Source organism: Pristis pectinata, chromosome 28 (genome assembly GCF_009764475.1).
Source record: "Pristis pectinata isolate sPriPec2 chromosome 28, sPriPec2.1.pri, whole genome shotgun sequence".
NCBI classification, from domain to species: Eukaryota; Metazoa; Chordata; class Chondrichthyes; order Rhinopristiformes; family Pristidae; genus Pristis; species Pristis pectinata.
In genome coordinates, this window is record NC_067432.1 from 28,337,038 (window position 1) to 28,481,216 (window position 144,179).

General features: G+C 40.4%; 2 protein-coding genes across 3 annotated transcripts; one reads left to right on the forward strand and one right to left on the reverse strand.

Moving 5' to 3' along the window:
* The first annotated feature begins 37,748 nt into the window (after positions 1–37,748).
* On the forward strand, positions 37,749–57,851 carry mns1 (meiosis-specific nuclear structural 1). Its single transcript, XM_052040589.1, has 10 exons — positions 37,749–37,865; positions 44,853–45,074; positions 46,349–46,476; positions 52,453–52,555; positions 53,275–53,504; positions 54,460–54,676; positions 54,759–54,866; positions 55,152–55,409; positions 55,767–55,892; positions 57,545–57,851. Exons 1-10 carry the CDS (start codon positions 37,863–37,865, stop codon positions 57,650–57,652), a joined length of 1,503 nt encoding a protein of 500 aa, XP_051896549.1. The 5' UTR covers positions 37,749–37,862; the 3' UTR covers positions 57,653–57,851.
* Positions 57,852–60,071: 2,220 nt separating this feature from the next.
* Positions 60,072–118,347, reverse strand: tex9 (testis expressed 9). 2 transcript variants are annotated; one of them, XM_052040559.1, is made up of 12 exons: positions 118,131–118,156; positions 115,500–115,594; positions 115,301–115,364; positions 111,660–111,736; positions 108,571–108,619; positions 102,492–102,568; positions 100,659–100,834; positions 83,102–83,184; positions 72,133–72,306; positions 66,681–66,815; positions 60,881–61,015; positions 60,072–60,737 (listed from the first exon to the last, which is right to left on the reverse strand). In XM_052040559.1, exons 3-12 carry the CDS (start codon positions 115,301–115,303, stop codon positions 60,663–60,665), a joined length of 984 nt encoding a protein of 327 aa, XP_051896519.1. In that variant the 5' UTR covers positions 115,304–115,364; positions 115,500–115,594; positions 118,131–118,156; the 3' UTR covers positions 60,072–60,662. The 2 variants fall into 2 exon arrangements, with proteins under 2 accessions (XP_051896519.1, XP_051896518.1); XM_052040558.1 differs by lacking the exon at positions 118,131–118,156 and adding an exon at positions 118,246–118,347 and having other exon boundaries at positions 60,073–60,737.
* Between the last annotated feature and the right edge of the window lie 25,832 nt (positions 118,348–144,179).

Consider the following 144,179-nt stretch of genomic DNA (forward strand, 5'->3'; position numbering starts at 1 on the left):
TCTTTCCTATAGCAGGGTGACCAAAACTGAACAGAATACTCCAAGTGCGGCCTCACCAGCGTCCTGTACAACCGCACCCTGACCTCCCAAATTTTATACTCAGTGCCCTGACTAATGGAGGCCAGTGTGCCAAAGGCCTTCTTCACCACCCTGTCTACCTGTGAATCCACTTTCAGTGGACCATGTACTTGTACTCCAAAGTCCCTCTGTTCTACAACACTCCCAGGGCCCTGTGAAAGTCCTACCTGGATTTGACTTTCCAAAAGGCATCACCTCGCACTTATCCAAATTAAACTCCATTTGCCGTTCCTCGGCCCACTTACTCAGCTGATCAAGATCCCCCTGTAATTTTTGATAACCTTCTTCACTGTCCACTATACCACCTACCTTAGTGTCATCTGCAAACTTACTAACCATGCCTTGTACATTCTTATCTAAATCATTGATATGGATGACAAACAACAATAGGCCCAGCACCGAGCCCTGAGGCACACCATTAGTCACAGGCCTCCAGTCCGAGAAACAACCTTCCACCATCACCCTCTGCTTCCAACCATCAAGCCAATTGTGTATCCAATTAACCGGCTCTCCCTGGATTCCACGCAATCTAACTTTCTATATACTTCTTCTATTAACTCCTCATCAACTTCAGTCTCCCAAGCCTCTTCTACAGTCTTCCTCAAAGACTGTTGCAGAAGGACACTTACTTTTCTTCCTCTGTCTGCTTATTCCAGTTGAAATGTTAAACTTCACCTGTTATCAGTGTTGTTTATTTGCCATTTCATCAGCTTCTTCCACATGGGTAGTATTGAAGTCTGACATTGGCATTGTCTCTATTTCAAGAGACTGAGGTATTCACCTGTGTATGTGTTTATTTACCTTACACGATTTTTCTCTGTTCACAGTTGCTGTTGACCCTCTGAATGACTTGGGTGTGTTTATGACAGCATCCTTTACCTGTCCATTGGATTTGCGGTACTGCGGCAACACTGTTTTATGAGTGAATTCACAGTTGGCTACATATTTTGCAAACTTATCTACATCAAACTGTTGCTGTTGTCTATTACAACTTTGGCTGGAATACTGCTTCTGGCAAAATGGGCCTTCAGCTTGTGAATGACGGCTGACGGTATGATTCAATCTACATAATGTGTCACCAGGAAACTCTAAATGAACAACCACCAGGTACTTTCTGGCTTGATCTGTGAAGAATCTGCTGCTTTCTTCATCCATGGTCTATTGGGCACCTCATTTTCAGAAGCAGCCTCCTGTTGTTGCCGTGCCTCCATGAATCTGCACACAGCACGTTGTGTGAAGTCTATCACATCTCCATTCATTCCAATAAATGATATGCGAGGTCTCATCAAACAGCAACTCTCCCAGGTGTTGAGAACACGGACTCCAGCATTTCTTTCCTCCTTGATTTTGATTCCATCACTCTTCAGACCAGAAAAGCAAGTCCTCGGAAAAGCAGAGCTCCTCCCTAATATGGAGGTGCAGGTTAGGCCCATGTGGAAGCTGGCCATCCTCACATATCAACTGCATGCAAACCTTTCAGTGTTGCACAAAGTGTCTTATTGCGACTTTTTGTAGGCAGTTCCCTCAGTGTATCCATTTGCTCCAATTCTGTGTATTTGTGCTCTGTTTTTCCTGCAGGAAGATATCACAGCTCAATGTGGCACTGATGGACTCTTACTGTCCGGATGGTAGACAATCTGTGTATCATATATCTCTAAGTGGGTTTGGTAGAGGTTCTTCATCACAATCATTTCAAGAGGTTTGTGATCAGTCTGTCTGTGGTCCACATCAATATGTATCAATGTGAGAAAAAGAATTGCCAAGGTATATGAATCTCATAAAATACACTCTGATATTAATAAGATTGCATGGTTCAGCTCAACAGCTGGGCAGATTTTATAAGCTGAGAGAAAGTAAGTCATTAGATCAAATATCAGACAATAAAGCTGATGTATTCATGTCAGGAGGAATGGCACAGATGTACACAAGCAGCCGCTCGGATTTAATACCCCAACACTGAGCACTGGATAATAATCAGGGCTTGCAATGACAGCAGTGTAAGGATGCAGCCTGCTCATGGTTTCTCCCAACATACCTGTATATTGATTGGATCCTTTGATTTCCCAATTTTTTTATATAAATGTTTGGATAAGGAACATTTATCCTGATCCATTATCAAAGGAAGTATCGTTTTAAATTGCACCCTAGGTTGGTGACAGCAGTTACTGACTCCAATGTGACGTGGATCCAGATGACCTAAAAATAACTTAATTGAAAAGGAACCAGCTTGCTCTCCAACTTTGAATGATTGTAATGTTGAATGTTCTTCTGCCATCTTGTGGTCAATATATTGTTTGAAACCTTGATAGAATTATTTGAATAATTATCATTCAATCTAACATGATAACAACTCTAGACTGTAACTATTCAATTGTGAAATATTTAATGAATTTTGTTATCAATCTAAGATTACCAAAATTATTTTCTTTTTAAATTCTTCCACATACACAGTCTTTGGCCATAAAAGTAACCAACCATTGAAATGAATGTGTATTTATATTATCAATAAAGCAAAGATATAGCATTATACATGACTTGTTTGGAAATTCCTTCCATGTTGCCATAAAATAACTAAAAAGCAGTAAAAGCAAAGCAATGTGAAAAGTGAATAATTTAATGGAACAAAACTAGTTTCAGATAATGCACCAGTTGCAGTTTATATTGCTCAATGGATTTGGAATGTGCGGAAATTGTATATAAGAAATCCCAGTTCAAACATAAAGTAACATCCTTATAGTTTAGTTGGTAAATATGCTTATGCATATATTTCTTACAGTTGGGAGAATAGAGGCCGAAGATCCAGCAGTGAAGAGCATAGTAATAAATCACTCATGACAAGGATGGGTATTTTGCATAATATTGACTGCAGAAGTAACAGCATCTCTTTGTTGTGGAGAAGAAGTGAAACTCCTCCAATAAGTATAGGCAACAAAGCAGACAGAAATCTAAACTTAAAGGCACTTGGTTGTGAAGCAGCATGCTACCACCAGCACTATTGTTTGTACAGGGTGAAATATAACATTTGGTACACTATTTAAGTCGTACACTGTTTCGGAGAAAGCCTTTGAGAAGTGCTGCATCCTCTGTAGCAGACTCTGTTGAAAAGTTTCAGTTTGGTCCACATTTCCAAACCGGACAAGGGGGGCAAATGTAAGCTGGTAGGTTCTCAGGAGAAAAAAAGCAAAAGTGGAGAGAAGTCACATGGTAGTTTTCTTACCTACTCTAGACAGAGATTGGTCAATGCCTAGTGTCCTTGTTTACTCTATTAGCTGAAGAATGATATCAATTAAATTTGAGAAATGGATGAAGACTGTTGCTCATCAACCTTACAGCTCACATATATTATGCTGGTTTAATCTCCTTTGATTTTCTGAGTTCTTGTTAAGAATAAGATCCTTGCAGGAGTTTGGAGTCAGTAGGAGATGACACATGGCAAGCAGTTGGCTCATAATGGCTGCTGTACAAAGCAGTAGGACCTTTGGCTAGAGGAAGAAGGGGAGCATTATGACCTTCTGAGTCTTGGGTGTTTGTAGGGAATAAAAACAGCAAATAGGTAGGGTGCTTTGCCTTCTTGGGTACTCTGTTTTCAGGCTGTTTAGCAGCAGATTGCTACCAGAACAAATCTTGTCACTAATATCTGGAGGACGCAGAATAAATTAGGACACATGTTAATCATCTCAAGAAGTCCAGCTGCACTGTGCCAAGTATGAAGACATTTAATATGCCTCTTGCTGTGTAACACATGATTGGGATTGCATGCTAAGAACTCCTAAAACTTTTCAATCTTCAGATGTCCATGCTACAACTGGGCAAATCTTACAACAGGCATTACAAACAGATTACATAAGGAAAGTATGGAGTGGAGTACGAACAAAACAGTTACAATCCAATTGTGCATTACGTGATGAAACAGATAAAAGAACATTAACTCATTTTTAACCTCTTTAAATGTCCACTTTCTCACCACAACTTTTGTTTTGCAAGAAGTGTCTCATGGTAGGAGGGAATGAACCAAAACTAGAGGATAACCTCATATTTTGGACTCATTGGGCAACAGAACCTGCCATCGAGGAAGGAAGACACAAGAGACTACAGATGCTGGAATCTGGAGCAAGAAACAACCTGCTGGAGAACTCAGCGGGTCAGGCAGCATCTGTGGAAGCAAAGGAATGGTTGATGTTCTGGGTTGAGACCCTACATCAGGTCCATCCCTTTGCCTCCACAGATGCTGGTTGACCTGCTAGGTTCTTCCAGTAGTTTGCTTTTTGTAGCTGTTGTGGACGCCTGGAATGTTGAGGGAGTGGGCCTCATTTCAGATGGTAGCAGATCTGCACATCAGAAACATTGCATTTTTTTTATTCTTCTTCTGTTGTATCATTTCACTCCCTCATCCACATGCTTCCCAGTCAACACTCTGACACAGTTCTTTATCAAATCTTCATTTGAAGGGAGTTTTTCAACTTTTGCTGAAACATAACTTATTGCTTTGTTTCTAAAATTGCCCCAGAGGATAAACGTGAGGTGAAAATCAGAATCAGATTTATTATCATGGACATATGACGTGAAATTGGTTGTTTTGCAGCAGCAAAGACATAAAATCTATAAATTACAAAACTAAATAGTGCAAAAAAAAGGAATATGAGTAGTGTTCATGGGTTCATGGATTGTTCAGAAATCTGATGGCGAAGGGGAAGAAGCTGTTCCTGAATCATTGAGTGTGGGTCTTCAGGCTCCTGTACCTCCTCCCTAATGGTAGTAATGAGAAGGGGGCGTGTTCCAGTTAGTGAGGGTCCTTAGTGATGGATGCCGCCTTCTTCAGGTACCTCCTCTTGAAGATGTCCTCGATGGTGGGGAGGATTGTGCCCATGATGGAGCTGGCTGAGTCTACAACCCTCTGTAGCCTCTTGCGATTCTGTGCATTGGAGACTCCATACCAGGTGGTGATGGAACCAGTCAGAATGCTCTCCACCCGCTCTACAACACTTACTTGAGTAGCAGCAGGGCAGGATAGAGGAAAAGCAATTAACCAAAAGCTCAACTGACATAATTCTTTGCTGTAGCATTGTGGTATCCAAACTACCGTGGGGCTGAGTTTAAAAGAAGAGAACAAACTGCAACAACATACATTGAAAGCACTTGTAATGTTCCAAGGCACTTAATTGCATTATCAAATAAATTCATTTTTAATACCCCATAAAATGCAGGAAACCTGCACAAATAACCTGTACATTCATGGAGTCCAAACCTTTATGTTTATGAAGGGCTTGAGATTGTCTGAAGGAGTTCAGAGAACTCCCTGCATGTTATTAGCAGTGCATTGACTTTGGGAAATCATACTGGGGAGAGCTGTTCTGCTCCGTCATTCTGCTGGGGGAAGCAATGGAATTATTTGCCCTGGTGAACAATTCATCAGTCAGCTGCTTGATTCCCTGGTGAAGTACAGATTGACTGATATTACTGATACTCCCTATGACAGTTAGCAATGAGCCAGACAAGTAAAGGTTCAGAGATATAGTGACCTTGGCACTGATTGGCTGCACGGTTTCTGCAGTGGATGTTTGCTAAAGGCCAGAATTTAGGAAATGATGCAACTTGCTCCTTTATGAAGCAGAATTCACAAATACTATTATTTGTTGTTTTATCAAAGCTGATATGCCTCTTGTAAACAGGGCATAATAGGTATGAGGAGAATGCCATTGCTGCAAAAAAAGCTTACTTTCATCTTTTTCTTCTTCCACAGAGAACATAGAAAGTGGGGGATCTGCATTGTTGAAACTAATTTCCAAAATACTAAATGCAGCATTTTAACACCTGCTGGTCAAAATCTTGATCCCATAAAACAGGGTAGGCCTAAAAAAATGCACCAAATCACTTAAAGTACATGAACATTCTGCAGAAAGCCGGAGTAGGATGCCACTCTCTCAGTTTTTTTTTCAGAACAGTGGATGACTGCACTAATAGGATAAAGGACAGTTTCTGGTGAACTTAGTTATCAAATTAAGATGAATAAAATTACATTAGTTGTGTACCTTCTAAAACTAGCTTAGTTCCATTAAAATATTCGCTTTTGCATTGCTTCACTATTACTGCCTTTTGGTGACTGATGGCAGACTAATGTAGACTATCCTGATGGCAGTCCACATCCCACCCCAGATGGACATGAAGCCTGCACTCAATGAACTATACTCTGTGGTCAACAGCCTTGAAACAGGATACCCTGAGGCCCTCTTCATTATTGCAGGTCAGTTCAACCAGGCCAACATCAAGAGTGTGTTACCAAGGTACTATCAGCATGTCTTCTGTCCCACCAGGGACCCAAACACCCTTGATCATTGCTATACAACCATCAAAAATGCCTTCCGAGCCACCCTAGCCCTCACTTTGGTAAATCTGACCACCAGGCTGTGCTCTTTCTCTGGATACAAACAGCTGAAATGGGAGGATCCAGCACAGAAAGTTGTGCAGTGCTGGTCTGAGGAAATAGATGAGCTTCTACGTGACTGCTTTGAGTCAGTGGACTGGTCCACGTTCAGATAGACTCAGCTGCCAGCCTAGATGAATATGTCGGCACCATCACAGACTTTATCAGTAAGTGTGTTGAGGACTGTGTACCAAAGAGGACAATCCGGGTGTTCCCAAACCAGAAACCATGGATGAGCTAGGAGATCCACTCCAGACTGAAGTCTGGGACTGCAGCATTCAAATCAGGTGACCCTGACCTTTACAAGAAATCGAGATACAACCTCCATAAAGCTACCAGAGATACCAAAAGACATAACAAGTCCAAATTAGAGTCCCAGACCAGCCATCAGTTGTGGCAGGGCTTACATGTTATAACGGGTTACAAAATGAACATGGGCAGATCACCAACAACTGCGCATCCCTTCCCAATGAGCTTAACGCATTCTATGCACGTTTTGAACAGAAGGGGATTGGTTTGTCACCACCCACCCTGACAGCCTCCAATGCATCTGAACCCGTGGTCACCGTTGAGGACGTAAGATCAGTCTTCTGGAAAGTGAACCCGCGGAAAGCATCTGGCTCGGATTGTGTCCCTGGCCGTGTCCTCAGATATTGTGCAGATCAGCTGGCGGGGGTACTTGCAGACATATTTAACCTTTCCCTGTTTCAATCTGAGGTTCCCACCTGTTTCATGAAGAGAACTATCATTTTGATACCCAAGAAAAACAAGGTAACATGCCTCAATGACTACCGCCTGGTGGCTCTGACATCCACCATCATGAAGTGCTTTGAGAGGCTGGTCATAGCTCCAACGTCCCGGAAAACCTCGAACCACTGCAATTCACTAACCACCAAAACAGGTCGACAGTGGACGCCATCTCCCTGGCCCTACACTCAGCCCTGGAGCATCTGGACAGTAAAGACACCTACATTAGACTATTGTTTATTGACTACAGCTCCGGCTTCAATACTATAATTCCAAGCGAACTCATCAGCAAACTCCGAAACCTGGGACTCAACATCTCCCTCTGCAACTGGATCGTTGACTTCCTGACCAACAGGCCACAATCAGTGAGGATAGGCAGCAACACCTCCACCACAATTATTCTCAACAATGGTGCCCCATAAGGCGGCGTCCTCAGCCCTCTACTCTACTCCCTATATACTCATGATTGGCCAGATTCTGCTCTAACTCTGTCTACAAGTTTGCAGATGACACCACCATAATCGGCCGTATCTCAAATAATGATGAGTCGGAGTACAGGAAGGAGATAGAGAGCTTAGTGACATGGTGTCATGACAACAACCTTTACCTCAATGTCAGCAAAACAAAAGAGCTGGTCAATGACTTCAAGAAGTGGGGCGATAAACATGCACCTGTCTACATCAATGGTACTGAGGTTGAGAAGGTTGAGTTGAGAGCTTCAAGTTCCTAGGAGTGAACATCACCAATAGCCTGTCCTGCTCCAACCATGTAGACACCTCGGCCAAGAAAGCTCACCAGCACCTCTACTTCCTCAGGAGGCTGAAGAAATTTGGCATGTCCCCTTTGACACTCACCAACGTTTATCGATGCCCATAGAAAGCATCCTATCTGGATGCATCATGGCTCGGTATGGCAATTGCTCTGCCCGAGACAGCAAGAAACTGCAGAGAGTTGTGGACACAGCCCAGCATATCACGGAAGCCAGCTTCCCCTCCATGGACTCTGTCTATACTTTTCACTGCCTCAGTAAAGCAGAAAACCTGGGGCATTCTCTCTTCTCCCTTCTCCCCTCAGGCAGAAGATACAGGAGCCTGAGGGCACATACCACCAGGCTCAAGGACAGTATCTATCCCACTGTTATAAGGCTCATGAACATCCTTATATGATGAGATGGACTCCTGAGCTCACAATTTACCTTGTTATGACCTTGCACCTTATTGTCTACCTGCACTGCACCTCCTCTGTTACCGTGACACTTTACTCTGCATTCTGTTATTGTTTTTACCCTGTACTACCTCAATGCACTGTGTAATGAATTGATCTGTATGCACGGTACACAAGACAAGTTTTTCACTGTATCTCAGTACAAGTGACAATAATAAACCAATACTTTATAAAAGTATGTAAAAAATCTCCACAATAGTAGTACATAATGCGATCTGTTTATTTTTGTATTGTAGAAACATTTTACATGAAAGATATTTCGGGGCACCTTTAGAGAGAAGACACCACTAAGCAGTAATGGCAGTGATTGAAAGGATGGGAGAAGACAGCTTCTCAAATTGTTTTTTAAAAACGAGGTGGGAGAATGTGGAAAGGAATGTCTTAGAGAGGGAACTGCAGACAGTGAGACAGTCAGACATTAAGAATGAGAAGGCTGGACAGAGGAGAAAAGGTGAGATACAAGGGTGAGGGACATTAAAGTATGTTACAGTGTCATGGGGTTGTACCACACAGAAACAGTCCCTTCAGCCCACCACATCCATGCCAACCTATTTACCTATGTACATTAATCCCATTTACCGACAATAGGGATCCTTCTATTCCTTGCCTATTCAAGTACCTGTCTAAATTTCCCTTAAACATATATCTGATTTCACCACCTCCTCTGGCAGTGCATTTCATATCTCAACCTCTGTTTGTACAAAAATACTTTCCCTCAAATCTCCCTCCTCTCACCTTAAACCAAAAACTCTCTTTGATATGACTACCATAAGATTCTGACTATCTACGCTACCTATGCCTATTATAATTTTATATACCTCTATTAGGTCACCCCTCAGCCTCCTTTGCTCCAGAGAAAACAAACCCAGCCTATCCAATCTCTCCCTATAACTGAAATCCTCCAATCCAAGCAACATCCTGCTAAATCTCATCTGCACTCTCTCCATCACAATCACATCCTTCCTATAGTGTGGTGACCAGAACTGCACGCAACACTCCAAGCGCAGTCTAACAAGTGTTTTGCAAGTTTGCAACAATAACATCCAACTTTTATATTCTGTGCCCCCAACCTAGGAAGGCAAACATGCCATATTCTTTCTTCACCACCCAATCCATCTTTGTTGCCACTTTCAGGGAACTATGGCGTTGAACCCCAAGGTCTTTCTGTTCATCACCATTCCCTAGTGCCATATATTTACAGCATATGTCTTACCCCTGTCTGACTTCCCAAAATGCATCATCACACACTTGTTGGGATGAAATTCCACCTGCCAACACACTGCCCAACTTTCCATCTGAACTATATCTCACAGTAGCTTTGGACAACCTTCCTCACTTTCCACAACACCACCGACCTTTGTGTCATCCACAGACTTACTGATCATGCCTCCTACATTCATTTCCAAGTCAATAATATATATCACAAACAACAGAGGTTCCAGCACCAATCCCTGTGGTGCACTACTGGTCACAGGCTTCAGAATTGCAACCTTCTACCATTAGTCTCTGCCTTAGATCACCAAGCTAGTTTTGGATCCAATTAGCCAGCTCATCTTGGATCATTAGTGCCTTAACATTCTGGATCAGCCTCCCATTGGGACCTTGTCAGCTGCCCTACTAAAGTCCATCTTGATGACGTCTACCACCCCGTCTTCTTTGTTACCTCCTCAAAAAATTCAGCCAAATTAGGGAGGCAGGTTTTCCCCTGCACAAACCCATGCTGACTCTCTCTGATCAGCCCTGCCTTTCCGAATGTACATAAATCCTATCCCTTAGGATTTTCTCCTATAATTTCCCTACCACTGACGTAAAGTTCGCTGATCTATAGTTACCTGGCTTATCTCTGCTGCCCTTATTAAATAAAGGAACAACATTAGCTATCCTCCAGTCTTCTAAAACCTACCTGTGGCTAACAAAGATGCAAAAATCTCCATCAAGGCCCCAGCAATCTCCTCTGTTGCTTCCCACAGCAACCTGGGATTGATCTCACCTGGCCCAGGGGATTTACCCACCCTTATACATGCCATAACATCTAACACTTCCTCCTCCTGAAGTAGATTATCCATGTACCCCTTCATGGACGCACTATCTCCTATGTCTCTCTCCTTGGTGAATACAAATGAGAAGTGTTCATTTAGGACCTCGGCCACATCCTCTCTCTCCACACAGAGATTACTCCTTTGGTCCTAAGGGGACCCGCTCTTTCCCTGGCTACCCTCTTGCTCGTGATATACTTATAGAATGTCTTGAGATTTTCCGTAACCTTATCTGCCAAGATTATTTCATGGCCCCTTTATGCTCTCCTAATTTATTTCTTGAGTACTCTCCTACATACTCCACATTCCTCAAGAGAGTCCCTCAAATCCAAATGCCTATACCTGCCATATGTTTCTTTATTTTCACTGATCAAACCCCAATATCCTTTGCCATCCAAGGTTTCCTCATCTTGCCATCTTTGCCTTTTATCCTTACTGAAACATGCTGCCCCTGAACTCTTAATCTCTTTTAAAAGACTCCCAATCTTCAGCTGTCATTTTATCACAAGCATCTATTCCCTATCTGCTTTTGTTAGGTCTTCTCTTATATTATTGAAATCAGCCTTCCCCCAATTCAAGAACTTAACCTGAGGACCAACCTTATCCCTTTCCATAACTACCTTGAAACTTCTCAAAGTAATCCCCCACTGACTCTTCCATCACCTGCCCAGTTTCATTTCCTAACATAAAATTGAGTACTACCCCATCTCTGGTATGACTCTCCACAAATTGCCTCAAGAAACTTTCTTGGACATACTTAACAACTTCCACCCTACCTATGGCAATCCCAGTCAATACTGGGAAAGTTAAAATTCACCAACTCTTGTAACTCTATTGCTCTTACACCGTTCTGTGGTTTGCTTACATATCTTGTTCCTCTAATTCCTGCTGACTATTGAGAGGCCTATAATATAACCCCAGCAAAATAATCACCCCTCTCTTATTCTCAGATTCTACCCATATGGCCTCATTGGATGATCCCTCCAGGATATCCCCTCAAAATACTGCCTTTATGTTGTCCCTAAGCAGCTGCATGAATCCCCTTCCTCTTTCATGAAATTTCCATACCCTGGAAGTTTCAGCTGCCAGCCTTGTACTTTGCTTCCATGATTGTAATAAGATCATAATTCCAAGCAAATAAGATCATAATTCCAAGCGCTGATCCACATTCAGATGAATTTTGATAGCTGGGTTACAATGAAACTTTGGATGCCCAGGCAAATAGATGCACAGAAATATTATTGGACAAAATGTCATCTGTACTGTTTTAGAAGAACTGGAATTTTGGAAAGGCAACTAGGAAGATAGTTAACAAATTAAAGCTGCAAGTCACAAAAGTGTGAATAAGGCTTTTGGTGGTATTGGAATCCAAATAGGGACAGGAACAGGGCTATTGTTGTCTTGGTGGTGAGTGGGATATGGTTTGAAATTCATCTTGTTCAAAAGGGACATGCACATCACCCAGTTCAGGTTGAATTAAGAAGCTGGTGAAAATACCGAACTCTTGGCATAAGCCAAGCAAGGTAGTTTTGATCTTCCAAATGTGTTACTGAAGGGAAGTTGGCAAAAATTACAATGCATTCTCAATGAGAATCATGGGAAATAACATGATTGACAAAAAATTTAATCACTAAAATACAAGTTTGTTTGAAGTTTGGCCAGAAAATGAGCAAGATCTATCTCATAACCTGCATGATTTTTGAATTTTACAACAACCAGTTCAAGTCATCACATGATGATGGAAATGAGAAATTTTACCCTATTGTGTATGGGGCTGAGGATCGATCTTGAGAACAAGAGAAAAATAATGCCTCGTATTTCTTACCTAGTTAGGATATTTTATAATAATATTCTGAAAAATGTGAATCAAAAATTTCAAAATTTAAACATTTTTCTCTTAGTTCCAAAATTATTAAAAAACTAGAAACATACTTCCAAATTCCAGTTTTTTGTTGGAATATCTAAAGGTCTAAATATTACTGTCTACAAAGCACTGCTTTACTCTATACTCAGTTCAACTAAGATCATCATCATTAATCACATATGACAGCTTCTCTTACAAAGATTACAATTATCTATATGCTGTAATGTCATGCTAGACCCACGGTGTTGGAAATACATTCAGGTAATTGCTTTTGTTTATTTTTGTCGCACAGGGTTCTGAAAGCCACCAGCAAAAATGTAGATATTTATTTTCATCTTGTGCTGTGTACACATGATGTCAATAGAATTGCCAATTTGTGAGTAGAGCAATACTGGAAAATAATTTAACCCATGACACTAGGTATGTGACCTGCTCATCCTTCAGACTTAATTGGATCTTTCTGACATTGCACAGTGATTTATTTCCCGTGTCCCACAGTTCAGCATCTGCAATTGTGATCTTTGTATTGTTACGGCGCCCGAGTTATGTTGCCATGTCAGAGCTCACACAAGTCTTAAGGCATGAGGAAAATGTGATGTTGTCCTTCATCATTGACATCGCTGGGAAATGTCCATTTATTCCTCTGCTGGAGTGAAAGTCTGTAATTTTATGTCTTTGGATCACATTTAGAAGTATTAATTATTATAAACTGTGTGATGTTGTAAATATGGTTTGCTTTGATTTATAATAATTCCAGCAAGTAATTGTGACAGAACCTTTTGGCAATGAAAGGGACTGTGGAATAGAAAAATTCCTGGCACAGCTCTGAATGTTGTAAAAAAGTGGCTTCCTCTTTCATCTAAAGATCACAAGCACTCTTTGTAATATGAAGCTATAATTTTTCTCAATTGTACAGAGATAACAAAGATATTCCTATTAATTTTTGTGGTGTTAAATAATTGTATTGTATGTTATGCTAACAAAGTAAACTGAAAATATTTAAGTCAAAAGACTGTATTTACCTTTATCCTGAATTAACTTTATTCATGTCATTTAATATCATGTTTGTGTCTCTAAGATGCTCTCTCTCATCTCCATTCTGGACTTGCATATCCTAGATGCTCTCCCGACTACTTATCCATTTATCACCTTTGAAAGCTTCAATTTATACAAAATTTTCTGGTCCGTATCCTAACTCAAACCCGATCTCATCTATCTGTTAATTCCATGTGTGATAGCCCATTTTGGTTGCTGGTCTAGCAATGCCTTGATTTTGGATGCATTCAGATCCTCATCCCTGCTTTGCCATCTTCTCCAACCCCAACACCTGCAGGATCTCTGTATTGAAGTTCTGGCTTCTTGACTTCCCTCCTTTAGAGGCTGCAACCCTGGCTCTGACTTTCCACACAGCTCTGCTCCCTTGGTAATCTTATTAAAATCTACCTCTTTGATCAAGTTTTAGGTCGTCTTTTTATGTGGCTAGGAATCACATTTTTTTAGATGTCAGACAAATTATCATGCCACGTTGTTTCACTATGTTAAAGCCTATATAAAAATGCTACTTATCATTGTTGAAGTGAAGTGTCAGATTTTGCATATGAGCTTTATATTCTTAACTACCTTGTACCTGGAAATTAATGAGTATGTGGAGGCATTGAGGCATCAAACAATGACATCCTTAAGGGGAAGCTAGGTAAGCATGAGGGAGAAAGGAATAAAAGAGTATGAATGAAATGGTTTGAAAGAAAGGGTTGGCTGTATATTCATGTGGAGCATAAACACCTCATAGACCAGTTGATCAAATGACTTGTTGTGATGCAGGTTGTATGTACAGAATCATTAACTAATTCTCATTGATCAGAATTCTGTGGCTAATTTTCCCCTTCCTATAGAAGGATGCGGAGACAATAGAATCTTAATTGCTTTTACTATTCTTTTGATTCTAATTAGGCAAATTTGGAATTAAAATCAATTTGCAACATGTCTACAACTTCAAAAACAGAGTAGCACACTGTGCTTAATGTGTATGTAAATTTTCTAGACTTTGAGATGCTGACAACTACATTAATTAGGTCACAGTAGAATTTCATTAGCACCTTGTTCTCTTAGGATTTTTTTTGGTGTTCATTGTTTGTAACAGTCATATTTTTAATGATATAAAAAGCATGAAGAAGATGGATAAAAACTTTTGATTTTTTACCAATAAGGTTTTGAAAATAAATTTTGGTTCAAAGTTTAAGTAACATCAGTAAGAATGCAGTTGAACCTCGCAAATATGACAAAAGCTAATCTAATCAGGTCAGGTCAAATTCACATTGTGTGGAAACAATTTAAAATTTACATGAATTTGTTCCTTTCTTCAATGTTCTGTTGTATATTATATTATACAAAATAACTAAAATAGAAATTTCAGACAAATTCACTTCATATTCATACACAAGTAACTTCTGGACTAATATTTTTCATTCATATTAGAGGTCTGCTTGGGTACAAAATTAAAACCCACCTGACCATGTCTAATCTGAACCCAACCCAAGTCTGAGGATTTAAAACATTTTGATTACCATGAAGCTCAGTTTAGGCATCCAGCTTCTACAGTAAACGCAAACACTGAGAAGTAGGAACCATTTCCTGTGGACACTCACTCCTTTTTGCCAGCAGTCAGCCTTACCATATCTAGGAATGAATCTTAGTGCATTTATTTATATAGAGCTAGTCTGGCCTGATCTCACTCAAGCCTTTGGATTTACAATATTTTTCATACCAAACCTGAAACATATAGCTGGGTCCCATCAGGTTTAGGTTGATTAGCTAGTCTTTGATTCACATGGGTAAAATGTTGGTGGAGAATTCCTTCAAACTGGAGCTTTGTGTTATTACATTTATGTATCTATCATTAGTTTTGTGAATCAATACTAATTTGTACAATGTGGGAAACTGAAGACAGAGAATTAAAGTGACAGGTGATCTACCTCATTATGGATGCACCTTATTGTCTGCCTGCACTGCACCTTCTCTGTAACTGTAACACTTTATTCTGCGTTCTGTTATTGTTTTCCCTTGTACTACCTCAATGCACTGATGTGATGAAATGATCTGTATGGATAGCATGCAAAGCCGAGTTTTTTTCACTGTACCTCAGTACATGTGACAGTAATAAACCAATTCACCAATCTGCATGTAGTTCCTCCATTGTAGAGGAGATCACATTGTGAGCAGTGGATAGAGTATACTAAATTGGAAGAGATACAAACAAAATATTGCTTCATCTGGAAGTAATATTTAGGGCCCTGGATGGAAGGGGGTATCAGAGTAGGTGTGGCAGCTCCTGAGGTTGCATGTGAGTGACTAGACTGGAATAATTAATTTGGCCAATTGAGTCTCCTTTCCTCCATCCTATCACAAACCTTTTGTTCTCTTGTCTTCCTTCACCTTCCTCTGCACCTTAAAACTGGTTTTATTTCTAACCGTTCTCTCCTCTGATCACTGCTGACTAGCTGAATATTTCCAGCAATTTCTACACTAAGGTGTTTTGCCATGCTGCTATAGAAAGGTTAAAGTTGCTTCTATATGGAAAATCTAAAATGGACCTTTAGACCTCCCATTTTATGTCTCAATGTGTTTTAAGCACAGCGTGGTATCCTAATTTAATCTGGGAGAAAATTGGGGCCAAATGTTAGCAGAAGCAGAGATTTGAATCTGTTTATCAGTACATATCCTTTTTGCTGGAGGACCTTTACTCTGAGAATATGCCATGTGGGAGTGTTTGATATGGCCTCAAAATTTTAAAAAAACATATTTTATCATTGCAAATGAATGTGCCAGAAATACTCAGCAGATTGGGCAATGTTTCAAATTAATGACTTTTCAACAGAGCTGAGATAAGTTAGAGACGAAACATGTTTTAAGTTGCAGAGAAGGGGGATGGTAGAGAGAACAAAGGGAATGTCTGTGATGAGGACCAAGAGAGACTGAATGCCACAAATGGTAGTGGTGGCGGCTGACACAGGGTCTTCAGGGTCTGTTAATTACAGATCATCTGTCTGGAAGAAATGTAGATCGTAGGAGATGAATGAAAACAGAAGGAGACGGAAAAACTGGGTGGTCACTATCTTGTGAGTAATAGTGAAAAGTTACATAGCAGCAGGATTAGCAGCTACCTTGAACATAAGACCACCAACCAAGTGGTAGAATAATGGGAACAATTTCATATATGTTGTGCTTGTAATTTCTGAAGAGTTAGAAGAGTCATTCAAGTGCTTGACCCCTTTATCTTTAATACTATCTTTAACAATCTGAGCAATTCAAAGAAAACACCTTCAGTCTGTTTAGATTCTGGAACACGCACCATTGAATATCCTGCGTTTGTTGTACATGAAACATAAAATGTTGGTACGCTTCATGACAACTCAAGATACCCTTCAGAACAAGAATAGAGCAAAATCTTCTGAATTACTGCAACACCAGACAAAATGCTGGAGGAACTCAGCAGGTCTTTCTTTTTGACTGATAAAAAATATATACAAATAAGGTCAATAGGTGTCCATTTCTTGAGTCAGTTATCATGGATATTTTGCAGAGTGTTTCCAGCATTTTTGGTTTTTATTTCGGATCTTTAGCATCTGCAGTTTTTGCATGTGTCATCTATCCTCTTCTTGTTCATTGTATCATATATCTTATGTGTTCCCTTGTCTGTGGGAAATAACAAGGAAGCATAACCAATGCCAAGCATTTACAATATGCTAATCTGTTTTAGTATTTGGGGCAGATTCACAGACCCTTACAACAGATCTTTGCACAATTTTCCTGAGCATAAGTTACTAACATATGAGCTTCAGTGTACACAATGTCTATAAACAGCAGAGCCTAGTAATGATTAAAATTCCTTTGCAATGCCTTCTTTATACCAATATACGTTATCCAGATTACATTTCTTCTGTAAACTCCACATTCCTCCAATGCAGGCCTCTTCTGCCTTTTGATTTTCTTTGAGCCACCATTACTGCCCAAGCCTTCAGCTGTCAAGTCACTGGAATTCCACACCTAAACCTCTCCATCTGTTTTTAAAACACTCACTAAAAACCTCTTCCTTCAAAGCTTTTAGCCAGCTATTGTAAAATCTCCTTACATAGCTCAGTGCTAAATTTTATCTGACAGTGCTCCTGTGAAGTGCCTTGGTGCAGTACACTATGCTAAAAGCACTCCGGTGCTGTTGTTGTACTAATGATCATTAATACTTTTGCAGATGGGAGTCCATCCAGCATTTGATTTTTCCCATCTCTAGTTGAGCTTGGTTCAATAGTTATACTCCACTTTTGAATCAGTAGGTTGTCGTTCAAGTTCCTCTACAGAGCTTTATGCACCAAATCTAGACTGATGATGCAGAACAGAGGAAATGCTACATTCTCAGAGGTGATGCCTTTTAGATGAGGCTTAAAGAACACTCACAGGTTGAGGCAAAGGATCCTGTGGCAATATATTGACGTTCAGGAGATTTTTACCAATATCCTTATAGTGTATATAAATATGTTTAGAAACTGAGTGTACCATGTTATATGACTTTTGACACATTATTGTACCAGACACTGCTGTTAGTTAAGCATTTACTACCTTCAAAAAAGGACATTCTCTTCATAGCTCCTAGTAAGCATCAACAGTAAGAGTCTACAGACACCACACTGGCATTGAGTCTAAGATGTAGCTGCCTGAGGGAGCAGCAGGACAGTGATTCAGTGCGAAGGAAATAGAGAACAGGTCTCTATAAGTAGAATGGTAACGGTGCAGATACTTCAGCAAGGTCAGGAGATAGAGTGCCATTTGTCCTGCAAGTGGAATGTGTGGAAAAACCCCTGATAGTGAATGATGTTGTTGAAGCACCAGGAGAGGACACGGAACAGAGAAATGTGGTCATGCATGAGAAGAGCAAGGCGAAACCTAGGTTGTTTTCTCTGGAGCTTCAGAGGCTGAGGGGAGACTTGACGTAATGTATAAAATGATGAGAGGCATGGATAGGGTAGGTAGTCAGTCTCTTTCCCAGCATGGAAATGTCAAATACCAGAGGGCAGAGATTTAAGGTGAGAGGGGGAAAGTTTAAAGGATATTTACAAGGTAAGTTCTTTTTTTACACAGAGTGGTACGTGTCTTAACATGCTGCCTGGAGAAGTGGTGGAAGCAGATATGATAGCAACGTTTAAGAGGCATTTAGTCAGGCACATGAGTATGCAGGGAATGGAGGGATATGGATCATGTGCAGGCAGATGGGATTAGGTTAATTTGGCATCATGGTTGGCACAACATCATGGGCTGAAGGGCCTGTTCCTGTGCTGTTTTGTTCTATGACATCTTTCCTGATGAGAGGGCTGGAGGCATGTAGGATGGCAGTGCATCTACCAGCACCACAAACTATGACAAGGTCTCAGATGAGCACAATGTGAAATCCTTTAAGGGACATTTCAATCTGATGCTGTCAGAAGAGATTTTTAAGTGGTTGAAGTTTGGCACGTGGAACCAGGGTCCAGTTAACGTTTCAAATCCAGGCTGGGACCCCTCATCAAAACTTTGGCAGCACAGTGTTGCAGCTGGTAGAGCTGGGTTCAATCCCAACCTCAAGTGCTGTCTGTGTAGAGTTTGCACATTCCTCCTGTGACTGGGGGTGTCCTCTGAGTGCCTCGGTTTACTCCCACATCCTAATGACATGTGGGTCGGTAGGTTAATTGGCCACTGTCAAATGCCCCTAATGTGTAGATGAGTGGTAGAATCTGGGCAGAGCTAATGAGAATGTGGAGAGAATAAAAAATGGGATTAATGTTCAATTAGTGTACATGGGTGTTTATTGGTTTTCACTGACTTGATAGGCTGAAGGGCCTGTTTCCATGCTGTAGGTCTCTATGACTCAATGATTAGATGCTGCCTGACCTGCTGAGTGTTTCCAGCATCTTCTATTTTTATTGCAGGAAGACTGATTGAGAACAGTCCAGATGGAGTTGAAAGCCTAGATGATGATCCAGAAAGGGAGAGGCAGAGGAGATGACTTTGTGACTTCAAAAGAAGTAGAAGGAAAACAAAGGCTTGTTATCTACAAGGAGTCAGAGTGGGAACCAGGATGCAAAATGAAGTGAATGCAGAGTCATAATGGTAGAGAGCTTGAAGAACCAAAGCAGAGGTTACTGCAACTGAGTTCACATGGTCCAATAATGTATTGACTGCAAATGTGCAAGTGAAACTACTGTAGGAGTTGATAAGAGCTTATCCATATTTATGTGAACTGTTTGGTGAATACAGATGACACCAGGAACATGGTGGTCAAGAAAATGTAATTCAATGTATTCAGTTATGAATATAATTCCTATATATTGAAGCAAGTTTTGCAGGACAGGGTGGGTGAGACCAGTGTGTATAAAATCTACCGGAAGAAGTGATCCACTGAACTTTCAGTGCCTGGAGTGGATATTTCAAAAATATATTGTGGTTTGTGGTAAATGACTGAATTTACAGATGTATCTGAATAGTTAACATTCTGTACTCTTATATAGTTGTTGTCTTCTTCAGGGTTTAATTACTTTTTAAAGAGGAAACAGTGTAATGTATACATATATTAGTGTACCTTTTAGAACCAAGCGTACCATGTGGTTTGAATTGATATACTGTAGTACCGGCACTACTATTAGTTGAAAGTTCACTGCCTTCAAATAAAGTGTACTGCTAATAGCTCTGTCTCTGCTATTTGCTTTAGAAAGCCTACGGATACTGTGGTACTTAAGTTATTAAAGGCACAATGTAAATGCACAACTCTGCTTTTTTCTAAACTAGCGGGGCACGGTTTTGAAATTTCCCTCTATTCTGTAAATAATAATTATTTATGCATGGTAGCCACAGGCATTACATGAATCGTAAATCAAATAAATGTGGTATGAAGTCATACATGTGATCACATTTTATGCATCATGTATGGTTATATATTTCTATTGCAAAGTAACAAACATTTTGTCATTGTAAGACACTTCTGAGGTTTCTAAAGATTATTCACTTGTGACAACATATTCTATTTGCAATTTGTTTCATTCAATACGAGACTGTCTGCAGTTCCTTTTTTTTAATGTGTACTACATATGTGTATGCAAGTTCCCGACAGCTGGGTGCTACATTTTTCTGCTCTGCACCTGCATGTGTAACTACATACATAAACAAAAAGAAATTAAATCTTATGCAGAGCAATAAAAAAAGCCAACCAACCATGAACCACAGGGGAACATGATGACAAATGTTTAGCTGTAAACAAGCTTTAAAGGGATTTAATTCTTTGGACAAGTGCTGGTGATGGCATCTCGCACAGACTCGGCATATGCAGAGATTTGAGAACACGCATCACAGAGGAGTTTATTTTCAAAACTCAAAGCGAATCAGCTTCAACATTTTCCAAAGAACCAAACCTGCACATGATATAATTACCCTCTTTCTCAAGATTCATGACCCTAAATCCTACTGGTGTTGACACTGCCTATCTGAGCAAGACATTGATATAATGAAAGTGGAGGTCACATCTTAGGATGAATATTACAAAATTAATCATACTTCAAATAAACATTGCCAGCTATGTGTATGTAACATTATTTTTGAGCATTTGAGGTAAAATATAATATTTTAAACAAAAACTATTTCTTCCCCAAAAAAGGAATAAATGGTTTCATTGTTTAGTTGAAAAAAAATTGGAGCATGCTTTGGAGGATTTATACTGCATGATTTTAAATATTTTTACCAACAAATTTCAAAGGAGTTAATCTTAATTAATCTGAACATTAAAGCACTAGCAAGCAGAAATAAATTGATGGGTCCTATCCCCTCGATGAAGAGATTTGCCTTTGCTTTTATTAAGACTGAAAGGAAGCAGATACTAATCAAATTGGACACACAATCATCAGAAGAAAAATCCATTAAGTCTGAAATAATATTAGCAGAATTTAAACCTCCCTTCATTAATTTTAATGCTTTGTGGAGCATTTACCTTTTCTCTGCCTTGTAGATTTAACCTGTGAGATTTGTCAAAATCTTTCCTTCTCTCTTTCCCATATGGATATTTAATGCTGACAGCTGGTGAAATTCTCAAAGTGTAGCTGCACATCTAAACAGATTTCATTTCTCAGACACTCATGATGTATTTCTTACTCTTTTACCTACGGTTCCCAGAGCTTGTTTCAGAATGATTTGCATGCCAGTCATAAAAGGAACCAATGATCACCACTGCATCCTCATTCTTTTGTGTTTGTTATAGGTGAGTCTGCTAATGGACACTGACACCAGCATTGTCTTTAATCCTGCCCAACTATCACCTTTCCCTACCAATACCATCAGACATTTGTTTAGCTCAGTTTGTAATCCAGCAGAAGAAACTGTATAACAAATGATGCACAACTCAAACCATGAAGAACATATCTATTTTGCTCTTCACACTTCTTTTAAAAATACATAAAATGCCCTGATTTTTAAAATCTAAAGCATGAACAGAAATGGGGGCTGTCACCAAAACAAACCATCTCCAAAAATGGAAAAGGATCTCTTGAAGTCCTTTATTGATTAGATGATAAATTTAGAAAACTCCGAAATTATTAAAGGCAGAGCAAAAGTTAATGGGCTCATTTTTGTATTTAGAAACAATGACAGAGACTGCTTTCCATTCACCCCACTGAGAGTTGTCTACAGTTTGATCCAGATTTCCCCTAATTTGGTGTCTGTATGGACTCTACATGAAACCAAGGTATCTGAAGTTGGGACAAGAAATACCAATGTTCTTCAACCAATCCGCAGAACCTTCAGTAAGTAATGCAGAGTCCAGACCAGGAAGCATAAATCAGGAAAAATAAGATTTAAGGAAGTAAAGAGAATGAAAATGGAAAATAAATCATAAAATAAAATAAAATAAAATAGAAAATCCATTTTTTTGCTGAAATCACTAACATTAAGTGGGACTGATACTCTATACCTATAATGTTAATTTTTAAGCAGGAATTATCACTTATCCTATTAAAAACTCAATTATTCCATAATGCAGCAACCTCACTTTATCAGCCACTTTTACTGCAGAACTATTTGGTGAGTAGTTGCTGCAATTTCAATGCAGAGATTATTGACCCGAACCATTACAGCCTGCCACCTAAGGAAGCAGGGTGTCTCCATCATTAGCCTCTGGGTTCATGCACTTCGTGCACAGGTACAGACATTATACTGTTAAATGTATTCAGTATTAACACTAAGTGTTGACAGCTTCATCAATGTTATCCCAGCAAAATCTGGCCATAATCATCTGGCACTCCCAGATGTGGAGAAGAAAGTTAATGCACATCCATTATTGTGTGCATGGGTATTGTAACCTTCACCTGCCCCTCCTGGGGGCAAATATGTAGTCATGAAAGTGAACTTCTAGACCCCCACTTCTGGTACCAGGTATTTCTTGCTGTACATACCCGTGTTCCTTTATTGCTGTTTAAATTTTTTTTTTCACATTTTACCTCTTTTTCCTTAACCTATATGAAGGCACTAACCTGTACCACAGTAGAATTCGATGGGTGATGGTAACCTTCCAGAACACGTTAAGTACAAGACTGGTGGGTAAGTGTCAGTAAGAATATTCAATTGCAGGGATCATCACACCCAAGCTTTTTCATGTCACAATATACTCAGAAAGCATATAGTAATTACGTCTATCATCTTCCTGTTCCCTGCACAGATGCACTGTGGACAATTCAGCATGCTATCTGTACACAAATGAAGGTAGAGACATCCTGGGTCAGTGACAACCAAAGTAGGCTACTCATCTGTTAAATAAATTCACTGCCCCTTTTAAATATTGTGGTCATGTTTGATGTGTAGATTTGAACACAACTTGAATACAAAACTGTTCCATCTCACTCAAAAATTGCCTGTTCAGAAATCTTTGAAATTCATTGATCAGTAAGGAGTTGTTTTTCATCACAGGTGGGATGTGGGATGGCTATGCTGGTTCATCTATCGTAGCAGATCATGATGCGGTGACACAGTGAATGCTTGTGCTATCTTCCTGTAAGTTTCAGGACTACGACAAGGACTTCTACCAAAAATGACTCTTATTTGTTGTTTGATACATTAAGAGTTTCAAATGACAAATAATTATAATAGCTCATAAAGATTCCATCCATGGGAAGAGGAATGGGGGAATGGTAATTCATGTGCCAACCGTTCTCAAGCTTTTGTACATTTGGTGTTATTAACCAGTTTGCCTCATTAAGAATGTTTGTGCTTTTTATTTGAGATTCTAAAATATTCAGTAGGGTTTGATGTATAACATTTTCAATGAGTTAACTTTACTTTCCTGGTTGCTATTCCACAAGATGTGCAAAGATTAAAAACTATTTTTGAAATCATGTTTTCATCACAAAACTAAGTAACTTATTTATTTAACAAGAAGTTCATGGAAGACTGTTGATTGACCTAACACAGTCAAGTGGACTTTTTCTTAGTCTACTGAGCATAGCAAAGCTTAGTTGTACATTCACAAGATTCAGTATTAACACTAAATGGTGAAGCAGACAAGTTTATACTAGTATTTGATCTTCCTCCTTCCCCAAATATGGTTTAGCCTCTGCATCACATCTGGAGGTTGTGGAGCTGCCTTGCCAACCAGTCCATATCCGCCACCTGGTGGGCAATTTATACAAACGAATGGCATTTTAAATCATTTTGTGACCAGCCTCTTGCCCAGGGCAGAGAAAAAATATATTAAAAAGATATTTGTGGGAAAACAGAGTAAAAGCAGCCAACTTAAATTCTTTAAGTTCCCCCTAAATTGGGATCCTGCTTGACAAACAAACAGTTGGAAATAACATTTTATTATCTGCAAGAGCTTTGCTTAGTAACACAATGGAAAAATGGAAAAGTAGTTAATTTGCACTTGCTGAAAAATGAATTATGCAATCTAGCATAATTAATCTGGTTATAGAAAGCATTTTATTATAAAGAAGTACATAAATCAGAGGAGCAGCAGGTTTAATTTTTTTCCCCCAAGGACGGTGATAAGATGTAGCCAATCACTGAGAAGCAATAGCTAAATGCATTCATAAAGCAAAGACAGGCATCAGCTGCACAGTCTGGCTCCAATTTTCTAGAGGAAAGTGAAGTAAAAACTTGTCAGCCCACTATGCAACCTCTTAATCTCACTGTTTATTCCAGGCTTCATTAAAATCAATCTCTACTGGTTGGGCTGTCACTCAGTGTCCTGCTGTCTACTTTCCCCTGAGAACATCCTTCATTCTGATAAATAGTCTGTTACTTGTACTGAGGCTGAGAGGAGAATGGTCTTGCAACTGAGGAGATGGAAGGGGACAGCTTCCCTCAAAAGTCCTTGAGTAGAATACAATAACAGTTTGTGGAAAAAGACCTGTCAGGCAGAAATAAGTTTGGTAGCAACAGGAAAATCAAATAATTGAGTCCTTCACTGCTGCAATAATGACACAGTGAAGCAGAACAAGCAGCACAAATGGCATGTTCACTGGCTGAGTGCCAACTTTGGTCTTGGAATCACAACTCAGAGGTAAATGCAAGAGATACTTCAATAAAAAAAACTAATACTATGAAACTGAAAGTATCCTTCTTTAGGAGAAGCAAACTATGATTTAAAAATTGAGTTTGAAAAGTACAATTTTCAGGTATTGAATTAATACTCTATTTGCACACAACAATCAATAATTTCGTTCTTTAATGAATATTATGCACAAAATCAGTCAGAACAGTTTAATAAAAGAAACATGCTGGAAAAAGTCATTAACAGAGTCAAACAGAAACAGAATCAATTACTTTTCGTTAGAACTGGAAAAGTTATAGATATACAAATTTTAATCAAATACAGAAGTAGGGAAAATCAGGAAGGAGAAAAGAGTAAAAAGATAGGTTGGAAGATAGAATACTCAGTGACTAAAAGGATAATAATGCAGGGCGTTATCCCTTTGGTTCAATTGGGTTTCAATGTGCATTGAAGTCTGGATGGTATTGTTATTCGATTCTTTACAGAACATACGTTCTTAAGACTGGTACTTTTACCAAAATATAATGTAACAATGGCAGTGATTTTGCCTCATGAGAAATGTTGTATCTCTGGACCTCCTACGAAACCTGTTAAATACTGAGATTAACAATAATAAAATCGGAGATCTGAAATAAAAACAGGAACTGCTGTGAATAAACAGTATTTTATTCAGAAATAAACAGAAAGAGAAAAAGACAGCTAATACCTTATGTCCACCCTACCTTGGGATCCTCCACCTGAACATCAGCAAAAAGGTAAAATATATGTGATAAAATAGTAGTGGATCTTCTTGTAATAAACATGGTCAATAAATATTATAATCTCAAAGTAAGGCGGGGATGCAAGATCAGAGGACACTAACTGGGTGAACAACTTAACTAGATTTCAGAGAGCACTTTATTAGTGGAAAAGTAATAAAATGATTGATATAATAGTGTCTACCATTATTTAGACTTGTCCTTGCACAATTATGTGTTATATTTTATCTGTGGCAGGTTGCTTAAACTTTGAGTGATTACAGAATAGCAAGAGAAATTTGAGAGCTGAATGAACAGGGAAGCATCCCCTTAACAAATAAGGTTGAGGAATATGAAATAAAGAGTAGGAAGCAGTGAGGTGCTGGAATCATATTTATACCAGGAATGCTGAAAGCCATTTATCATAATACCAGCTTCGTCTGACAGCACCAACAATTGTTTCATTCCTGGGGTTGCTGTGGCACGTGCCAGATCCCTAGTCTCCATAGCCTTGGAAGTAAAACCTCTCTGCCACAGCTTCTGCCTCTTTCTCTTTCTTCTTTCTGATTTATTAATACTGCTATGATTAACTCTTATGAATGTTCTCATATGGCATTCTGTACATCTTCTATATACTTGCACCCTTTCTGTATTGAAATCAACACTTGCTTCACTGTGATTCAGGCTCTCCTAGGCTCTTACAGATAGCGAAATTTCTTATCTCCTTTGATATCTTCCACAAGTCTAGGCTTAGAATCATCTAATCATATTTACCTACTTTTATCTTGTGTAGTGACCTATATATAATTTTGGGGCTTCAACTCTGATTCTCAATGTGGGAGAAACCACTTGCGGCAGGACACAATATTGTTATGAAGAAGTTCTGGTCCTTGGTATGTATTTAATGAGCCTTTGGCTGACTTCAAAGTAGAAGCAATTTTGCCATCAAATATTCTGAATTTTCTAATAAATCATTTGACCTGTAGAGCAGAAAATATTAGTATGGGTAATTTTAACAAGACATATCATTTGGGCAGTTTATAAATGTCAGACTATACCCCTTGTCTCCAGCCTCCAAACTGTCCCCTGCTTCTGAAGACCTTGTTCTCTGGCTGATTTTGTCTATAACAAGACTATTGATGAAGACATGTTCAAAATTCAGGAACAACATTGCAACCTGATTAATTTTACTGCACCATCCCGAAGAATACTCAAAAGGCAATAATAGCAAGTATACATTTGCTCAGGGCTAAGAAAGACGTTTGACCATTATCTCATTTATTTGATTAATATTTTCCTGTAGAGAATTCTGAAATGTTTAGTGGGCTATGATATTTCCTAGACTAGGACCAGCCACAAAGACTACAATTCCTTCCTGGCTCTGGCTATGCCAAAGTGCTCTTCCTTCATATTCCATGGCAAAACTGCATTTCAATGGGAATGCAGTTGTTTAGTCTTATTTCTTATCTCCCATTTGCCAGCTCTTTGAACTAAAAGATGCAAACTACGTAATTTTCTGGTGCTATCACCCAGCATCCAACTCCTCTATGGAAGATATGCCAAAATTTTACTTTAAAAGAATATACCTGGCATTATTTTGTATTAATTGTAAAAGCAATTGAATAATTTTCAAGTAAAAAATACATCCTTTATATTAAGAGAAGCAAAATAAGTAGGGATTTAATTAAATATACAATTTGAATAGTTATTTAGTTAGAAAGGTAATTAAGAATAATTGTTGGATTATTATGAGGATCTAATAAAGTTAGAATTTTGCTTGCTGTAATGTCTTCGTATTCGAGGACAAATGGCCTTCTAATTTCAAATATGATCAAAATTAGGATCCAATTGCAATAATTCATCAACTCCTTTCCAAAACAGAAATGTTCTCTCGAAGGGGCTTTAGATCACAGATAATTACTGATAAAACACGCACAAAAAACAATGATTTTATGCCCTAATTCCTACTTGACATAATAGATACATATCCAACTGTTCCCCTGAATACCTCCAGCACTTTTGTCTATATTAACCAACGCAAAGCATTTTAAGTTTTCATTACTTTAATATACAAAGCCCTGAACATGCCTTTTATTAATTTATAGCCAGAATCCACTTGAACAACTTGTAATAATAATCATACGTAGCTATTTCTTTTTTTAGCCTAATACCTTGGAAACCTGTGGACAAAATAAAACCCACACAAGCCACTCTCAGTCTGCTACTTTCCAGGCTTGAATACAAGTTTTTAAAATCTTTTCTCCTGAGTCAGTCATCTTGGTCTATAGTCTTATAACTCCTCTTCCAGGTCTTGGATATCCTTCCAGAGCCTCAGTCATCAGGTTGACCCCAACTTTTCTAAAATATGATGAAAAGCAATTACAGTTGAATGCTGCCTGACCACAGATCCATACACCTTTGTCTTTTGCTCTGCCTTGCACTGAACACACATGTCAAATGTAGAGTCTACTTTAACTCCTGGAGCTCTTCTAATCTCTTCCCAAGCTAACACAAAAGTACTCATTAACTAAGGAAGTTGGCAACTTATTTCTAATGTTGAACTTGTCTGCATAGGTCTGCCATCTTGATTTATCTGGGACGTTTTGTAATTCTTCAGGTACCCTTTATGCTCCTTCATTGTTAATGCATCTCTTTAGTTCACTATCAGTATTCAATATTGTCAATACATTTTTCTAACCTGTAGAAATAGATCAAAAGCAGTAGGACCTAGCCCCAATCTATGGGCACTACATGATATATCTCTAAATTGTACCCATCATTTTTGCTTTATTCAATATTTATTTCCACTATATTATAGGATCCTTTTAATGCTCAGTTGGGATATTGTGTCCTCATAAAAGTCAAGGAGATTTGTTGGACAAGATCTATTCTTTCCTAGATTATTTTCTCTATCACTTAGTAGTTTTGTTTCACATAGACCTTTGTTCCTAATGAATGTTATTTTTACAGTTACTAATCTAAAATTGTTCATTGTATAGTCTCTCATGAAGGATATTGGATTTTTTTCAATCCAGTGTTTGCTGACTGTCGCAAGGTGACTCTCTTTAGTGAATGTCGAGTGGTATTCAGGTTAAAATCATAGCTTCAAGTTTGTGTGCTAAGGTTGGAGTAGGATTTTGGGAATGGGAAGTTGATAAAATTTCATTTGCTGATTTCATTGTGGAAAATTTATAGAGAGCTTTGGCATTAGTGAAGTTAAATTAAAACTTCCTAATTCTGTGGATACTAGGTCCAGTTTTTTTTACAGCTGCTTCTAGTGATTGTACAATCTATCATTGTTAGAACAGCACAAAAATTCCACGAGGACATAAAAGTACACAGCGATCAGTGCAGATTTAATAATCGTCTGGCACATTGAATAATACCCTAGAGTGTTTAATGCTTTTGTTATTATTTGAAATTGCTTGCTTTCTCTAATTGTACAATGTCCAATTAGTACTCATTTCTTTTGTTTCTGCTTCAATATTAATAATTAAAAACCATTTTCTGCAACAATAAGTTATATTTTTGTTATGGAATGCACAAAGACACATTTACTCTTCCATTTTCAATCAAGTTATATGACCGATTATAGTTTTTTAGATCATCCTTAATAATAGCTGAAGACACATTTACTCTTCCATTTTCAATCAAGTTATATGACCGATTATAGTTTTTTAGATCATCCTTAATAATAGCTGAAGCATAAAGTAAAGGGACATTTTACAGCTTCTGCCAAATTTCCTACATATCATTTTGACCTGGGTGAACTTTGCAAACTAACAGAGCATTTGAAAGGAAACTATGCCAATTGTACACAATTGGGTTTAAAATGTTATGATATGACAAATGTTCCAGTTTTTGTTAACTAACCTTACCTCATCTGTCATGATGTAGTATGAATATGGAAGTAAATACTATAGATGGTAAAAACATAAAATTAAAAACAGAAGATGCTGGAAATGCTCGGACCTGTGCATTTGTGCATTGGCATCCATGTACAGAAACAAAGTTTGAGAGGGATGACCTTTCACTGGATCAAATTTACCTGAGTGAGCATGTTCTGGAATGAGTTGCATGGCAATATTATCCAAAATGCAACAGATGGAAGAAATACAATCGTACCCATAGAAATGGTACCTTTCACATCATTTGTTTTGTCATTTAATCTCTCCTGGCTTTCACCTCACATGACCTTTTCTTGGATTAGAGGGTATGAGCGATAAGGATAGGTTGGATAAACTTGGATTGTTTTCCTTAGAGTGTCGGAGGTTGAGGGAAGACCTGATAGAGGTTTTTAAAGTTATGAGAGGCATAGATAGGGTAGACAGTCAGAATCTGTTCCCCAGGTTGAAATGTCAAACACCAGAGGACATACTTTTAAGGTTAGAGGGGTGAAGTTTAAAGGTGATGTGAGGGGCAAGTTTTTTTTATGCAGAGGGTTAGGTGCATGGAATGGGTTACTGGGGTAGTAGAGGAATTATGCAGTTTGGTGGCATTTAAGAGGCTTTTAGACAGACACACAAATATGAAGAGAATGGAGGGATATAGACGATACACAGGAGGAGCACATTTAGTATAAATCGACATCAAGATCGGCAAAACATTGTGGGCTGAATGGCCTGTTCAGTGCTGTACTGTTCTATGTCTGTGTCTGACCTGCTGAATCGATTCTGCATTTTCCTCATTTTACACTTCACACTTCAATTTAATACATAAAACATTTTGAATTAAAGCTAACAAGACCCAGAATAAAACTCACTGGTTTTGACCTGGATACAAACTATAAAAGTCCTCTAAATGTAGTTCCAGGATCATATCCTGGAAAGTAATTTTTGCTCAGATTTTGTGCTAAAGTAACAAAGAAGCTGCCAATGCTCATTGTTAATTTGGAGAAAATTGGCCTGTAACTTCTAACATCTGAATACAAACTGTACATTAAAAAGCAGAAATCCAGAACTGAAGTTCAATTAACCCTGCTCCTCAGCAAGCTTTGTTGCACAAATACTTTGCTGGCAGTCTTGACTTTGAAGTAGGTTTTTTTTAGATTTACTTATTCTTGGTATTGTGGATGAAAGGTTTAGGCCTCCGGTGCCTAACTGCCAGTTACCTGCTAGTTATTCACCAATCACAGCAGAAGAAGCTAAACTAGTCCATTCAAGTGTTACTAGGCACAATAAATCTCAAGATCCTCTCTGCTGCTGAAAATTAATGCTTACAAATGTGGAATCTTATTCCTACAGGTTTTTAAAAATGATGAGTGTTTTTAAAAAGTCATCTGTCTCTTTTACTGCTGCCTCTCTACTCTATTGTCCTTCTTTTATTTCACTTTCTCCACATTACTACGTTAAATGTTCTAACTTACATTTCCTGATTTAGGCTCTGCAAACCTCAGTTAGGATATGCCTTTGTGAGCTTCACATGATCAAGCAATTTCATTGCTTGATCCAATTTCCAATTTCATGAAATCCAATTTCATTACACCTTCTCCCATCAGGCAGAAGATACAGGAGCCTGAGGGCACATACCACCAGGCTCAAGGACAGCTTCTATCCCACTGTGATAAGACTATTGAACAGTTCCCTTATATGATAAGATGGACTCTTGACCTTACAATCTACCTTGTTATGACCTTGCGCCTTATTGTCTACCTGCAATACCCTTCCCTGCAGCTGTGACACTTTACTTTGTACTCTGTTATTGTTTTCACCTGTACTACCTCAATGCACTCTGTACTACCTCAATGTATCTGCACTGTGTAATGAATTGATCTGTACGAACGGTATGCAAGACAGGTTTTTCACTGTACCCCGGTACAAGTGACAATAATAAGCCAATATCAATACATGACAATAAACTCATTTGAATCTGAATCTAAGGATTCTTGTATTTCACTGGTTAAAGAGACATGTTCAGCTTTTTCTGCTCACACTTGTCCCAGATCTCATGTCATAATCTCATTAACAGCAGGTTGTTGCCCAAAACCCACAAAAGGTCTGCAGCCACCCATAAGCATAATAAACAGCACCAGCATGTTCACAGTTGAATGCAAGATGGGAGGCTTTGATTTTCTTTGCCTCCATAGCCCCTCTCCCTAGTTACATCACAATACCCAACAATGGTAGGACATGGAGAAGGAATTCTGTGGTGAATTAATGTCCAAACCCTACAAGGCAAGACATTGCCTGACATGTACTTAGCATATTTTTACATGGTTAAGAACTCAATGGATGAGGGGATCAAAACTGCATCCCAGCACACAATGATGCTTTACTGTTAACCTGCTGATAATGCAAGTTCTGAATTTGGTGCAGTACAGTTCCTAGGGGTTATAATGATATCTTGAAGCCTGATATTATCTAAATTAATTTCAACTTTAAATAGAAATAATTTCATATCACAAAAGATATTTAATAAAAAAATGATATCATATATTGGGGAAAAAAATCATTTGATAATCAACCTGATCTGAATTACCAGATGGATATTTTTAAATGTTACAACATTTGGAATCCTGTTTTGTACAAAATATTTTCTTAATATTTAAAATAAGCCACTGTCCATTCCACAAGTTACAGTTCAGCACTGTAGTCATAAACCAATAAGATTAATTGACTTTACTTTAATTTGTTGAGTGTTGTTTTGTGATAATAATGTTCCTTTAAGCATCAATTAGTTTAAATCAAGAGAATGATGTTATGTGATCATTCATTTGCTCGAACCATTAGTGTAACCATGCCCCGTGGGGTTAGATGTAACACATGTGAAAAATTACCATTATTAATGTTAAAAAAGCAAAGTTTATTGTAATAATTCAGCTTATTCTGCAAGCTTCATTGTTTTTTAGATTGTAAAATGAGTCAATGTACAATATATGACTATAATTGCTTTGAGAGTTTTATCTATTTTCCACACTGCATACTGATATTTAAACATTACAGAAGGGAAATCTACCCACCACGATTATCACTGCTGTATATATTTAAACTAATACTGTGTTACTAAGAATCTCTTAGAGACTCAAAGCAATTCACCCTCAGATTATTATAAGGGCATAATTCATCAAGTCATCACTTCATGAGAAAATGTTTGCAGGTCTCAAGTGGTATAAGAGCATAAAACATTAAGTAAATAATATTAATAGACTATTAGCTGTTAACCAGATAATAAGAACCATTAAATTCTGGTATCCCCAAAACATCAATTACTTGTCAAAAAAAAAGAAATCTGGATTGTTTTCTTGAAAAAAGATCTATTACTTTCTGTTTTAGGTTAATTTTGGTTCCTCAGTTCACTGTGTACTTCTGTCTGATGAAATAAGCACTTATCAAGCTGTCATGCCTTCAAAATGCAACACTCTGACATTTTTAGTCAATGGTTGGACTAGTGGGAATTCACTTATAAATCTTAACTCAGCTTTCCCCTCCCAATTTTCACATGGTCTTTATCTCTGCTCACATAAATAATTCTGGCAACTTAGCACAAGAAGAATCATAGACCACAACCTGCCCCCCTGTACTCTGATTTATTGCAAGCCAACGAAATGCAAATCTGCACAGGTAACTTTATTTTAAGTTGAAAAATGAAGATGACTGTTGAGGCCCTAACAAGGTTAAAAAGACTGAGTAAAAAAAAACAACCTGCTGGAGGAACTCAGTGGGTCAGGCAGCATCTGTGCAGGGAAATGGATAGTCAACTTTCCGGGTCGAGACCCTTCATCGGGACTGAACCTAGGCCAATCCAGATGAAAGGTCTCCACCTGAAACGTCAACTGTCCATTTCCCTCCACAGATGCTGCCTGACCCACTAAGTTCCTCCACCGTTTGTATTTTACTCCAGATTCCAGCATCTGCAGTCTCTTGTGTCTCCATTAAAAAGATTGAGGGCTGATAACAGAAGTAGTGCTTAGTAATGCCATACTTGGATTTAGAATAGAAGGAATGGTAAAGAAAATAAAAGCTATCATAATTTCATGTCTTGGGAACAAGTTGGAGTTAAAACAGAAAATGCTAGAAATTCTCAGCAGGTTGGGCCATATCTGTGGGAAGAGAAAGTGAGTTAACATTTCAGGTCAGAGACCCTGAACCTCAGAACTGAAAAGGAGACAACAGAAGCTTGTAAAGAAGCTACAGGGAGGATGGGGAAGAGGGATATCTCTCCTAGGGTAAAACAAAGGTAACCATGGGAATAAGCTGTAAATAGGTTGGTTATCTGGTCAATGAGTGGATGTGAGCAGTTAGCGTGAAAACATACAGAAAAGAACTTGGGAATTGCAAAATGCAGAGCAGTAAGACCAACCCAGCAGTCAGACTGGGCATACCCTCCACTCCCAGAAATGGAAAAAAAGGGAAGAAGTACCAGAAATGGTGAAGTAGGTTGCTTTGTCCTGGATGATTTCTGGCCTCATGACCATAATTGGAGCTACATTCATCCAGGCAAGTAGTGAATGTTCCATCACACTCCTTGTAATGGGAAAGAATTTGGAATTCAGGAGAGGTCACTTGCTACAGGATATCCAACCTCAGACCTGCACTTATAGCCTTATATGGCTGGTCCAGATAAATTTCTGGTTAATGGTGACCCACACAGAACGTTGATGGTGGGGTATTTAGTGATGGTAAAGACCTTGAATGTTAAAGGCAAGTGGTTCAGTGTCAACCACATTGACCTGAAATAATAATTTAAATTTCACATCTGATTTGAACTTGTGTCTCTGGATTGTTGGTCTAAATCTGTACATTACTACACTGGTAACTTAATCACTGCACTTATCCTATATTCCTGCATTGTCATAGAATCATCGAGTAATACAGCATGGAAACAGGTCCTTCAGCCCAACTCATCCATACTGACCATGGTGCCCACCACACCCGTCCCATTTGCCCTCATTTGGCTCGTATCCCTCTAAACCCCCCCTATCCATGTACTTATCCAAATGTCTTCTGAATGTTGTTATTGTACCTGCCTCAACAACTTTCTCTGGCAGCTCATTCCATATACAAACCACCCTTTGAGTGAAGATATTACCCCTGAGGTCACTTTTAAATCTTTCCCCTCTCACCTTAAACCTATGCCCTCTAGTTTTTAGTTCCCCTTCCCAAAGAAAAAGACCATGTGCATTCACTCTATCTATGCCTTTCATGATTTTATACACCTCTATAATGTCACACCTCAATCTCCTATGCTCCAAGGAATAAAGTCCTAGCCTGCCCAACCTCTCCCTATAACTCAGGCCCTCGAGTCCTCGTAAATCTTCTCCGCACTCTTTCCAGTTTAATGCTGTCTTTCCTATAACTGGGCAACCAAATCTGCACACAATACTCCAAGTGAGGTCTCATCAATGTCTCATACAACAGCAACTTAACGTCCCAATTTCTGTATTCAATACCTTGACTGATGAAAGCCAGCATGCCAACTGCCTTCTGCACCACCCTGTATAACTGTGACTCCAGCTTCAGCAAACTGTGCACTTGTACTCCTAGGTCTCTCTGTTCCATGACACTCCTCAGGGCCCGACCATTCACTCTACAAGTCCTTCCCTGGTTTAATTTCCCAAAATGCAACACCTCAACTTATCTGAATTGAAAGCCATTTGCCAATGCTCAACCCACTTACCCAGCTGATCAAGATCCCCCTGTAATTTTTGATAACCTTCTTCACTGTCTATGATACCACCTACTTTAGTATCATCCGCAAACTTACTAACCATGCCTTGTACATTCACATCCAAATCGTTTATATAAATAACAAACAACAAAGGTCTCGTCACTAACCTCCAGTCCAAGAAACAACCTTCAACCATCATTCTCTGCTTCCTACTATCGAGCAAATTATGATTCCAATTAGCTATCTGAGAATCAGGCTTATTATCACTGACTCATATGTTGTGAAATTGTTTCGCGGCAGCAGTACAGTGCAAAGACATAAAATTACTATAAATTACAAAATAAATAAATTGTGCAAAAAAAGGAATAGAAATAGTATTCATGGGTTCATGGACTATTCAGAAAACTGATGGCAGAGGGGGAGAAACTCTTCCTAAATCTCTCACTGGATCCCATGCAATTTAACCTTCCAGACTAGCCTGCCATGCAGGACCTTGTCAAAGGCCTTGCTAAAGTCCATACAGACAATGTCCACTATCCTCTTGGTTATCTTTTTGAAAAATTCTAAAAGATTTGTCAGACAGGATTTTCAATGCACAAAGCATGCTGACTTTCCCTAATTAGACCTTGTCTATCCAAATATTAATAGATCCTGTCCCTCAGAATTCCCTCCAGTAACTTACCCACCACTGATGTCAAACTCACCAGCCTGTAGTTCCCTGAGTAGTACATGTTATGCATTCCTTTGGTAAACTCTATTTTCCATTAAGGAAAAAAAACTGGATACAGTGTAAATTGTGTTGTCAATTTGTCCACTTCTGCTACTATCAGTAATTTCACAGGCCACTTGGCTGTTTTATTTATTCAATTTTCAGGATCTGTGCATTGCTGGGAATATCAGCATTTAGTGCCTAGCACTATGGCCCTTGAGAAGGTGATGGTTACCTGCCTTCTTGAATCACTACAGTCCTTCTGGTGAGGTACTCCTACAGTGCTGTAAGGTGGGGAGTTCCAGGATTTACACCCAGTAACAGGGAAGGAACATCAATATATTTCCAGATCAGGACACTGTGTGACTTGGAGGGAAACCAGCAGGCAGTGATGTTTCCATGCATTGCTACCCTTGTCCTTTTTGGTCTTGGAGGTTGCAGGTTAAACACAGTGCATTTTGTGGGTGGTACATACTGTGGCCACTGTGTGCTGGTGTGGAGGGAATGAATGCTGAGTGTGGTTGACTGGCTGCCAGTCAAGCACCTTAACGGTTGTTGGAGCTGCACTCATTCAGGCAAGTGAGAATATTCCATCAAACACTTGACTTGGATCTTGTAGATAGTGGAAAGGTTTTGGGGTACGTGAGGTGAGTCGCTTGCCACAAAACACCCAGCTCTTATCTGCTTTCATAACCATAGCATTTATGTGGCTGGTCAATGGTGACCCCCAGGACAATGATTGTGGGAGATTCAGCAATGTTCATATCATTGAATTATAAGTGTAGGTGCTGAGGGTGTCTCTTGTTGCAGATGATCATTGCCTGGAATCTCTGTTACCTGTCATTTATCAACACATAGCTGAATGTTAGATCAGTGTATTTCTGCAAATGCCTCTTGTGAAGGCTGATAGTGTGATGAATGCAGATCACCTGATTGATGATGCATAGGATAATTTAGAGGGGCTGAGAAAGTACAAGGAAGGGAAATCTTGATAAAGTCCCAAAACTTAATACCCACAAACAATCAAGGAGTTTATAATACATTTGTGTCACTTGTACTATACTTGTCTACGTTGCAGTCCCTTGTCCTCTAAGTCAGCAGGTCATGGATTCAGTTTCCACTTCACGGCTTGAGCACTTCTGAAGCCTCCTTGTATACTAACTTAATTTTCCATTCTATTCATTTAGTTTACACTGAGACTTCAGAACTACTCAAGCCCTGGACTGGAAATTGAATTCATGACCTACTAGTTTAGAGGGCAGAGTAATGTCAAATTAGATAAGCTGACAACAAATGTTTGTATTGATTATGGGATTTCAGTAATACAGCATTGGTTAAGTGCTTTATTATTGACAAGGTATTTGGGGAGCAGTTAAATTGGTGCCTGTTCAAGTAGATGCAAACAGCAGTGTTTCAGAATGCCTTAGCACTCCATCTAACCCAACATTGAACCCCATACCTGTACCCTTGATATTCGTGGGATGTTGTTTCCAAACTGACTGCTGCTCAGGTTACAAACCAACATTGACTGGATTTCAGAGCAGTCTTCACACTCTGAGATGCGGCAAGTGCACATGAAGTTCTTTAGATTACATTGGAGTGGGTCTTGCAGTCGTTTATATATTTAAATTACACGAAGTCACTCAGTTTAATGGCTCAGGGGTTTAACACTCACCACCGCACTAGGCCTCTGTTGAATCCCGTTGCCAGGCAGCACCGGAAACCCGCATTTAAAATGCCGCACGCAGCCAATCAGCGCGGTTGTTACTAAACGGTGAAAAAAAAGGCGCCGCGCGTTTCTAGGGTAACGGTTACCGCTCGGGGATCGTTCAGCCACCGCCGCCGAAATTTGTGATTGACAAAATATTGTCCACATTATCGCGGTAAAAGATGGTAAGTGTGCCCTCGGGCCCGGGCTGTGTCGGCTTGGTGCGGTGACAGTTCCGGGCAATTCTGCATCTTGGCAGAATTACTGCTGGCGGACGCACAGTAAAGGTGGAGTTGCCTTCCCCGCGTATTATAACCCCGCACAGCATGGGTACTTAAAATGCCCACTGTGTCCTCCAGTGCCAAACCTATGGGACACATCCTTCATGTGAGAGTTAAACTGAGGGCAATGGCGGGACGTGGGCAGTGGGGCAAGGGACGTGGGCAATGGGATGTGGGCAGTGGGACAAGGAACATGGGACAAGGGGAGTGGGCAGTAGGACAAGGGGAGTGGGCAGTGGGACGAGGGACGTGGGCAGTGGGACGAGGGACACGGGACGTGGGCAGTGGGACACGGGACGTGGACAGTGGGACGAGGGCAAGGCTCTGACCCAGCATTTACGCACTTCCAACACCTGACATTTGGCATTCAGAACTGGTAACCCTGAGACCAGACTGAAGTGGGAATTGAACCAATTATCCACCTGCCAATTAAAGCTTCTTCATATTGGATAAACCTTCATTCATCGAAGGGTTGACAAATATATTGGGCATTTCAATTAAGGGTTTTAGTATTCCAGGTTTTTATATTGTATTGCATTCTTGAGTTTGCTAAGACACCTAAACAAACACAATGCTATAATACAAGCAGGAAAAAAAGGATGACTGAGTTTAGTCAAAGATGTGGATTTTGAGGATTAGAGTGAGATGTGAGGGATTTGAGAAAAAATTTAGGATATATGGGGCCTATGCAGTTTAAGACAAAGGTGGGGTGAAAACTGACATGGATGCTGCACAAAATGTCAAACTTTAGAATAAACTTTGAAGGTAAAGGTCGAAGAGATGGAGGAACTAGAGAGGAGGAAGGTTGAACTTTGGAGGGATTTAAGTGTGAGATAATGTGAGTTCTGCTTGAGCTGATAGTCAAAGTAAGATAATGAGGTCTTAGTTAAATTTGGTTAGATAGCGGCATCTCTCTAAGTTGAATTAAAATTGTCACAATTATTTTGTTTTAACAGCGGCTGAATTCAGTACTTTATCCCCAAAGGAACTCTGTCCTGGAGTCCTACAGCAGCTGCCAAAGATTAATTTGGATCAGATTGAACTAGCTGTATCTAAATAGAATACTGGCTGCTAATTTATTAACATCACATCATTTTGGGTTAGCTAGGCTTTCTTTGACAAGTAGGTCAGTGAGAACAGGAGGGCAAATGGGAATGTGTGATAGAATATGGCCAATATTTTTGGAAGAAAATCAGACCAGGAGATGAGCAATTGCAGAAATAATCTAGTCTGGAGCCAGTAAAAACATGGGTGACGATTTTAGCAGCACTTGGGACAAGGGCATCCAATTACAATTTATACAGTTATCCTATTTTAAATTGCCCCAAACTTAGTCTCTGCCTCATCTACTTATTCTTGCAAAGCTTTTCCTCCTCCATTAGCTCTTTGAGAGGGATTTGCCTTAAACTAACTCCTTTTTGCTGCAATTTTACAATGATGGTTCCTCAAGACTGACTCTACAAGTTTTTCCCTAACTTGCTTCATTTAAACACTTGGTATGAATGCTCAAAACACTTAGAAGATCTCAGATCACACCTCATTTCTATAATTTGTTATTCTAAAATGTATACCTGGCACAAAACAATATGGTTTTCATTGTTCGAGGCCAAATCTTAATGAAGTAGTCTATGCCTGCCTGTAGCAACAGTGCTATTTAGCAGTTAAATCACCAAATCATTAATCCAGAGATTGAATTAACAATGTAACAAGCAGAGATTTTGAGTTCATATCTCATCATGGCAGCTGTGGAATTTAAAATCAATATTCTGGAATCTAATAATCTGGAATCTTGGGGGAGGGGGCAATAATGTCCTTATAGGGGAGGAAATCTGCCATCCTTACTTGGTTTGGCCTGTATATAATTCCAGACCCAGCAAAATGGTTGACTGAAATGACCTATCAGGCTCCAGGTGTGCTATTATCACCTTTTTAAAACAGAGAAAGTAAGACCATCCAGCATCAACCTAGTTGCTCTTAGCCCAGGTGACTGCAAAGTCCCCCTCACTAACTTCTGGGAACTAGTGTCTAAATTAGAAGGGCTATCCCACAGTCTAGTCAAGCAGCAGCCTGACACAGTTGTACTCGCAATGATATGTTACAGACAACATTCCAGACTTCTCGATCCCTGTCTATGTCCTGTCCACCAGGAGGATAGACCCATCAGAGGTGGCTGCATACTGGTACACAAGCAAGAGGGAGTAGCTCTGCAAGTCCTCAATAATGACCCCAGACCTATGAAATCGTGGATCAAAAATCAGTAAGGAAACTCCTCCCTCACTGATGAAGCAGTGCTCTTTGTCTTTGAGCAATATGGTAGCGCTAACTGCTAACCAAGCTGGCTGAGTCCTGAAGAATATAGCTAGCACCCCTGAAGAACTGGGTCTGTGGCAGAATTAGTGTAGCAAAAAGGTTGGCATGGATGTTCTGTGATGTACAACTTTATGATTCTATGAACCTCTACTACCTGGAAGGACAAGAGCAGCAGATGCATGGGGACACCATTTCCTGCATGTTCTTCCTCTAGATTGTGCACCTTCCAGATCTGGAACTGTACCATTGTCCTTCATTTGTGGGAGTTACAGGATTTTTACTCGTCAAAATCATGTAAATCCCACTCAACTGCACTGTTGGAATACCTGGATTACAAGTATGGATAATAAATTATGACCTTTTTCATGATGCCTATATCATATCTGTGATTCAAAAAGTCATTCCATAAGTAGCTACAGACAGGATTTGCTTGGTTTTTTATCCTGGTTGAAATCAAATGGCAAGCTGGCCTGGTAGTGGCATCAGGGAAGTGAAAACACTTTTAAGGACTAGGCCTTGAGCAGGCAAAACAAGCTGGGAACGTAAGGGATTAAGTAAGCCACTCAGTCCCTGTCACTCAGAGAGATCCTAGCTGATATGTGTTCCAGATCCATTCACCTGCCGAGGACCCGTGTCGCTTATGGTCCTTCAATAGCAAAAATCTATCAATCTCATCTTTAAAATTATTGAGCTGACATCTACTTTCTCTGCCATCCTTTGTATGAGAAGGGATTCTTATCACTATGGCTCAGGTCTGATTTTAATGTCCTTCTTTTAAGGCGACTTGCCAGCAGAGAAGTTTTTCTGTACTAAAGGACCCTAATTAAATTTCAGGATGTATTTTTAAAAAAAAGACAACTGGGCTACAAACAAGACAAACAAAACTGGAGAAAGATATTTACCTTTATTAGTTGTGGTAATTTGCCTAAAAGTCGCCAGGAGTGGTGGAGGGGGGTAGGTGCAAGGGAGAATAGCACAAGTCATATAATGCTTCTTATACTTTTACATGATGAATGTGGAGTATTTACCTCTGTAACTATCACAGTTTTACCGATACTTATTCTTGGTGCGCTGTAATTCATTGCTCTAATCCCTGGACGTGATGATTGTGGGGTCAGCTGCAAAACAGATGAGGCTTTTTACCAAAATTTTTGTATTTATTTCAAGCGATTCCAACTTTCATCCCAAAATTTTTTTTGACACTATTGATTCTAAAATTCTTTCATATATTTGGCAGAATAAAAACCCAAGGTTAAGAAAGAAATATTTACAAAAACTAAAAAAGGATGGTGGTATGGTCCTGCCTAACTTTAGATTATATTATTGGGCAATTAATATCAGATATTTAATTTTTTGGATACAAGATTCAGATGTAATTCAATGTCCCAAATGGGTACATCTTGAGCACCAATCAGTACTTGAATTTTCATTAGTTTCTATTTTAGGAGCTTCACTCCCTTTTGCACTTACCAAATTAAGTAAACATATGATTAACCCAATTGTTAAACATACAATATGAATATGGTTTCAATTTCATAAATTTTTTGGATTAAATAAATTTAATTTGTCAAGTCCCAATCAATCTAATTTTTTTCTTTCATCCATCCAGAGTTGACTCAGCTTTTTCCATATGGAAAAGGAAGGGAATAGTATGTTTTCGTGATTTGTTCATTGATAATTGTTTTTCATCTTTTGAACAATTGTCTAACAAATACAATTTGCCTAGATCACACTTTTTTCGATATCTGCAGATTAGAAGTTTTTTAAAAGCTACTATACCCTCTTTTCCGACACCTTACAAAACTGAAAATATGGAAAAAATTTTAGGTCTTAATCCTTATCAGAAGAGCTTGATAGCAATAATCTATGATTTAATTATGAAAATACATCCAGAATCACTGGACAAAATTAAGAATGAATGGGAAAGTGAACTCCAGACATCTTTACCTACAGAGACTTGGAAGAAAATTCTTTATTTAGTTAATACATCTTCAATGTGTGCCAGGCACTCTTTGATAGTTTAAGTAGTTCACGGGACCCATATGTCAAAAGATAAGCTAGCTTGTTTTTATCACAGTATAAATCCTATATGTGACAGATGTAAATCGAATGTGGCTTCTTTGACACATATGTTTTGGTCCTGTCCTCTTTTGGAAATATATTGGAAAGACATTTTTAACATTATTTCAACTGTATTAAATATTGATTTACATCCTCACCCTATCACTGCAATTTTTGGATTACCAAGGATAGAGTCTGGCCATTTATCTGCTTCTGCTTACTGTATGATTGCCTTTGTTACATTAAAGGCCAAACGATCCATTTTGCTTAAGCGGAAGGATCCAATACCCCCTACTACTTTTCAATAGTTCTCTCAAACTATATCATGTTTAAACTTGGAAAAAATTAGGAGTGGTCCTGTTGATTCTTCGCTTAAATTTGAAGATATTTGGAGTCCATTTATTCAATATTTTCACATGATATAGATCCCTCTTCAATAACTTTCCAATTTAGAGGAACGGAGTTGATGACATAATATTGCTCTGTTTCTACTGGGAAATTTTAGTCCAGTCTTTTTTTTCTTTTTATTGTTTGTTTTTTTTGAAATTTTTCTGTTTAGTTTAGTTTGCTTTGATATATTTATAATTTTTCTTATTGATTTGGGGATTTTTTTTCTCTTTTTTTATTTATATAATAAATCTTTTTCTTTCCTTTCTTTTGTATTATATTCATTTATTAAGAGATCGTTGGATCTACAGATTTTTTTATATTTTATTGTTCTTTATGACTATTTATGCCATGATTGTTCTCCTGATCTCTTTGTATTACATGTACAAACATTGATGTTATATATTAATCTGTATTAATTTGAAAACTAATAAAAAGATTGAAAAAGAAAGAAAGGAAGAAGGATGAGGCTTGGATTGGGTGGATACTTGGTAGGCTCCAGAGGTGGCCATAGAGGTCAGAGGTTCCAGGAGCAGCCAAGATGGAGATCAGAGGCAGCAGGAAAGTGTTGGATGTTTTAGCCCACTGTGATTCAGGTCACAGGTCAGTTACTGTGGAATCTGCAATTTATATAATGTAATTTAGGTAGGACTTCTCTTAACTCTATCAATTCCTTTCAAAAGCCTCCAGTCAAGTAATTTGTTTATATTTTGGGGAAAATATCCACCAGTGAGTTTATATGATCTCTCATAATTTAATGCTCAGAGCTCTGATTGTTGTGCAGTGCATTCCTTCCAGTGTCAAAAGAATGATATCCAGAACTACACATTGTACTCCAGATGTAGTCTAGCCATGACTTTGTGTAGGTGAACAAGACTTCCCTTTATACAGGCAGTCCCCAGATTACGACAGGGCTCTGTTCCTGAGAACTGTTTGTAATCTGAACTGCTTGCAAGTCTGAAATGAACAAGAACAGTTGTGATGTGTGAGTGAGCAGGCGTGGAAAGAGTGGCTGCCAGCCAGCCTCACTGACTCAGCTCTGCTTGGCTTGACCCAGCCCCTGATTGTTGGGGGTTTGGTGGGGGGGTTGTGGTGAGGGAAGCTGGTTGGGAGAGAAGGCAAGTGGAAATGCCCTGTTCTCACTTGGCAGAAGTTGCCTGCAGCCCCACAGTAGCCAGCATATTGATCCCCATCCATCTGGTCAGTCTCCCAAATGCTTGTTTGTATGTTTGGACTGTCCAAAGTCGGATATTCATAACCTGGGGAGGACCTGTACTTCCTATGATCTGAGAAGACACTGTTCAGCGGTGAAAATCGAGCAACAGAAGCCACTCCCAGTGACCTAGGTTGACAGTCTCTGTCAAGGTCCCACTTCAGGAGAGAAGTCCCTGACAGAGGAGATGGGGAAGGAAGCCCAGAGTTTTATCTCGGCACTAGAGGAGCACTCATACCTCTCTTGCCCTAAAACAAAATGCTGAACCTTTCTGGCTGAGGATTATCATGTTGGCTTTTGGTAAGTTTCTTTGTCACCCCTATTTCAACTTTGTATTTGGCCACATTGAAGGTGGGAAAGCTATGGGCAGCTATTTTAAATGTTCACTGGCATTTTAAATATTCATATTTTAAATGTTCCTGATAGGTTTTTGCAGAATTGAGTTGAATTAAGTTAAAATTACTTACTCTCCCCACCATGGGTATCAATTACAGAAGCTGAAATGCACTTGAATTAAGCACTGAACTGATGATTCATTTTAATTTTCCTATGTCAACTTAAACCTTTCATGCCATTTATTGCTGCCTTTTGCGTAATCTGATTAGAGGTTTATAAATTATTTTGCTCTCCAGTTTACAATCTCTTACATGTAAAATATCATAGACTTCTGAAACAATTAATTTCTGAACAGTTGCATCATCACCTGAGATGTATCATGGATGACTGATTGAAATGAACTGAATTGGCAGCATTTTAATGTACTTAACTGTTCATTTGAATTAAAAATAATATTTTCTTTATATTGAAGAATATCTTAAAAATACATTGACTGTTTTGCTAAAGTAAAAAATGCAACAAATTTTCATAATTTTGCTAAATCAATATTTTAAAATGTACATTTTCTTCTTTTACATTTGCAGGCTTCTATTTGCCCAACTAAATTATCAGCTATTCAACAGAATAGGGCGATAGAGAACATTACTCAAAAGGACACAACTTATAAAGAATTTCTGGAAAAACTGAGTAAAGAAAAGACTGTATTGGCCAGAATAAGAGCTGATGAAATGGCAGCAAAAAAGCGCTTCCAAAGAGTATTACAGGAGGTAGAACAGGAAAAAATGATGGAAGAAGCAATTTTAAAGGTGTGCAAATTTCTATCTTTTTATTGCTGTGTTAACACATCACTGCTATGTTTTACCATAATGTCCTTTATTACACAAGAATTAGACCTGCATACAAGAGGTGCAAAAATGGTGACTATTATTTTAGATGTAACAACAATAGTGGTATTAAGTAATGGTAATTTTATCAAATCTTCCTCATTAATACATTTTACAGTCCTGGCCAAATTATCTATGAGTAAATTGGTTTCTATTTTAGCTCCTCTGGTTTGATGGTTTCAGCTATTAGTATTAAGGACTTATTTTTGTTGACCCTGTTTAATTAATGACATGCCCTGAGGAAGGTTCACCTTTATCTCCTCTTGAGGGCTTTTATTTGGTTCTTATGCATTTGGGTGTTGCAGGTTTGTTTTTAAGTGTGCTGTTGAGATTGATACTGTTTAAGTCTGCACTGATGCAGTGTTCCTTTTAGTGTCTTGTGTGTAGAGGGACTTTAATTGTTGTATTATCACCAAATTAAGAAGGACTTAGTTGTAGCAGTGATGGGTAGTTTTTCCTGTCTCAATGTGAAAGATATCCAGGGCAGGACTGAGTGGTGATCTGTGGGACAGTTAACTGTAACAATTTTCAGCAGCATGGGGCTTTGAAATAGCAGACTTCCACTGGAGTGGAAAAACAAGATTTTTTTTATACTCAAATTATGTAACTGATGGTCTGGTTATGCAATTAGATTTAATAAAAACTTCTAGAAGGTTGTCCCACTGAAATCCTATCAGCATAATTCTTTGGCATCACATGAGACAGTATCTAGTCTCTTGAAGGATAGGTAATTAAGATGACCTTTACTTGGCTGTCTCCTTATTTGGATTGTTCAAATGCATAACATGTTGTCCTCAAAGACTTTAGTCTTGCAGGTATGATGCAAACATATCTAGACATGGGAAACAAGATAATTATAAAAACGTAAGTCTGAAATTAGATGTTGCATTTATTTATTTTGTTCAGGAGAAGATTGGCATAATGCAGTAACATGTTGCCTGCTTCAGACTTTGTACTAAGAAAACTCTAGCAAATAACCAGGAAGATTTTGATAATTAGAATGCTAATTAAGAGGTTAAATTACATAATGTTTTGTTTTTAACTTGTTTGTATTGAATAAAACTAATAGTAGTTCAAGTTCTCAGACTATAATGTTAACTTGGATCAATCACTGGAAATGTTCTTTTGATGACCCTGTTTTACATTGATTATGATTCTTGTGCTTAATTATTCTGGACTATGGCTGTCTGTAATAGGCAGAAAAGAGAAAAGTACTGAAGGCCAAGCAGCTGGAACAAGAGGAAAGGATAGCCAAGGAGCTAGAAAGAATAAAATATGAGAAACTAAAAGATGAAAAAATGAGGCAGCATATCCGAGAAAACAGGCAAGTTAAAGAAAGATGTCATGTTTATATATTGCCTCATTACATTCTCAATACTGCTCTTTAATTATGTTGAAGTGTGTTAAGGAAGACCAAGGCAGTCCCAAAGGCAGCACTAGAAATAAATTTTAAAATGAGTGACCAGAAATATTTTGCTAATAATGCAGAATAAACATTGAAATCCCAGGTCCCCAGATAAGCTGTGGTTACACGCGAGGTTAACTAAATTACAAATTGATTTGTGAGTAAGTTTAAATGTAAATTTTCAGATGGCTAAAACAATAGTTCTGCTTTATTATTGACAACTCCTCTAGACCCATCTTTTGTTTCTTGTTCCATTACCATCCTTTGTAGCCTCATCCTGTCTGTCATTTAATCACTCCTGCTTCATACCTGATCACAGACTGATCTTAATGTTCTTTAATCTACCTCCTCTCTTTTCCATGCCTCAGTGCCTGCTTAAAACTGTTGCACTATATAATTACAAAGTAGAAATGACCATTCAGTCTAACAAGTCTAGGCTACTGTTTATGCTCCACAAAGGCATCCTTTTATCTAACCCCAACAGTATTTATCAGTCTATTCTTTTCTGCTTCATAGAGTCATCTAGCACGGAAACAGGCCCTTTGGCCCAACTGGTCCATGCCGACCAAGATTCCCGTCTAAGCTGGTCCCATTTGACCACATTTGGCCCATATCCCTCTAAACCTTTCCTACCCCTGTTCTTGTCCAAGTGCCTTTTAAATGTTGTTCATGTACCTGCCTCAGCCACTCCCTTTGGCAGCTCATTTCATACATCGACTATTCTCTCGGTGAAAAAGTTGCCACTCGGGTTCCTACTAAATCTCTCCCATCTCACTTTAAACCTATACCCTCTAGTTCTTGATTCCCCAACCCTGGGAAAAAGACTGTGTGCATTCACCCTATCTATGCCCCTCATAATTTTATACACCTCTATAAGATCACCCCTCATTCTCCTACGCTCTAATGAAAAAAGTCCCAACCTTCTCAACCTCTCTCCATAGCTCAGTCCCTTGAGTCCCAGCAACATCTTTGTAAATCTCCTCTACCCTCTTTCCAGCTTAATGGCATCTTTCCTATAGCAGGGTGACCAAAACTGAACACAATATTCCAAATGCGGCCTCACCAACGTCTTGTACAGCTGCAACATAACATCCCAACTTTTATACTCAATGCCCTGACTGATGAAGGCCAACATGCCAAAAACCGCCTTCACCACCTTGTCTACCTGCGATGCCACTTTCGGGGAACCATTTACCTGTACTCGTAAGTCCTTCTGTTCTACAACACTCCTCGGGGTCCTACCATTCACTGTGTAAATCCTACCCTCATTTGTCTTCCCAAAATGCAACACCTCGCACTTGTCCAAATTAAACTCCATTTGCCATTCCTTGGCCCACTTACCCAGCTGATCGAGATTCCTCTGTAAAGCCGGATAACCATCTTCACTGTCAATGACACCACCTATCTTAGTGTTATCTGCAAACTTACCAACCGTGCCTTGTACATTCTCATCCAAATCATTGATATAGATGATAAATTCATTTTTATTCAGCTTCCTAAACATCCTTGAAGTTACTCTTGAATTCTCTATTTCATGAATTACCTTGAATATACAGCTATTGGTTCTAGTCTCCCCCATGTGAAAACTTTTTTAATGGATCTTTACAATCTGTCGTTGCAGCTCTTATATCAGTCATCAAACTAGTAAATTGTACAATAAGTGAATATAGTGCATCTACATTTTGTATTGTGTGGTGATAATAAATATTAACACAACTAGAAGTGTAGCCTATTCAAGTTTTCACACAAGTTTAACATTAACGTCTTCATTTTAATTTTATCCCTCCCTCTAATAATGAATCCTGGAATGCTTTGCTCTCTTTAAAGTGGCCCTTATTAACTTGGGTACAGTTTTGGTCAAGTCCAGCAGATGCAACAGTTGTTAGCCACTTCCACGTGGGTCTCTATATCAATAGCAGACGATGCAATCCAATAGACAGTGTTCTATCCAGAGTGCAGATCCGTGGTCTCTCAAGCCTATGATAAGATGACGTTTTAAATTTAAAAAGGAATAGACTTATACTGGAGGCAGTACAGAGGAGATTCAGTAGGTAGATTCCTAGATGAAGGGGTGTCTCGTGAGGAATGATAGAGTAGGTTGGGCTCGTGTTCTAGAGTCTGGAAGACTGAGGTGATCTTACTAAATTATGAGATTCAGAAGACTTGATAGGGTAGAAGCTGAGGGAATGTCTCCCTTCATGGAGGGATTTACAACTAGGGGCATTAGTTTCAGATTCAAGGGCCATCTGTCTAAGATGGAGATGAGGAGCAATTTCTTCTTTTAGGGTTGTGAATCTTTGGAATTAGCTAGCCCAAAGAAGTGTAGGGGCTGGGTCATTGAATATTTTGAGACGGGATAAACAGATTTTTGCAGTACAAGGCAGTCAAAGGTTATGGGGAAGGACAGGAGAGTGGATTTGAGGCAATTAGCTATGGACCTGTTGGATGGTGGAGCAGAGTGAGAGACCATATAACCTACTGCTTGCCCTGCTTCTTATATTGTTACCTTGTGCTGTTTCTTTACTTGATCATTATATATCAAGGCAATCCAGTGGTACAGCAGATAGTGCTGCTGCTGTAAGACCCGGTGACCTGGGTTCAATCCTGACCTCTGGTGCTGTCTTTGAGGAGTTTGCACGTTTTCTCTGTGACTACATGAGTTCCCACACCCCAAGGACACATTGGTAGGTTAATTGGCTACTGAAAACTACCCATAGTGTAGGTCAGTGGCAGGTGAAGAGGAGGAGTTGCTTGGTATGTCAAAGAGAATGCGTATAAATAAATGGTGGAATGGGTTTCATGGAACTATTCTGAGAGCTGACATAGGCTTGATGGGTTGAATGGCCTCCTGTGTATTAAGGAAATATGGGAACCCCAAATCCCATTACTCCTGTACCTGATTTAGGCACTTAATTTTCTTAGAAAATGTGCCCTCATTCTTACTGCCTCACATTTTTCTATATTTAAGCTAATTTACCAACTATGTAAACAAATTTATTGATATCTTGCTTTATTTCATCACATTCTTTGAAAATCAAAACAAAATGTTGTAGATGCTGGAAAGGTGAAATAAATACAAAATGCTGGAAAAGCACAGCAGGTCAGGCAATGTCTGTGGAAAGAGAATCAGTTAACATTTCAGATCAAAGGCACTTTATCAGAACTGTTTTTCCAGTATTTTCTGTTTTTACATTTCTTCTATGTTTAACTCCCCTCCCCGTACAACTGTTAGTTGCCTTCAAATCTTCAAATTGTACTTTGATATCTGAGCAAAATTGGTTGTACGAACGGTCAGCATTTTTGCCATCCTTTCCCTTTTGAAGAATTTGTTACTGGTTCTGATGGAAAGTCATTGACATTGTTTTAATTATTTACTTTCTCTGTTACTGAGCTTTTCCAGCTTTTTCTGTTCATCTTTCAGATAGCCACCACCCTGTGAAGTAATTCTTTAACAACATTATTTTGCAGCAATTTTCTAAAATGTAATACTGCATGTGTGCATTTTTTTATATCTGTCCTCCCCTCAACCATCCCCACCCAAAAACTCCAGAAAAAAACCCTCTGTAATACCTAGTTTATTAGTCCAATTGTTCCAAATTTTCTGTCAGTTTATGATTTCTTCAACAGAGTTCTGCTGCATATTCATAATATGTACATTACCTTGGAAATTCTACAGTAATTAACTCTTGGCCCTTTCTTAAAGCATTCAATATAGGAATTTGTGATCCATGATCATCGCTTTATATAACATTACAGGACCAAAAGATTTTTAGTTAAAGACATACAAATAGGCACGCGTTACGTTTTGGTATTATTAGGCAACTTAATGTAATTTATGAAAGATAAATCATGTTTGACAAATTTGCCTGAGTTTTTTGAGAATATAACAGTGAGAGTCAATAAAGGGGAACCTGTAGATGTAGAGTATTTTGATTTCCAAAAAGTATTTGACAAGGTACTCCATTATATATGCTCAATGCTCTTGAGAACTCATGGTATTGGAGGAAATGTGCTAGAATGGATTGAAAACTGGCTGTAACATAGAACATAGAGTTGGAACAAATGAGTCCTTTTCAGGTTGGAAGGACGTAACCAGTGGGGTACTCCAGGGATCATTTCTTGGCCCTCAATTATTTACTATTTATATGAATGACCTGGAGGAGGGAGGGAAATGAAAGGTATATGAGTTTGCCAATGATGCAAATGGTGGAAGGGCATGTTGTGATGAGGATAGTGTGACCCTGCAGTCGGATATAGATAGATTGAATGATTGGGCAAAAACTTGTCCAATGGGATTCGATGTGGGTTACTGTGAGGTCATGCACTTAAGTAAGAAGAGCCAAAGGTGGATTAAAGGTCAAATATGATGGCAGAGTATAGTATTAATGGTAGGACTCTTGGCAGTGTGGAGGATCAGTGGGATCTTGGGGTCTGAGTCCATAAGATGTTCAAAGCAGCTGCACAGGTTGACTCTGTGGTTAAGAAGGCATATGGTGTATTGTCCTTCATCAACCGTGGAATTGAATTTGGGAGCCGAGAGGTAATGCTGCAGCTATATAGAACCCTGGTCAGACCCCACTTGGAGTACTGTGCTCAGTTCTGGTCACCTTACTACAGGAAGGATGTGGAAGCCATTAGAAAGGGTGCAGAGGAGATTTACAAGGATGCTGCCTGGAATGCGGAGCATGCCTTATGAAAGCAGGTTGAGGGAACTTGGCATTTTCTCCTTGGAGCGACGGAGGATGAGGGGGAACCTGATAGAGGTATATAAGATGATGAGAGGCTTTGATCAGGTAGATAGTCAGGCTTTTTCCCAGGGCTGAAATGGTTGCCACAAGAAGACATAGGTTTAAGGTGCTGGGGAGTAGGTATAGAGGAGATGTCAGCGTAAGTTTTTTACTCAGAGAGTGGTGAATGTGTGGAATGGGCTGCTGGCAACGGTGGTGGAGGCAGATACGATAGGGTCTTTTAAGAGACTTTTGGATAGGTACATGGAGCTGAGAAAAATAGAGGGCTATAGGTAAGCCTAGTAATTTCTAAGACAGGGACATGTTTGGCACAGCTTTGTGGGCCGAAGGGCCTGAATTGTGCTGTAGGTTTTCTGTGTTTCTATGTCTATTATCTAAATGGAGAGAGGGCACATGAGTTGAAGTTTAGAGGAATCTATGTATTCTAGTGCATGAATCACAAAAAGTTAGCAGGTGGGTGCAGCAAGTAGTTAAGAGGAGAAATGACAAATTAGCCTTTATTACAGAGGGGTTGGAGTTTAAAATGAGAAGATTTGTTACAATTGTACAGAGTGTTGGTGAGGCCACACCTAGAGTACTGCGCACAGTTTTGTTCCCTTTACCTAAAAAAGATATAGTAGACTTTGGAGTCAGTCCAAAAGCAATTCATCAGCTTAATTCCTGGGATGAGAGGATTGTCCTGTCAAATAGAAGCTAAGCTATTTGGGTCTGTATTCCTTGAAGTTTAGAAGAATGAAGGGTGACCTTATTGAGAGATGCAAGATGCTGAGGGGGCATGACAGGCTCGGTGCTGAGATGCTTCCACTAGTCAGAGAGTCTCAAATGACGGGACATGGTTAGAAGATAAGGGCTGGTCATTTAAAATGGAGGTGTGTAGAAATTTTACAAAAGGTAGTGAATCTCTGGAATTCTTTACCCTAGAGAGCTGTGGAGGCTGGATCATTGGAGGTATTTAAAGTGGACATAGATAATGTTTTGAAATATTGGGGGTTTTGGGGGACTGGCACAAAGGAGGTGAGGCTAGTGTAGATTAGCCATGATAATATTGAATTGAGAGGCCAAGCAGCCTACTCCTGCTCCTATTGTCTTGCGTTCTCATTGCAATTAGTTAATATGTTGTTCTTGTGTTCCTACATATCCAAATTAGCCTTGAGCTTCGTGAATTGGAAGCCAAGTTGAAGGCTGCTTATGTGAACAGAGAAAGAGCTGCCCAGATAGCTGAAAAAGAAGCAAATCGGTTTGAGAAGATTGTAAGTACTGTGCTTAAAAGATGGATATTAACGTGAATAATAAAAACAAATCTGAAACTGAGTTATAAAGATTGCAAGACTATTTTTTTTTAATTCTCTACAGACTGATTTCAGTGTATGTGATGATTTTCTGTTATCTGCTTTAAATGAACCTTTTACACTACTGGCAGTTCCAAAAGGTTATTTATCTCTGGCTAGCTGTTTTTTTTAAAAAAGGTATTAGTTCAAATTATCCTATATACTTAATGATTAACTTTTTTTTGCAATAATTGTCCTTAACCTGACTTTCTTGCCCTCTTAATACCTTTCCTTACATTTTAAACATATTAACTGTTATTTATTTTTAACTAACGTTTCCCACCTGTACCATCTGACTGCTTCCATTCAAATTTGAAATACCTTTTATAGTGGTTCCTTAAAAGGTACTGTCTATTTTGGAAATTTCTCTCTCATTTCCACCTACATTAACCTGCTTGAATGAAAATTGATTTCAAGGGCAAGTAAATTAGGAACAGAAGTCGTCAGTTTGCTTGTGTTTGATTTTTAAATGAACAACATAACTTGTATAAAACTATGCGTTTTTTTTTGCAAAACGTGCCTCTTAAAATGTGTTATAGATTCAAAACATATATTGGAAATATAAAGAACTAAAGTGTGGTGTGCTCGAAAAGAATCCAAAACCTCTGGTGAAACAAGATACTTATCTTTTTTAAAACTAGAAACAAGAGGCTGAGCTTGCTAAGTTAATGAAGAAAGAACATGAAAAGGCCACAGCAGAGGAGGCTAAAGAAGAACAGAAACGCCATGAACGAGCCATAAAATATCAGAAGGAGCTTGAAAAGCAAGTTGATGAAAATGAACAAAGGAGACAGGAAGCATATGATGAATTCCTAAAAGATAAACTAAGGGTAGACGAAATTGTAAGGAAGATCTATGATGAAGATCAGAGGTAAACTCTATTTCAAGTATTTACTGGCTCCAAAGAATGTTGTGCAATATAAGGGTACATTTCTGTGCTTGAGTAATTACTTTCCCTTTCAGAAATGTTTTCCAAGATGAGCTTTGGTTTAAGTAAAATGTCGCACTGTCAAGTTGTCTCCTGGAGGTCAATGAGTAAGATCAGTGCATTTAGCAGGCGCAGTTGGATATAATGGCCTCTGTGAAGTGTCATGAATTAATATCAAAATTTCACATTTCTATTCAATGTCCTTTCAGATGTATGTAAAATGAGCTCATCGATCAACTTATCAAAAATGCTAACTGAACAATATCAGTTGGGAGAGCAGTTGATGTGCTTCAGTTGAACTTGGTAGTTGCTAGATAGTAAGCAGAAAGTTCAGTCAAAACGGGAGGCCCATGAGGTATTTGCCAATGGTCAGATAGAGGACTCCAAGGCCCCATGCATACCTTTGCTCGAGACGCCCCTTCAGGACAGGAGGAAGATAATTGATTTGAATATTCTAGCAAGCAGCATTTAAAAAAAAAAATCCATATTGGACAAGTGGATCACATGGCCTTTCCAGTGTCCATTTAGACTTTTAATTAATGCTCCAAAACTGTAATAAATGTAGAATTAATGGAATTCTAAATGGCTGCTGATTGCGCAGTTGTCAGTCAGTAGAAAGCTAGGTCATAAAACTGTCTTTCTGCCCTATCTTGAAAGTAATGTTAAAGTATTAAGTGATCATCACACAAAGGCAGCTTCTATAAAACAAATGATTATAATACCACTGTACAAACATTAAATATTCACCACTTTTCGCTTTTGCAATGTGATAGTAGTTGAATTCTAAACATTTCATTCAAAAATTGCTAACATTTGTGTACCCTAATTCTTGTGCTCGTGATATTAAAAATACTAATCGCTGTCGCTACTTTTATTTCAATCCATCCTTTTTGTACAGTGAAAGAGAGCAGAAGATGCAGAAGATGCAGGAAACCCAGAGGTACATTGAGGAGTTCCAGAAGAAACGAGCTGAATGGAAACAAATGGAACGGGAAAAAATGGAAGCAGAGAACAGAAAAATATTGGAGTTTGCAAATGCACAAAAGAGCAGAGAAGATGAACGGATGGCCAGAGTTCGAGAACAAGATCAGCAAAAAGAAATGTTGTACCAAAAGGTAGGATAAATTTGTTTGCTCAGGCTGTCATGATTATAAAAAAGTGATATCTAACAAATAATTGCCTTTTTTTCCAATATAGCTCGCTGCAGAAATAGAAAAGCAACGCCATGATCGTGAAGAATTGGAAAATGTCCGACAAGAATTGTACCTTGAAAAAGTAGAAGAGGCTCGTAGACAACAAGAAATCGTTAGTATTAGAAAGGCTTTTTGCCAGTTTATTACTAAGAGCTGCATTGTTTTGGCATTGTATGTTGAGACAAGAATATTAAAAGGTGCATTAATTGTATCTTTGCTGAAAGATGCCTATTAAATTGAGCCTGTTGCACATCTATCTGTCTGCTATGAAAAGATTGACCTGAGAATGTAGCTGGGAATCAGTATTCTCAATTACACTATACCACATATATTTTTACTCTTCATTGTACAGCAAAGGTCAATTATACATGTAAGATTTTAATTTTTATTTTTACAGGCAGATTTTGAAAAGCAAATTCGTCAACGCATTGAATTGCAGCAGACGTACCAAGACCAAATGATTTTCAAACAGAAGCGCCTACAGGCAGAGAAGGAGGAGGAAGATGAGTTACGGAGAAAGATGATGGCCAAGCTTGCAGAGGATGACCGTATTGAGCAGATGAATGCACAGAAACGGCGTATGAAACAACTTGAACATAAAAGGGCTGTGGAGGAAATCATTGAGGAGCGACGCAGACAATTTGAAGCAGACAGAGTACGTTGTGAACTGCATTTGAAATTCAATTATTATTTACAGTTTACCATTTTCTACCATATCAATAATGCTCCATGTAAAATTTCATATTGAATAATTTTGATTTTTTGGCAAGTTTTGAATTTCATTTCCAGAAAATGTATATGCACATGTTTGTAATGCACATGCACATATGTAAGTGTACATGTATTCATACCAGGGACTAAGTTTTATATAGATTTTACTTAAAAAGTGTAACTTTTGCCCAAATTTAGTTGGGATTTAGTGTTGCATACTGCACCTAGTCGAGAGAAGGCAAGAATCTTTGTTTCTGCATGAATGGCTTCCAGTGAATTCCAATGAATATCTTTTAACTAGAAACGAGAACTTGAAGCACGCCAGGAAGAAGAGAAGAAGGAGGCAGCTCTTAAGGCTATAATTGAGGAAGAAAGGCAGAAACTTCTCAAACAGCATGCCAGTAAACTACTTGGTTACCTTCCAAAGGTATGTTATGAGAGAAATATTACCAATGTAGAAATTAAATTGAAGTATTTCAGGGATTTTGCTGTTTACTAAAGATATTAATAGAGAGTAGCAGTGGAACTTGAAGCATCATTTGATCTGAAACTCTCCCAGAGACCTGGAACTTGTCACTACACACATGAGATGAATTGCAGAGATAATCCTGGTTATGGGGAATCTGCGCTTTTATGTCTACATACTACCTAGATCAAACTTCTAACAATTGATGTTGACATAGGTGTCTTCAATTACAAACCTATTGTTTTTCCACCACATACCAGAATGATGAAGCAGTAAGCCTGCAATTTGTACTGAAATGTTCCTCTGGCTTTCTGTTTCTATTGTATCAGGTTAGTTTGGAAAGGAATTACTTTGAGTTTAAGCAAAGCTTTGAAATTCCTCCATAAAAGACTGGGACAGAAACACTGAAGGAAACTAATGTGTTTGTTGCTGCAACCTCAAATTTCAGATGAATATTGAGTTGAAGATGCTAGTCTACAGTTCTCATCACATAAAAAGCACTTTGAGGATCACAGAAAATTGATACCAAGTATATCAAGATATAAAGAACAACTTAATACTCCTTAATTTTTAAGATATAGAATATATCTTTAGTGGGATAATTAATGAGCAAGGGAATTACAAAGGTTAGGTCCGTAAATTGTTAAATGATGGAAGAGGTAGTAGATTAATGTTGAAACTGGAGCATGTACTTGCACAAAAGGAGGGCTAGTGTGGGGGAGAAATTTGAAGGTAGTCAAGTATCATCAGGTTGCGATTATTCTGGATTATTAATTTATGAATAATAGAAGTGGGAGGGTTATAGGTTAATGCTTTGGCAGGTGAACAAGGATATAGGCAGGTGATGTAGTTCGGGAAAAATAATTTTGAGAGATATGAAACGAAGAAATCAGCCGTGTAATTAAGCAATATATAAATGTTCTTGACCTCTGTCTGACAAGGAGATGGAATTTAAGGTGAGATATAAAATAGTTTGGAGGAGTTTTGGAAACATTAACCATCGTCTAGTTTGAGACATTCAGATATCAAAGCAGTTTACAGAGAGATAGAGAGGTGTCCTCCGTTACTCTTGTGTTTCAAATAATGTTACAAGGCAACATGAAGAAGAAGATGGTGGCCATATGGGATACATTAGTGCAAATTCTGGAGGGAGAAACCATCTGAGGAAATGCTTTGTCAACGTGTGAGGTGGACAGAAGGAAAGCTGTTAAAAGCCTGGATTAGTTAACAATGCTGAAGTGTGTTGTGGGGTGATAGGCAAGGGGAGGAGTCGGTGTAGGAAAATGCAATGATAGAGTCAAAATCAAGCATCTTGCTAGTGACTTTGAGTGTGGAGAACATGCCTGCTTGTGACAGACGGAGGAGGTGGGATTATAATTGCAAGGTTGGTGGGATTTGGTCCAGTGGGTCTCAGTGAGACTTTCAAAATCCTTACAGAAGATATGAGTGTTTCTGGAAGATTCAAACTAGAGAGGTAGCAAAATAACTAAAATTCAAATGCCAAGAAACCTATTGATGTGAACTAATTTTATTTCCAAATGCTGTTTATTGTATAAATATTAAGGTTGTGTTATTTTTTAGCTCGTTAAGCTAATTGTTTTTGTCTTTGATAGGGCATCTTTAAAGATGAACAAGAGCTTGATCTGTTTGATGATGCCTTCAAAGAGAATTTCAAGAAAGGAAATGCCAACCTGTCTTCAGATGAAGGGTGGGATTGTTAGACCTGGAGCTCATTGTCATATTTCATTTCATACAACAACTTTGTCTGAGATGGCTGCACAGGCTAGCATACAATTACTCTTGGACTGAAATTTGTATTGATCCCCTTTTAATTGCAGAGTTGAAAATGTACCTGATATGAATGTTGAAGGTATTTTTCATAAATATTAGAAATAAAGTTTAATTACTGAAGATGCATTTTAAAAGATGTGTAATATAGATTAATGAATTTTGCTGCACTCTCAAATTCTGCAAATTCTGGAATCCAAGGAGGTTCATTGAATTTACATACTGTACTGATACTTGCAGTATTTTGTCTTTAGGTAAACTGGGACTTTACTTCATCTGAAAGCACACCATGGTAAGGACGTACACATACATACTGGACCTGTGGAGAATTTGTAACAGAAGATCAAGCAAGAGGCAGCATGGTCATTGCCTACCCACATGGCTTTATTTTCTTTTGAAGGATCTAAATCCTCTTCCATGTTTTAGGTTTTAGAGCTTAGTGTAACTGGTTCCACATGTCCATTTGGTCCAAAAAATGTTGACATTGCAGAAAGGCCGTGCCTTGTATGTTCTCGTGGTGCTATATCACAAACTGTTGCAAGAGTTGATTTTAATCTGAGGGAAGCACAAACCTATTAACCAAGCGCAGATGTGTAGTAGAGTTATGGCATACTGCAGATGCTTTCATTTAAAGATTGGTATAAACTGTGCGAGGTAGGTGATCTACATTTACCTTTTCTCAGATCTCCTAACATGCTTTACAAAACAATAGTACAAGAGAGGGTTTCGGCAGATCTTCCCAAACTATTGGGCAGAGCTGCTGCCTCGGTTCCAGATTCGAGCCTGACTTTGGCAGCTGTATGGAGCTTGCATGTTTTCCCTGGGTCCATGTGGGTTTCACCGAGTGCTTCAGTTTCCTCCCACATGCCAAAGATGTATTAGTAAGTGTGCTATTGTCAATTAGCCCATAGTAGAGGTAAATGGAAGGAGGGGGATGGGAGTGGGGGAGGTGATCTGAGAGAGGGAAAATGAGTGGGGAAATGGGACTAATGCAAACACACTGAGAGCCAGCTTGGATTCAATAACCAAACGGCCTCTTGTGATGTGAGGAAATTAGGGTAATCAATGGGAGCTGTCCTTTGGAGCTAAAGAACGTAGGCCTTGCAGCCCTGATCTTAAACCTCAACTCCACCTGATTCCCTGATCCCAATCATCCCTCCCACATACAAACGCTCCATTCTGATTCTGCCCTTCCCCCACTATGGGTGTCTGCCCATTCTTTTTCTCCAATGGGCAAAGTGGCCAACCACCAGGCCTTGGAGCTGAGAAACAGACAGCATACTAGGGGGAGAAAAATATGCTTGGAGACCTCAGACAGAACTGAATTTTGATATGGTGGGACAGCTGAAATTCTCAGTTTCTCTGCATTGCTCCAGGGCACATTTTAGACAGCACTGGAAGTTCCAGCTTTCACTTTCAACAAATAACCTTAAGGAATGTAGGCCTTGACTACATAATCTGTCATCATAGGATAATTCCCATCATTTCCCATCTATCAAGTATGCTAGTCTGCAGACACTAAGAAATTAATTCAGCTCTTCATTGGCTACATAAATGAATGTCAAATACGAAACAGGATCCATCACATGAGTAGTCAGTGGCCTAGAAATTCTATTGCGTGGCTGTTTATTTCTTTGCTGTGCAATTAGAAAATGTTTTAAAAGTGAAATGCAGTAACACCATTTCTGGATCATTTTGACTCACTCCAGAAATTTGACCACCTCACAAACTATCTGCTCACCTGCCACTTCTTGCCCTAGTTGTGGGGGAGTCTGAAGTTCCCACAGAGCCAGAGTGGAAGTAAGTTATCCTTGATCTCAAGGGACTTCCTAAAAAGACTACAGTGGGACACAGATTGCTTCCTCTAAAAGTCATCACTGTGACAATTAATACATGAAAGAGCTTTTGATTGGAAACTTCTAACTTGAGCTGTCCCTTTCAACAACATCTTCTTTCAGGATATTGTTAAGAAGGTCTTTCTCCAGGCAGGCCGTAGTTAGATTTGGAGATGTAGCCATGTCCAGGTAATTTGCAAAGAGAAGCACAACTAAGACTGACAGTGACATTTCAGTTTTGAAATATATTAGTTGAGGACCAATATGTCAGCTGATGACAGGTATGCCAAGCTTTGACCAATTTCAACTGGCCATGAGAGAAAATCCTTCAGGCAGGAGTGGTTATATTGTAAGAAATCAAAACTTAAGTCAATACTTTATTAGCTGATACAACATCAATCTCTCTTAAGCATTACTGTGTAGGTGATGCTTACCAGCAACAAATGTGCCACAGGATGGAGAAAATGGTAAACAGTGATCAAGAACTGGCAATACGAAACTGTAAATCTTTGGACTAAAAATGGAATAATCTCACCAGGTCACCAAGTTTCCAGCCCATCATAACAAACATTTGCTGTGTTTGGTTGTAAAAAGGTGACTAGAACTATGGTGCTGGATTAGAGTGCTTGATACTCTAGTTGAATTTACTACTTCGTAGTTCTTATCGATAGGTAACATTTAAAAATTCAAATACTTTAACTTTGTAACAATTTAAGTGTGTTTAATTAGGCATTGAAAAGTATGAACTCTGGTGAGCTCTAAGGAGAATAAATGAAAAAGTAAAACAAAAGTCAACCAGTTCTTCCTGCTGCCAATTTGGGTCACTTCAAGCACTCAGATATTAGAGGCTAATAATGAAATCCCATGTAGCATTTCAAGTGTTGGGATTTAAGAACAAAGAATGTACACAATCAGGTTTAAAACCAATAACCATTCCATATTTAATTGACCACTAGGATAAAGAGTAAAAAAAAATAAAGGTAGAAAATATCTTTATTTCTTTAAAATAATCATTAAATATTAAAAGATGAACACAGATTTTGAAAACTAGCAATTGCATTCAAATATGTTTTACAGTATTGACTTGTTACTTTGTCGTTTCTTCCAATCAGTTTCCCCATTCCAATGCTTTAATAAATTCTTCCTCAGTGAAGGAGAGCATCTTAGCAGCTTCCATGTGCATCTTTAATTAAAAAAAAGCATATTTGAGATCTGTTACTGCTATTATAAATTACCATTCAATCACCAGATTATTTTAATACTCTTGGTTTTCCAAAAATGATAAGGTTACAAACTACCACTTCTCTCATTTTCATACCTTCTTACCTTTTGCCTTTTTAGGATATCTATCAGCTTCATCTGTTTCTTAAAGCCAGTCATAAGCTCAGTTTTCTGCTTTTCCAACTTCTTGTTTTCAGTCTTCAGCTGATCAATTGTTAGTTTTTCTTGATTAGTTATGTCCTGATAATAAAAGATTAGCATGTTTTACAATTATGCTTCTGTATTACATTAGATTTCTCTTGGGTTTGCCCAGCCAAACACCTTACCATGGAGCACTTTCAGCAGCCACAAACCTGAATGCAGTGAATAATGCAAATAAATACCTTGTTCCTAGAGTATTCTATGAGAGTAGTGTTGAGTATCGAGTAGTGTTAGCATTCTTTAGTCCAACTACCTCTTTACCATTGGCAAAATTAGCAAGTAATGAGCTGCTAAGGTGTGAGGTTATCAGATGACACACAACCAAATTGGCAGCTAAAAAATAGAGAAAATATAAAGAACAAAAACAACACAAAAGCAAAGTTACCAAGGATGCTGGAAATAAGCAGAAAGGTATCATTCATGGAGATAGAAACAGACCTAAAATTTCAGGTCAATGACCTTTAAGCAGAAGATAGCATTTCTAGAGTATAGGTTGAAAGGAGTATCTGATATATATTCCAGTCACAAATATAAGCACAGGCTCTTGGCAAAAATGTTCAGCTAGTGTGTTTTCTTCACTTTTGGACAATTGTTCCACACACACTTAACTGGAGTTGAGCCCAGCTACAGCTTTGTTATACATTTTACGTTGCTACTGGGCAAGAACGTCACCTCAAATTGTAGCACAAGTGTCAACCCTTGACAGAAACAATTGATGGGTGAGTGAAGTTACGCTGATATTTGTCAAATTCAGATTGTTTTAAAGGGAAAATGTTCTGTGGAATTATCAAATAGCAGGTTTGTTATGTATATTTTCTCTATACAGTAAACCTCTAATAATCTGGCACCCTTGGGACTTTGGTGGTGCCAGATGGGCAGAATTTCTGGATTATTGGATATTATTCCTATTAATGCACCAACACAATTTTAATACTTTTTGTTAGATGTTATGCAAGATAATAAATTTTCCAGTAAACCAGCTGAGTTTAAAGGGAGTGCAAGAAACAGACCTTGGTGAATTAAGAGGGAGCACAGGAACTGCGGCCTGTTGAATTTAAAGGGAGTGGAGTTAAAGGGGCCCTGGTGAGTTTAAAGGAAGTGCAGGAAACGGGGCGCCGGTGAGTGTAAAGGGAGCATGGGAAACGGAACTAGGTGAACCAGATGCTCAACTATCAGGATTTGTGAACAATGTGATAGCGGATATCAGAGTTTTACTGTCCTTTGAAACGTTTTAAAACTGGGAAATCTTGGAGTTGATTGGGATTCTCTATCTGGACCGCAGTGATGACTGAACATCTCTTGATCTTTTTGAATTTGGTATGGGCAATCTCAACAATAATTTGATCTTTACCTTGTTTTCCTCAGGTGAAGGGAAGGAGTTTGAAAAGGAATTTGGGGGGGATGTTTTTTTTTACACACACACAGTGGTTGACGTCTGGAATGCACTGCCAGAGGAGGTGGTGAAGTCAGATACAATCACCACAGGATGATTTAAGAGCCATCAGGATGTTGCCTGGAATGGAGGGCGGTTGTTATACAGAGAGATTGTATAGGCTGGGTTTATTCTCACTGGAATGTTGGGGGTGGAGGGGAGGGTGATCTTATAGTTAATAAAATTATAATTATCCTAATTACAAGATAGGGCAGTCAGAATCTTCTCCCCCCCTCCCCCCCCCCCCCCCCCAAAGCCAGTGGAGTCTAGAACTAAAGGGCACAGGTTTAAGGTGAGAGGGGAGAAATTTAAAGGAGATCTGAGGGGTACGTTTTTCCACACTGAGGGTGGTGGTTATGTGGAACGAGCTGCCAGAGGAGGTGATGGGGGCAGGTACAATTACAATGTTTAAAAGGCATTTGAACAGGTACATGGAAAGGAAAGGCATTGAGGGATATAGACCTAATGCAGGTAAATGGGATTAAAGTAGATGGGTATTACAGTCAGCATGGACGAGGTGGGCCAAAAGGGTCCATTTCTGTGCTATATGATTTTTATGATTCTCTACAACTCTATAAAATCATTAGAATATATTCTGAATGTATAATTATTGGTAGTTGGGTAAGTTATCCCAAAATCCCATTGTTCACAGTTGCAATGGAACTCATTGTTGGAAGAAGCCAAGAGCACTCTTAAGGAATGATAAGGTCTTTCCCTCATCAGGGAAGATGACGGACAGATTTTCTGGATTATTGGATTTTACTCCTATTAAATGCACCAAAACACTTATAATACTTTTTGTTAGAAATTACACAACATAATATATTTTCCAGTGAACCAGTTAAGTTTAAAGGGAGTGCAAGAAACAGGCCACGGTGAATTAAGAGGGAGCACAGGAACTGCGGCCTGTCGAATTTAAAGGGAGTGGAGCTGAAGGGGCCCTGGTGAGTTTAAAGGAAGTGCAGGAAACGGGGCGCCGGTGAGTGTAAGGGAAGCATAGGAAACGGAACTAGGTGAACCAGATGCTCAACTATCGGGATCTGCGATTATCAGAGTTTTACTGTCCTTTGAAACATTTTAAAACTGGGAAATCTTAGAGAATCCTAAACAACTCCATCTGGACTGCAATGACGACTGTCCATCTCTTGATCCTTTTGAATTTGGTACGAGCAGGAATCTCTGAACAATAATTTTGGCCTTTCCCTTGTCTTTCTAACGTGAGAGGCAGGATTTTCAAAGAGAATTTGAGGGGAATGTTTTGTTCGCACACAGTGGTTGAGCGCTGTCACTACATGTTTGAGATAGGCACTTAACAAAGCAAGGCATTAGAACGATACAGTCTTAATGCAGGCAAATGGGACTAGTGTAGATGGGCTAAAAGGTCACATGGACATGGTGGGCTGAACGCCCCATTACTATGCTGTACAACTCTATATGATGCCTTGACATATTAAAATGGTCACCAGCTTGGGCAGGGGAGACTTGAACCAAAGGGCACAGGTTTAAGGTGAGGGGGAGAAATTTAAAGGAAATGTGAGGAGTGAGTTTTTCCACACAGAGGGTGGAGGGTACACGGAGCAAGCTGCCAGAGGAGGTGGTGGAGGCAGGTACAATTAGGACATTTGGACAGGTACTTAGGAAAACCATAGAGGGATATGGACCTAATGCAAGCAAATGGGATTAATGAATTTAGGCATCACAATCGGCATGGATGAGGTGGGCTGAAAGGGCTCGTTTCTGTGCTACATGATTTTTATGATTCTCTACGATTCTATGAAATCATTAGAATACATTCTGAATGTATAATTACTGGTAGTTGGGTAAGTTATCCCAAAGTCCCATTGTTCACAATTAGTTGCAATGAAACTAGTTGTTGGAAGGAGCCAAGAGCACTCTTAAGGAATGAGGAAATCAATCCCTTTGATTTTCTTGCTGATCACCAGGAATAGGATCTGTATGCTGCTAAGCAATGTAGGGAAAAGTAGAGGGACCCAGAGCTATGGAATACTATTAACTTGATTAATGATTAATATCTTTTAACTTTTAGCACTGATCTTCTCTATCCTGTTAAGTCTTGTCATTTCATTGTCACCATAATGTATAAATGGTTACAACATGTGTAGAACTTAATCCAGTAGTTACCATGCGCTTCTGACCACCAAGCTAAACTTCAAACCAGCTTAATATTTCTTAGGAACTCTCTAAAATAGAACTTAATTTTTTCTAAAATCTGCATTTCCAACTGTAAATTAAGTTTAAAAACTAAAAGAATGCAAGACTCTTCATTGGGAGCACAGGGAAATCCAGTGAAATCAGGAGATGAAGTGCACTACCTCCAGTGCCCCATTGAGCTCCTCCTGCCCCACCTGTGACATAGTCTGAGGAAAGGAAATAGAAAATAGAAAATTCCAGTGAGAAATATAAAATCAGTTTGTGAAATTTTATATAGTTATGTAAAAAGAAAAATATTATTTAAAGTTAATGTGGTTCCCTTATAGACTGAGGCAGGAGTAATTACTTTGGAGAATAAAGAAATGGCAGAGAAATTAAAGAAATATTGTGGTGGACTTCATAGAAGATATAGAAAATCTCCAGGAAATGGAGAATCATAGGTCTTGTGTGAACGAGAACCTCAAAGAAATTAGCATTAGTAAATAATTAGTACCAGAGAAAAGGTAGTGTCTACGGCTACTGTGGGTGCACTGGTTGTGGGCTTCCAAAAGTCCACAGAGAGGAAGGTGGTAAATGTAACCCCACTATTTCAGAAAGAAGGGAGAAAAAAAGAGAACCACAGTCTAATTATCAACAGCACAGAAAATGTTGAAAGTAGTAACAGCGCACGAAAAATGCTCTGATTGGGCAGAGCTGACATGGACTTATGAAAGGAAAATCATGTTTCACAAATCCATTGGGATTTTTTTTGAGGAGGCGGTTATCAGAATAGAAATGGGAGGGGGCTAGTTCATGTGATGTAATTGGAATTTCAGAAGGCTTTCATAAGGTGCCATGAAAGAGGTTATTAAACAAAATAACCGAGAATAACAAAATAACAAATCACAGAGTGCACAGTATTGGGGTGAAGGATACACAAGTGAATTGAGGACTGGATAACAGACAGAAAACAGAGTAGAAATAGGGTCATTGAATTGGGAGGCTGGGACAAGTGGGGTGCCACAGATTGGTGCTTGGGACCCCTAATGTTTCTGATGCAGGGGTCAAATGTAACATTTCTAAACTTGGTGATGATATAAATCCAGATGGCAATGAAGCAAAGTCAACATGCAGGTACAACAAGTAAATGAAAATTTAATGAATGCAGATGCTGAAAACCTGAAATAAAAATACCAAGTGCTGGAAACACCCAGCAAGTCAAGTAGCATCTGTGGAAAGAGGAGCAGAGTTAAAGTTTCAAAGACCTGTCTTTTCAATATGATACCAAGAAGGCAAGTGGTATGTTGGCTTTTACTTTTATGTCTTGCTCCAGTTATATACAACCCTGTTAAGGCTGAATCTAAAACCTTGTGTGCAGGTCTAGTCTCCTGACCCAAGGAAGGACATAGTTGCAATAGAGGGAATCTAGCAGAGGTTCATCAGGTTGATTCCTGGGATGGCAGATTTGAGAGGTTAATCAGACTGGGTCTATACTCTAAAAGTTCGAAGGTTGAGGGGTGATTTCACTGTAAAGTACAAAATTGTAACAGAACTTGACAGAGTAGATGCAGTGATGATGTTTCCCTTGGCTGTGGCATCTGGAACCAGGGCTCACAGTGTTAAAATAAGAAGTTGGCCATTTAGCACTGAAATGAAGAGAGATTCCTTAACTCAAAGGGTGGTGATCTTGTGTAACTCTGTATTTGAGGGCTGTGCAGGATCAATCACTGAACTCATTTAAGAACAGGATTGATGGATTTTTAGATATCGAGGGCCATTGCAGGAAAGTGGCACTGAAATAGAAGATCAGTCGTGATCTTAATGAATGGCAGAGCAGGCACAAAGTGCCAAATATCCCTTTTCCTCTTTTTGTTTCTTATTCTCACATCAACCTCTTCAGTCACCTCAGGAAACACAGACCTGGAATGCAACGAGTCATCCTCAACCCTGAGGGACCACCTAAGTTTCAAAATCAATCAAAAAATTGCATTGATCTCTTGCTCCTAATGGGGCCCACACAGGAAGCTTGGGTTGAAAGTCACTGCTTTAGTGACTCTTCTCTAACCTCTACTGTCTTCAAGCATGGCTGAGTGTGGGATTGGCATTTTCTCTGTAGCTTACCTTATTACTCTGCTTCAGTTTATTAAGTTCAGCTTTGTATTTTTCAGTTTCTTCTAATGCCCTGTTCAGGCGAACCTCTGTGGCACTGTGGTTTGTAGCAAATTGCTTCTGGGCTCTTTTCTGACTGTCTAATTCCTAGGTTGACAATTATATAGAGAAGAAAAGTTACTGAATGTTCACTTATGTCAAACTATTAGAAAACATTTATTTATGTTGTAATAAATATTTATAATAGACCACTTTCACACAAAAAATGCTCAAGTTCTGCATATATATTATATATTCTCAAAAACAGGTCACTGAACCTATTTACTGACTCATTTTTATGGTGACATTATCCAGTGCAAGAAAGGTAGACATGTTGATTTTTGGCTATTTGATAATGCTGCCCTTTCATATATGGATTTAACAGTGGTAAATACTTATCATTAAATGACCCAAAATCTCAAATGAGCAACTTGCTAGGGGTGAATTTAACCAAATTTAGAAAGACACCATTTTTTGAGAATTCAAACCCTTCCACTAGACCAGGTTATGCTCACCGCTACCATTCTTACAGTAGTTTTTTTTAAATATGTGTACATAATGTTTATATATTTTCATTGGCGGTGCAAGCATTTGAGACACTAATGGGGTGAACGGTGTTGTACAAAATGTATGTGATTTCTTTACATACTGCATATCCAAAAACCTATACAAGTTGTATAGTCTTTGCAATTGGATGAAAGTATAACATTGCTCTGTCAAAAATTAATTCAATATTACAATCTCAAATTCATATCCATGTACTTCAGTTTGAATGTTGTTTACAAAAAACAATTGATGAGGAATTAAAGGCATTGTTTGGTTGCTCTTTTTTTTAAAGAGCACTGCAAGTGCTTTTAGAACTTCAAAACGTCACCTGTTGGCACACATATTTGTAGGGGCAAACCACACTGGAGACTATATTGGTGAGGACTTAAGTGCATTCACATGTGTAAAGAAAGTTTGCAGATTATGATGTAAAGCAGCGTACAAGAGAGAGCTCAAAAGTCCAGCCAACAGTGATGTGTGGCAGTAATTGTTTTCAACAGCAGGAACACTTCCTTCCAGAGCACTACTTAAAAAGGATCATCCAATATTAAATAGGTGGAAATTTGTTGATCTCTTCAAGCTGTTTGTACACATCCACAACTGTCTTAATAATTGTCTCAAGTTGCAGGTCTTAAGGGTGTAACAATCACTGAAAGAAGTCGTGGTGGACTTCAGAGCTTCTGCACAAATCAGTTCTACTAGACCTTTGGTGGACACACCAAGGTTTACCCAAAAGCCAGTTGTTCCCACACACTTGTATTACTATCAATCTCCTTGAAGTACAGCACATGTGAGCAAACCAAACACTAGTGCTGAAGGAGGAAGACGGAATGGAAGGGCTCTCAAAAGTATGTCATATCGTTCCACTTTGTTTAGAAGCAATTCTGCCAGGATCTTCATTCTTGCACCATGGTGAGTTGGTATTTTGTTTTGGTAATGAGTTTTAATTATCCTGTCGCTGCAGACATTTCATTTACTGCTGCTGGTATTGATGTTGCTTTTGGTATTGCCATTGAGATTTTGTTTTCCTTCAAACTCTGGTGTAGGGCAGAGATGGATCAAGTTCCATGTCATCAGCTGGTCCATCTTGGTCTTGATAGTGTATGATAAGTTTATTGGTGCCTTTGGCTTGGTTAGCTTTGAGTGCTTGTGTCTGGCTCCTTCCAGATTGGATCCAAAGATGCTCATAATATTTTACTGTTTGGTATCCATTTTTGCTTATAGAAGGGCATGAAGGCTCACCATTCAGAGGTCACTACACTTCATGGTCTCTTGCCAGAGATCAGCAAGCAGCCATTGCATTGCTGGGAATGAAGGTTTGCCTATTGTTATCTTGTTTCCTACAGCATTAGGAATTCCAGACCTGGATCTGTGGCTCACAATGTGTTCACCCATCTATGCTTCATGCCATTTGTTACTGAGTAGTGTATGTGTTTAGTACAATGTACCAGTGAGTGATGAAGTACAGCAATTACAAAATAGTTACCTTATGCCTAATAATATAGTTCTTTGCTCAGTCTTATATGGGGCAGGATACAGTTCACTGCTTTGTGGTGTTGCATGTCACCAATGCACCATACTGCAGCTGATGGAGAATCCATCTCCCTCATTTTCCAGCTTCAGTGTGACTATAGGCACTGAAATCATACAGGTTACACTGGTCATGACACCTTTGAGGATTAATAGCACAAAAGATTGTCTGCTGGAGAACAACGATAACGCAAGTAGACATTCTTGTGCTCAACAGGTGTGTGTAGGATGCATACAATAAAAGCCATGTTACCAGAGCAAATCTGAAACAGCAGACCATCAGCACAATGCTTCCACTGCCCACACTGCTCAGCAGCATCACTGCAGTACTCATTAGAGCATGTTTCAAGATCTGTACTGTTCTCCCACATATTACCCGACTAGCTCACCATAACATGATGGCCTTTATCAGCAGCAAGGGTTGAGGACAAGTCCTAAACAATTCTTAACTGCCTAGGCTGTCCACGAACAACTCACCTTTGTGTGATAACAGTAACTGAAATCTCAGTACCTTAGCTGTCAACAGTTCCCCTCCATCACCAATCATTACTGCATCCACATGGACATAATGGAATGAATGTTTTCTGCTGTCTTTTAATTTTTGCAAAGTAAAATTAAAAATGAAATCATGCCACATAAAGGTCAACTAATCACATTTGTGCATTCCCTTAGTTCCAGTGTCCCTTTTTTGGTTTTGCATGCCCTACTGCTTCTTCATGGTGCCCTCTCATACCCAATCTGGCCTGTATGTCACACAAATTCCACACCAACATGATTCTGCCTTCACTGCTTTTGTGGTGGTCTGGCAATCCCCTCAGTTGCAAACCACATTTCCAGAAGGCAGCCTAGCATCTCTACTTCGTAGGCAATAAATGCCAACTTTGCCAGTGACGCGCATAGTTTTAAACTCAGCAAAATATATGATTACTGTTTCAAATTTCAGTGGAAACCCTTCTCATTATGCTCTATGTAACGAAAGTAAATGCCAAACCATCTTTTTATAACTGTGGGAAAAATACAGAAAACCTTAAATAGATGGTAAACTTTCCATTCCTAACCATCAGATGGCAGCATCAAGTAATATTCCTGATCTAGCATTATATTTTACTGCCTATGGGTGGTTTAGTAACTATTTGCATCCAATCTTTCTCATAAGTTCCAAAACAATTTTAGATTATGAACACTTCATTTTCTTTGATTGAAAAAGTATTGATTGCATTGTATCTAAATAAATAACCCTCAATGAGAGCACTAATGCCTATAGACCTGAAGGTTCCAGGTTTGATTCCTCATTCATACTCAGTAAGGTGCTGTCAGCTGTAGAAACAAATGGGGACCATCACTGGTCTCAGTGCCTCTGGGCAGGGAATGGAAATATCTGAGAGGGCTTGTTGTTCCTGACAGTATCCAGTGCCTTTATTGAACATTTACACATGTATACTGGATAAGAACAGGAAAGGACTAAACTCAGTCTGTATTCTTATTTACATGAAGAGCAATCAGAAGTCTGCTGGTATCAATGCTTCAAAAGCATCATTAGATCAGAAGGGAAACCTTGGAAACATTCCATGAGCATGTGTAATGTAGTCCGCATCCATATAACATTAAAACTTCTATTTCTTTGAAATTTCAAATAATGATCATACAAATCAGTTGAACAAAGAACAACACTGCATTATAAAAGCTCCTAAATACATACTAATATATATATTAGGAGCAGGAGTATACCACACAGTCTCTCAGTCCTATTCAACCATTCAACAGGATCATGTGGCTACTCTGATTGGAACCTCACCTCTGCATTCCAACCTATCCCCTGCAACCTTTCAGCCCTTTACTTATCAACAATCTCTCTACTTTCTGCTTTAAAATATTCAAAGACTCTGAGTTTAGGAAGAGAATTCCAAAGGCTCACAATATTCTGAAAGAAAAACAATTTGCCACATCTTTTTTTTAAGTATTTACCATCCTTTGTCTAAAGCTTCAAGTTTTCCCACAGAAAACTGCTATCCAAAGATGCAACACAAGAGAGAAAATGTTTGAAAAGAATCAGCAGGTCAGAAAGCATCTGTGGAAAGGGAAAGAGTCAATGTTTCACAGACCCAAACCATTGACTGTTTCTCCTTCTGCAGATGCTGCCCAACCTGATGAGTTTTTCCAGTATTTTCTATTTTTATTTCAGATTTCCAACATCTGCTGGTTTTTTTGACTTCCAAAGATACAAGCTTGTCTTTATTGTCTAAACACAAATAGGTGCATAATTCTACTTTAATAGATCTTTTACAGCCATGGAAGTTTCCTACTTTAAAATAAAAGTACAATGCTGGAAATACTCAGCAGGCCAGGCAAAATCTGCAGAAAGAGAAACAGTTAACATTTCAGGTCCAAACCTTCATCAGAGCTGAGAAGAAACAAAAATCCAGGGAGTTCTGGGAACCTGTGATATAGAAACAGGTCTTCATCCAGATAACATCTACCAGATGTGGGATATTTTCAGAATTCTCAATGTGTGTGATATCAATATATTGAAACTTTGTGGTTGAGGTAAAAATGGCACTCTTAGCAAAGCCTTTAATAACAAACAAAATATGAAATTAAAGAAAACTTCTACAAAGAGCTTGGTTGAAATTTAACTGTGAGATAGATGTAACATAGTTGGACAGATGCTGATCATGATCACTTTCTGAGTATGTCATAATCTGCCATTCTGACACTTACTCAACTTAATCTATTTTAATTGCATGTATAGCAAATGTTTATGCTTAATTCTAGATCTATATCAGTATTTTCAACTTCTCATGCTTTCTACTTGTGAGGAGAGACTTTGCCTCAAGAAGCTTTCAAAAGAAACATACTGCAATACATAGTGTCAAAGATGTTTTCACAGTGATGCTACTCATTAAAATCATAACTCCATGTTTATTAAGAGATGTGTGAATAATAAGGATGGCATATGAAGTTATTCAAATAAACTGTTGGAAAATATCATGAGGAGTGTCTACAAATCTCAGGAAAATAACCATCACATTTTTGCATATGAACCAACAACTTGGAAAGTCTGAAAAGACAGTACAATACAGTGTGCAATTTATATGCCCAATTTAGTTTGCCAAGTTGACTGTGTTCTTCTATTACATATCATGTAGCCTTACACATTTGCACAGTGTCCAATTTTCGCACCAGGGCCAATATGAGCAAATCATTGGGGTCTTGGAAGCCGGTCAATTGCTGCCTTATGTAGACAGCGGATGCTCAGGAGTGGTGAAATTTATTTACGATTTTAGTAGAAATGCCACAATATAAATGGATTAGGTATGCGTTTACTTAGACATCATAATGTAAGATATACCTTTTGCAAAGAAAATACTTGTTGTTGCAAACCATCACTTTTCCTTTGTGCCTCATCGGCCAAGCTTTTATATTTCTCAATCTGAGACTGCTGGATGCTTGTCGTCTTCTGTAATCTGTTGCGTTCTTCCTCTACCTCCTTTACACGACTCGTCAATGTGTTATTTTCATCATCCTATGAAGTAAAGGCAGAGACTGTGAAAATAATCAGATAGATAACTCCATCCAAAATCTATCAACTGAAAAGGTCACTCAACCCACATTCATCATTAAGTTCAGTAATTAAAAACAGAAAGTTCTGGAAATACTCGGCAAGTCAGGCAGCTTCTCTGAAGGGAGGAGTAGAGTTAACATTTCATATCGATGGTCTTTCTTTAGAGTTCTGATCAAATGTTAAATATCATGTTTGTGTTGGATGAAACTAATTCTTTTAAGAATCATAAGTTGCAGCCTACAGCATGAATATAGGCATTTTTTGTGGTGAAATTCTGGCACCTTTGCAACAACTTCAGCCATTTCCCCTTGTAAATGCCAGCAAGTTCTGGATTTCTGCAGATGCAAGTGTTGACTAATTCTGGGCATGATTGTCATGGCTGTGGCCGATCAAAAGTTGAAATTATGATTGATTATCAAGTAACTTGAAAAGTAGACCAATGATGCAGGAGGTTGGAGACATTTATTTTTGTTAAAACCATAGTTTGCAACTTTTCTGAAATTGATCTGAGGAAGAATTTAAGCACTGAGTAGGGACAAGATATTTTCAACAAGATAAACCATTCCACTGAAACTGATATATGCTCTGTTAAAAATAAAATTGTCAGTTGGGCAAATGTGTAAAGAATTGGTCTTCATCCAGATAGCATCTACCAGATGTGGGATATCTTCAGAATTCTCAACGTGTGTAATATCATTATATTGCAACTTTGTGGTTGAGGTCAAAATGGCACTCTTAGCAAAGCCTTTAATAACAAACAAAATATGAAATTAAAGAAAACTTCTACAAAGAGCTTGGTTGAAATTTAACTGAGATAGATGTAACACAGTTAGACAGATGCTGATCATGATCACTTTCTGAGTATGTCATAATCTGCCATTCTGACACTTACCCAATTTAATCTATTTTAATTGCATGTATAGCAAATGTTCATGCTTAATTCTAGATCTATATCAGTATTTTCAACTTCTCATGCTTTCTTCTTGTGAGGAGAGACTTTGCCTCAAGAAGCTTTCAAAAGAAACATACTGCAATACATAGTGTCAAAGATGTTTTCACAGTGAAGCTACTCATTAAAATCATAACTCCATGTTTATTGAGATGTGTGGAATAATAAGGATTGCATATGAAGTTAATTTTTTTATTTACTGCTGTTAAAAACTAATTATTCTGAGAAGGTGACAAAGGTGATTGATGAGGATAGGGCAATGAATGTCTACATGGATCTTAGTAAGGCATTTGACAAGGTCCCTCATGGTAGGCTGATCCAGAAGATTAAGATGCATGGGAGCCACAGTGACCTGGTGGTTTGGATTCAGAATTGGCTTGCCCATAGAAGACAGAGGGTAGTGGTGGGAAGGTGTTTTTCTGGCTGGAGGTCTGTGACCGGTGGTGTTCCGCAGGGATCAGTGCTGGGACCTCTATCACAGTGCTGTGATATATATAAATGACCTGGACCAAAAGGTAGATGAGTTGGTTAGTAAGTTTGCTGATGACACGAAAATTGGTGGAATTGCAGACAGTGAAGAAGGTTGTCAGGGTATACAGTAGATAAGTTACAGATATGGGTGGAGAAATGGCTGATGGAGTTTAATCTGGTCAAGCGTGGGGTGGTTTGCACTTTGGGAGGTCAAATGTAAGGGGAAAGTATACAGTTAATGACAGAACTCTTAACATCATTGATGTATAGAGGGATCTTGTGGTCCAAAAGTCCATAGTTGAAAGTGGCAACACAAAGAGTGGTAAAGAAAGTGTACGGCATGATTGCCTTCATCGGTCAGGGTACCGAGTGTAAAAGAGTCAGGAAGTCATGTTGCAGCTGTATAAAACTTTGGTTAGGCCACATTTGGAGCACTGTGTGCGGTTCTGATCACATTACAGGAAGGAGGTGGATGCTCTGAGACAGTGCAGAAGAGGTTTACCAGGATGTTGCCTGAATTAGAAGGTATTAGTCATAGGGGGAGGTTGGACAAACTTGGATTGTTTTCTCTGAAGATTCGGAGGCTGAGGGGAGGCCTGACAGAAGTTTATAAAATTAGGAGAGGCATCGATTGGGAAAAAGATTCCGACTGTCTCCCCTGAGTAGAAAGGCCAAATACTATAGGGAATAGCTTTAAGGTGAGAAGGGGGAAGTTTAAGGGAGATGTGCAGGGTAAGATTTTTCATTTTTTTTACACAGAGAGTGGTAGGTACCTGGAGCGCGCTGCCAGGGGTGGTGGTGGAGGCAGATACGATAGTGGCATTTAAGAGGCTTTCAGATAGGCACATGAATATGCAGGGAATGGAGGGATATGGATCACATGCAGGCAGAAGGGGTTAGTTTAATTTGGCATCGTGTTCGGCACAGACGTCGTGGGCTGAAGAGCCCATTCCTCTGCTGTTCTGTGTTCTATAAAGCGAAGGCTAATGTAGTCCTCAATAAGTTAATGAGAAGCCATGAAACAATAATGTTCTATTGCTTAAAGAGAAAAATCCCTGGAAGATTATACAGACATTTCATTCTGTTCAGCAAATATGCAATGTTTGCAAATCTGACAACAATCTTTGAAGAGTCCCTACATCAGCCGAGTAAAACGTACCTACATTACCTATTGCCAGCTGACTTCCAGTGATTTCATTGAGGATCAGCACTTCTTCACATTCTGGCACCTAGCAGCCAAACCTAATTCAAAGTCTCTCAAGTATCATTTCATTTTCTCTCAATCTTCATTGTTGCCACAGGATTCCCACTAACCAGTTTTCAAAGAGAACTAGAAAGGTGAACATCTCTGGATCGTTACAAGCAAATTGGTTTAAGGTGAATTAGATTGGAGAACTGAACGCATAGCTGAAAGATCTGTGTGGCAGAAATGGGTTTCAATTCATAGGGAACTGGAACCAATACAGGTGAAAAAGGAAGCTGTCCCATTGGAATAGGCTTCACTTGAATCAGGCTGGGACCACTAGAGATTCTGGTGTGGGGAAATCTAGATGGTTAAAGAGAAAGGACCAGGGGGATAGCAGAGGGTAATGATAAACAGTATCTGTCAGGAAGGTACAGTGCATACAAACATAAGAGGGTACCTCCAATCAGAGTCCGAGCAGGGAAAAAAAGGTACAAGGACAAAATTGAAGGGTCTTTATCTGAATGCACGTAGCATTGATGACACAATTAGCATTGATGACACAGCTGGTGAATTAATGGCACAAATAGTAGAAAATAGATATGATCTAATAGTCATTACCAAAATGGGGTTGCAATGTGTGCAAATGTGGTGACTAAGGTTGGAAGGTAAATATTTCAGGTTACTTAACTCTAAGAAGAGATAGAATGGAAAAAGAGGTGTGTCTGCCCTGATATTAAGGAATGGGATAAAGCCAATTGAGAAGAAGGATTTTAGGTCAGAAAATCAAGAAGTAGAATCAGCTTGGGTAGAAATACCAGAGGGCAGAAAACATTGGAGGAAGGTGTATACAATTCCCCAAATAGTAATGGCAATGTACAAATCAGAAGGCTGGAGATATACATAAATGTAATACAACTTTCATGAGGGACTTCAATTCACATATAAACTTGGCAACCAAGGCAGCAGAAATACTGTGGACAATCAATTTATGAGTGTAGTAGAGATGTTTTTCTTTTATAATCAGTATGTTGAGGAACATACAAGGGAACAAACTATTTTAGATCTGCTAATTTGTAAGGAGAAAGGGTAAGTGTAAGAAGAATATTGATGATCTGGGGTCTTTAGGGAACAGTAATCATGATATGACAAAATCTTACATTGTAGCGGCTAGCTACACACGATGAAATGAAGATAGAGTCGATTGTTTGAAGTCAGAAGTCGAATGAACGACAGGGGTGCAGTGCGCCTTTGATAGCCAAAAGCTTCCCGCACTACAGTTCCCGCGCTGACGTCATACACGGGTCACCTGACCTTCCTGCGCGCGAGCTTTCCTAGCCCAACGATGGAGAAGAAGGAGGGCCCCGCGCCATCTTGGATCGGGGCCTCCGACAATGTTCGTGATGTCGGGAGCCAGTTTGATGCCGGTGCGGTGAGTCGCCACATAACCCCCCCACCCCCCAAGAACCGGCGATACCGTTGCAAACACCAGAATTAAATAAACTATGACTTGGGTGGCCTGCCCCTGCGTCGCGGTTGCTGGACCACTACGGGTTGGTCCAAGTCTAAATGAGCTGGCTTCAGCCAGTCAATTGTAAAAACCTCCTCGCGCCCCCCAATGTCCAGCACGAATGTAGACCCATTGTTCTTGACAACCCGGAATGGCCCTTCGTACAGCCGCTGCAGTGGTGTTCGGTGCGTGCCCCTCCTGACAAAGACAAACTTACGGTCTCGGAGGGAAATCGGCATACGTGCCGGGGCCTGTCCATGTCACAAGGTGGGTAATGGGGCCAGGTTTCTAAGCCACTCGCGCAGCCGGTCGAGCATCACAGCAGGTTCTTCCTCTGGCCCCCTGGTGCTGGTAGGAACTCGCCCGGGACGACTAAGGGCGTTCCGTACACCATCTCTGCGGACGAGGCATGCAGGTCCTCCTTTGGCGCGGTACGTATCCCCAGCAGGACCCGGGGACTTCGTCCACCCAGTTGGGTCCCTTAAGGCGGGCCATGAGTGCCGACTTCAGGTGTCGATGGAACCTCTCCACCAGCCCATTGGATTGCGATGATAGGTGGTGGTGAGGTGGATCCGGGAACCCCACAAGTTGGCGACGGCAGACCACAGGCCAGAGCTCCTCTGTCTGAGGTGATATGTGCCGGGACACCAAAACAGGACACCCAAGTTGACAAAAGGGCCCGTGTGCAGGACTGGGTGGAGGTGTCTGCGAGGGGAATGGCTTCAGGCCAGCGGGTAAAACGGTCGACAATCGTGAGGAGGTACCGCGCTCCTTGGGAGACTGGGAGGGGGCAGACCAGGTCGACATGGATATGGTTGAACCTCCAGTGGGTAGGTTGAAAATCCTGCAGGGGGGCCTTGACATGCTGCTGTACTTTCGAGGTTTGGCAGTGAGTGCAGGACCAGGCCCATTCGGAAACCTGTTTACGCAGGCCATGCCAGACGAACTTGTCGGACACCATCCGGACTACTGTCCGGATGGATGAATGGGTGTGCCAGGCCGTGGATGGAATCAAACACCTGTCGACGCCAGGCCGCTGGGATGAGGTCTACCTGTGGAGATATCGCAGAGCAGGGTGTGCTCCCTGGGGCCTACCAGTAGGTCTTGCAGTTGCAGGCCCGAGACTGCAGTGCGATTGCTGGGCATCTCCATGTCCATTCGCTGTGCCTCCGCCAAGGCGCCAAAATCCACCCCAGGACAAAACTTAGATGGTGGGCCATGACAGTGCATCCGCGACCACGTTCTCTTTCCCGGACAGATGGCGGACGTCAGTGGTGTACTCTGAGATGTATGACAAGTGCCGCTGCTGCCGTGCTGACCAGGGATCTGAGACCTTGTTGAAAGTGAAGGTCAACGGCTTGTGGTCGGTGAAAGCTGTAAACGGCCTGCCCTCCAAGAAGTATCAGAAGTGTCTGATGGGCAGGTACAACACCAACAGCTTGCGGTCGAAGGCGCTATATTTGAGTTCTGGTGGTTGAAGGTGTCTGCTGAAAAACACTAGCAGTTGCCAACGCCCTTCGATAAGCTGCTCTAGAACGCCTCTGACTGCTGTGCTGGAGGCGTTGACCATGAGGACAGCTGGGACATCCGTACGAGGACGCACCAACATGACCGCATCCGCCAAGGCCTGCTTGGTTTTGACGAACGCGGTGTGAGCCTCCTCCAGCCAACCAATGTCCTTGCTTCCGCCCGACAGGAGAGCAAACAACGGGCACATGATGCAGGCCGCGGATGGTACGAACCGGTGATAAAAGTTTACCATACTGAGGAATTCCTGCAGGTCCTTGATGGAGGTGGGTCTGGCAAAGTGGCGGATGGCATCGACCTTTGCAGGCAGGGGTGAGGTGCCGTGTTTGTCGATCCGATGGCCCAGGAAATCGATTGTCTCAAGCCTGAACTGGCATTTGGCTGGGTTGACGGTCAGGCCGAAATCCCTCAGGCGAGAAAAGAGTTGGCAGAGGTGCATGAAATGTTCCTGGCGGCTGCTGCTGGCGATCAAGATGTCGTCAAGGTATATGAAGACGAAGTCAAGGTCGCACCCGACCACGTCCATCAGTCGTTGGAAGGACTGAGCAGCGTTCTTGAGACCAAAGGGCATCCGGACAAATTCAAAGAGGCCGAAAGGTGTGATCAGTGCCGTCTTTGGAATGTTGTCCGGATGCACAGGGATCTGGTGATAGCCGCAGACGAGGTCAACCCTGGAAAAAATGGACCGCCCATGCAGGTTGGCAGCGAAGTCCTGAATATGCGGCACGGGGTACCGGTCCGGGGTAGTAATGTCATTCAGGCGTCGGTAATCGCTGCAGGGTCGCCAGCCTCCAGCTGCGTTGGGGACCATGTGTAGCAGAGAGGCCCATGGGCTGTCCGACCTGCGGATGATCCCCAACTCCTCCATCCTTCTAAATTCCTCTTTCGCGAGGCGGAGCTTGTCCGGGGGTAGCCGCCGGGCGCGGGCGTGGAGGGGTGGGCCCTGGATGGGGATATGATGCTGGATGCCGTGCTTAGGCAAGGTGGTGGAGAACTGGGGCGTTAGTACAGACGGGAACTCTGCCAGGACCCTGGCGAACTCGTTGGTCGACATGGTGACGGAGTCGAGGTGTGGGGCCGGTAGCTTGGCCTCACCCAACGAGAACGTTTGGAAGGTCCTGGCATGTACCAAACGCTTACCCCGCAGGTCAACCAGCAGACTGTTGGCGCAAAGGAAGTCTGCCCCGAGGAGTGGTTGCGAAACAGCGGCCAGGGTGAATTTCCAAGTAAAGTTGCAGGTGCCAAACTGGAGGTGCACCAGACGGGTGCCAAAGGTCCGGATGGCGCTGCCATTGGCGGCTCTGAGGACGGGTCCTGGTGTGCAGTTGCAAGTCTCGTGGCTGTTGGGAGGCATGACGCTGACTTTGGCTCCGGTATCCACCAGGAAATGACGGCCGGAACGCCTGCCCCACACATGCAAGAGGCTATTTGGGTGGCCAGCCACCGCAGCCATCAGCGGTGGCTGGCTCTGGCATTTCCTGGAAACCTGCATGGTGGCCGGCACCTGCGGACATCCGCGCTCCACTGCTGGTGGTAGAAACACCATTGGTTGGTTGGTGTTTCAGACCTGGTGGCGGGTGGGGTGCGTTCGATTGCCGGGTCTGGCCTGCTGGGCCGCTGGGTACGTGGCATGGCAATGCGCTTGACAGACGCCCCGCTCTCCTTTTTCGCCCGCCAAAGGACATCCGCCCGGGCAGCCACCTTCAGGGGGTCGCTGAAATCGGCATCCGCCAGGAGCAGGTGGATGTTGTCGAGTAACTGTTCCATAAAGGCTGCTCAAATATCAGGCAGGGTTTGTGGCCATCTGCCAGGGCCAACATCTCGTTCATGAGCACAGAGGGGGGGTCTGTCACCCAACCCATCGAGGTGGAGGAGGTGGGAGGCCTGTTCGCGTCGGGAAAGTCTGAAAGTCTCAAGGAGGAGGGTCTTGAACTTGTACTTCTCCTCCTCCAGGGGCGCCTGTATGAAATCCTTGACCTGGGCTGCGGTGTCTTGGTTGAGGGTGCTCACCACGTAGTGGTACTTAGTGTCGACCCTGGTGATCTGGCGAATCTGGAACTGGGCCTCAGCCTGGTCAAACCAGACACGAGGCCTGAGGGTCCAGAAGGTGGGCAGTTTGAGGGCTACTGCCTGTACCTCTTGTTGTGCAGACATCGTGGGTCCAAAAATGTTTGGGTCCGTCAGGGTCACCAACGTAGTGACTAGCTACACACGATGAAATGAAGACACAGAGTCGATTGTTTGACGTCAGAAGTCGAATGAACGACAGGGGTGCGGTGCGCCTTTGATAGCCGAAAGCTTCCTGCACTACAGTTCCCGCGCTGACGTCATACATGGGTCACCTGACCTTCCTGCGCGCGAGCTTTCCTAGCCCAACGATGGAGAAGAAGGAGGGCCCCGCGCCATCTTGGATCGGGGCCTCCGACAATGTTCGTGATGTTGGGAGCCAGTTAGATGCCGGTGCGGTGAGTCGCCACAACATAAAGATTGGAAGTTATTTAGTTCAAAATGAAAATAAAGCAAATTACCAAGGCATGAGATGCGAGGCATCTATGGTAGATTAGGATCAATGTTAAAAATATAACAACCAACGGCTAACTGTAAAATGATTAAGAAAGAGTTTACAACTAATATATAACTCTCCAAGGGAAGAAAATATGAACTGGTAAAGTAGCTTGTATGCACTGTACCTCTGGTAATTATTGCCCTGTTGTTTTCTATGCGACTATCAAGAGAGGCTGAAGATTGTTAGATCAAAGGAAAAGACATCATATTGCCAAATAACAAAACAGAAAGCCCAAGGATTCAGATAAAATTAGAATTAAGTAAAGAAGGAACAAGACATTGATAAGGAAAAGTAAAGTAGATAAGTAAAAAGGATTTTAAAAAAAGCTTTAAGTTACTATGGGTTCCTGACAGAATGGGTCGGGGAAGTTATACAGCAGAATAAAGAAATGGTAGTGATAGTAAATAAATTCAAAAAAAATATAGCTATAGCTATATATTAAAAAAAAACTGGTATTGGAGGAGAGGTGACTAAAAGACATTAAGCCCTTCAGACCTGATAACCTATAACCATGGTTTTTGATGAAGGTGGCTAGGGAGACAGTAGATGCACTATATGTCATCTTCCAAAATTCCATGGATTCTAGAACAGTTCTCACCAACTGAAAGGCTGAAAATATAACCCCATTATTTAAGAAAGGATGGAAGGAGAAAAGAAAGATCGACCAGTTAGTTGACGTTATAGGAAGGAATATGCTGAAGATATGAATCTAGGTAGCAGTTTGGGCTGTGAACAAGGTGCAGAGAGCCTCCAGGGCATATAAATAGGAAGGTGTATGGGCAACGGCATAGCAGATGGAACATAATGTAGAAAAATGGAAGGTTATCCACCTTGGTAAAAAGATAAAATGGCAGAGCACTTTTTAAAATGGTGAGAGATTGAAAGGTGTCGAGGTTCAGGGAGACCTGGGTGTCCTTGTAACCCTGGAAGTAACATGCAGGTTTAGCAAGCAGCTGGAAGGTAAAAGGCATGTTGGCCATTAATGCAATATGATTTCAGTGCAAAAGTAGAGATGTTCTGATGCAACTACATAGAGCCTTGGTGAGACTGCACCTGGAATAGTGTGTACAGGGCTGCTCTCCCTGCCTAGGGAAGGATACACTTGCAACAAAGGAGGTGCCTGTGACAGAGGGAGTGCAACAAAGGTTCACCAGAATCATTCCTGGAGTGGCAGATTAAACAAACTGGGCCTATATTTTCTAGAGTTAAGTAAAATAAGGGGTAATCTTATTGAAACGTAGAATTCAGACTGTGTTGACGTTTCCTCTGGCTGTGGTGTCTAGAACCCAGGATCATCATAAAGGGTCAGCTATTCAGTATAGAGATGGGAAGAAACTTCTTTACCCAGCTGGTAATGAAACTTTGGAATTCTCTACCTTAGAGGCTATAGAGGCTCAGTTGCTGAGTACATTCAAGGCAGAGGTTTATCTATCTTATTAATCAATCTGGAGGAGATTTAGAGGCAGCATTGATGACACCAGTGCTTTGAGGCCCACAGTACAAGGTACCCATGTCTCTTCTGTGCACTGGAGGACAAGGATCACTGCTGCTTGTTACACCATGAGCTTAGTGCTGGGCATGATCGATGATCACTTTTCCACAGGCAGCCATAGGGAGTCCTGGCATCGTCAATGTCTGCCCCCGCCCGGGAGGTGGATCCTAAAATATGGGAAGTGATCCACATCAACAAGGGTCTCATCATGGATGCTGATTGTCAGGCTCAATATTCTGCAGCAGTTTCAGATAAATAAATGATCTTGGCACCTGAATGTTTAATGTGATGCTTCAGTGAAGTATACTTCAGTAAAGAAATCAAATGTAGCTTGGAGCTTGGCCTCTAAGTGTGCACGATTGTCTTCTGCATATTATTACTCTGACTAAAGTTGGTGCAATCTTAGTTCTGGAGCGGAGATGACAAAAGATGAACAGTTTCCCACTTGTGGAGATCAATTCCACTCCAGCAGGGAACTTGTTAGAGGTGAGGTACAACAGTATTATAGAAAGATAGATTGAGGAGTGGGTTGGTACGATGCTGCAGCGTTGCATAACCCTAGTCTGCACTGGGATTTGGTCTGTGGCAAGTTTGTTGCTGAGGATCATGGCTTGCATGTCAACATGGAGAAATGGTGAGTAATTCTTTGAGTCAACAAGTCTGAGAAGGATCCTCCATAATTCCTCTCCCTTGATTTATACTCCTTCAGTGCACTTCATCACCCTCTGGTTCCTCGCACCTCCTACCCAATTCAAAGTCTCACAACCATAATTTAGGGTTTGATCCATTAGGTTTATTTGGCGGTTTTAGAGTGGGATTCCCTGCCCACATGACAACAATCTTCCCAAACCAAACCACTCCTCACCATATCATGAAATAGGTTGTTCATTCTTAATTGACAAATCAGCTACTTCCCTTAAAATCATCTATGCATTGTGCACTAAACATTGACATTGATATTATTGGTATTTGATTATTGCATTGAGAAAATATGTAATAGCAATCCATTTAATAATAAATACTTATATGCTCTGGGTGACCATATATTTGACCCTTACCTTCTTGTTGTATTCATGAGCTAGTCTATCCAGTTCCTCCTGCATTACTCTTAATTTTGCTTTCAGAAATCGTATCTGGGCCTCTGAGTTCAGAGTAAGTAATGGAGTTTAAAAAAAATTCTATGGTTAATTCAATATAATTCATCAAACAATAGCCTTTCAAAATAATTATCCATTACAGTATATGTACCATTAATACATGAAAGTTATTTACAAAATACAGATTATCGTGTAACATGGTTTAATATCAAATTCACAAATTAAGAATAGAACTTCTTTCCTTCTGTTCAGTTACACAGGAGGATGAGATCAACAGCTAGAAAAATGAGAGACCTTTATTCACATCGGCTTGCTTTCCTGCTCCACTCAAGCATCAATTCTGTTGTTATGCTCTTGAAGGCAACTAACTAATAGTGGATTTCAAGAAACAAAATACATTAGCACTAGCACAGAAGCAAAAAGGATTTCTCAGAATAATCTATAAGTGAAAGGTTATACCTATCAAGAATGATTGAAAATATTGTGGCTCTTTTTCCTAGGAAAGAGATGAAGGGGAGGATGATCTTTTAAATTATTCATGAATTTTAACAGATGAGATGGAGTGAAGATGTTTCCACAAGACCAGAACTGAAGGCCAAAATGTAAAGATAGTCACTAACAAATCCAAATGGAATTTAAGAGAACCGTATTTATTCAGTGGATGGAATGGAGAACTAGCTACTGGAGAAAGTAGTGAGATGATTCATAAGATGTATTTAAGGGAAAGCTAGATGCATAAAGGAGAAAATATAAAAGGATATGTTGATGAGTTAAATGATGACTTTATAGCACAGAAACAGGTTTTATAATTCACTACAGAAACAACCAGGGAAGAGTTGCACGCCTACATTGGTTCTCTAGCTGTTCACATTGTAATGCTGGATATTAATAAATGATTGCCTCAAACTAATTTGCACATCCAGTATACATAACTACTAACTCTGTAACAAGATCTACAAAATCCAAAGAATGTGATGCTGCACAATGTCCTAATGGGGTAAGATTGGAATGAAACAGAAGAAAGGGGAATCCACACAGGGTATTGCTGAAGAGAACAAGTTAAGCCTCAGATTTACCATACAGCTATTTCTTCATTTTGCCCAAGACAGCAGAGGACTCCAGACAGTTGAATGGTTAATATCTAAATGGAAATTCAACTCTTGATCTAAGTTTTATTTGGAAATTCTTTATTAGCCCATCTTAATCCATTATAACGCTCTGCAACCAGGATGTGGGAGCTTCCCTAAAACCTACATCTTGGTCAGGTGAAAGGGGAGAACAGCTCTGTGGAAAGACAACATCCTTCTTTAGAAGGTAAACTGCTGATGTTCCACAATCAAGACCTTTGCCAGCAGTTACATTTCTAAATAGACATTTCTATGGCTGATGGACTTCTACATAACAAAAGAACAAATAATGCAGCTCCTGGATTGTTAAAAACCCCACCAATCTACCAGTGAGTTGAGCCATGATCTAATCTACTTTGACTGGGGGAGGGGGGGGGGGGGTCCTGCTTAGCCCAGACATCAGTGGAGCTCCTCAACGGAATTCAAAAGAGAAAAGTTAGATGAGGAAAGGCAGGAGGAAGCTTTGACTGTCAAATGCAGCATGGTGTATCAATGAGCCAAACAGAAACCTTAATTGGGTATTTTCCACTTAGAGCACCACCAGCATTTCACTTGCAAATTATAGCCCATTATGCTCACTTTGAAAAGGATTCCTCTGCCATCCAAAGTTTCTGCCCAAACTAATTTGCATTTTACCAAATTCAATATCTGCCACGAACCAGCTCAATTGGGTAGGCCTTTAAAAGACAGGTTTTCAAAACTTACTTCTTTGATCTGGTTGATAATGATAAAGGGCAAAAGTGAGGCCAAATTTGGAGTATTGTGTGCAGTTCTAGTCACCTAACTATAGGAAGGATATCAGTAAGATTGAAAGAGTGCAGAGGAGATTTACTAGGATGTTGCCGGGTCTTCAGGAGCTGAGTTACAGGGAAAGATTGAACAGGTTAGGACTTTATTCCTCGGAGCGCAGAAGAATGAGGGGAGATTTGATAGAGGTTTACAAAATTATGAGGGGCATAGACAGAGTAAATGCAAGTAGGCTCTTTCCACCTAGGTTAGGAGATAAGTACGAGAGGACCTGGCTTTAGGGTGAAAGGGGAAAGGTTTAGGGGGAACTTCTTCACTGAAAGAGTGGTGGGAGTGTGGAACGGGCTGCCATCTGATATAGTAAATGCGGGCTCACTCTTAAGTTTTAAGAATAAATTGGATAGATACATGGACGGGAGAGGTCTGGAGGGTCTGGAGAGACTGGGTGCAGGTAAATGGGACTAGAGGAATAATGTTTTGGCACAAACTAGAAGGGCCGAATGGCCTGTTTTCTGTGCTGTAGTGTTCTATGGTTCTATAACTTGGTTAACGTGGCTGAAGGTGGGTTCACAAAGATTTAGTGGCAAAAAATGCTTAATCATTAGCTGTGCCAATTTGCTTCCAAAATGGCATCTCAAACTTTGTCCCAGAATGAACAGGGCATTTGTGCACATGCAGCCAATGCTTGGTAGAAGTACACAGATGGACAGATGGAGGCATTAATGACATTTTGGAACTGAAAATTTCAGATGACATTCTCTTTTACTTACAGATAGCTGAACATGTCCAACAACCAGAAGGACATTTTACAAGTACTATTTAAAGTGATCATCAGCAACTTTCAGAAGAGTCACTGATCGATTTCTACTGGCTTTTGTTTTCATTGTGCAAGCTTTTGGCACTTCCTATGTTCTTCAAAGTTGCTCAAGTATACAGGATGTGACACAGTAAATGCTGAAGATCCAGATCAAGGTACCAGCATAAATTGATTGCTTTCAGAAATGCTTGTGCAGGTAGGTATTTCCTTTGGAAAACAGCAGAACTGGAAGAACAATCTGAAGGCCCAAGGAACATGGCAAGCTGTTGAAACAGGGAGTTGTACTTGTTATACTACACCGATTGCACTGATGCCCAAGAAGAGCAGGGTACCTGCCTCAACAACTACCATCTGGTAGCACTTACACCCACCGTAATGAACTGCTTCGAGAGGTTGGTCATGGCTTGAATCAGCTGCTGCCTCAGTAAGGTCCTGGACCCACTTCAATTTGCCTATCACCACTATAGGTCTACAGCAGACACAATCTTGCTGGCTCTCCACTCTGCTCTGGACCACCTGAACAAACAGACCACATACGACAGGCTGTTGACTACAGCTCAACATTCAACACTATCATCCCCTTAAAACTTATCGTCAAGCTCCAAGACTTGGGCCTCTCTACCTCCTTCTTCAATTGGATCCTTGACTTCCTCATTGGGAGACCACAATCAGTGCAGATCGGAAACATCATCTTCTCCTCACTGACCATCAACACAGGCGCACCTCAGGGCTGTGCGATTAGCCCCCCACTCTACTCTCTCTACACCTATGACTGTGTAGTTAAGCATAGTTCCAAAGCCATCTACAAATTTGCAGAAGACACCACTGTTGTTGGCAGAATCATGGATGGTGAGGAAGCAATGTACAGGAGTGAGATAAGTCAGCTGGTTGAGTGGTGTCGTAACAACAACCTTGCGCTCAACGTCAGCAAAACCATGGAACTGATTATGGACTGTAGGAAGGGGAAGTCAAGCGAACACGCACCAGTCCTCATTGAAGGGTCTGCAGTGGAAAGGGTGAGCAGTTTCAAATTTCTGGGGTCAACACCTTGGAGGACCTATCCTGGGCCCAGCATATAGACGCAACCATGAAGGTGAGCCAGCATCTCTACTTTCTTAGAAGTTTATGGTGATTCAGCAAGTCACTGCAGACTCTTGACAAACTTCTGCAGATGTACATTGAAGTGCATTCTGTCTGGTTGCATTACAGCCTGGTATGGAAACTCCAATGCATAGGAACGCAAGAGGGTACAGAGAGTGGTGGACTCAGCCAGTTCCATTACGTGTACCACTCTCCTCACCATCGAGGACATCTACAAGAGGCGATGTCTCAGGAAGGCGACATCCATCACTGAGGGCCCCCACCATCCGGGCCATGCCCTCTTCTCAATGCTGCCATAAGGCAGGAGGTACAGGAGCCTGAAGACCCACACCTCAAGATTCAACAAAAGCTTCTTCCCCACTGCTGTCAGGTTCTTGAAACGACCTGAAAAACCCTAACGTTACCTCGGACTACATTTCTTTTGCTCTCTCTCAACTTGCACCAGTGTCCTTGTGTTTAATTTGTTGTTTATTTTTTGTGCATGTTTATGTTAATTTAAGTTTATGTTAATTTAAGTTTATGTTAATTTAAGTTTATGTTAATTTATGTCAGTCATGTTAGCAATGTACTGTGCTGCTGCTGCAATAAGGCTAATTTTCATGGCATTTATACTCTGTATCTGTATGCCTATGACAATAAATTTGAACTTGAGGAGAAAGTAAGAGAAGAGCTTTCAGCAAGACCCCTTATCTAACCAAGGTGCTAAGGGAGCAATTCTCCTACATAAACATAAAAGGGTTAAGCATCTGCACTTCATTAAGGATTTCCGCACTGAAATCTGGCATGTGTTGTAGGCATCTCAGAATCAGACAAAGACTGCTTTACCAGTGGCTGTCAAGATAATTATAGCCATTAACATTTGTGCATTAGGGGCCTTCCCGACTGGAATCAAAGACAGTTGCGACATCTCACAGTTTGCTGTCAATGACTGGATAAAGGATATCACTGACTTCTCCACTCAAAAGAGCTGGTTATATTTTATTCCCTCTCAGAGGGTAGTGGGTGACTGAAATTTGAGGATTTTCTTATAACAGTAGATGCTATTGACAATATGCTCACGGCTTTATTGCTGCCAAGTATCAATTCAGATGTGATTCCACTTCCTGAACCTGCACATAATGTGCGACTATAGGCAGCAAATCTTGCATGTTATAATATGCTGGCAACAGTTATATTGGCTTCATTCCTCAGCAGACTTCACCCTCCATGTTTAGGTTACCATGATGAACCCAAGGGTGAATACTGGATGCAAATGGCAATGTGGCTCATCACTTCAGTGAGCAATCCACACGCATTTGGACAGCAGGCAGACATAAACATTCATCTGCCTCCCGAACCACCTGGAGAAACAATGTAGTATTGGCAGTGAAAATATTATGATTCATAGTGACGTGCTATAGGCTGCACAACTTCACCATTACAGAAGTACAGGCCTTGCACCTGATAAACAGCAAGCACATAAGGGACAGGAAGTGTACGGGATAAAGCAACTTAAAAAGCCCATTGCTGATATGACAGTCACTGATATGACAGTCCTCGGCCAACTCCCCCTCCCACAAAATCACTGATATGACAGTCCCCGGTGGTCCCCCTTGTCCTCACATTTCATCCCACCAGCCTATGTATCCAACACATCATTCTCCGTCACTTCCGCCATCTCCAATGGGATCTCACCACCAAGCATATCTTCCCCTCCCACCCCCTTCTGCCTTTTGCAGGGACCACTCTCTCCGCGACTCCCTCGTTCACTCCTCACGCTCCCCCCCTCCCCAATCCCAATCCCACCCCGGGAACTTTCCACTGTCCCCCGTCATAGGTGCAACACCTGCCCCTACACCACCTCCATTACCTCCATCCAGGGACCCAAACAGTCCTTTCAGGTGAGACAGAGATTCACCTGCACCTCCCTTAATACCATCCACTGCATTCAGTGCTCCAAGTGTGGCCTCTTCTACATCGGTGAGACCAAACGCAGACTAGGTGACCGTTTCGCAGAACACCTGCGCTCTGTCCGTAACCACGATCTGCATCTCCCCGTTGCCTGCCACTTCAACTCCCCCTCCCACACTATCACTGATATGTCAGTCCTCGGTTTCCTCCACTGCCAGGAGAATTCCAAGCGCAAACTGGAGGGACAGCACCTCATTTTCCGTCTTGGAACCTTGCAGCCTAACAGCATGAACATTGAATTCTCCCACTTTAAGTAATCCCCCTCCCCCCCCCCCCCCACCATGCTTCTTCTCTTCTTCCCTTTCCTAGCCCCTTTTTTCCCTCTCTCTCCCCCGGTGGATCTGCTCTACCTTCCCCCTGCACCTGCCTATCACTATCTCTTACCTGCATCTACCCATCACCACCTTGTGCCCACCCCGCCTCCCCTCTTTTGTCCACCTATCACTTGCTCTGCTTTTCCCTCCTATATATTGGGCTTCCCCTTTTCCTATCTTCAGTCCTGAGGAAGGGTCCTGACCCGAAATGTTGACCGCCTGCTTTTCTCCACGGATGCTGCCTGGCCTGTTGAGTTCCCCAGCATCATCGTGTTTTTCATCTTGCTGATATGACTCTGCAATCATCTTATCTGATGGTGATACCAGTAAAGACAACCTCAATTCCCTAGGCACCACAGTCCACTCCTTACCTTTATTCTGTTACCGATCATCACTTTAGTTACAAATCTATAATAGAATTCAATGCAATACAACAATATTTTAAATCAAATTTATAAAAAAAACCATCCAGAATACGCACAAATGTCAACTAATCACTAATATTTTCTTCAAGCTTACCTTCCAAATGCCTTTGCCTGTCTTACCACTCTCCCAGTGGCTGCAGTTTGGTTGGTGGAGAAATGCTAACTTTCAGTGGAAGAGAGTGTAGATGACCTTGCATGAGAACCTTCAGGAGATCTGGACCAGGAAAATACAGCTTCAGACTGCACCATTTCACCATGGATGGTAGCAATCTGGGCTCGCTACCTGACTGCAAAAAAAAAGGCCCTGGAAGAGGTTGTTTCAGGAACAACCTGAAGAGGTCAGCTCCAAAAGGCCATCACCACACACATAATATGGCAACTCAGCAATCTGAATGGGCAGTTGGATTACATGTTACTGGGGTGCTCAAAAACTCCTTTGATCACAAGCATCTGCAGTAATGTTTACAACAGTCTGAACTTGTTTTGCAGCAAGTTGCGGTTTCATGATGGAAATATGAGCTTACACGATAGCTCCCAGACATCACATGGCTTCTGCTTGTCCCGTAATGGAAGATGAGATCTCTGCCTACAAGGGCAGAATGGGTCTGGAAGTGTGCAAATGGAGTTGGCTACCACTCCCATGCTGGAAAAGCCTCATGCAATGTCCCAAGTTAAGCTGGTTATACACTTTTCCCTGTTCCTTGATATTGCATGGAAGCTTCCTGGCAAACCTGCCAATGTACCAAATCTCATTGTGCATATCCAACTGCCCTCTTCACCAGATTGCCCTATCAAAGTACTTATCTTGTGTTCAATGCAACAGGTGACCCCGCTGTTCACTGAACTGGTGCCTGCTGTAGTCTTGACCCAGACCTACCTAGTGACTTGTGTGCAATCCCACCTCTAAAATGTCCTCTAAATTAAATGTAAAACCAGTATCTGACAATGCTTCCAAATGTGAAATTGAGTAATGGTGTTTCTTCATCACTTCTACGTTGTTTTTCCACCAACGCCTGGCCAGTTGCAGTCCTTGGATATATTAGAGGACAATTGGGGTTGCTGGTGGAGGTGTTCAAAAGATGGCGCTGCAGAGGCAACTCTTTGTGTGCAGCTCCCTAGGGAGTTATAAATACTCCTCTTTACAACTACTACAGCTGAAATCTGCAGCCAGATACTGCAATAAGCAACATTGTTTCAAGTCATTTAGTGAACATTGTTTCAAATCAAGGTGATCTGCCTCAACGACTATCGCATTTACTCTACTGTGACACTCACATCTACTGTGATGAAGTGCTTTGAGAGGTTGGTCATGGCTAGAATTAACTCCTGCCTGAACAAGTACCTGAAGCCGCTGCGATTCACCTACCACCACAACAGGTCTACAGCGGACGCAATTGCACTGGTTCTCCATTCGGCTTTGGAGCACCTAGACAACAGCAATACATATGTCAGGCTGCTGTTTATCAATTGCAGCTCAGCATTCAACACCATCATCCCCTCAGTAATCAACAAGCTACAAAACCTGGGCCTCTGTACCCCCCTCTGCAATTGGATCTTCAACATCATTATCGGGAGACAGTCAGTGCAGGTCGGTAGTAACATCTCCTCCTCGCTAACAATCAACACAGGCACACCTCAAGGATGCGTGCTTACCCCACTGCTCTACTCTCTCTACACTCATGACTGTGTGGCTAGGCACAGCTCAAACACCATCTATAAATTTGCCGATGACACCACCATTGTTGACAGAATCAACAAGGAGGCGTACAGGACACAGATGGCAACGAGGAGGCATACAGGAGTGAGATAGATCGGCTGGTTGAGTGGTGTCGCAACAACCTTGCACTCAACATCAGCAAGACCAAGGAATTGATTGTGGACTTCAGGAAGGGGAAGTAGGGAGAACACACACCAGTCTTCATTGATGGGTCAGTGGTGGAAAGGATGAGTAGCTTCAAGGTCCTGGATGTCAACATCTCAGGGGATCTATCCTGGGACCAACACATTGATGCAATCATGAAGAAGGCACCCCAGCGGCTCTACTTCATTAGGAGTTTGAGGAGATTTGGTATGTCACCAAAGACTCTTGTAAATTTCTACAGATGTTCGGTGGTGAGCATTTTGACTGGTTGTGTCTCCGTCTGGTATGGCGGCTCCAACGAGCAAGAGGCTGCAGAGGGTTGTAGATTCAGCCAGCTCCATCATGGGCACCACCCTCCCCGACATTGAGGACTCCTTCAAGAAGCGGTGCACCAAGAAGGCGGCATCCATCACTAAGGACCCTCACCATCCGGGACATGCCCTCTTCACGTTACTACCATCGGGGAGGAGGTACAGGAGCCTGAAGACCCACACTCAATGGTTCAGGAACAGCTTCTTCCCCTCCGCCATCAGATTTCTGAACGGTCCACGAACCCATGAACACTACCTCGTTATTCCTCTTTTGCACAATGTATTTATTTTTGTAACTTATAGTAATTTTTATGTCTTTATGTCTTGCACTGTGCTGCTACTGCAGAACAACACATTTCATGACATAGGTCAGTGATACTAAGCCTGATTCTGCATGCTTCCACTCTCTGTAGCTTCTCAATCAAAAGGGATTGTGCAATGGGGGGGGGGGGGGGGGGGAGTGCAAAGAGGAATGTGAGAACAAATAGGAATGAGGTACCATTTTATTCTATAATTTAAGACCTGCATGATGACAACCTCAGATATAGCCACTCCAAAGATAGTGACCACAGTGTTTTCTATGGGAGTAAGGATGTGCAGCTGTCCCAGTTGGTTCACTGCTACTCGCTTCAGTTGTGCTCTGCCGTGTAAAACATAGAAAGAAGATAGAAGTAGCATGTTCCTCCTTTCAATGAAATCATGTTATATTTGTGACCTAATCCCATGGAGCAAGTGTCTTTGCTCCATTTCCCTTGGTAACTTTGGTTACTAAAAAGTTATCAATCTCAGACATAAGATTATCAATTGACATTAATTGCTGTTTGTACTGCAAAAAAATTGAGCTAGTGACACTCAAGTTAGGTGCTTAGGCCATGTGTGGTCATTGTTGAATAGCTGGCAACACATGCAATTGGTGCAAAGCTTGCAGCAGTGCTTAGTACACTAGAGGATGTGGTTGAATAGTATGACTGACATAGGCTATAGGCAGGTAGGTGTGACGCAGTTGTTGAAGCAAGTAGTCCAATTGGTGGTATATGGCATCTGAAGGTGCATTCGCTGGCCTTGTCTACCTTTTCTGGAGATTGTTAGGGAATAGGGAGCTATAATCCGAGGATACAAGTTAGGATAAAAAACACTAATATCAGAAAAAAAAACAGCCTTCAAACTACTTCCGTTGAATGTCTATATTATGTGGTAGAGCTGCAGTCTATTTTTGATACTTACAAGCAGTGATAGGCTTTAAAATCACAGGGTGCAGTTATGTAAACAAAGACTCTATTACAACAGCAGCTGTGGTGTTTACTAAGACCACAGCCACTTGTCACTAGCAGTTTTGGAAACTAACCACAGTATGCTCAACGTGTACATGTATATTTATTCAATATTGGGACAGAGCAAATGAGGCATGACCATGAGGCATTCAGGGACGGTTGGCCAAATGTGCAGGGAACATAATGGGCCGAGGTGAGATAGTTAAGACAAAAGTCTGTGTTGACTGAAGTCCAATCAATCCTTTAAGAGATCCATCAAAATTCAGGATAAGGGGTAGTGTACAATACATGAACATACAGCAAGTGTGAAGTGTACTAGGTGGCTGAAAACAGTCATTCAAAGGAAATAAAGAAGAAATGAATGGGCCAAACATTAGAGCCGCTGTACATTTTAGGGTTAAAGGAATTTGGCACTATTGAAACCAACTACCAAGTGGGGCCCTCTCTCAGAAGGACTGTGGGAAGTCCCAGACAGCTAACTGGCTATCGAGCCTCCCCAGAAATGCTCAAGACCACATTCATGGGCTGTCAATCACCTGTCATGTATGATCATTATTATCATTGTATCTGAAGGATATAAAACTCAATGTATTTTGATTTTCAGGAAGGTTCTTCTACTTCTTAATCCACCAGCCTCGTTCTCCAGAGATCCTTCCTCCTATTTATATATCAATGGATCCAATGGTAATATTAAACTGAAAAGTAGGGCATACAAAGTGGCAAGAGCTGGTGGTAGGCCAGAGGACTGGGAAGTTTTTAAGATCCAGCAGGAAAAGACTAAGAAGCTCTTAAGAAGGGAGAAAATTGATTTTGACAGATAACTTGTGTGTAATATCAAAGCATACAGTAAACAAAACGACTAAGATTGGTCTGGGACCTCTGGAGAACAAGGTTGGTGAATTAATAATAGGAAACAAAGATATGTCAAATTAATTTTTTACACCAGTCTTCACAGAGGAGGACACTGCAAATATCCCTAAGATAACAGATGGGCTAATTTCAAATAATGGCGGTGGGGGGGGGGGGGGGGGGGGGCCTAGTTTGAAAAAAATCCCAATCACAAGGGATAATATATTAGAGAAACTCACAGGGCTAAAGGCAGACAAATCACTGGTACCTGATAGTCTGCACACAAGGATTTTAAAGGAAGTGGCTGCAGAGGGAGTGGACCCATTGGTTGAAAACTTTCAAAACTCACCAAATTCCAGGACCATACCAGAAGGCTGGAAAACAGCCAATGGGACTCCCTTGTTCAAAAAGGAAGACAGAAGGCAGGGTCCATAGGCCAGTTAGTTTAACATCTATTGTTCGCCAGATAATAAAGTCAATAATACAAAAATAACTAATTATTTTGGAAAGCTGAAAGTGATCAAACCTAGTCAATGTGGTTTTATGAAAGGTAAATCATGTTTGACGAATTTGCTCAGATTCTTTGAGGATATAACAGGGAGTGCTGATAGAGGGGAACCTGTAGATGTAAAGTATTTAGATTGAAAAGAGGCCACATAAAAGTCTGGTACATATATTAAGAGCCCAAGGTTTTGGAAGAAGTGTGTTAGCATGGACTGAAAACTGGCTGTCACATAGAAAACAAAAGGTTGGAATAAATGGGTAATTTTTTGGGCTGGAGGGATGTAACTAGTGGAGCATCCAGGGATCATTTCTTGACCGTCAATTGTATACTATTTATATTAATGACCTGGAGGAGGGAATGAAATGTAACGTTTCCAAATTTGCCAATGATTCAAAAATAGGTGTAAAGACACGTTATGATGAGAACATTGTTATTCTGCATCAGGATATAGACAGATTGAGTGATTGGGTGAAAACCTGGCAAAATGGAGTTTAATCTGGGTAAGTATGAGGTCATGTTCTTTGGTAAGAGAAATCAAAAAGCAGATTGTTAGCCAAATGGAGAAACTGCAAATGAGTGAGATTTAGAGGGATCTAGATGTTCTAGTACATGAATCACATAAAAGTTAGCAGGCAGTTCCAACAAGTAGTTAAGAAAGCAAACATCATGTTGGCCTTATTGTGAAGGGCCTGGGAGCTTAAGAATGGGGATGTTTTGTTACAGTTGTACAGGGTGTTGGTGAGGTCACACCTGGAATACAGTACAGAGTTTTGGTCCCTTACCTAAAAAATTCCCTAGGATAATAAGATTGACCTACCAAGAGAGGCTAGACAGCTTGGGTCTATATTCCTTTGAGTTTAGAAGAATGAGGGTTGACCTTATTCAAATGTGTTAGATCCTAAGAGAGCTTGTCTGGATAGATGTTGAGATATTTTCATGAATGGGAGAGTCACAAACAATGGGACGTAGCTACCAAATAAAGCATGAACCATTTGAAACTGAGGTGCATAGAAATTTCTTCTCTCAGAGGGTAGTGAATCTCTCGAATTCCCTGCCCGCAAGGGTGGTGGATGCCAGATCATTAGATAGGTTAATGTGGAGATAGATAAACATTTGAAAGATTGAAGAATTGAGAGGTATGGGGAACTGGCACAGAAGAGGAGTTGAGGCCAGCATAGATCAGCCATGATCATATTGAATGGCGGGGCAGGCTTGAGGGGCCAAGTGGCCTATTCCTGCTCCTATTTTCGTGTGTGCTTACGTTCAAGCTCATTTCACCAACACCTCACTCTCACAATATTAGTCCCACGCTGAGGTACATAATCATTCAGCAGGATGGTCTGTATTGGCTTCGTGCTGAAATCAGAGTAATTAGCAGGCTGCACAATGCTGACATGCTGCCTGCATCAGAAGTAACAGGTGCAGAGTCCATTAAAGTTCACCTCTAAAGTAACCTATCTAAATGACTACCGCCCCATGACACTGACACCAATCATCACGAAGTGCTTCGAGAGGCTAGTCCTGCAACACATCAAATCCATTCTCCTCCCCCCACCCCCCCTCCAGTTTGCATACTGCCCCAATCGGTCAACCGAAGATGCAGTGTCCTCTGCCCTCCACCTGGCCCTGTCTCACCTCGATCAAAAGGACACTTACATCAGGATGCTCTTCATAGACTTCAGCTCTGCCTTCAACACTATCATCCCACAGAACCTCATAAGGAAGCTGCACCTGCTGGGCCTTAGCACCTCCACCTGCAACTGGATTCTGGACTTCCTCTCTGAAAGGCCACAGTCAGTTCACATTGGAAATACCACCTCAAACATCACCAGGCTGAGCACTGGAACCCCCCAGGGCTGTGTGCTCAGTCCAATGCTGTTCACGTTGCTGACCCATGACTGCTTCTACCAACTCAAGTTCCAACCATATCATCAAGTTCGCTGATGATACAACAGTGGTGAGCCTCATCAGCAGGAGTGATGAAACAGCTTATAGAGAGGAGGTGGAGAGGCTGGTGGACTGGTGTTCAGTCAACAATCTCTCCTTGAATGTGGACAAAACAAAGGAGATGATTGTGGATTTTAGAAAGGCCCAGGCTGACCACTCACCCCTGTGCTGTGCATCAATGGCACCATTGTACAGAGAGTCAGCTGCTAAAAGTTCTTGGGAATACATATAGCAGACGACCTGTCCTGGTCAACCAACACCTCCTCCCTCACCAAGAAGGCACAGCAGCATCTCCACTTCCTACGGCAGCTGGAGAGAGCAAACCTGCCCTCCCCCACCCTCACCACATTCTACAGGGGTACCATTGTGAGTGTCCCGACCAGCTGAATCTCTGCCTGGTATGGCAACTGTAACACCTCAGATCGCAAGACTCTGCAGAGAATTGCGAGCACAGCTGGAATGATCATTGGAGTACCTCTTCCCTCCATCCTGGACATTTACAACACACAATGCACCCGCAAGGCCTGCAGAATCATAGATGACCCCTCTTATCCCTCCCACGACCTATTTGTCCCACTGCAGTCTGGCAAGCAGTACTGGAGCATCCGGACCAGAACTACTAGACTGTACAACAGTTTTTCCTCCAGGCTGTCAGGCTCCTGAATACCCTGGAGACAGTCTCAGACAAATGGCACGTCAAAAGCCCTGGTTTGCACAACGGCGCATAAAAACTTTGGCTGCTGCTGAACATGTTTATACACTTAGTGCAATACACTGAGTTCTCTATTTTCTTTGTCCAATTCTGTTTTGCACTAACCTTGCACTAATTTTGTATCCTGTATATATCATTTTTTGCACTACTGGTGCTTGCACAATTTTTCTGTCCGTGTTTATTGTATGTTCTCTGTTCTATATATGTCCTCTGTTGTGAGAGTCGGGGGGAAACAACATTTCATTCCTCCATCTGTTTTTACAGCATATGGGTGAATGACAATAAAGTATAACTTGAACTTGAACTTGATTTTAATTTAGGGTCAATCTTTCACCTATGAGTAACATGATGTCAAATTACTGAAAAATAATTTAAAATCATACAAAACTATTTTCTATTTGGATTAGAGGTTAAGTAAGTAAAATTAAAAAGTTCAATGGACACCTTTCAAAACATACCTATTAGTTGCCTTGCACCCAAAAGTTCCAGCTAAATATTTGGAGTCTTCTGAAAGCCTATAAATAAATGCAGTTAATGGAGACTCCCAATGTGATTAATTCACGGTGGGAGCATGTCCAGGCTTTTGGGTAGCACCTACTTGTACAATTATTTTGCAATAGTTTTTAAATCATGTGGAAATTCAACCTGTGCTGGATGCACTTTCCATTAAAAATTGTGTGATCCTTTGTAATTGTTGAACCGATAGTGAGGAATAGCACAAATCAAAAGTGCAACTGAGCTGAAATTCCAGGTCTCCCGCTACTCTAGGGATAACTGGCTTTCATTGTTGTCTTACAGGTGCTCGTTCAGGTTCAGCTCATTCAGCTGAACCAGAACGGGCCATCCTGTCCCCATTCAACATCCACATTAGTGCATTTCCAATGAAGTTTGCTTAATATCTATCATGAAATGGATGCCTTGATTGCTTGTTTCTCCAACCCAGGGACACTGATACCAATGTTTCCTTTGGCAGAGTCACCACAAACAACAAGCTCTATGATGTACTCAAAATTTTGAAAACACAGAGGAAAAACATTCAAATCAAATGCATGGAGACATAAGAGACTGCATGCTGAAATCCAGAACAAAAAACAAACTGCTAAGGGTAACTCTGCAGTCAGGCAGCATCTGTGGAGGCAAAGGGATGGTCGATGTTTCAGGTTGAGACCCTGCATGCGTGTGCATTAATGATTGTTAAGGTGGGCTTAACTGATGCAAACCAAAAAAAAAATCAAGAATTTCAATCAATATTCTTCTATAATGAACATGTTAGCTCTATGCTTTTCTTTAACTTGACATTTGTCTCACCTCATTTCAATTTCAAAACTGTTGCTAGAAACAGCAACTATCACCCTCAAATGGGAAAACCACCCCAAAATGTGTTCTGGAATGGTCACAAAACTCTGGTTGTCATCAGCACATGCTTGTGCTGGAAATGACCTACCCATACACACAATTGTTTTGTTATATTATCTTCAGATTATGCAAATTTGCAAACTTTATTTAGGGCATGCAGTGCAGCCTGCAAGGATGGATCAGCTGCCAGGACATCAAACAGCAGTAAATCTGGACCTGATATTACAGAAAATGATATTAATAGTCCACCAACCTTATCTAAAACTACTGAATTACACAGTACATATTATAAATAGAGTCAGAGTACAGCACAGAAACATACTCTTTGGTTCACCATGTCCACACTGCCCAGTGTACCTACCTACACTAAGTCCATTTACCTGAGTTAGGTCCATAGTCCTATGCCTTGGTGAATCAAGTACTTGTCTAGATGCTTATTAAATGTGGAGGGAGTATCTACCTCCACCACCTCTTCAGGCAGTGCATTCCAGACTCCAACTATCCTCTGTGTGAAAAGAATTCCTCTTCAGCTCCCCTCTGAACCTCCTACTCTCACCTTAAACCTATGACTTCTTGTTTTTGACAACCCCACTATGGGAAAAAGATTATTACTACCTACCTTATCTATCGCCTCATAATTTTATATACCTCAGCCTCCTCCGCTCCATGGAAAACCCAGCCTATCCAGACTCTCCTTACAACCATAACACTCCATTCCAAGTGACATCCTGGTAAGGCTCCTCTACACAAGATCCAAGATTTTGGTGTTTTCACCTTGTGGAACTAACCATCACCCACACAAGTAGTTATGACAAAATGGAAATCATTATGTGAGCATCTGATGGAATGCTAACCTTTCTGATTCTGCATTTTTGCCTGCAAGTTATTTTTCTATTAATTAGCATGAAGATTCCTGGCTTAAATGTTTTTTCAAAAACTTACAGATTCATTACGATCTTTAAATTAATTATTTTTACTAAATAGATGTCCCAAGAAATTTCCAGTAACATCCACAAGTTTTAGTTTTAATAGAAATTATGATTTTTCTTACCATGTTTTATGCCATTTGGGGAAGAAGTTTAAAAACAAGTGATTCAATTTAGATGAGCATCTTAATTTCAATCTAATTTCATCAATCCAACTGAAGCAAAGTAAGAACATGAAATGATGGAAGCCTAGAAATTTTAGAGCCTAGAAATTCAGTCACATCGCACCCTACAACACAATTGCCCATTTCAGCACTTACACTTTGCCAGAAAGCTGACTGTAACTCCATGGTAATTAAATCCAAATCAGGTGCACCTTGGGCCTCACCATTCAGCTGAAATGATTCATCTGTGCAGCCAAGTATCTAGGTCCAAGTGTCTGAGCCTGTACTGAACCAGCTGGATTTCAATTGGCAACAATGACGAACTAGTATGTGACTCAATTTTCTTTAGTTAGGTCGAGGTAAAATAAAAAGGTTAGGTGGATACTGCGTGATGGCAGGATCAGGTTTTGGTGTGGGTGCAAGATCAAAAAACAACACTTAAATGAGGAATTATACTTTGCTTGTGGAATCACTGTGGACCAGCAAACATTTAATGCCATTATGAGAAGGAACCTAAGAGAACCTATGTAGAAGTAAAAGAAGGACAATGAGAAGCTCCCGAGGAATCAAGATTTATAGAGATAGGACTGGAAAATGGCCAAAGATCAAATCAGCCATGGTTTTATAGCTAAGGCTGTGATCTTATTTAATCAGATGAACTTCTTCAATCTATCACTTCTGCTATCACTTCTAATGTTTTTATACCCTCAAAATAGAAAGATAACTGTTTTTAAATTCACAGATATCAAAGCAATTACATTTGCAAAATGTGTTTTCCAATGTTACCAACTCAACAGCTACAAATTAATCCTTCTCACTTCCAATTAACATTGGTGATATACAGTTGCAATATCAATTAATCCAAAACTTAAATTGTTTACTTAAACCCATGAAATCAGTTTACAAGCTTTCTTAAATCCATAAATTACGACCCAAGTTCTACATTCCGCAAAATTTAAAATTAAATTTATGCCATAATATTTGCATTTTATCTAAATGCTTCCTATCAGCATTAGTAACTGAAGTGCTTTTGATCAATGTACTCCATGAAAAATTCTTTATTTCTTAACAATGATGCAGCTTTTAAGAACTGAATTTTACAACATAAAGAGCAGAGAAATGAGTTCAGACCCACCTGTGCTCATCTCATTGCCCATGCTGGGCATTACCACATCTTCTACATCAGCAGGAGTTCCATCCTCCAGCTGATCTTCAATTGTGCTAATTGTCTTTGCAAGGGAGAAATTGGAAAAATCTTCTGGAACTGCAACATCATCGGCCACGTGTAATTCAATACTTTTATGTTTAGCGCTAAGATTTTTAAAAAAAAGATACTTATTTTCCTACTTTCAGTTCAGAAAAGAATTTGCTCTGCTGAAACTGGTATATTTAAAAATAGAACACACCAAAATACAAATTGTTAATAAATAAATAACATTCAAAAGTAATCAAGTAATGCTCACTTGGGTACAACGTTTAAAGTTCAGAAAATATTGCACCTCAAACCATATTGGCTCAATCATTAAATTATTTAAGGAGTACAAAATATGTATGAAAACAGTCTAAGAATGTAAATTATAATCCAATTTGTACTCAGTCTGATTCGGATTTATAGAATGAAAACAGATGTGCATCAGCACAATTTTCACTTATTTAAATAAAATCATAATTGGCTAGTCAGAAACATTTTGACAAATTAACCCAAACTCATTTCATATTTCCCTTTAGACTTCCCAAATTCAATGCACCCTTTTCAAAGGAAGGTTTGCTTTACAAGGGCTGTAGAACAAAATAAAGCCATGTGTAAATTGCTATATTTGGAATATACTTGCAGCAGTGTTTAATGAATAATTCTCTTGCTACAATACATATTATTGATACTAACTTCCTACAAGCCAGAGGTGTTCAAACAAGAGCATGTAGGGTTTTTGTATCTTACAAGTGTTTATAATTAGTCTGCAAAGACAGAGTATTCATTTTACAATCACTTATTTTCCTGTTTGAGCCCAGATTTACCTCCTATTAAATAGTCAACTGCAAAAGCAGGTTACAATTGAACTACGTCAATTTAAAGAAGGAAATAATTGTTACAAAGTTAAAGAAGGTTTGCCTGGGTCAGGTTGTCAATGCTGGGCTGGGACCTGCTTTAAATAGAACTATTGCAGAGGAAGGAGTGCAAAGAAAACACAGTTGTTCCAGAGTGACTGACTGGTACTCCTTAGCACAACAAACTACTTTTTTGGGCAACACTCCAAATGTTGAATGAGGAATGGTGCCATCTCAGCACAAAAGTGAATGGTAATGAATTTTAAGTGTAAATCAACTCAGAAGTGATCAAAATTGTACTTCACTCCAGAAATAAATGAGCCTTAGGCATGTAGTGTTAATAAAATTGCACTTAATTTCCAGGTAAGTTACTTTCAAGTACTAAAAGTTTTTGAGATACTAAGAGCAACCAATGGTGTAGACAGATTTGGGGAAATCGAGGATGAAAGGGTATAATAATATTAGAGCTAGGCTGTTCAAAAGTGAAATTGGGGAACTCTGCCAACTGCAGAGGGTGGTAGAAACTTGGAATTTTTTTCTGCAACTGCAATTGATACTAGATAGATTTTTGTTAACCAAAAGTATGAAGGGGTAGAGGGAAAATGTGGTATGTGGAGTTAAATCACAGATCAGCAATGATGTTACAGATTGGCAGGACAGACTTAAAGGGCTAAATGGTCTACTCCTGAGCCTAAATGATTTGCAACCATTACAATTCCACACTCAATCCTGGCATCTCAAGTCTAGTTTGCACAAAGCTATATGGATGTTAAATAAAAATAGGTAACTTTTAACATTGTGTGGTTATAAGTTATGTGTAAGCCTCAATATACGGCGCTGATAATAACATCTTGCTTCTCAGGTTTTTTTGAACACTCAGTGCTAAATTAGACTTATGGTATAGATGTGTAGAAAACTTTACCTTGTAGTTTTCTTTCCTTTGTTTGCTGAACATGGTCTGCTTTGCTCTATGTTCCTCAATCCAACCTTACTTTTGTTCTGCAGCACACAATTTAGAACAAAAGGTAATTAATGTCACAGAACAGTTAATATCAATGTCTAACTAGCTGTGTACAAAACCAAATACATTCAGAAAGCCCAAAAACTCCACATAGGAAAGTCTCCTTGAGGAGAACTGTGGAAAATAAGTGGTGCAAAAGCACATTAATGCTGTTAAATAATTTCATTTTGAAGTTTCAGATGTGCTGGGAGGGAGATGTAAAAGAGGAGGGGGTATTGCATTATTGATTAAGGAGTCCATCACTGCGGTAATGAGGGAGGATGTCTCAGAGGCTCTTCAAATGATACCATATGAGTTGAGCTTTGCAATCAAAAAAACAGGCAATCACTTTGCTAGGATTATACTACTGGTCTCTCAGCAGGAGTTGAGAGGACAGATATATAGGAAAGTCACAGAGAGGTGTAGAAGGAACAGGATTATAGTAGCAGGGAAGTTCAATTCCCCAACATTAACTGGGATCACTTTGATGTGAAAGGATTAGATGCAGTGGAATTTTTAAAATGCATCTAGGAGAGCTTTTTGCACCAATAGGTAGATAGACCACCTGCAGTACAAATGTAATAGATAAATGTGATTGCGCTGCGTTAGAGCAAGTAAAAGGTTTAGCTGATAGATGGGAGCCGTCATCTTCCTGGATGATGTTAAGTGTACATTTTTATAAGTCTTGCACACACAATCATTTGATGCAGATATTTTCCAAAATACATGTTATCTTAGTGAGAATAAATCCTTGCATCCAAAAGTATTTTGAAAGACTTACAGATGCAGCAATACAATGTTTTTCCTAAATTTGTGAAAAAATATTTTGTTATTCTACCTCCCTCTGTGTTTTGTTCCTCTCAGATCACTATACAACATGCATCAGCAAATTTGATTATGTCCCTTTGTTTCTGCCAAGGCTACAAAACTCTGAAATTGGCTGACAGTACAGGTCTCAAACAAACAATTCAGGAAGGAGAGGGTTTCTAAGCAACCTGTTATTTGAGAATTATCATTACAAATGAGCTCAGGCCATACTTTGACCATCTGGAGGGGCCCGTCCACCTTTTGCCCATGTCACAGGAATCATCCAATTTACTCTTCCATTATTTACAAAGTGTTCTGATTCCTTGTAAGACAGCAAGACAGTTTACTTAGCTTTATTTCTTCCCTCTCTCCATCCCCATCCCAATGCCTAGCAATAAATACAGCCTCTTTTGTTTTTTCCTGACTTTGGAACCAAGTTGGCATTGCAGGCATGTCACAATATTCATCTTCCAGCCAAACGTTTGCATAAATCACATTTTTCACCAATATGGTATATTTATATCTCTGCCTTTTCCAGCATTTTCTATTTTTATTTCAGATTTCCAGTATCTGCAGTTTTCTGATTAGGATTTTTAATGTTAGAAAATGCCATGAAAAATCATTTGAAGCCTGGAAGCCTGAGACTTACAGATATAATGGGTGAGAACAAAAAACAATTAAATAAGTTAACCAACCAAAAGTAGACACCATTCCCAACAATACAAGTAGATGACTTTCAATAGAGCAAGCCATTTTATAAAGCATCAATGATTGACAAAAAAAGTTAAAATTTCCTGTTAACTTTAAACTAAGTCATTCACAGCAAGATTAGAATTAGAAATCAAGCTTGGAAATCATGGTGTGAACTCCATACATATAAAAAGACAACAAGCAAAAAGTCTGTGCACCAAGGCCATCAAACATCATGATCATGGAGGTATGGACGCTTGCAGTACATTGGGCTGATTCAAGTTTTCAAGTTGAAGAAAACAATATAGAGGCATTTACAAGAGGGACCTAGCTGTTGAGAAGAACAATATGTTTTAAACATGGAATGTCTATGCTTAGTGGTTCTATTTTAAAATTTAAACATGTTCCAATTATTATTTTTATACTGGATTCATTGAAGACACAAAGGCATTTCTTAGAAGTCTCTTTAAAGAATCACTGATTTGATTGCTTTTTAAGGTTGATGCCTTTATTTGTGGATTGTGTTTTAATGAATGGAAAAACTAAAAGTGAGAAAACAATTGCATTTAAAAGTAAATACAAAATTAAACTAGTTGGTATCCCTTGTACAAAAACTCCCATATACAATGTTTGATGGCTATATAAGAGAAATAATAACTTAGTAGATTCCTATATTTATAATTCTAGTTGTTGATACTTACTAATTATGACACAGGAGGCTATTTAGCCTAATGGGACCATATCAGCTATCAACAAGGTAAGTTTGTTCCACTGCAACCATGCAACTTATTCTCTTTCACATGCTTAATAATTCCTCTTTGATTCTTTTTGCCGCTTACATATACTAGAGGTAACTTTATAGAAGTCAATTAGCCACCCAGCATGCCTTTGACATGTGGGAGGAAATGCAGAAACCTGCACAGTCATGAGAAAATCATGCAAATTCCACACAGACAGCACCCGAGGTCAGAAATTGAACCTAGGTTGTTAGAGCTGCGAGGGTCAGTTCTAACTGCTACACCACCAAGCTGCCCCACATAGTTGATACATAATTGTAATTAACATATTTAGATTTACAACTGGATACTGTAATTACAATTGTTATACATAAACTGTTTTAATATTAGATATTTAACACTTAAAGTCCATTGCATATTAATCAATACCTTCAAATGTAAAAAATGCCTATTTTCACAACATGCAATGTAACATATAAAAATATTAGATGTTTCCTAACTTCACTAAAATGTACTTCACATGCAATGCTATCAATGAGCAAAGGCATTTTTATTTATGCCACTATAATGCAACGTACCTCATCTTTATTTAAGTAACAGCATAGGATACACATCAGTATTTTAACAGAGCTATTGAAAGCATGTTGACTTTGGAGTTTTAAATGCTTAGCTGTCTAGTTTATTCATGGAGAAATTTGAGTACTTTATATATCCAAAGAGCAGCAGATAATCCTGTTTAGAATTCATGGTGCCCTATCATAACCACTCATAAATTTTCACATCCGTCATTCAGTAGTTAATGTATAAATTATAGTCATATTGTCATAAAGTACAAGTGCTGGATTTAAAGCAGAGCAAATGATATGCCTTACTGATCACCAAATTTCCATTTTTTATAAATAGCACATTTACATGGAATACTTCATAGGAGCTTTTTTGTTATTAAATCACATGTACTTTAGGAATTTAGGAAAAATTGCAACATAAGATGGAATTTATAAATGTGATAAATAGATCATTTGTTTATCTTCATAACATGTACAAATCCTAAATGTTAGAGGTAATGAACATCAACATTTACTGGTACAATTAACATAAATAATCTATGATATATGACCAATCAATACATTGTTATATATTTCCTGCTCAACCCACAAAATACCATGTCATCAGATGCAGAATTTGGACATTTTTTATTTCAAGTTACGTAATATTATCTTTGGTTGTTACCTGAAACTTGCAAAGGGAGAAGTCACTTTATAAAACAAAACATTGCATTGATTGGTGGATTGTTAACGTGTACAGTGATTGGCATTTGCCAGAACCATATTGTAACGTGACACTTTTACCATTACTCTTGCAGCGGTCAAACTAGTTTCCTTCTTTTTAGTATATTAAAAGTTCTAAATACTGATTAATTTTAAAATCACGAATACCATGATGTTCCTTGGAATTCAGTCATGTAACGAATCAAATAAATTAGGAAGATATGAGGTTAACAACACCTGCTTTTTTTCCAGAAGGTGTAACAGAAGATATTTTACAATTAGTAACCCTCTTGCATCTGAGCTGCAAAGTTATGACTTCAACTTCCACTCCAGGGTCTTAGCCAGCCCTCCAATGTAGCACTTGGGAAGTCCTGTGCTGTTACATCTTTGGAACGAAGCATTAAACTATTAAAGTGAGGCCTCATGTGTTCCCTGAAGTGACAGAAGATCCCTGGACAGCATTATTAATAAGCATAAGAAAGTCTCAGCTGTTACTTATCCCTCAATTATTATTACCAAAATAAAATATTAGATTATTTTCTCATTGGTGGTAACAGAATCTTGCCTTGCATAAATTGGATGCTGTTTGTACTATTATACAGTACAACTGTATATACAATTCAGCATTACTCATTGATAGTGAAGCATATTGGGATATTCTGAGGGCTATAGAAATGCAAGTTTTCGTCCATATTCTTGGGCTAAAAAATAATAAAAATGGTGACAAGTTCTTATTAACTGCAAACTTGTGTTGCAAAGTATAAAATTATTCCACATTCACATTAACACATAAATTTAGCCAATTAAATCAATAGCAGAGGGCTGCACCTCTATTAAATGCTTCAGGAAGAAGTGAACAAACTATCTTGCATCTGTATAGGACTTAAGACATCATTCAGGATGCGTCACGTTGATTTATACACAATGAATTACTTTTGCAGTGGGGAGAAGGCAAGAAGAACAAATCAAAAGTTTTGTTTCACAATTTGGCATAAAAGCAAATTGTTAGAACTTCAGTACTGGGATCCTGATAACTTTTTAAACATTTGGGGACAGCAAATATATAAATCTGAAATTATATTTTTCTCCATAGTTGCACTGGTTACTCAATAAGAAAGATAAAAATTGTATAATAATTGAGTGAAGGAGTTTGCATGTGCTATATGTATTCACATTTCAGTTAAAAATAGAGCAACACACAGGCACATTAGAATGCTTGCACAGCTTGTTTTTTTTGCTTCCTATTTTTATAAATTATTTTTCTCCTACTTTGGTAGGTCAACAGTTTCCTTTCCTCCATATGCCAGCCAAACCTGGCTGAAATTAGAAAATGTCCATTTAGAAAACTCATATTTATTCAGAGCCTTTTAAGGCACTAACTGAAGACACACAGAAAATAGATAGGACTAGCAGAACACTGGCACAGCAAGTAGAGCTGCTGTCTTGTGGCTCAAGTGACCCAAGTTCAATCCTGACCATTGCTGTCTGTGTGGAGCTTACACGTTCTCCCTATGAATGTTTGAGTTTCTCCCGGGTGCTCTTGTTTTCTCCCATATTCCAAAAGACCTATAGTTTGTAGGTTAATTGGCAGCTGTAAATTACCTCTGGTGTGTATCTGGGGAGGGAGCGGGGTGCAGTTGATGGGAATGCAGTAAGAATAGTTTACAGGAAAATTCATGGGGAATGGGATCGCTCTGTGAGCCAGCATAGTCTTGATGGGCTGAAGTAGCCTCCTATGTGAAGAGATTAGAAAGAGGAAACAAAGCCTTGATCAAGGAGATACATTTCAAGGAAGAAGTTTAAAGAAGATGTAGATAGGGAGGGAAGTGTAGAGAAGCAGATCAAGGTAAAGGCCAACGGTGAAATGAAGTTGCACATGAAGAACTGAGAGCTCAGAAAAGGGAGTTGTAAAACTGGAAAAGCTTCTGGAAGTAGAGAGAGGCTAAGCAAGAAGGGATTCCAAGACAAGAGAAAAAGTGTTAAACTTCAGGCACTGATGCTGTGCATTTGATAAGTAACAATGTATGATGTTTCTATGCTACATCCTGACTTAAGTTATCAGTTTGTTGGAATGATAATTAGTAATAGCCAGCTGTAATCTCTAATACCATCAAGCAAAGCTTTTGGTGGTTAGAATAGCAGCTCCCAATTTTTCCTAAACTAATTAAAATTGTGCCTCTCCCAAGAGACATCATGGTTGAGTAAATGATGCATATGGTCACCCCAAATATAAATGGACTAGATAGTCTTTTCCTGTTATTTACCAAGGTTAATTTTGTAAAAGAGAAGCACAAGAAAAAAAAATTATCAGATTTTCAGTCAGTTTCTGCAAACGTTTTAAGTTTCTCTAAACCTTTAATCATATTTCATGCTGTTAATTGTCAGTTAGCTTTAAAGTTCTACCCAAGACAGCTCTTGGGTTAAATTACATTTGTGACCAAATAAATTAAATATGATGAATGATAAATGCAAGCTTAGATTTTTCAGTTATGGTGGTACCTTTTTTACTTTATTTTCAAAAGATGATCCATCAAAAGAAAAAAATTCTCTGGGGAAGAAAAAGCAGTATATTAATACATATTTTCTTATTAGTTCACCTTTTTAACAACATTAAATATACAGGGCAAATAATCTCATCCAGATGCTAAATGAACATCATTTGTGACTCATTCTTTTAGCTTCAGTCCTCCATTGGAGGAATACTGTTAAATGCAAGTTGCCAATACACATACACAGTTATCTACATATCACTGTTTTAAATTATTCAACAACTTGATACCTCAAATACTTAATTCTCAACTTTAGGGCCACTGTTTATTTTTGAGTTAATGTTACTATTTAATCTAAAATCACTATCCTTGTTTTGAATGCTTTAAATCAGATCATAATTGGACTGCATCATGTAGAAATTAAGTCTTTATCTCAGGAGGTGGAAAATATAACCACCATCTGGCTTTCTACATTCAGATGTCACCTCCTATTAACAAAACATAAACCAGCATTTTTTTTAAACAGTGGTCACAATAAACTCTTTTAATTTATGATCTAACCTAAAGAGAAATCTGTGCTGATAAGCAGTTTCAAAATGAAGACAATGGAAGAAAAAAATGTAGGCAAGAATTGATAGAAATTCTATTAAATGTAACTCCCTTGAAGGTGTAGATGCTTTTTTGTAGGCTTTATCTTCCTTTTCCTTCTCTGGGCTCCCCAACACATCAAATCATTATCTTCCAAACAGTTCTCTTCTGAAACTAGTTGTGAACATGGTTGCCATTTTCCTCTAACTTCCCTCCCTCACCATGCGGATGCATTGACCCTTTACGAAACAGCTGCACTGAGCACAATTGTGATATCGCCACATTAATGGCTGGAGAATTATAAGCATAAAACATCTTTGTTTCAACACCTTAAACCTTGTAATTGCTTTCACTAGAAGCAGTACATTTTGCAGATTAACTAATGATTTGTCTAAACAGAAGATGGCAGTACAATCTCATGTGGTTAATTGCTATATTAAAAGAATTATAACGAACTTTATAATTTGTCACATGCTCTTAATCTATTAGTTCCTCCTACACATTTATCATTGTTTTCAAACATTAGAACTTATTAATTAATGTAAACAAGCTTTTGCTAGAAATATAAACTTTTTTTAAAAACTGGGAAAATACCAACTTCATTACCTGTCTACTCTGACAACATTCCAGCAATATTATTCAGAATTAAGTTAGTTTTTTGAATAATGTCTCGCCACTGGAGAAAGATATTAGCACATAAAAAGTTCACATAAATATGCGTGACCCATATGGTGGTACAAAACCACAAATGAGTTGGGTACTGTTTTCATAGCATTAGGTGAGTCATAGCGAGATGGAGGAGGAAAGCTTCTAAAAGAGAATAACGAAGTGGTAGAAAAACAATGCAAATATTTTGTCTCAGTTGCCAGAGGAAGTGGAAATTGGTGAAGTGGGTGTAGAGCAGTTAGTGAAGGCTATTATTTACAAAAGTAAAATAAAATGAAGGATACAAACTTAAGGTAGAGAAATCACTGAAGGCTAAATGTGTACAAAGATCCTGCGAGAAACTGGGGGGGGGGGAAATCAACCTCTGACTTGAGTGTGGCAAACAAGACACCTCTTTAAAAAAGGTCATAGGAATAACCAAGGAATCGAAAGCAAATATTGGCCAATTACGAAGCATCAGAGAATTATGAAAGCAGTCAGTACAAATTTTTAAAATGCCAGGTCAAACATTGAAGAATTCCACAACATAATTGTTAAAAAAAAGTATAAGTAAAATGAATTTTCAAAAATTATTTAATTAATATCATCAAAGAGTCACTGCAATGGTAATGGCCCACGAAGTGAAGAGGATTGCAGTCAAAAGAATAAAGAGATTCTTGGAGGCCAGAAAGCAAAAGGGCAGGAATGGAAAATAACGGTGTAGTGTTCCACAAAGGTCTGCATTGGGGCTGCACTTTCTTGTTATAAATACAAATGACAAGGAACTAAGAATTAACGCTATTATAATAAAATTTGCTGAGAACACCCAATTATTGTCCAATTGTGGCCAAGGGTATGAAATTATGCAGGAGGAATTGCAGGTTGACCCAGAAGGGTAGCTGCAACTCAACACTAAAAAATATCAAGAATAAGAGTCAGAAAGAAAATAAATTTAAATAGTAGGATAGTAATAGGACCTAGAATTATTGTGTGCTGGTTTGAAGTTGAGGTTCAGGATCAGTGCCAGGGCAAGAGATATTGATTGGTCAGTAATGAGGGCTGAAGCCTGTGGCTATTGGGGCACTAGGAGATTGAAGCCTGCCCCAATTGGAGAAAATGGGAGAGGAGCGTTTGGGCTGTTGGGGCAGGGTGTGCTGTGAGATCAGTGGGTGGGCAGCTTTTCTGGTACTATGGTGAAGGGCCTCAGGATAGAAAAATGATGGGGATAAACTAATGCTGTCTCAGTCTAGTGCTGCACAATGAAAACTGTGGTTGCCCAGGAATTGACTGATGATGGTAATTCCCAAGATAGGTGTACTTGTTTCCCTGGAAACATTCCAAAAGTGGCATTGAAGTTGGCAATGCTATGCAATTGAATTTTTAGGACAAGGCATCTTGCTATACAAATACAAAGGGCATTAACAGAACCAGACAAACAAATCATTGGTTTTCTATTTATATGCAAATACAAATTCAAGAAAACAATACTGAATTACTGCAAGACCAAAATTAGATTAACACCAGAATACTGTGCACATTACAACCATGGGACCAGTGTGTTATAGCCAGAATTCCTTACAAGGCAAAGATAGGTGGAAAAGCAAGTTTAAGAACGAAGACTCCGTAAGGAATATAGAAAGGTTATGTGAATGGGCATACTTTAGAAAGAAAATACATAATAGATGGAAATGTAAAGTTATTGGCTTTGGTGGAGAGAACTGAAAACAGAACACATGCTGTTTAAATTGAGAGGGATGACAGAATGCTGCTTGACAAAGGGTTCTAGGTGTCATCATGCATGAATCATTTATATAAAGCATAATATTCCTTCACAACAATCCATTTGTTCAGAGGTTAATTACATACCTCAGTTTCTCTTTGTCCACTGGTTCAGTTATTTCATACTGTGGTCTTGATTGAGACAGTATTTCCTCTTGTCCCTTCTAAACACAGAGATTCAACTATTGAGAGCTATTCAGTTAACTGTAGATCATTGTAATGATCATCAAAAAATAACCATCAAAACCTAATTCTAAGCATGAATGTTGAAAAGCTAGAGAATAGATAAGAAAAGTCAAGCTATATCTAAATGGTTTAAGTAAAAGGAAAAGGAAAAGTAGAACAGATAATTCTTTTTTATTCATTCAAAGTATGTGAGCTATGCAGGCTGACCCATCCCTAATTGCCCTTGAGAAGGTGGCGGTTAACTGCTTTCTTGAACTGCTGCCATCTTTGAGGTGTGGGTATACCCACAATGCTGTTCGGCAGGGAGTTCCAAGATTTTGACCCAGCAATGGTGAAGAAACAGCAATATATTTCCAAGTCAGGATGGTGCTTAGAGGACAACTTCCAGGCAGTGGTTTTCTCATGCTTTTGTTGCCCTTGTCCTTCTAGCTGGTAGAGGTGATGGGTTTGGAAGGTGCTGTCTAAGGAATTTTGGTGAGTTGATGCAATGTATCCTGTATATGGTACAAACTGCTGCTACCGTGCATTGGTGGTGGTGTGAGTGAATGGTTGTGGATGGGGTGTCTATCAAGTGGGCTGCTATGTCCTGGATGATGTCAAGCTTCTTGAGTGTGGTTGAAGCTGCACTCATCTAGGCAAGTGGACAGTATTCCGTCACATTCCTCAATTGAACCTTCTGGATGGTGGACAGGCTTTGGACAGTTAGGAGGCACATTACTTGCCACAGCATTCTTAGCCTCTGACCCACTCTTGTATCTCAGTTTCTGGTCAATGGCAACCCCCAAGATATTGATAGAGGGGGATTCAATGATGCGATTAAATGTCAGGGGTGATAGCTGGATCTTCTCATGTTGGATATTGTCATTGCCTGGCACTTGTGTGGCACAGATGTTACTTGCCACCTATCAGCCCAGGCCTGAATATCGTCCAGGTCTTGCTGCATTTGCATGTGGACTGCTTCTTTATTTGAGGAGTTGCAAATTTTGTTTGAAATACCAAAGCAGTAGCAAGAAAAGAAAATGTTAAATCTTATTTCATATAAAAAGCATATTCTATTGCTGCATGGGGATGACTAAATAAAATGTTTTGAACATAATATATCCCTCCTAGACTTGCCTTACAGAACTGTAATTGTGTCGGTCGTGGACTTCTAAAAATTTGCTTTGGGTCCACTGGCTGGAAGATGCATGTAAACACAGCAGCCACTGATACGCATATTTTGTCACCACTTGCACCAAATTCTTTTGTGCAAACAGCATGGACCTTGCAAGCCTTAATGGATAGGTTGAGGCCTTCCAGAGCATTATTTACAAGGAACCTAATGTGACCTGCTGGCTCCTACTTAAAGAGATGCTCCTTTGTTTACTCTCACCATCAACCCCCACTCACCCCCTTCCCCATAAACTGACAATGCATTGCTTTTTTCATTCTCTACTCAATCCCTAACCACCAGCTGCTGCACCATTAACAGACCCCTACATCTTCCCCTCTTTAGCTGACTCAATCCCCTCTTGGTTCAACCTTCCACCCCTTGCAATGGCAGACCTACTGGTGGAAAGAGCCTGCAAGACTTGATTTCTTACATGTGACACCTCAGATTTTGTGCACAGCGGAATTTTGGTGATGGGGACCTTGGACAAACCTAGCATAGGACCTCCTTGTAGTGCCCCTTTGAAGCACCAGCTTAGGTACAGTAAAATTTCCAGCCCTAAAGGTTTAAAGAATTTTCTTACTACTATCTTCTGTCATTAAAATATTCAGGCCTTTACAGCAGATAGAGCCATTTGATGTTCTGACTGGCAGGAACACAGGGGAAGAGAGCTGCTGTCATCAATGTGAATATGAAATATAGATAGGTTGGTAAAGGTGGTGTATGGCAGACTTGCCTTCATCGGTCAGGGTGTTAGGTATAAAATTCGAGAAGTCATGTTGCAGTTGTATAAAACTTTGGTTAGATGTACTGTGTGCATTTCTGGTCACTGCATTACAGGACGGATATGGAAGCTTTGAAGAGGATGCAGAAGATGTTTACCAAGATGTTGCCTAGATTGGAGAGCATTAGCTATAAGGAGAGATTAGACAAACTTGGATTGTTTTCTCTGGAGTGTGAGAGGCTGAGGGGCAACCTGATAGAAGCATAGAAAATTATGAAAGGCATAGATAGCGTAGATTGTCGAGTCTTTTAAAGTGAGGGGGGGAAGTTTAAAGAAGATTTGAGAGGGAAGTTTTTTTTAAGTCAGAGAGTGGTAGGTACCTTTAACATGCTACCGGGGAAGTGGTAGAAGCATTTAAGAGGCATTTAGACAGACACATGAACAGGCAGGGAATGGAGGGGTATAAATCATGTGCAGGCAGATGGGATTAATTTGGATTGACATCATATACCAAAGGGTTGTTCATGTGCTGTACTGTTCTATGGTTGAAGAAAAGAAGAGGTGGTGAGGGTCAGGGAACTGAAAGTTGTTAAGATGGTGGAGAGCATGCGAGATGTCCTGGTTGTAGGTGGGAAGGGACTGGACAAAGTTCCATGTTCAATGTTCTAAAATCTACACAACTGCTGAAATGTTACTGCTGTAAAAATTCAGATCCAGAGAGAGTTCTGAATACTTTGCCAATACTGCTCATGTTTCAATTAACAAGCAAATGTGATTAATTGTCCTCCCTGCCTGAGAATGAATTTGGGGGCGGTAGGGAGGAAGAGATCAATGGGGAATAAAGCTTGGTATTGCAGAAGGGGTGGAGAAGGAAAACATCAGGTATTCAAAGCAGAAAGCTTGCTTAAGTGGCCAAAAGAGCACTTTTGCTCCTCCACCTCTTACAGGTAGCTAATAAAATGCACAAATTATGCACTATCTCATGGTCATTGTCTACATTTAGCTGGCAGATACATCAAACCTTGGTAAACCTTTCTTGCCAATGTTAAATTTAAATCCCAAATTAAAACATGATTTAAATATAATTAACAGTCCTGGCTCTCAAACTTGAGACAGATAAGTCATGCAAACCACCACTATAAAACTATCATAAGATGTGTACAAAGGGATTAGAATAAACAATTTAAATTTTTAATCCCCTAAAGGTTAAAATTGCCTAGCCTTGCCACCATCTAATGCTTTGAAGTATTAGTAATGTAATGCACAGGAGTTAAAAAGGCAAAAAGCATATACTGTTTATGCCATGAATCGGTATTTGGAGGCACTACCTTACCAGCACATTTTAAAGCATGACTTAAGTCCAATGATGTGAATATTAACTTGTTATTGAGCAATTGTTCAGTAATCCAAAAACTCAATGTTGCAAAGACTCCTAATAGTAAATTTGCACTTCAATAAATTTCAAAGCCTCAATCAGATCAGAAGCTGGACAGGACTTTTCCACATTGCTGATCATACATGTTATTGAATCGATAGCATTGACACATTCGGCATTGGTTCACTCCCACTAACACAGGGAGAAAGAAATTTGTCAGAAAAAAAGCAAAGAAATTTTCCTACAATGACAGCAATTTGAAATATTATCCTTCACTCGTCAGCTAAACTCACCATAACTTCTTCAGCTTGCCGGACCAGTTCAGCTGTTTTTGCTTCCAGTTCTGCATTTAATTTCCTAATTAAATATCAAATGTTTCATTAAAAATATTTTCATTTCTTACACAGTATTGATTGCACATTCATACTGGAAAAATGTCAGACTATGAATTACTACATACAACATATAAATTAATGTGGAAAATGTTCATACTTGTACTCTTCTTCTTTCGCAAGTAAATCTGGAGGAGCTTTCTTTGTTGAAGCTGATGGAAGGGAGCCAGATCTAGTAGACAGAGCTTTCTTTGTCTGGATTTAAAAGAACCCAAAACCAATACAAAAAAAATTTAGAAATTATAATAGAACTTTCTTTTGTACCAGTGGCAAAATCAGAAATAGATTGATGAAACACAATCAGGAAAACACTGAAACAAGTAATTAGCAAACATGCTGTTAGGTTCAATTTGTACCAGTCTGTTACAACAATCTATGGTCTGAACATGCGGAATATACTACTCACATCCTACTTAAATACATTTCATGTTTATTATACAGTAAAACTCCGGTAATCTGGCAGGCTCAGGACCTTGGTGGTGCTGGACTACTGGATATTTTTTTAATACTCCAACACATTTTTAATTCAGGGTGAGAGTGGAAAGAGTTAAAAGGGACCTGAGGGGCAACTTTTTCCATGGAGGGTGGTGAGTATATAAAATGAGCTGCCAGAGGAAGTGGTTGAGGCAGGTACAATAGTATCATTTAAGAAGCAATTGGATAGCTACATGGACAGGTGGGGCTTAGAGGGATATGGGCCGAACGCAGGAAATTGGGACTAGCTGGGTGGGCACCGTGGGCTGAAGGGCCTGTATCCATGCTGTATTGCTCTATGACTCTTAACTTTCATTCATGCAATGTCCTTTAGGTACAAAGCATTCCAAAACATTTGTACCATTAAATAAAAAAAATTCTTAAGTATGTTAGCTGATATCAGGACAGATGACAATAAAACTTGATCAAAGGTCGGTTTTAGGGAATGGCATAAAGAAGAAAGGAAAAAATGAAAGGCGGAGAGATTTAGGGAGAGAATTCCAGAGTTTAGGGCCTTAGCAACTCAAGGCACAGCTTCCAACAATGAAGTGATAAAGAGAATAGAATTAGAGGACTGCAGAAGGTAATTCACATGGAAATTACAGGGAAACAATGAAGTGATAAAGAGAATAGAATTAGAGGACTGCAGAAGGTAATTCACATGGAAATTACAGGGAATGGTGTAGCTGAAGATAACAGGTGTGAGGCCAATAAAATAAGAATTATATAAGACATTTGTTTATTGGGAGCCAATGTAGACCAGCAAGTGGAAGAACCTAAGAAACAGGAGAAGTAACAAGATAATGATTCATCTACCTCGATACCATTTTCCTGCCCTATCCACATATCCCTTGAAGTTATCTATCTCAGTTTTGAATGCAATCATTAACTAAGCCTCCGCAATAATCCAGGATATAGAATTTCAAAGCGAAGAAATCTTTCCCCATTTCAGTCCTAAATGGCCAGCCTCTTTGTTCTGAGACTGTGAAGCCTAGTTCTAGACTCCACAGCCAGGAAAAACATTCTCTCCATAGCTACCCTGTCCAGCCCTAAGAATTTTAGGTCACCCCTCATTCTTCTAAACTGTGCAGAGGGCTAGCAGAACATAGAACAGTACAGCACAGGAACAGGCTCTTCAGCCCACAATATTGTGTCAAACTAATAATCTCATCTGCTAACTCTCCCTTCATACAATAGACCCATCATCCAAGAAGCCAGTCTTGTGAATCTTCACTGCACTCCCTCCAAAACAGTACTTTTTTTTAGGTAAGGAAACGAAATGTGTACACATTACCCCAAGTGCAGTCTGATCAAGGCTCTATATAATTGTAAGAAAATATCTTCATTCTTGCACTCAAATCCTCTTCCACTGAAGGCCAACATATTATTTGCCTTCCTAATTGCCTACTGCATCTATACTTCAGTGAGAATTAGGATGCAGGCAGCAGGGTTTTGGATGACCTTTGCTTTTTGCAATAAAGGAGGCCAGCCAAAATTGCAATAAATAGACGTCTCGAGGTAACAAAAGCATGAATGAGTGCTTCAGCAATAGAGCTGAGGCACAACAAAGAAACAAGGTAGAAATAAACTATGTGTCTTTGTGATGGCAGATATATAATGCACTGAAGCTCATCTTAGGTGAAATATGATATCACTGTTGTGAACAACCTGATTGAAGTTTCTTACAATTGCCAGGAAGGGGAATGGGGTCAGCGGCTGGAGACCGAAGTTTCCGTCAGGTTTAAGTTTCAAGAGCATCTCAATGACTGCAAACCACTTTAGAACACGAAACATATTTTATGAAACTTAAGTCATCTGTTCTTTCTTTCAGGAGGGTTCAATAGATGTTTTTGATATGATTCACTTAATGACCCAACATTACGACATAAATACGAGTATTCACCAAAAATAAGTGTCATTGTCATGAGAGAAAATAATCTCAAGTATTTTCTGGTGCCTATCAGCCTGTGCTCGTCTTTATTTTATATAATTATAATCTGCTGAAGGCCCAGCTGTTGTGGCCATGCGTCTACATTGATCACCTGTTATAACTGGCAATGAATAAAAACGTAATGCACATGAAACCATGTTTAGCCAGTGCCCAGATGGCAAACTTTAGCCCCGCAACAACCAGAGGCAGTTGAAGCCCACGGATGTGAGTCACAGGCCAGCCCACTGGAAGGGAAGGCTCTGACACTGAAGCCCACGTCCCCCGGGCCTGTCATCAGGCCCCTTCCTCCGGGCAGATTCCACTCACTCTGCTCCGGTAAACCGGCCTGAACACATCAGGGAGTGAAATGCGAGCCTCTCACTCCCAGCGAAGACCCCCATTGCCGACCGCCCCGCCGCCCCGCCGCCCCGCCGCCCCTCACCGAGCCCGCCGACCGCCGGCACTCCATCGCGTCCCCGTCGCCTGGTTTCCAGGGTGACGTGCTGCGGAAACATCGCGAGGTTTGCAGCAGGTGGGAGGGCGGGGGGCGTTACTGGTGGGTGTGTGCTGCTCGCCGGCCTGTGGGTGGTGGCGGTGGCACCGGGTGAAAGCCCGTCAGAAGGGATTTAACAACAAAACCCTGGGGCGGAGGAGTCAGGATTTTGGAGCAGAGGGGAGAACGTAAGGTGGTTATGTCGGCCCTGATGCTGGTCCTGTGCCTGCCTTCCCTCCCCATCCCCAGGAGCTGCAGATACCTTCCCGCCCCAAGTGTTACCGCTCAGCTTTGACTTTATTAAAAGACCAAACATCTACAACCTACTGAGATAGAAAATTCAGGGCAAAGAAATGTTTCCCTTATCTCAGCTGTCTTTCAACCCCTCACCCGTGGTTCTCAGTCCTCTGCTGGAGTAAACAACATCTCGCCTGTTAATCCCTCAGAGGGATGCTTAACATCTTGACAGATCATGAACTGTTCCCATTGAGAATCGGGGGTGCACAAATTTCAGATCACTGGTAAGAGAACCAGAGGGGACACGACGAACATCTTCTCTGTGCTGTTGAAATTTAGAATGCACTAGATGTAAGGTTTAATCACGTCTTTCAAAAGGAAGTTGCATATTTCCTGAAGGGAAATATTTGCATAGCTGGAGGGAACGAGCTGGAAAATGGGAATTGTCTCCACGAAAGCAGGCAGGAGCTCAGTGGATTGAACGCTATCTCCTGTGGTGTAATTTTTCTTTGATCCCACCAGAGGTAATATAAAACAGATCGTAATTAAAATTATGTTAGTAATAATATTATCTAACAGCTACCTGCTCATGTTTGTGGATGGCTTCAAGTTTGACAACACAGACTGTTAATTTACTGATGTTGATTAATGTTTTGAAGGCTGGGCAGATAATGTCTGTTCTTTGTTTAAGATCCATTGATATTTCTGCAGCCCATATAGGTTAGAGAGGATGGGAGATGATGAGTTGGGCAATGGACCTCATGAATCGTGCTTTTCCATTCCTTGGTTTACTTGCTAAAATATTTTGATATGCATGTAAGGCAATGGAAGACAAATGGCATTTTGTAGTCTGCACAAACATTAATAACATGCATAAGCAACATATACTACACTATTATTCTGCACAATGGGCATGGAGACAGTCACATCCTATAACAGCACTAAGTTTGGAACGAAATAATTTCAGCTGAAGTTTGCAAGTTATCACTAGAGGCACTAGAGTTCCCAGTCCAGAAATGGAGTAGAAAATCTGTCCAGATCCTCACAGATTTCTACTGAAAAGTGGTTTTGAGAGTCAAAGTTGGGATAATCTGTGAAGTTCACCTAAGTCAAAGAGCCTGCCAACATTCACTATTGAGTTTTATATAAAGGGCGGCACAGTGGCACAGCTAATAGAGCTTCTGCCTCACAGCTCCAGTGACCTGGGTATTGTCTACATGGAGTTTGCACATTTCCTCTGTGACCACATGGAATTCATCCGGTTTCCTCCCACATCCCAAAGACACGTGTGTAGATAAGTGGTAGAATCTGAGGGAATTGATGGGAATGTAGTGAGAATAAAAAGGGATCAATGTAGGATTAGCATAAATGGGTATTTGATGGTCAGCATGGACTCAGTGGGTACAAGAGCTTGTTTCACTGCTGTATGACTCTGAAATATACTCTGTTTTTTGGTTTTGTGCAATAAGTTAATGATTTCACATTTTTCAACATTATATTCCATCTGAATTGTTCCTATCCACTCCTTAGCTTGCCTGTATCTGCTTGAAGTCTTTTATATCCTCTTCACTACTCACTAATTCTTGTGATAAAATTCCAAAGATTCATGGCTCTGTTTTGATGGTCCCTTCCAAAAAAATGTGCTTTTAGCTAATTAAATTTACTTTTTGTAAGAATATTTGTTGTTAATGTGCAGGGCAAAATCCCGTTTGTGTGAGTCATATAGAGAGATGCCTAGAAATTGCAGTTTATCCTTTTTTGGTGTGTTATACTCACACAATGGCATGTTAAAAGGCTTAGAGGAGGGTGAAAGTTTTGAAATGTGTTCAAGAGAGTTTGACACAGTATGAAGATAGACCAACAGGAAGGAGAACTAGTGGACATTTTCTTGGGGAATGAAGCTGGTCAAGTGGAGAGAGTGTCAGTGAGGGATCACTTTGGGAATAGTGACAATAATCCATAGATTTCAAAATGGTTATGGAAAAAGATAAGGATGGGCCAGAAATGAATGTCTTAAATTGGTGGAAGGCCAATTTAATTAAAATAAAACAGGACCTAAGGGCTAAGGGCAGGCCAAGGTTGACCGGGAGCATCATGGAGACACAAAGAATTCTGCAGATGCTGGAATCTGGAGCAATACACACAAGGTGCTGGAGGAACTCAACAAGTCAGGCAGCATCCATGGAGGGAAATAAACAGTTGACGTTTCAGGCTCAGACCCTTCATCAGTACTGGAAAGGAAGAGGGCAGAAGCCAGAATAAGAAGGTAGGGGGAGGGGGAGGAGCACACGCAGGCAGGGGACAGGTGAGTTCAGGTGATAGGTGAGTTCAGGTGAGGGGGGAAGGTAGATGGGTGGGGGAAAAGGTATAATAAGCTGAGAGGTGATAGGTAGAAGAGGCAAAAGGCTGAAGAAGAAGGAATCCGGCAGAAGAGGGCAGTGAACCATGGAATAAAGGATGGGGGAGGGGAAGAAGAGGAGATGGTCAGGTCGGGTCCTCAAGGTGGGGGAAAGGAGCCATAGGAATAATGGAAGACAAAGAAGTGGGGGCAGGGGAAGAAAAAAGAAGGGGTGGAGTTACTGGAAGTTGGAGAAATCGATGTTGAAGCCATCAGATTGGAGACTCCCAAGGCGGAATATGAGGTGTTGTTCCTCCAACCTGCGCCTGGCCTCAACGTGGCAGTAGAGGAGGCCGTGAATAGACATGTCAGTATGGGAATGGGATGTGGAATTGAAGTGGGTGGCCACCGGAAGGTCCTGGCTGTTGCGGCGGACGGAGCGAAGGTTCTCGACGAACCAGTCACCTAATCTGTATCGGGTCTCACCGATTCCAGTAAAACCATAGATGCTGCCTGACCTGCTGAGTTCCTCCAGCATTTTGTGTGTGTTACTCCAGATTCCAGCAAAACCCCCTCCTACCGGGTTCCTTCTTCTTCAACCCTTTGCCTCTTCCACCTATCGCCTCTCAGCTTCTTACATCACTCCCTTTCATTCACCCCCCCCCACCTACCTACCTTCCCCCCCTCACCTGGACTCACCTGTCACCTGTCAGGCTGTGCTCCTCCCCCGACCTTCTCATTTCTGGCTTCTGCCCCATTGCTGGGGCTTTAACTGAGATTTTTAAATCCTTGTTGGGCACAAGAGAGTTCTTGTTGACTGGAGGATAGGAAATATGGTCCCCTTTTTCAAGAAGGGCAGCAGAGAAAAGCCAAGGAATTTGAAACCTGTGAGCAGAGCTTCAACAGTAGGGAATTTATTGGAGAAAATGCTGGGGGACAGGATTAATGATTACTTCGGATGACAGGATCTGCTCAGAGACTGCCGATATGGCTTTGTCGAGAGCAGATCCTGTCTGACCAATCTGATTGAATTTTTTTTGAAGAGGTAACAATGTGTATCGATGAGGGGAGAACAGTGAATGTGTTTTACTTGGACTTCAGTACAACTTTTGACAAGGCCCTACATGGGAGATTGGTCCAATAGGTAAGGGCCCATGTGATCCAGGGCAATTTGGCAAACAAAATCCAAAATTAGTTCGGCAATAGGAGACAGAAGGTGATGGCAGAGGGTTGTTTTAGTGATTGGATGCCTGTTATTAGTGGTGTCACACAGGGATCAGTGCTGGGACCCTTGCTGTTTGTATTATACAGTATGTGAATGATTTGGATGTGTATGTAGGAGGCGTGATCAGTAAGTTCACATATGACACAAAGTTTGCAGAGTCATGGATAGTGCGGAGCATAGTCTTAGGCTACAGAGTGATATTGATGTGTTGGTGATATGGGCTGAGAAACGGCAGATGGAGTTCAATCCAGAGAAATGTGAGGTGACGCATTCCGGGAGTACTAATGATGCCAGGACATACACTGTGAATGATAGGGTCTTAGGGAACATTGGTGAACAGAGGGACCTTGGTGTGCAAGTCCAAAGATTCTTGAAGGTGGATAATGTGGTTAGGAAGGCATGTGGGATACAGGCTTTCATCGTCAGAGCATTGAATAAAGAAGTACAGAAGTTATTCTCCAGGGAGGTTATGCTCCAACTATATAAAACTTTGGTTAGGCCTCAACTGGAATACTGCACACAGTTCTGGGCACCACACGATAGGAAGGATGTGATGATGTTAGAGAGGGTGCAGAGGAGATTCACCAAGGTGTTGAGTAGAGACTGGAGAAGCTAGGTCTGTTCTTCCTTGAAAAAGGAGGATAGGAGGGGACACAATTGCAGTATATAAAATTATGAGAGGTGTAGATGGGGTAGGCTGCAGGAAATCTCTCCCCATATCAGAGGGAGACAAAACAAAAGGACATAGATCTAGGATAAGGGAGAAGAGACTCTAAGGGGATATGAGGAGGACCTTTTCACTTAGAGAGTGCTGAGTAGCTGGGATGCACTGTCCAAGAGAGTAGTGGAAGTGGGGTCGCTGACAGCACTTGGGTCTCTAAGTGAGCACCTGAAACACTTGGGCATGGACGGGTATGGGCCAAGTGCTGGAGATGGGATTTGTGTGGATGGGTGCCCACTGGTCAGCATGGATGCGATGGGCCGACTGGCCTGTTTCCAGGTTGTACATCTCCATGACTCTAATTGGATCTCCCAAGCCAAACCAGGAAGTTGGCAAAAGAGTAGATTAGTCACAGAAATACGATATTTTACCACGAGAATCATGCTAAACTGAGATCTGTATGATTCCCTACAGGACCATGCTCAATTGGATGCAGCTTCCAATAATTTTCTGCAATCTCTCTGAGAGGGACATCAAGCCTTAAAGTCACATTCTCCATGGCAGCAGACACAAGCTGGATGCTTCCTAATTACTCACCTCAATCACACACAGTATGACTGTCGCAAAGAGAGAGAGAGGCTGCAGGGGAGAGGAAAAGTGCCCCAGGATCTTGTGAAAGAGACCCGAGTTCTTAACGTTGAGATAAACAGCAGAAGGGAGGTAGCCTGAAAACCACCTAGGTCTGCGATAGGAAGGAGGCAGGAGGTGACTCCAATTGTCTCCTTCAAATGAGGAAACCTTCACTCATTTGAGCAATGAAAAAATAAACCATACCTTCACAAGATATATCAAGGCAAACTAAGGACGGCCCAGGCAAGCCATTTCTCTAAATGGATCAGGGATATGTTATGTGCAAAGGACAATGTGTTATCAGGGCTGTCTTTCTGGTTAATGACAATCTATGCAATCCCCACCCCACCCCCCACAAAACCCCACCCACCATGCTTCTTCTCATCTTCCCGTTCCTAGCCTTTTTTTCTCTCTCTTCTTACCTTTTACTTATCCCCCGGGGGATCTGCTCTCTCCTCCTCCCCCTCACCTGCCTATCACTATCTCTTACCTGCATCTACCTGTCACCTCCCTGTGCCCAACCCGCCTCCCCTCTTTTGTCCACCTATCACTGCTCTGCTTTTCCCTCCTATATATTGGGCTTCCCCTTTTCCTATCTTCAGTCCTGAAGAAGGGTCCTGACCCGAAACGTTGACCGCCTGCTTTTCTCCACGGATGCTGCCCGGCCTACTGAGTTCCTCCGGCATCATCGTGTTTTTCATCTAGATTCCAGCACCTGCAGTCCTTTGTTTCTCAGGTGTGAAGACCATCACTGTGTACTGCATTCTGCACAAACAAGCAATTTAAAAGCAAGAGCAGGTGCCACCTCAGGAGCAGCATGATGACCTAGACGTGAGGCATAGGGTGAAGATCAACAGAAAAATAGAAAGAGAAGGATGAGGAAGTCCCTGCAGAACACTATCAGCTTTACCTCTGGGAAAAGCAGAGGCAAAAATCATTGCCCGCACAGGGAATAAGGGACTCCCCGATAGAGAGATGCATTTCATGTGCTAAATCATAAATTATATGCTAGGAAAATGAGGTGCTGTTCCTCCAGTTTGCGCTTGGAATTCTCCTGGCAGTGGAGGAGGCCGAGGGCTGACATATCAGTGATAGTTTGGGAGGGGGAGTTGAAGTGACTGGCACCGGGAAGATGCAGATCGCGGTTACGGACAGAGCGCAGGTGTTCTGTGAAATGGTCACCTAGTCTGCATTTGGTCTCACCTACATTGGTCACACTTGGAGCACCGAATGCAGTCGATGATATTAAGGGAGGTACAGGTGAATCTCTGTCTCACCTGAAAGGACTGTTTGGGTCCCTGGATGGAGGTGGTGTAGGGGCAGGTGTTGCACCTATGACGGGGGGCAGTGGAAAGTTCCCGGGCTGGGAGTGGATGGGTGGGAGGGGAGAAGTGAACTAGGGAGTCACGGAGAGAGCAGTCCCTGCAAAAGGCAGAAAGGGTGGGGAGGGGAACATATGTTTGGTAGTGGGGTCCCGTTGGAGATGGCAGAAGTGGCAGGGAATAATATGTTGGATACATAAGCTGATGGGATGAAATGTGAGGACAAGGAGGACCCTATCCCTGTTAAGCCTGTGACAGGTGAAGTGAGAGCGGAGGTGCGGGAAATGGCAGTGATGCAGGTGCGAGCTCTCTCGACCACAGTCGGGGTGGGGGTGGAGGCCCTGGTTAGAAAAGCAAAAAGCATTGCGAATGTCCTGGAGTGGAAAGCCTCATCATGGGAGCAGATTTGGCAGGGAAGTGTAGGATTCCCTGCCAAATCTTGTTCCCCAGGATCCATTCCTCCAGATAGTGCTGTCCATGATAAATGTCCAGCAGTTTTGTCTCTCCAGGGACGAACGCATCCCGTGTCCTTCCCAGAAGCATCATTTTCACTATCAGGAATCTTCTGATGTTTTACAGTCTGGCCTTCTGGAACATGCTGAGCAGGCAGAGTATACAAATGAAAGAAAAAAGGTTTGGAGGAATAGTGACCACAAATGGTCAGTGTTGATACAAACTGATAGAAAGAAAGAGCAAGTAATCTGAAGTCAGAGAATTCATTATTGAGTCCTGCAGGCTGCCACCTGCCCAGACAAGAAATGAGGTGTTGTTGCTCGAGCTTATGCTGGGCCACATTGTAACAGTGCAGGAAGGAGGTCACAGACAGAGAGGTCAGAGTGGGAGTGAGATGGTGAATTAAAATGGCAGGCAACTGGAAGCTCACGGTCACTCAAATGATAAAGGGTCCCTGATATGAAATGTTAACTGGTTTCTCTTTCCGCAGATGCTGCTTGACTGGCGAACTTCTTCCAGCATTTTCTGGTTTTGCACCACAACTCCAGTAGTTCAGGGCTACTGGGATCATCACCACTGAATGAATATCTCAGCAGCTGAGTGTAGAAAAAGCATTCCCTCATATAAGCACACTCTGTCAGTTCTGTTGTACTGTGACTGTTCAACAGAATCAGATGTTGCTCCAGTTTATGCTGGAAGGTGAGGAAACATTACATGTGACCTGTGACATCATGAGGTGCATCAATGTCTGTGGGTGCACGACTGATGCTGGTAAACATCAGACGTGCTTATGTCAATTGCACACTAGGAGGCCATTCAGCCCGACACATCTAGGTTGACTCCCAACAGAGCAATCTTATCAGTGCTATTCCTCTCTAATTTTCCCTTCTAGCCCTGCAACCTATTTCTTCTCACATGCCCAATAACTCTCTTTTAATTCTTTTTGCCGCTTAGCTACACTAAGGGATAATTTATAGTAGCCAATTAACCTACCAGCAAGTCTTTAGAGAAGAAACTGGGGCATCCGGTAGAAATCCACAGGGTCACAGGAACAACGTGTAGGCTCCACATAGACAGCACTCAAGATCAGAATTTGACATGGATCTCTAGAGCTGTGAGGCAGCAGCACTCTCTGATGTACAATCATACAGCCCATAAGTGTGGAAATGCCCAGGCCAGTTTCTGGATGGTATCAATTTCATTTAGATCTGATCGCTAGTGTGGTCTAACCTGGGTTAAATCATTTTAATGCACGATTCGTGTATAAAAATTTGGCACTAATGGACCCAGTTTCTAGGCTTACATCTTAGTTCTGGTAGGGGATCACAAACTTAGCCACAACATGCATGCATAATGGATAAAATACTTGCTTTAGAATTTTATTAAGTATTTTTTAAGTTAAACTATATTTCTGTTTTTGAAGTAAGAAATGCAAGTTAATAAAAGTACTTGCTGATTCTAGAACATACATGATATAAATTATTGCACACTAGTTCAGAGGTGATTGTTGTTTCTGTAATTCTATCAATCCCTTTAGAGCTTAGACAAAAAAATTGCCGTTACAATGAATGAAAAGGCAGCTATTGTCTTTTTTAAGGCCTAAAGCTAGTGTGAGACCCTTGTGGCAAGGACTGGTGCGGAGGTTGGGCAAGCTGACATTTGTGAAGAAACATAATGCAGCAATAGCTCACAGACTTTCTTTTTCCTTTCCCCCAGATAACTGAAACAATTGAACCATATGTTTTGCCTTTTCTTCAACCCCCTGCTTACAGCTTCTCTGTTTTCTGCAAGGATGTGGGAGTTTTCTGAATTCCAGTAAACCATGAACTGAAATGAGGACGAGGATAACTTTTTGGAAAGTTCGAGCAAATTACTCTGAGGTTGTTTTTTTGAAAGCAACTTTTTTTTTGGTGGAGACTTTAAGCTTTGATAAAACGGTTAGGTTGGATAAAACACTTTCTTAGAACCAAAACATGGGGGCAGGAACCAGTGGTATCCAATATTTTGGTTGATCAGATTTTGATTGATCCTTCTAGTTTCTACCTTGGGATCTGCTCAATCTTTCATTTTCTACCTTCCCTTAAAAGAGCCACTGATGGCATCAAAGTTGTTAAATGCACGGGCAACAAGGTAGTCAATGAAATTTGATACCAGATTTCCTTGGTACTTCCATAAAGTCTCTAAAGACTCTTTAACTTCAGTAAACATACAGTGGAAGAGCCTCAAATTCCCTTGGGAGTGGCAGATTGTAGATCCTGGCGTTGTGGTAATGTTCTCAGCGTTGCCATGAGGGAATAGAGCTTCCACCGGCCTTCAAAACTGTTGACTTAAAGGAATCAGGCAGAAGTGCAGGACATGCCCAGGCGAGGAGATTCAGAACCCGTCCCAGGATCACAACATAGTGTTGTGTTTTTGGAGGCATACTTGTTCTCATGTGGCTCCCCCTGATACATGACTGAAGTTGTGACTTTGACTCTCAAAGGTGAGGAAGAAAAGTGAAATGAAGATATTGCAAACAGCATTTAGGTTACCCACTAAGGAATCTCCCATTGCCCTTCCCTGCCGTACTTTGGTCATTGTTTCTGGTATGTTCAGGGATTGCCACACATGTGCAGGGGATTCATCCTTGATGAGTTTCCAAGCCATGAAGCACTGTTCAGTGAAGTGAGCCCAGAAGAATTCTATTAGGAAACTTTGTGAGTGGCTTTGGAAACGCATTTCATTTCCCTATTGGCTCAGAGCGTAGAGAACTGTAGAATGTGTCAGCATTGTGTCCCTGTGTCATCTTAACAAGGGAGAATTTAAAATCATGGAAAAGAAGGGAAAGAATTTGGGATTATATAGGCCAAGGAACTTTAATAATAACTACCAGCTCTCATGATCAGTTGTGTAATGCTTACTTAACAATATAATCAACTGCATAAATCAAATTTGCTTGTATTTCACATGTTTTCAATTTCAATTTGTATATCTCTTTGGGAGTTTACAAAGTCACATTCAATAAAGCCATATCTGATAACTGACCAGACTAAATAAAACTGGTCTGATGGATAATTCATTTGAAGATTCATATGTCAAACGCATTGCAGCAATGACAAAGATTTCTCCATTTTCTGCACCAGTCATCATCGTGAATTTTAAAGCTGAGATCTCTGCAGTGCAGAAAGGAGAACTGGTAAGTATATAAATTAATGGGGACTTGTCTGAATTAATGTTCATGCATCAGGCAGGGACCTGCAAAGAGAGGCCCCCCTTTGTATCATGGTGCTGCAGAACAAGCAAAGCTGTTAAAACCTGGTTGGGATGTGTGTGCCTAACAACAGGCATGCTTCAGAACAATGTGACCTAATTTTTCCTGGCAGAAATCTAAACAAGGGTTATCTGGGGAATAACATCTTCAAATGTGCGTCTGATGCAGAAGCTGGCTGAGCCACACCAGGACGATGCATGACAGTAAGTGTCTGGTCCAACTTCCAAAGTGGCTGAATGCTGTGGATACCATTTCTAATTGCATTCCACTCTGGGAAATATCAGTTGTTAGCCTGTTGTTTATATCCTTATAGTTCCATTAATTAATCAATTCATGCCATTCTCTCATGGTCAAGTATGAATGCTTCATCTTTGGGTCTGAAGATGGCTGATGAAGCTGATCTGGTATTGCCAGACTTCTGCAACTTGGACAAATATTTCCAAATGGGTGGGTGAGTTTATTGATCCAAGTCTCAATACACTGTTTCACCACTTCTCCATTTCTTCTATGACTGTAAAGTGCAGTCTCGGTTCAGACTGATGTCCAGCCAAGCTTCATTGTTGCCCCAACACTTTTCTCAATTTTTCTTGATGCACAGCTTCTCCTTACCTCCAACAATCTACAGGGAAAAATGAGAAACATTTCAACCTTCACCACTTCCACTCCAGAACCAAGTCACCCAACTTCAGTCACTGAGCTGCAGTACACAGACAATGCTTCTGTGTGTCCACATTCAAAAGATAAGCTCCAGGTCATAGTTTTGTTCACTGACACATATGAGAGCATGTACTTAACATCTGCAAAACAAAGGTCCATCACCTAACTGTACACCGCCACCTACCAACAATAAAGGTCCACAACAGGAGCCTCAAAAATATGGACCACTTTCTACATCCTATGCGTCTTCTCTCAGTGAAGGCATACATAGATAATGAGATTGACCATTGCCAGCACAGCCTTTGACTGACTGAGAGAAAAAAGTGTTTACGTTTCAAAAGCTTAAAGCTTTGGTTAACTGGGCAGCAGTTCCCTGGCCCTCCCATTTGCTTCAGAAACATGGATTACCTTGCAGCAGGCATCTCAAAGCACTGGAGAGATGTCACCAGTCTTCAAAATTCTCCAAACCCCTGAAAGGATAAATAAACTCAATGTCCTCTCCCAGACATTGAGGCCCTAATTGCATTCAGTCAGCTCTATTGGTCATACCATGTCGTAGCCACTTCAGCTGTTTGCAAAAGTGGCCTTTGGAATGAGCTCAAACCTAGTTTCTGCTTTAGAGGTACAGACTTCCACTTTGGACAGATTTTGTGGCAAGTTGAATTCAAGATGTAAAGGTGAGAGTGCCTGCTCTTGACATCAAGGTGGCATTGGACTGAGTGTGGCCACAAGGTACCCTAGTAAAAGTGAAGGCAATGGCCATCAAAGGGAAAGCACTCCAGTGGTTGGAGTCATACCTTGCACTATGACTATAGTTGCAAGATGGCTATAGTTGTCAGAGGTCAACCATCCCAACGCCTGCACATCACTGCAGGAAATCCCTGGGGCAGTGTCCAAGGCCCAAGCATCTTCGGCTGCTTCATCAATGACCTTCCTTCCATCTTAAGGTCAGAACTGAGGATGTTCTCTCATAATTATACAATGTTCAATTCTATTTGTAATTCCTCAGCTACTGAAGCATCCCACAGCTATATGCAGCAAGCCTCAGAATTATGCAAACATATGCTGATGAATGGCAAGTAACATCTGTGTCATAAAAGTGTCAGGTGATGACTATCTCTGATGAGAGAGTCCAGCCTTCTACCCTTGACATTTAACAGCATTGCCGTTGATAAGACCCCACTATTAATTTCCTAGAACTCTTATTGACCAGAATTTCAACTGAACCAGCTATGTAAATACCATTGCCACAAGAGCAGGTCAGATGCTGGTCATCATGCTGTGAATGACTCAGCTCCTGAAATTCCAAAGCCTTTCTACCATCTACGAACTACAAATCAGGAGTTTGATGGAATACCCTTCACTTGCTTGGATGAGCGCAAAACCAACCACTCTCAAGAAGTTCAACACCATCCAGGTCAAAACTGGTCACTTGACTGGCACTCCCTCCAACAGAGTAGCCATAGTGTTTACTATCCACAAAATGCCCTGCAGTTACTAACCCAGACTACTCCAACTACACCTCCCAAACCTGCAACCTCTAGTATCAAGAAGGACAAGGGCAGCAGGTACATGAGAACATCACCACCTGCAGGTTCCCTTCCAAGTTGATTAGTCCTTGATTGTTTTGGGTCTAAATCCTGGAACTCCCTGCCAACAGCACTGTGAGAGCATCTTCTCTTGAGGAACTGTTGTAGTTTAAAATGTGGCTCATCGCCACCTACTCAAGGGTAGTTAGTGATGGGTGATAAATGCTGGTCTTGCCAGCAATACTCCAATTCCAAAACTGAATTTTAAAGTATGGAAAAGGGCTTTGAAGGTGTCTGCCATCGTTGCCAAAATCTCAGTGGAACGAAAGGTAGGGAGGAAAGTGTGAAGATCGATAAGGAGGAGGTACACTGGAATTATATGGTTACTAGCAGCACAGACGAGAAATTGGCTTAGAAGTCAAGGACAGAGAGTGGTTGTACATGGTGGTTTTTCCAATTGGGAATGGTGGGTGGTGGTGTTCCAGTGGTTAATACTGGAACCACGTTTTTGTTGATGTACAATAATTACTTAGTTATTTGTATGTTACACAGCACATTACGGAAAAAACCCTTCCCTGTCTATACTTCTCGCTGCCTCGGTAAAGCAGCTAGCATAATCGAAGACCCCACCCACCCCGGACATTCTCTCTTCTCCCTTCTCCCATCAGGCAAAAGACACAAAAGTCTGAAAGCACGTAGCACCAGGCTCAAGAACAACTTCTATCCCACTGTTATAAGATTATTGAACAGTTCCCTAGTACGATAAAATGGACTCTTGACCTCACAATCTACCTCATTGTGACCTTGCACCTTATTGTCTACCTGCACTGCACTTCCCTGTTGCTGTGACACTTTATTCTGTATTCTGTTATTTTACCTTGTACTACCTCAATGCGCTATGTAATGAATTGATCTGTACGAACAGTATGCAAGACAAGTTTTTCACTGTACCTTGGTACATGTGACAATAATAAACCAATTCCAACTGGTAGATAAAATTTCCAGAATCCAAATAGCACAAATTTTGGAGGTGTGGAGGATAGTGACGGACTGCAGGGGGACATGGGCTGGCTGGATAGGCAGACAAATGGTAGGCGAGATTTAGTGCAGTGAGGTGTGTACCTTGGCAGAAAGAATCCGAAAGGACAACAGATACTGAATGGTACAGTTCTAAAAGATTTGGTATGACACCAAAGACTGTTGCAAATTTCTACATATGTACAGTGGTTGCATCATGGCCTGGTATGGAGGCTCCAATGCACAGGATCAAAGGAGGCTGCAGAAGATTGTAGACTCAGCCAGCTCCATCATGGGCACAACCCTCCCCGCCATCGAGGACATCTTCAAGAGGTGGTGCCTCAAGAAGGCAGCATCCATCATTAAAGATCCTCATCATCCAGGACATGCCCTCTACACGTTACTACCACCAAGAAGGAGTTACAGGAGCCTGAAGACCCACACTCAATGTTTTAGAAACAGCTTCTTCCCCTCTGCCATCAGATTTCTGAACAGTCCATGAACACTACCTTGTTATTCCTTTTTTGCACTATTTATTTGTTTATTTAGTGGCTTCTGGTGATTTTCATGTCTTGCACTGTACTGCTACCACAAAACAACAAATTTCATGACATATGTCAGTGATAATAAACCTGATTCTCATTCTGATTCTGATTAAAGTTGTGCAAGAGTAGAGGGACCTTGGTGAAAATATATGTTAATCCTTGAAAGTGAAAGGGCATTTTGAGAGAGTGCTTAGTAAAGATTAAGGGATCATATAGTTTCATAAGTAGGAGAGTGGAGTAAAGAAGCAGCAAGGCAGTGTTGAATCAATGTAATTGGGCCATTGTTGTATTGGATCCCATTCTGGTTGCTACACTTTAGGAAAGGTGCAAAGTTCCTACAGAAAATTTGGAAAAGATTTACTAGAATGATTCTGGGATGAGGATTTCTGCAAAAAGATGGAGGTGTCGGAAAACTGGAGAATAGCTAATGTTGTGCTATCAAGAAGGGCTGCAAAGAAAAACCTGGGAACTATAGACAAGTAAGCCTAACATCTGTGGTGGGTAAGTTACTAGAGGGGATTCTGAGGGATAAGATATACAAGCAATTGGAAAGACAGGGGTTGATTAGGGACAGTCAGCACAAAAGGTCCATGAGAGCGGGGTGGTAGACGCAATCTATATGGACTTCAGTAAGGCCTGAAAAGGTTCCACATGGTAGGCTGCTATGGAAAGTTAGATCACATGGCATCCAGGGAGAGCGAGCTAGCTAATTGGATACACAATTGGCTTGATCATAGGAAATTGAGGGTGATGGTGGAATGCTGTTTTTTGGACTGGAGGACCGTGACTAGTGGTTTTCCCCAGGGCTAGGCCCATTGCTATTTGTCATCTATGACTTGGATGAGAATGTACAAGGCATGGTTAGTAAGTTTGCAGATGCAGACACTTAAATAGGCGCTGTCGTTGACAGTGAAGATTAGTTAGGATCTGAAATTTATTGCAAGGGTGTTAGGAACAGAATCCATCAGTAGCTTCAGCACTTACTGGATCAGCACTTGAGAGTGAATAAATTTCTGGTTATGGGGAGAGGGAGGGGGAATGGGACTGATGGAGTTGCTCTCGTAGGAGTTGGCACAGACACAGTGGGTCAGTGCTGTGTCACTTCTTTAATCCTATTGTCAGCAGCCTGTTCTTCCACAGTTAGGAAGAAGTATGGAGTCATACCCATTAGGCATTGGCAGTGGGGTACAGGTCCTCTGTAAAAGTGTGAGCTCCCCTTTTCTTGCCATTCCTTCAACCAATACAAATGGATCTAATCCAATTAGTTTCCCACCAAGTGAGTTGGTCTAAAGTTACCCCAGAGAGCACACAAATATTAAATGCATAATAACAATGCAGAGAGAGAGTAAACAAGAGCAGGATACAAACATGATGACAGAAAGGAGGACATAAAATAGAATCACAGAATGGTAGAGAAATAGTTTCAGAAAGATCTGGATTAGCATCCTCTCATTTTGAATTGCGTCAAAGAGCTTCTTGTGAAATAAATTACTTTGAAGTATAATGTTGTTATTTTGGCAAATGCCATGCTGCGAAAGCAAGATGTTGATTAAGGAAGGGAGGTTCATCAGAACAATGAGAGAATTCATTGCTCCACGTTGAGTATCCCCACAGGATCCAAGCATCCCCTTAAATAACTGAAACAGACAGACAAAGCCTCAATTTAATGTTTCATATGAAGGGCAATGCGTCATTCCTGCAGTGCTGTACCATGTTGTCACCCGAGATAAAGCACTCAAGGAAGAGAGACATCATTATTTTCCAGCTATAAGCAAAGCCACAGGAGATTCGCTATCATTGTTTAAAAATAATATTCTTTCCATTACCAGTATAAGTGATATCATTCAGCAATGAAATGATTGCATAAAATAGGATATAATGATTGAAAACATATATATAAAAAGCATATTTTAAGTTACAAAAAATATTTTAGGAAGTGTTATTATTCAATGTTTGTAGCAGTGGAGTTTTATTCATTAATTTCATGGAATAAACAGACATCTGGAACATGCGACAGGCTTCTTGGGGGATTTGAGTGAGCCACAACGGCAATAGGTGTGAAAAGTCCTGTACATTTATTTAGGGATTAATCTCGATTCATTCCTTAACCATGTCTTAAGGGTGTGCTGTCTGAATTTGAAGTAAGAATTCATAATGTATTATTGGTGTAACAAATGGACTGACATAAGTACTATCTTACAGATACATTTATCTATGGAATGATACCTTGCCACTTCTCAAACATCATCTACAGGCATTTACTAGAGTCCCAAGTCATTCTCCTTTACGACTAGCCAAAGTTGTGGAGAGCAGATGAACACCATTGTTCGGGCGCTCTGCATTTTGTTCAGGGAGTTATACTAAGATCGGAGGGATACATAATCTGAAATTGAATAGAAATGACAAGGATTTAACATATTGGCTGATCATACAGTAATTTGTTTTTATAAGGTTTGGCAGCACACAAGTTATTTTCATAGCTGGTTCAGTTCCTAAAGTACAATGTTTCCTGATTTATTCTCCATATACTCCCAGCTAACAGAACAGAAGTAGGGAGGGAGAATTATCATGAGAAAGAAGGTTAGTTTAATATATTTTTGATAATTTAAGGAGCAAGAAATTCATTAACATATTTATTTTACTCATCAACATTCTGTAATTAGCAATGGATACAGAAAACAGTAACAAATTTACTTCAGGAAAAGGGAAAAGAAATAATTTTACATAGTTCTCATCAGAAAATAGCAGGAATAGGATCTCTAAATCTGGTTCGCCATTCATTAAGACAATGTGCCAGATTGTGCTGCTGATGGCTTTGGACTGCTTGCCCCCAATGAGTGGGGTAGTTGTAAGGACTCTACGGTGACTAGGCTTGAGCCAGTGTACAGCTGACGCCCCACTCCTGAAAGGTGAGATGTGTGAACAATACCTGTACATGCAATCCAGAGGCTCAGCCCAGATGTGCAGGAATTCTGCAGCATTTCTTTGGAGAATCCATTTCTGTATTCCTTCATCAGCCATGCCCAGTATAAGATAACAATTCCAATTATTTGTATTCCTGACCTGGAATTGATCATTTTTTCTTATTTTACTTTACTTTCTCATGTTTTGATGTGTTTAAAATGTTTAAATCATTTTTTTAGTTTTTAAACTGTTTACAGCAATTTTAATAGTTGGTCTCCCAGCTCTGACAGGCTTCACTCCCTGCCTGTCCCCACCCAAGCCTTTCCTCTATCAAAACCTGTCAGCATTGGGGCCTCAGTGCTACACTGACCTGAGGATTAGTCGACATTGAGGCCATGCTATGCCAGGTTACCTGACTCATGGGCTGCACGGTCATCTTGTTTAGTCCTCCACATCTGGTCCAATTAAGTGCGAGGGGTAGGGGCCATGGGTAACAAGTCAGGGTGATTGAACTGTCAGATAATCCTCCAGTTATTGTCAACTTGTCAGAATCTGTTGATCTCAGCCGGGAAGTGTGATGCACAAATGCCTTTGGTGAAGGGCCAGGCTGACAATCCAAATCACTACTGAGGGTCACTTGCACAAAAGCAAAAATCTGGAACTTTCTGAGAGGTCTACTTTGCTTACATTCAATCTGTGTTGCCTTTGCACTGCTTATGAAGTCCAGCACTAGACAGGCAGCTTTTCCTTCTCTGTCCCAGTAGTTACACTGGAAAGTTTGGGCGCTTTATTTGCTCCAGGTTAGAAATGATAAGACTACAGCAACTCTATTTAAGTGGAGAGTAGAGGATGCAACAGAAACATCTAAGTTTCAGATAATTTACAGTTTTTGAACAAATTAAATGATATCTATTTAATAGCTAAGAAAGATACTTATAATTTGTTTGTGATATGATTAGCTTTAATGAGTTTTGAATATTTTCCAATGTTTGTGAAAGTCAGATACATTACAAGCTCTTTGACAGTTTCCACAGTCGGTAAGCCTGGCATCTGCCTCCTCAAATGGATGTGAAAGTTCCCATAGTACGATTCTGCAAAGCCAAAGAATTCTTGTCTCTGGTCAATATTTATCCCTCAGCCAATATCACTTAAAATATGTTTATTTTGTCATCACGTCAGCTCCTGTGGATCATTGATATGTGTTGATTGCCTGCTGCATTTCCCACATCACAACTGTGACTACTTTTCAAATGTACTTTATTTACTATGAAGTCTTTTTGAATGACCTGAGTTCATGAAAGTTATTAGAAATGCAAATCATTCTTACTTCCTGCTCATGAGTTATATGAGAATATTCTAAAGTGACTTGACCTTATAGTTCAGGTTCTTTCTCACCTTGCTTTATTCATCTTCAAAGTGAATCACAAATTCTGTGATCTGCTCTGATTCCTTTATGAACTGATATTTACCATTTTAGGTATGCCATTACAAGAAGAACACACATCAGGGCTAATAGTGCTCTTCAATTGAAGTGTTCTCCACTGGAAGTCATAAAGGTTCTTCATTATATACAGCTGTACTCTCCAGTGGTCAGAAAATTCATTGCTTTCTCTGACTTTTATTTCAGGTTAAATCTAAACAATATTTTGTTACAAGAATAAAATACAAATAGAAGAAAAATGAGTAGCACAGAACAAAATGTGCTAAACTTATAGTAACAACCATTTCAGTATTGTCTCTCATCCATTCAGGTTTGCGCCTGAACTGGAGGAGGACCAATATGCTTGCAGGAAGGTTAGCTAGTGCTGCTTGGGAGTGGTGGGGGCAGTGGAAGGGGGAAGGGTTTAAACTGGAGTTGTAGGGGGGCGGGAGCCAGAGTGGCAGGGCAGCAAGTGCAGCAGAGGCTGTGGGGAAAGTAGATGTTAAAACTACAGGCAAAGATGGAAACCAAAAGGTTGAGCATGGTGGGACTAATGTTTTGAGTTGCATCGATTTCAATGCAAGGAATATTGTAGGTAAGGCAGATGAACTTAGAGCATGGATCTGTACATAGAATTATGATGTTGTAGCCAGTAGTGAGACTTGGTCGCAGGAGGGACAGGCCTGGAAGCTCAATGTTCCGGTGTTCCGGTGTTTTAGACCTGATAGGGGGGAGGTATTAAAGGGGGAGGGGTGGCATTACTCATCAGGGAAAGTGTCACAGAAGTGCTCAGAGAGGACATACTGGGGGGCTTGACTACCGAAGCAATTGGGGTGGAACTGAGGAATAAAAAAAGGGATGCCCATGTTAATGGGATTATATTATAGACCTCCCAATAGTCAGTGGGATAAAGAGGTGAAAATTTGTAGACAGATAGCAGACAGTTGTAGGAAATATAAATTTGTGAGAGTAGGTGATTTTAACTTTCCACATATTGACTGGGACTCCCATACTGTAAAGGGATTGGATGAGACAGAGTTCATCAAATGTGTTCAGGAGAGTTTCTTTAATCAATATGTAGAGGTGCCAACTAGAGAGAGCGTGATACTGGATCTCCTCATAGGGGACGAGACGGCGGGTGATAGAAGTGAGTGTAGGGAAACACTTTGGATCTCATGATCATAATTCCATTAGTTTCAAGATAATTGTGAGAAGGATAGGACTGGTCCTAGGGTTAAGATTCTGAACTTGAGGAAGGTCAATTTTAATGGCATCAGAATGGATCTGGCAGGTGTGCAGGTGGATAGGTTGTTTTCCAGCAAAGAGGTGCTTGGTAAGTGGGAGGCCTTCAGAAATGAAATACTGAGAGTACAGAATCTGTATGTTCCTGTTAGAATAAAAGGCAAGGCTAACAGGTTTAGGGAACCTTGGTTATCGAGGGATATTGAGGTCCTGTTAAAGAAAAAGAAGGAGGCACATACAAGAACAATACGGCACAATACAGGCCCTTCGGCCCACCATGTTGTGCCGGCCTTCAAACCACACCTAAGACTATCTAACCCCTTCCTCCCATATATCCCTCTATTTTAAATTCCTCCATAAGCTTATCTAACAATCTCTTGAACTTGACCAACGTATCAGCCTCCACCACCACCCCAGGCAGCACATTCCATGCTCCAAAAACTCTCTGGGTGAAAAACCTCCCTCTGATGTCTCCCTTGAACTTCCCACCCATTACCTTAAAGCCATGCCCTCTTGTATTGAGCATTGGTGCCCTGGGGAAGAGGCGCTGGCTGTCTACTCTATCTATTCCTCTTAATATTTTGTACACCTCTATCATATCTCCTCTCATCCTCCTTCTCTCCAATGAGTAAAGCCCTAGCTCCTTTAGCCTCTCCTCATAATCCATACTCTCTAATCCAGGCAGCATCCTAGTAAACCTCCTCTGCACCCTCTCCAACGCCTCCACATCCTTCCGATAATGAGGCGACCAGAACTGGACATAGTACTCTAAGTGTGGTCTAACCAGAGTTTTGTAAAGTTGCATCATTACTTTGCGGCTCTTAAACTCGATCCCATGACTTATGAAAGCTAACATCCCATAAGCTTTCTTAACTACCCTATCCACCTGTGAGGCAGCTTTCAGTGATCTGTGGATATGAACCCCCAGATTCCTCTGCTCCTCCACACTCCCCAGAATCCTGCCATTAACCTTGTACTCCGCCTTGGAGTTTGTCCTTCCAAAATGTACCACCTCGCACTTCTCTGGATTAAACTCCATCTGCCACTTCTCAGCCCAGCTCTGCATCCTATCAATATCCCTCTGTAAGCTTTGACAACCCTCCACACTATCCACTACACCACCGATCTTTGTGTCATCTGCAAACTTGCTAACCCACCCTTCCACCTCCTCATCTGAGTCATTAATAAATATCACAAAAATTAGAGGTCCCAGAACCGATCCCTGTGGGACATCACTGGTCACAGCCCTCCAATCTGAATGCACTCCCTCCACCACAACCCTCTGCTTGCTACAGGCAAGCCAATTCTGAATCTACACGGCCAAGCCTCCCTGGATCCCTTGCCCTCTGACCTTCTGAAGAACCCTACCATGTGGAACCTTGTCAAACACCTTACTAAAATCCATGTAGACCACATCTACTGCACTACCCTCATCAATCTTCCTGGTCATCTCCTCAAAGAACCCTATCAGGCTTGTGAGGCAAGATCTTCCCTTCACAAAGCCACGCTGGCTGTCCCTAATCAGTCCATGATTCTCTAAATGCTCATAGATCCTATCTCTTAGAATCCTTTCTAACAGCTTACCCACCATAGATGTAAGGCTCACTGGCCTGTAATTCCCTGGACTATCCCTACTACCTTTTTTGAATAAGGAGACAACATTCGCCACCCTCCAATCCTCCGGTACCATTCCCGTGGACAACGAGGACGCAAAGATCCTAGCCAACGGTTCAGCAATCTCCTCCCTTGCCTCATGAAGCAGCCTGGGGAATATTCAGTCAGGCCCCGGGGACTTATCTGTTCTAATATTTTCTAACAACTCCAACACATCCTCTCTCTTGATATCTACATACTCCAGAACATTACCCTCACCTACACTATTCTCAGCATCATCAAGACCCCTCTCCTTGGTGAATACTGAAGAGAAGTATTCATTGAGAACCTCACACACTTCACAGCTTCCAGGCACATCCTCCCACCTTTGTCTTTAATCGGACCTACCTTTACTCTAGCCATCCTTCTGCTCTTCACGTACGAGAAAAAAGCCTTGGGATTTTCCTTAACCCTACTTGCTAAAGACTTTTCATGTCCCCTTCTTGCTCCCCTCAGCCCCTTCTTAAGTTCCTTCCTTGCTACTCTATATTCCTCATGAGCCCTATCTGATCCTTGCTGCTTACACCTTATGTATGCTGCCTTCTTCTTCCTAACTAGTTGTTCCACCTCTCTTGTCACCCATGGTCCCTTCACCCTGCCATTCTTTCTCTGCCTCACTGGGACAAATTTATCCCTAACATCCTGCAAGAGATCCCTGAACATCGACCACATCTCCATAGTACATTTCCCTTCAAAAATGTCAGCCCAATTTACACTCCCAAGTTCTCACCTTATAGCCTCATAATTCACCTTTCCCCAATTAAATATCTTCCCGTCCTCTTTGCTCCTATCCCTGTCCATGACAATGCCAAAGGTTATGGAGCAGTGGTCACTGTCCCCCAAGTGCTCACCCACCGAGAAATCTGTCACCTGACCTGGTTCATTACCTAAAACTAGATCTAATATGGCAGCCCCTCTAGTCGGCCTGTCAACATACTGTGACAGGAATCCGTCCTGGACACACTTAACAAACTCTGCCCCGTCTGAACCTTTGGCACTAAGCAGGTGCCAATCAATATTTGGGAACATTCTTGCCCTGGTGTCAGCCATGTCTCTGTAATAGCCACAATATCGTAGTCCCATGTACTTATCCAAGCTCTCAGTTCATCACCCTTATTCCTGATGCTTCTTGCATTTAAGTAAATGCACTTTAGCCCATCCATCTTTCTACTTTTATGCCCTGTACTCTGCTTCTCCTTCCTCAAAGCCTCTCTACCTGTTAGATATGACTTTTCCCCATCCCCTTCTTCCTCTGACCTACCCCTCTGGTTACCATCCCCCTCGCAATCTAGTTTAAACCCTCCCGAACCACCCTAGCAAACCTGGCTGCAAGGATATTGGCCCCCCTCAGTTTCGGGTGTAACCCGTCTTCTCTGTACAGGTCCCACCTTCCCCAGAAGAGATCCCAATGATCCAAAATGAGAATGAGGGGAGATCTTATAGAGGTATACAAAATTAGAGGGGTATAGATAGGGTGAATGCATGCAGGCTTTTTCCCCTTAGGTTGGGTGAGGCTATTACTAGAGGTCATAGGTTTAGGGTGAAAGGTGAAATATTTAAGGGGAATCTGAGGGGGAACTACTTCACTCAGAGGGTGGTGCGAGTGTGGAACGAGCTGCCAGCAGAAGTGGTGGATGCAGGTTCAATTGTAACATTTAAGAGAAGTTTGGTCAGGTACATGGATGAGAGAGGTATGGAGGGATATGGTCTGGGTGCAGGTAGATGGGACTAGGCAGAAAACCAGGCCGGCATGGACTAGTTGGGCCGAAGGGCCTGTTTCTGAGCTGTAGTACTCTATGACTCTATTCTCTAAGTTATTGGAGGATAGGAATTTATTTAAACTAACAAAGGTATATTATTTGAAAGAACTTACTCCACAGTGGCAGCCAACTTCTGGCAAGTTTAGTTATACATACGGTCTTGTTGGCATTGAAAATGCTTGCAACAGCTAAGTAACCTTGGCAGTACATTCCCTGTTAAACCTAATGTCTCATGCTTCACCGCACATATCTCTTCTGTTGGCTGTCTAACATTTCCAATTCACTTTGGATAGCTTTACAGCTTTCCATGTCTGTAAGGCATTTCTCTAGCATTAACTTGGTCTCATATGGTAGCTGTTCCCTCAGGCTAGATTCTCAAAACCCACATATAATCTCATCTCTGATAAGCAGGTCCTAAGCCCCGCAAAACTACAAGTATTCTGCTAACAATCTTAGCTCCAATTAAGGAATATCATATTGAGTGTGAAGAAACTGTATTGGTCAACTGTTTCTTCACAAGAGTGCAATTTGCTTGTAATCCAGATAATGCATTTTCCATTTGATGACTTTATGATTTAGTACAGTTCTTCCCCCTTGTGATTAATGACATAGAAACCTGTTCTGGTTTATCTGCCATAGCCAGTTCAATGTACAGGATAAAGATCTCTTTCCGCTGCCTTCATTCTTTAGAGAAAGGGAAATCCAACAACTGGGGCATCAATTTTACTCCATTGTATGTAATCCCAATGGAATAACACGGTGCCTAGCTGTACATTAATGTTTTACCTCAATTGTAAAGGATCATGTCTGGCATTCAATATTCAAATTTAGGCAGAGTCCAAATTTCATTGTTTCATCAACCAGCACTTCCTATACCATTTCTCAGTCTCTTTCTTATCCACTTTTTAAGTGCAGGATAGTTGGATATTTAAACTAACAAAGATACTTATTTATACAAAGAACTTGCAGAGAACCAGGTCGCATTTTTCTTCTCTGTGCTTACTCTACAGAGGCAGCCAGTTTCTGGTAAGTTCTACATAAGTCAATGTTTCAGCAACACAGAGAGCAGTGGGTCATATACTACAATTGTAAATATAGTACTAAACAATGTTATGAATGTAACAATAATAATATTGTATAGTCCTGGAGCATTTCTTTCAATTGAATGATAAGGTAGATGTGCAACTCTCATGGAGGTTTGTTTCACTACTATGATATAAAAACAAATAGAAGTGAATGAGCCTCATAATATGGGGAAATAAACCACAGTAATTCCATGGAAGGAAGCAAGCTTTTAACATGCAAGATGAAAGTAAAGTACAACATTTGACTTGTTCTTTTGAAGAGACACCCAATTCTGAATCAACTAGGCCAGCTGAATTGAAAGAAGGTTATCAGGTTATATGTAAAACAAAGCCTTTTAGAACATCCATAATACATGCCGTTATAACTCTATGAATCTATGACAGGTGTGACGGAGCTGGCAATAACAAACAAAAAGCTCTTCTTAACTTCCTTGTTGCAAATCTATACTCTTTATCATTTCATAAACTTGAGGTACCAATCAGAAACATTCTAATTAGATTGTGTTTACAGACAATGGCATTTACAGAGTTTGGTTGCATGCCCTTGAGGTTAATCACTTAACGTGCATTGCTTAAATTCAATTCCCAGGGCAAAAGGTTTACCTCAACAGTTCCATCTTAGATGTGTAATGCCTGTTGACCTTTGGAATCTCAAAAATCAGATTTTAATTTGAGATGGATTGTGTTGGAGACAGTAAGTAAAGAGAGATCACTTATCAAAACATTCGTATCTTCGAGGAATGAAAGTGTTGCTCATAAAAAATTGATAAATGGAAGTTGAAACATAAACATGATCTATTATGTTTTGTTTATTGCAGTCATGGAAAATATTAACAGTTTCTTTTGCCAAACTAGTTCCTTCCTTTAATTCTTTACTTTCAACTTTATTTACAGCATGGTAACAGGAACTTCCGGCCAAAAGGAGTTCACGCCACCCATTTAGACCCATGTTAACCTACCCGCACGTCTTTGGAATGTGGGAGGAAACTGGAACAGCCAGAGGAAACCCACGCAGACACGGGGAGAACGTACAAACTCCTTACAGACAGCAACGGGAATTGAACCCCAGTCGCTTGTGTTGTAATAGTGTTATGCTAACTGCTACACTACCATGCCACCCCTTTAAGGTTATTATTAATTATAGCCGAATAATCTGTCCTGATAATCCAGGGAAGCAAATAAAGGCTTCCTGAATCTAATTGTGTGCAAGACAACTCACTTTTTTCTACATGGTTAAACAGTAGAAATTCCTGCTGGAATGTTCATCCCCCAGTGTTTGCATGGTTGCATCATTTAAAAGTGCCACAAACCATGTGAAGTAAAGTCCATTTGGCTGTATGTATAAAACAATAAAATATCTATCAGAAAGTTTTTAGCACTATTTTTTGAGCCTATTACCAGTCTATTTTTCTGCATTTAACTCAGGAATGAGTGGCATGGTAGCAGGCTGGTTTAGTTACTCGAGCAGCATTTCAAAGGTCTGGGTTGTTGATCGTGAGTCTAAATACCACCAAGGCAGCTGTGATTATATGTCATCTGGAATTACCAAAAAAGTTTCAGGAACAGTAACTATTGGATTGTCATAAAGACACATCTGGATGATATAAGTTCTTCATGGATGGAAGGGTAATGTAACATCTGGCCTAAATATGACTGTGGCAATGTGGTCGACTCTTAATTGCCTCCTTAGTTTGGTCCAATTTCTAATGGACAATGAATATGAATTTCAGGCCTGACTCAGGATTCCTTCTTGAGTTTTCCTATTTAAGATTGTGGAAAGAAGGATATAAGAGATGCCAGAGGTATTTGTTTCCTGAGGGACATGATAGTCCCTTTATGAATAGCCAACAAAAATTGGGAGCAAAAGTTTAATTTTAAACTCTTCTCCAAGTCTATTGAAGAATGAAGTTAGATCTTCTTCAATTATTAACCAACAGAGAGAAATATACATCCAT

Coding starts and splice junctions, on each gene's coding strand:
- mns1 (XM_052040589.1), top strand. Junction 54,867..55,151: donor CTCGTAGACAACAAGAAATC/GTTAGTATTAGA, acceptor TTATTTTTACAG/GCAGATTTTGAAAAGCAAAT. Junction 55,893..57,544: donor TACTTGGTTACCTTCCAAAG/GTATGTTATGAG, acceptor TGTCTTTGATAG/GGCATCTTTAAAGATGAACA.
- tex9 (XM_052040558.1), bottom strand. CDS start 118,272: ATGGAGTGCCGGCGGTCGGCGGGCTCG. Junction 115,595..118,245: donor GCCGGCGGTCGGCGGGCTCG/GTGAGGGGCGGC, acceptor TTTTAAATCCAG/ACAAAGAAAGCTCTGTCTAC. Junction 66,816..72,132: donor AAGTATTTTCTTTGCAAAAG/GTATATCTTACA, acceptor TTGTCAACCTAG/GAATTAGACAGTCAGAAAAG.